We start from the raw sequence: 133,501 nt of genomic DNA on the forward strand, positions 1-133,501 counted from the left end.
GCAGGCCGCGGGAGAGGGCGGGAGCCGACGCGCAGCGAACGCGGCGCGCGGCGAGCCCGGGCGGAAGACGTGGGCGGAAGGTAGTGGGCCGTGTGGGCCGGGTGGGCCGGGTGGGCGCCGGAGGGCGGGGCCCGCGCGCGCTGGGGGCGGAGCTCCCGCGCCGGTCACGTGAGAGGTCCGGCGGCAGCGGCGGCGGCGGCGGCGGCCGCGGCGTCTTCAGCGGCGCCCAGTGCAGGATGGTGCTGGAGGCGGCGGCGGCGGCGGCCGTGGTGGCGGCGGCGTCGTTGGCGGCAGCGGGAGGGGGTGCTGTGGCGGCATCGGCGGCGGCGCCCGCGAGTGGTGTAAAATGGCGGATTTCGAGGAGTTGAGGGTAAGCGGGGGCGCGGGAGTGCGGGAGTGGGGAGTAGAGGCCGCGGGGGAGGGGAGGGGAGGCGGGGAAGCCGCAGCGTCGCCGGCGGCCACCTTCTTGTTTCGCTGGGACCGGTTGTCGGAGCCGGGAGCCCCGGCCCGAGTGCAAGAGGGCGCTCGCCCGGGCCGTCGCGGGCGGGGGAGGGGAGCCAGGCGGCGGAGGACGCCTGGGCCGCGCGGGGGCGGCAGGCCTGGGGCCCCGGCGAGCGGCCGGTGGGTCCAGCGCAGGGTCCGCACACCTGGCGTGGGGCGGGGGCCGCCGTCGGGAGGGGCTCGTGGGGACCCGACTTTCTTGTGTAAGGGCTGAGGTGGGAAGCGTGATTTGCTTTTCCACCTTCATGGGGTGTGTGTGTGTGTGTGTGTGTGTGTGTGGCGATTCAGAAGTCTACACGTTACTCACTTGGTGGGAGCCTGTTTTCTGAAACGTGAAGTTGCGTTTAGTAATCCTCTCTCTTATGGCTGATGCTACCGTTTAGTGAGATCTGTCACAAGAAAGGCCCTTTTCTCCTACCAGTGCTTCCTCTTGAAGAGAAGCGTGGTCTTTGGGGAGCGCTGCCTTTAATAATCGACCTTAAACCTTGATATTTTCTCAGTGCTGTGGTAAGACACCCGCAAAGGCCGTGTTGTCATGAGGTTTGTTTGTGAACTCGTTTTTGCTCGAGGGAAAGCATTTTTCTTTCTAGTCTGAGAACAAGGTCACAACTTTATTGTTGATATCTTTGTATAGTGGAGGCTTGACAATGGGTGTGCTGGGGGTAGAACGGAAAAGATGTTTTTCCCTGGGCTGATAACCTTCAGAGTCCTCAATTGAAACTAAACGTTGGTCAACGAATAGGCTTTATTTTTTATGGATCGCTGAATTACTGGCGACAGAAATGGAATATTTAAGGACGGAAACCCTGATTTAAAAGAAAAGTCAAAGTAGAGATGAATGTGAACTTGAAATTAACGGCAGTCCTTTTGCATAACAGACGTATGGTGTTAGGGTTACTTTTTTGAAATAAGAAGAATCTGGAAAAATATTCACTTTTGTATATTTATTGTTTTTTTCCGCGAGGGTTGGAGTGGGGAAGGATGTTGACTGTTCACCTGGCTGGTACGGTGGACCTCAGCAAAAGGACGCATTGATGATTCTGATCTAAAGGGAGAATGGGTTATAATTTGCGTAATACCTGCTATTTTCCCTTCTGTTGTTTCAAAAAGAAGGTACATTAGTGCATTTTATGCTCTATATTAGTTTATACAGAGAACCATGATAGTAGGTAAAAAGGGTAATCATACTGGTAAGTGTAGGAGTTTTAATGTCTCAGAGCATAGAGCTTTTTTAACACCTGTGGAGCTTTGAAACAAGCAGGCCTGAGCCTCAGCTGTATAAATGAATGCATTAGGTTCAGGGATTGGTTGAGGAGACTGAATGTTGAAATTAAATTAAAAAAAAAATTTTTTTTTTAACCTGCAGTATCCTCTTCATTTTGCATAGTAACATCTCTATATAGTTTATTCTCTTCCAAGGTTTTTTGTTGATGAAAATGTTTCCAAGATTTCCATTACACTTTTATAAATATTGCTGGTCAAAGCTTAATAAAAAGGGAGGATTTAAGGGGCGCCTGTTTGCTCAGTCGTTGGGTGTCTGCCTTAGGCTCAGGTCATGATCCCAGGGTCCTGGGATCCAGCCTGGCACCATCTGGGCTTCCTGCTCTGTGGGAAGCCTGCTTCTCCATCTCCCACTCCCCCTGCTTGTGTTCCCTCTCTTGTTGTGTCTCTCTCTGTCAAATAAATAAATAAAATCTTAAAAAAAAAAAAAAAAAGGAAAAAAAAAAAAGGAGGATTTATTTACCAGTCTAGGGCAGAGAAGGCAGGCAGTGCTGAAGTTCTGGTGGAACCAGGAACTGCAAAGTGGTTGGAAACCAAAGAAGCGTTTTTCTCTTTGGGTGTACCTGTCCCTTCCCCCTTTTCCACTCTCCTCTTTTATCTCCCCCCACCTCCCTTCCCCCCCTTCCCTCTCCCCCCACACCCTTGCCCCCTACAGTTTGTTTTGTGGGTCACTTCATCTCTTTCTGTAAATCAGCTGTCTTTGCTTCTCCCTGCACTTGATGGAAGATGGCCCCTCCCTCATAGTTCACATAAGGTGCCCAACAGAGAGTGACTGGGAAGACTTTTCAGAGGAGGGAAAGGGTGTGCAAATGGATGCTGGAAAAGAGTTATCCACCCAAGTCTTCGCCTTAGCTGCTCAGCAGCATCTTCTACATTTAAAGATGAACAGTCTCCGTGCCCTGCCCTCATTTCAAACAGTGACAGTGATGATCATGATAGATATCCTTTATAATATAAGTGGTTATTACATGCCTGGTTCTGGTCTAAGCACTTCACATACCTGTTTGATTCTCACAACAATTGTAATAGAATTGTTAGAAAAACTGTCAGAAGAAATTGAGGCAGATTGAGTAACCTGACAGCAGTTTGAGCTGGAAGACCTGGGATGTTTAACCTCAGATGTCCAGGTTTAGAGTCCGTGCTTTTCAGAGTCCAAGCTGTCCTCTGTAGTTTCCTTCAGGTTCATGTGGTGCTGCTAGCCATCAGCCTGGGATCTGTGTACTAAACAATGATAAATAGCCGGTGCCCTTCTTATGTGATATATAATACTGGAGGGGAAACAGGACAGCTGACTGAAAATCTAATTAGAAAGGAGGGAAAGAGGAAGAAACATGCAGGACATTCTAAATGGTGTCTGCCTCAGAATATATTCTGTGAGGCTCAGAGAGATCGTCAAGTAAATTGAAGGACGAGGAAAAATGGCCAGCATTAGTTTGTTGACTAACTTGGCAGTAGAGGAAATAGCCGACCTGGATGTCACATATTTGGCTGCCCATACTGCTGCTGAGAGGATTTCCAGTATCTTTATCCATTATCATTTGGGGCTACTCCCTGGGGGCTTGTATAACCAGAGCAGGTCACTTCTGGCTGGTGATGCCATCTCCTGTACTGGAGGTCAGGAATTCTGGGAAAGGTCATCCCCACTGTGCTTTGGTGACTTCTGTGCCTTTGCTTTTTAAGCTTAGGGTGGGGGTGGGGGTTATTTGATGAGGCAACTCCTGTGGAACCTTAAGAGGTCGCCAGATGATTTTAGTTTTTGAGACTGCTATGTAAGCCAATACTAGACGTCTGGTCTGGTCATAGCAGAAATGGTAACCCTGTACTTTGCTGCTTTCATTTTAATAGAATACCAGCACACCTTTCATCTAGTTCTTCTGAGAGAGAAGATCTGACTGAGCTTAGCTGAGGGTCCTCTTCTATTCTAATCATCTGTGGCCAGAAGCTTAGAGTCCTAGCACAAAAACTTGACTCATGAGATTACCTTGATGGGTTGGGGGAAGGAAGGAGCAAGTTCTCTGAAGTGGAAATTGTGGCCTGAGTAGTCAAGGATGATTATGATAACACATCATGTATTCAGAGCTTTCAAGATGCTGGAGAAGAAATTATTCAATTCAGTGGTTGGTTGTATATAGCTTTTATGTTGGTAGAAGTTTCTGAATTAACTAATTTGTAAATTAACTAGTTGTGAATTAACTTGGGACAAGCTCATAAGGTCTGATGACTGGGACCTCTGACACTGCCACCCTCCTTTCTCCCTACAAAATAGTCTCTGTCAGAGCTAAGCACAGGGATGGAGCAGAGGCAGAATAGTTGGGGTTCTGAAGTTCAGAAAAGCCACCAGAGTGGCTTTTTTTTTTTTTTTTAATGATGTTTTATTTTAGAGAGTGAGCTTGCATTCGAGTGCCGGGGTGGACCAGGTGGAAGGGAGAGGGAGAGAGAATCTCAAGCCGACTCCCCGATGAGTGCACAGCTCCACATGGGGCTCAGTCTCATGACCCTGAGATCATAACCTGAGCCGAAATCAAGAGTGGGACATTTAATTGACTGAGCTATCCAGGCATCCCCCAGAGTGGCTTTTTTACTCCTCCAGTTGCATAATTGTATACTGTGGGCTGTTGATGCAGTCTTTTGGCAGTTCTTAAAAAGGTTCCTGCTATTATTTAACCTGGTTCATCTACTCTCCTTACTTCTCACCACTGAATTATGGAGATGGAGGAGGGATCTATTGCGGTAACCTTTTTTTTTTTTCTTTAAAGATTCTCTCTCCTTCTCTCCTGCATTCCTCATCCCCTTCCTTTTGTGCATTGCGTTTATTATCTCCATGTGTGTCAGAGAACAAGAGTGAATGGGTGTGCAGTCTCAGTGTGTGGGCTAGTGAAAGAGAGTGAGTGATTGTAACTTTCTTAATAGATACTGGCAAAACAAATGCAGAAGAGCTTTTATGCTGAGTCTTAAGTAATTCTATAACAGAAGATTTTCTGCCTAGAAGGCGTGGATGTTTGGTTCTTTACACATAGCAGGACTTGGCCATTCTGGTAGCTTTGGGTGCTGTTAGGATAGAGAGGGAGAATAGGAAGTTAATGGGGTGGGAGGTGTGAGGTTAGAGTTCTTCATCCCTCATGCTCCTCAACTATTGGACGAGGAAATAGACTAATAAGATAGATGTAACTGAATCTACCATATGATTTCAAAGTCTTGAGTGGACATAACTGAAATTTCAGGACACAACTTCACTTGAGATCCTGTCTGTGAAAGCACGTTCCAAACTCAGTATTTAACTTAAATGGATAATTTTAAATAGTAAACCAAGGTATTCTTAGCTGTGGTAGATGCCTTTGCATTTGTTTGTACCTTAGGTCTGTGGCCTCCCTCCATGAATGTCTTTTCTAAGACGTTTCTAAGACTGTTCTAAATATAACATTCTTCAGATGTTTCTTTTTTTAGCATTTTGCCTTTATTTTTCTGGATTGGATTTTAGTTACTTTATTTTTAAAATTTTTTTTATTGAGATGTAATTTACATACCATAAAATTCAGCCTTTTAAAATGGCTTTGGTCTATTCACAGAGTTGTGCAAGCATCACCACCATCTCATTCCATAACATTTTCATCATTCCAGAAGAAACCAAGTACCCATTTGCAGTCACTCCTCCTTCTTACATCCAGCCCTCAGCTTCCAGTAATCTACTGTTTGTCTCTATGGGTTTGTCTGTTTTAGATATTTCATAGAGATATCTAATCTATTTTAATCTAATCATACACATGGCCTTTTCTGTCTGGCTCCTTTCATTTAACATAACCTTTTCAAGGTACATGTTGCAGCATGTGGTAGTGTTTTTTCCTTTTTATGGCTGAATAATATTCCATTGTATGGAGTATACCACATTTTGTTTATTCATGAGTTTATGTGTATTTGGGTTGTTTGTACTCTTTGACTACTATGAACATTCATCTGTGTATAAGTTTTGTGTGGACATATGTTTTTGGTTATTTTGGGTAGTTACCTAGGGATGGCATTATCGGGTACATGTGATAACTCTGTTTAAGTGTTTGGGGAACTGTCAAACTTTCCCCAAACTACTACATTTTACATTTCTACTAGTAGTTATAAGAGTCCTAATTTCTCCATATCCTCACACACATGGGTGTAAAGTGGTATTCATTGTGGTTTTGATTTGCATTTACCTGGTGATTAATGTTGTTGAGTAACTTTGCTTTTGCTTATTGGGTATTTGTATATTTTCTTTGGGAAAATGTCTACTCAAATCTTTTGCCCATTTTTAAACTTTCTTTTAAGTTTGAGTATTCATCAGATAATATGGTTTGCAAATATTTTATTCATTTTTATGGACTGTCTTTTCACTTTTTCCATAATATACTTTGAAGCACAAAAGTTTTTTTTTAATTTTGACAAATTTAATTTATAAATTTTTTCTTGCTTGTGATTTTGATAAGTCATCGCTTAATCCAGTGTCATAAAGATTTATGTCTGTTTTCATATAAGCGTTTATATTTGTAGTTCTAGTTTTAACATTTAGGTTGTTAATCCATTTTTGTTGATGGTGTGAGGTAGGGATTGAACTTCTTTTGCATATGGATATCCACTTTCACACATTATTTGTTGCAGTATGATTCTTTCTCCCTTGAGTTATCCTTACAGCTAGTTTCTTTTTCAAGTACCTGAATTTAAGAAATTACACAGTTGAAATAAAAGTGATATGTGGAATCAATGGGTATCATAGTCCGAACTATTCTCTATGAATGTTTACATTGAACCTCCACCCCTGGTAATGTGGCTTTTTTTCCTCGACTTTTTTTGGAGAAGTGGTTTGAAACAAATAAGAGTTTTTGTGACTTTGCAGAGAACAATGTAAATCTAACATGGACGTTCAGACCACTCCATTTGATTATTCATATAGGTCAGTAAAAGCTGTTCTTGATTACATTGCAGAATGTAATTGTTTTTGCGTGGTTATTGACTGACTTTGGCCAAATTATTTCACTTTTTCTTTAACCTGGAAAAATTAAAAAAAATATATTTATTGAAAGTGTGTGTGTGTGTACACATGCACATGCATGCATGCGTGCACACAAGGGGGGAGAGAAGGAAAGGGAGAGCGAATCCTAAGCAGGTTCCACACTCCATGCTAAGTGCAGAGCCTGACACAGGGCTCAGTCCCACAACCCTGAGATCATGACCTGAGCCAAATCAAGAGTCAGAAGCTTAAATGACTGAGCCACCCAGGCGTACCAACCTGGAAAATGTTTTTATTTATGTCTTTGAAGATTTCTTTAGTTTGAGAGAGCGAGAGAGAGAGCGTGCGCACGCGCGCGCGAGCACGCACTCGTACAAGTGCATGAGCAGAAAGAGAGGCAGAGACAGATGGAGAGAGAGAATCCCAAGCATGCCCCATGCTGAGACTGGAGCTGCTGTAGGGGCCTGTTCTCAAGACCCTGAGATCATGACCTGAGCTGAAATCAAGAGTTGGAAGTTTAATTGTCTGAGCCACTCAGGCGCCCCTGGAAAATGGTTTTAATAATAATTTTTATTCTTATCACCATTCCTCAATGTTTTTCCCAAATGAAAGCAATACCTGTGCAGGTAATTCAGGAAAATTCAGAAGGAAAAATAAAAGCCTTTCCTTTCTTTCCCAGTAGATTTCACTCCTGATATAGCTAACTGCCTTTTAACCATGCTTGGGTATTTCTGTTTTTAGTTTTTCTCTTTAGGCTAGTTCCCAAACTCAAAAACACCACATATTTTTCTGTATCTTGATTTTTCTTTAAACTCTGAGCAGTATCTTCTGCTTGACTCTAGTAGATAAGAAGTTTAGATCATTATGTTTTCCACTTTTCCTAGCATACTGATTTGTACTAGTTATACTTTTTATTATTTTTTTAAAGTTTTAAATTCCAGTTAATGTACAGTGTTATACTAGTTTCAGGCATACAATTTAGTGATTTCAGTGCTTCTTTATATCAGGCAGTGCGTATCCCAAATGCCCACTTTAATCCCCATCACCTAGTTCACCCATCCCCCCTCTCCAGCTCTCCTCTGTTAACCCTCTGTTAAATATAGTTAAAAGTCTGTTTCTTGATTTGCCCAGTTTCTCTTTCTTTCCCCTTTGCTCGTTTGTTTTGTTTCTTAAATTGACAAATGAAATCATATGGTATGTGTCTTTTCTCTGACTTACTTTGCTTAGCATGTACTCTCTAGCTCCAACTCTGTCATTGCAAGTGTCAGGATTTCATTCTGTTTTATGGCTGAGTAATATTCCTGTGTGTGTGTGTATGTGTGTGTGTGTGTGTGTGTTTGTGTACATGCACACCACGTCTTTGTCCATTCATCTATTGATGGAACTTGGACTGCTTCTGTAATTTCGCTATTGTAAATAATACTACTATGAATACTGGCTGCATGTATTCCTTTGAATTAGTATTTTTATATTTTTTGGGCAAAAACCTAATGCAACTGCTGATTCGTAGATTAGTTCTATTTTTATCTTTTTGAGGAACTTCCATACTGTTTTCCAGAGTGGCTGCCCTAGTTTGCATTCCGACTAAGAGTGTCAGAGGGTCCCCCATATACCACATACTTGCCAACACCTGTTGTTTCTTGTGTTATTGATTTTAGCCATTCTGAGAGGTGTGAGGTGATATCTTATTGTAGTTTTGACTTGCATTTTCCTGATGATGAGTGATGTTGAGCATCTCTTCATTGTGTCTGGCCACCTTTGTCTTCTACCAGTTACATTTTTGTTCCTAATTTTGCTGTTATTAACTTTTTCTAATAGTTAAACTTCTGTTTCTTGACCTATCAGTTTTAGGCAGTGTATCTTCAGTTCCCAGTCTCACAGAGGATTTAGTACCCATCTATTTCCCTTTGTTTCGTCTACCTCCAGTCTTCCTTTACTTCCAGCCTTCATTTTTTATTGCACTGTCAAGATTTTAGCATTTATATTATGGTGTGTAACACTTCTAAACTTTTCTGTGCTTCTATGGGAGGATTCTAGAAATTGAGTTTTGGACCTCCCTTTGTAGTATGTATCCTGATAGAAATATTAGTCACCGTGAAACCACATCACTTGGAACTGTAGAGGAACTTCTGTTACTACCCCTGTGCTTCTCAAAGGAGAAATGTAATAGAGTCCTGCTTGAGTGAGGAGAATTCATGGAAATTATTTTTTAAATTTAATATTATGGTGTGTTCTCATATGTAACCATTCAACTTTTCTTGGTGAAGGGTTTTTCTGGAGCTCTCAACCTTTCTTTTCAAATTTGGGCAGCTTGCCTTCTAGATCTGCTGTACAGCTGTCATCCTGGGATTATATTGTACCTGGATTAGGTCTTTTGCTTGAATCCCTTGTCTTCTTTAAATTACATTTTTGATATTCCTGGAATATAATCTTGAGTAGTTGTTTTAGTATGGACATGTGATAAACGTCTAATTTCTTCATTGTCTGAGAATGACTTGCCTTTGTTCCTGATTGGAGGTTTAGATGTAGAATTATGTATTTTGGTAATCAGTTTTTCCTACTGAATTTTGAAAGCTTTGCCCTAGGAACTTAAAACACCAGTGTTGCTAATAGCGTTGCATTACAAATCTGGTAGTTATCCTTGTAGTCACCTTGTTTAAAATTTTTGTGGTGATCTTTTTATCTTTGGTATTTTGTGAAATGTGTCTAGTTGTAAACCTTTTTTTCATTCTTGGGGTGGGGGTAACATTTTAGCCCTAAGAGTCATTTCAGTTATGGGGAGTAGCTTTTATTTCTTTGATTACTTTTTCCCCCTCATTTCTGTTTTCTTTGAGACTTCAGGGGTGAAAGTTGGACTTCTAGATTGACACGTATTTGTTTGTATCTGAGGATTTCCTTGATTTTTGTCTTTAAACTCTTCAGAATTTATTTCAGTGATTATATTTTTAGTTTGTAGAAGCTTTATTTTTTCTTCTTTTCAATAACAACTTGTTCTCAGTTTATGGGGAAAAATACCTTGAAGTCTCTGAGGATGCTAATTCCTTTAAAAAGATCTCTTGAGACAGTTCTCTTATTATAATCATGGTTTGTGTATTTGGCTTTGCCAAATTTTTTTTTGCCCACTTTTATATTGGTCCATCTATCTTTTTCATACTGATTTTACCCACACTATGTAGGCATACAGAATTATATTATATCTATATGTCTAAATTTTTATGTACATAAAAATTTTATACAAATGGAATGATGCCGTATTTTTTTTTGTTTATTATCATTTTTAATTTTCCATTGTATGAATACCAGTTTATCATTTCTCTTGTTGGAAATTTGTGTAGTTTCCTTTTTTTCCTATTACAGGTCCCCAAATTTTTTATCCAAACTTCTGAACCACAGAATATGCTGAAAATGCAAATAAAGAAAAATTCTATAAACTTAATCTGCACTGATTTGACACTATTTGTAATTTTTTATTGATTTCATTTAATGTAAATATTTGTATGTTTCACTGCAGAAGTTCTAGGAGTAGAATTGCTGGGATTTAAGGATATGTGTGTCTGACTGGATGAGGTCAGATTATTTTCCAAAAAGGATTGTATCAGTATTTGCTCTTTCCAACAATGTAGAAGTTTTCATTACTTCTCTTGCTAACACTTTGATCACACTGAATGTTTTTGCGACTGAGTAAAAAATTTCACTTGATGGTTTTTAATTTTTCCCTTTGGTTATGAAAGTGAGCATCTTTTATTATGCTTATTAACATTCTCTTAGTTCTTCTGAGATTCTCTTACCTATTTCGTGTCTTTTGTCCATGTTTGTACTAGGTTTAAAAAACCTTTTTTCTTACTAATTTTAATAGTTCTATAATTGAATCTGTCTGTGCTTTCTGGATTCTTATCTTTTAATCTGCACTGACAACACCATCACATTGTCTTAATACTCCCAACTCTGTAACAACTTCCACAAAAACAAACTTCTGTTGATATAGGGCATTTGTGTAGGAAATATGTAGATCATGAGAATACATCTGGGTGAATTTTTTCAATATAACTAAATGTGGATGAAGAGAATAGAACATCACCAGGACCCTAGAGTTACCTCCCAGTGACTAACCTCGGTCTCTTCAAAGATAGTACTGGCTTGATACTGGTCTTAGATAAGTTTTGTCTGTTCTTTGAAACTTATATAAATGGAACTGTATGGTGTATATATTTTTTGTGTCTTTTCCCCTCAGTTTGTTTGCAAGATTTATTGGCATGTTGTTGTAATTTGTTTATTCCCTTCCACTGGCAAAATAGGGTTCCAGTTGCTTCACGTTCTTTCTTGTCCACTCTTTTAAACATTTTAGTGAATATTTAGTGGTTTTAATTTGTATTTTCTTAATGGGTAATGATGTTAAGTCCCTTTTACTATGTCTGTTGGCCATTTGGATATCTTTTGTGACTTTGCCAATTTTTTTGCCCACATTTATATTGGTTTATCTGTCTTTTTCCTGCTAATTTGCAGGAATTCAGTACATACCCCAGATACAGCTCTTGCAGGTTATATTTTGCAAATAATCTTCTCATTTCCTTAGCCCTATAAGTGTATTCAAAGATCTTGACTTCTCCACCTATCCATTGCCCTTTTTCCACTGGCAGATACTTGCCGGGGGAAAAGAGCCATTAAATGTTGTACTTCATTTTCTATACTTCCTTTCTTTTCACAGCATTGGCGTCTCAGGTCCTTGAGACTTTTTATAGTGGTTCATGTTCTTCAAATGGATGTTTTTCACATTACCTTCAGTTTCTAAATTTTCATAGGGAAGGTTGGTCTCAAAGTCCACTCAATCATTGAGGGACAAGAAGTAGGCCAACTCTTCTTGTCTTGTAGTTCTTTGGGGTACTTCTTGGCTGTTTGATCCTTTGTAATTTTAAAATCATTTTTCTAAGTTATACAGACAGAAACATGCATGATCTGTTGGGATTTTGATGGGAAATGGATTGAATCTATAAACAATTTTGGAGAGAACTAAGGTTTCTTAACCGTGAACATTGTAATCTCCATTTATTTAGGCCTTTTACAATGTCTTTCATAAAGTTTTATAATTTTCTTCAACTAAGCTATTGCAAATATTTTGTTAGATTTATTTTTAGGTACTTTGTTTTTGTATCAAATCATAAATGGTATCTTTTCATAATTATATTTTCTACCTTGCTGGTGTATAGAAGTACAGTTTTGACTTTGTGTAACAACCTTGCTCTACTCCTAATTGTGATAAATTATCAGAATTCTTTTGGATTTTTGTGTAGACAGACCTATCTGTGAATAATGACCTCTCTGTTTCCTCCTTTCCAATTCTTATGCTTTTTTTTTTTTCTTTCTTTTTCTTGTCTTAATGTGCTGGCTAGGATCTCCAGTACAGTGTTGAATAGAAGCGGTGATGGGGGCTTCCTGATCTTGTTCCTGATTTTAAAGGGAATGCTTTCAAAGTTTCACAGTTAAGTATGATGCTTGCTGTAGGTTTATTGTAGATAATCTTTTCAGGTTAAGGATGTTCCTTTCTATTACTAGTTTGCTAATTTAAAAAAGTCATGAATTGATATTGAATTTTATCAAAAGCCTTCTCTGCATTTTTTTGAGATGATGATGTTTTTCCTTTGTAACCTGTTAATGGGGTGAAACTTGTGTGTTTCAAGCATAAAGTCAATCCTCATTTGTCTCTTTTTTCATTTTTGGACTCAAACTGAAGATAGTTAATTTAAGATTTTTACTTCTTAAAATTAGTAATATTGACCTAAAAAAAATATGCTCTTCTTTTTCTGGAAGAATTTATGCAGGATTAGAATGATCTGTTTAAGTGATAGAACTCCCTGACAAAATTGTGACTGTGTTTTCTTTGTGAGATACCTCTTAACCACTGATTCAATTGCTATGCTTATAAGATTTCAATTTTCAAGCCAGTTTTGGTAGGTTATATATTTATAGGAAGTTAGTTGTCTTTTTCATACATGTTCTTGAATTTATGGTATTAAATTGTTAATCTCTAATTTTGTATTACTTGTAGTTGATGTCCCTTTTGTCTTTTTTCTTTTAATGCCTTTTCTCTTGATCTCTCAAAAACTAAAAGCTTACCAATTTTTTAAAGACTTATCAGAGATCATTTTTTTTTTTTTTTTAAACGCTCTTCAATGTATTCTTCCTCCATTTCATTATTTTCTGCTTTTTATTTAATTTGTGCTTTTGGGGGCATATTTTAATTCTTTCTCTAATTTCTTAAGTTGGATGCCTTCCTTTTTAATTTTCAGTGTTTTAACATAGGTCTCCATTGTTTTCCCTGCATCGCACAAGTTTTGATGTGCAGTGTTTTCATTATTTTCCACTTGCGAGTATTTTTTTGTTTTTCACTGTCAGTTCTCAGAGTTATTTTAAAAAGTTTTTTTTTTCCAAACATGGGAGTTTCTTTCATTATTGATTTGTAAATGTGTTGTAATTTGGAAGCATGATATGTAATATAGTGATCTTTTGAAATCTGTTAAGACTGCCGTCAGTTTTTGTTCTTGTTTGTACTTAGAGAGAATGTGATTTTTCAGTTGGAAGCACAAAGTTTTATATATGTCTGGTAGTTAGGCTTGTTAATTTTGTTTAAATCTTCCGTATGTTTTTGGAGAGCAGATGTTAATGGATGTTAATCTTTTAGAAGATTAATCTTGGATGTTAAGATTGGATGTTAATCTTTTAGAAGAACATTTTTTTCCCCCAGTTTTCTCTTACAGTTTTACTAATTTCTAAAATATATTTTAAATTGTTGGTAGTACATGAAAGTTTAAGCTTTATTTTCCTGCTTTTACTCTCTATTAACTTTTTGTGCCTTTGAATGCTCTTTGTATTATATAGTATTGTTTTATATTATAGCTGTAATCTTCTCTTTTGGTCAACTAATTTTGCCTGATTTTTAAAATTCTCCCTATCGCTACATTTTTGTGTTCTTTTAGTTTTCTCTCTTATGAATATCAGGCTATTGGATTAAAAATATTAATCCGCTCTAGTAATCTTGGTCTTTGTAATTTTAAATTAAACTTTTTATTAAGAAAGTTGTTAATTTACTCACAGTTGTAAGAAGTAGTACAGAGATTTCACATACTCTTTACCAAGTTCTCACAGTGCTAACATCTTGCAAAACCTTAGAACAGTATCACAACAATACTACAAGGATATTGACATTGACACAATGAAGATTTAGACCATTTCCATCACTATAAGGATCCCTCTTGTCATTTTTATCACCACACCCACTTCCTTCCCATCCCCTTAATATCTTGGACCCAGTCATCTGTTTCTCATTTCTATGGTTTTATCTTTTCTAAGAATGTTATATAAATGGAATCATACAGTGTGTTATGTTTTGCGTTTGGTTTTAGCATCATTCTCTGGAGATTTATTCATGTTGTTTTATGTATTGATAGCTCATCACATTTTATTGCTGAGTAGTATTTCATGGTTTGGATTTGTCTAACCATTTACCTGTTGAAAGACATCCATGTTGTTTAGAGTTTTGGGCTGTTAAAAATAAAAGTGCTTTAAGATTTCTGCATAGGTTTTTTTGATGAACATAAGTTTTCATTTCTCTGGGCTAAAAATACCCAGGAGTACAATTCCTGGGTTGTATGGTTATTGTATATATAGTTTTTTAAGAACTTGCAAACTGTTTTCCAGAGTGGCTGTACCATTTTACATCCCTACCAGCAATGTATGGAGTGATCCAGTTTCTCTGCATCCTCGCCAGCATTTGGTGTTGTCACTGTTTTTCATTTTAGTCATTCTGGTATGTATCTAGTGATACCTCAGTGAGGTTTCAATTTGCACTCCCCTAGTGGCTAATGATAACATATTTTCATGTACTTATTTTTTATCTGTATATCCTTATTGATGAAATGTTTCTTCATGCCTTTTGTCCTTTTTTAAATTGGATTTTTTTTTTCCTGTTGGAGTTTGAGAGTTCTAGATATATTCTAGATACTCATGCTTTGTTGGATATGTGGTTTCCAAATACTGTTGCCAAGCCTCATCTTTTTTAACAGGGGCTCGCAGAACACATGGTTTTAATTTTGGTGAGGTCCAGTGTTTATTTTTTCCTTTTGTGGATTTTGCTTTGAATGTCAAGTCTAAGAATTCTTTGCCTAGCCCTAGTTCCTGAAGATTTTCTTCTGTGTTTTTTCCTAGAAGTTTAATAGTTTTATCCTAATGTTTAAGTCCGTGATCCATTTGGAGTTAATTTTTGTATAAAATGTAAGACACAGTTGGATGTATAATTTGCTTCAGCACCATTTGTTGAAAGGCAGTCTTTCCTCCATTGAGTCACTTTTGCACCTTGGTCAAAAACTATTTGGGCATATTGTTTCTGTTTCTGGGTTCTCTGTTCTGTTCCATAGACCTATGTGTTACCTTTGCTCATACAACATACCACACAACCTTGATAACAGAGCTAAATTGTGAAATGGAATGGACTGATTTCTGTCTCTGTTTTTTAAATTGTTTTAGCTCTTCTAGTTCCTTTGCCTTTCCATATACCTTTTAGAATAATCTTAAATATAAAAAAGTCTTGGTGGGATTTGGTTGAAACTGTGTCAAATCTGTGTCAGTTTAGGCAAAATTGATGGAGTTTCTTTGTTGAGTCTTAAAAGCCTTGAGAATTCATTCATTTAAATTTTCTTAGTCTTCTTTTATTAGCATTTTATAATTTTCAGTATACAAGTCCTGTGTGTTTTGTTATATTTTTAAACAGGTATTGTTGTTTTTAAACTTGTTTCTGTATATTTTTTGTTAATACCTAGGAATGTGATTCATATTTGTGTGTCACTCTTGTCTCCTGCAACTTTGCTGAACTCAGTTATTGGTTGTAAGAGTTGTTTTTATAGATACTTTGGGATCAGGCAATTTTTTAATTTTTTTTCCTTTCAGTCTGTATGCCTTTTATTTCCTCTTGTCTTTACCCTTATCCAGAACATATAGCACTATTCTGATTCATTTGGTGAGACTTGACATTCTTGTCTCGTTCTCAATCTTAGGGTAATGTATTCATCCTTTTACCATTAAGTGTAGTGTTAGCTATAGATTCTTTTGTAGGTGATTTCTATCAGGTTAAGGAAGTTCTCTGTTCCTGTTCTTCTGAGAATTTTTATCATGACTGAGTGCTAAATTTGTCAATGCTCTTTCTGCATTAACTGTTAAAATCATGTGTTTCTTTTTTAAGCTTTTAATAAGGGTATACTACCACAAACAAAAAAAGGGTATACTGGGGCGCCTGGGTGGCTCAGTGGGTTAAAGCCTCTGCCTTCGGCTCAGGTCATGATCCCAGCGTCCTGGGATCGAGCCCCGCATCGGGCTCTCTGCTCAGCAAAGAGCCTGCTTTCTCCTCTCTCTGCCTTCCTCCATGCGTGCTTGTGATCTCTCTCTCTCTCTGTCAAATAAATAAATAAAATCTTTAAAAAAAAAAAAAGGGTATACTATATTGATGTCAAACACTAAACCAGCCATGTAGTCCTGGAATAAACCTCACTTGGCGATGGTATAGAATTCTTTTTTATATATTACTAAATTCTCTTTGCTAACATTTTGTTAAGTTAGCGTCTATTTTTGTGATGGTTTGTAGTCTTATTTTTCATACTGTTTTTGTTTAGTTTTGCCATCAGGGTAATGTTAGCTTTATAAAATGAATTTGGAAGTGTTCTGTCATCTTCTATTTTCTGGAAGAAATTAGATTAGATTGGTGTTAGTTCTTTAAATGTTTGGGTAGAATTATCCAGTAAAACCATTTAGGCCTGATCATTTACTTTTTAGGAGTTTTATTTTTTAATTCATTTTTTTGAAGATTTTATTATTAAAGAGCATGAATAGCAGGGGGAGGGAGAGAGAATCTCGGGGAGACTCCATGCTGAGTGTGGAGCCTCGAGTGAGGCCCCATCACACAACCCAGAGAGCGTCACCTGAGCCAGAATCAAGAGTTGGATGCTTCACTGAACCACCCAGGTGCCTCTCTTTTTGGGAGTTTTAAAATTATGAATTAAATTTTCTGAGTAGTTGGAGGGTTATTCAAATGATCTATTTCATATTGGGTGAATTTCCTAATTTGTGTTTTTCAAGGTATTTGTCCTTTTCATATGAATTACCAAATTCATGTGTCTAGTTGTTTTTAGTATTCCTGTATTTTTTTCTTTTTGATGTCTGTGGTGTCTGTGGTGATATTCACTAATCTTGCAGTTTTAATTGGAAAGTTTTTTGTTTTTTGTTTTTTGTTTTTTTTTCCAATTTATTTATTTTCAGAAAAACAGTATTCATTATTTTTTCACCACACCCAGTGCTCCATGCAAGCCGTGCCCTCTATAATACCCACCACCTGGTACCCCAACCTCCCACCCCCCCCCCCCGCCACTTCAAACCCCTCAGACTGTTTTTCAGAGTCCATAGTCTCTCATGGTTCACCTCCCCTTCCAATTTACCCAAATTCCCTACTCCTCTCTAACGCCCCTTGTCCTCCATGCTATTTGTTAAAAGTGAAACCATATGATAATTGACTCTCTCTGCTTGACTTATTTCACTCAGCATAATTGGAAAGTTTTATTTCATTTTTAAACTGCTCCCCACTCTGCCAACTTACATGCATGTCATTATCTGCAGTTTTGTTCTGTCATTTCTTAGCCTTACAAATCTGATATTATAATTTTATACAGTAAATGTTTGTTTAAGCTAATCACTTTCCTCCGCGGGGCTTGTCATTTTCTTTGGTCATCGTTCTGCTATGTTAGATTCCTCTAAATTCTGGTTCAGCATTGATGGGCTTTTTACTTTTCCTTTCCTGTGTTAGACATGCTTTCTTACTCCGGCTTTTGCACCTGCTGCATCTGAGGTCTTGGAATGCTTTTCCCAGATACTCTTTGGGTATCTTCTTAATCTTCTTAATCCTTCAGTTACTTACTCATTTATCTCCTGAGGGAGACCTTCTCTCTTTAAGGTTGCAAATCCTTTACCTCTTCATTCCCTGTCCTTTTCTCTCATTATTTTTGTCCTTTGCATTCATCACTACCTGCCATATTATATATTTTATTTTTATGATAAATTTTTCTAAAGATTTTATTTATTTATTTGACAGAGATCACAAGTAGGCAGAGGGGCAGTCTGCAGGGGTTGACGGGTTGGGGGGGGAAGCGGGAAAGAGGCTCCCTGTTGAGTAGAGAGCCCTATGTGGGCCTTGATCCCAGGACCCTGAGATCATGACCTGAGCCGGAGGCGGAGACTTAACCCACTGAGCCACCCACACGCCCCTTTACAATAAATTTTAATCTGTCAAGCTCCTCAACTCAGTCATTCATTGAAATTTTATTTATGCAATTTAGGGGCATTGACATCTTTTCAGTATTTACTATTTTTATCTAGTAACGATACATTTCTTAATTTATTCAAGGGTTCTTTTATGTCTTGTTTTTATGTAGCTATTGGAAAATTTTTATTTTTATTTTTAAAGATTTTATTTATTTATTTGACAGAGAGAAATCACAAGTAGGCAGAGAGGCAGGCAGAGAGAGAGGGGGAAGCAGGCTCCCTGCTGAGCAGAGAGCCCGATGCGGGACTCGATCCCAGGACTCTGAGATCATGACCTGAGCTGAAGGCAGCGGCTTAACCCACTGAGCCACCCAGGCGCCCCATCTATTGGAAAATTTTTAAATTTATGCCTTTGCATTTTAGATTTTGTCATTAGACTCATTTTTAAATACGGTTTTTCCTGATGAGTCACTCAAAAATCTGTTCGATGTGTAGATAACTCAGTGAATTTCTTAAGTTATTTTTAGGTCTTATTTTTCAGTGGGTAATAACTATTTTCAGTATAGAAAGTTCTGTCATTTGTAAATTATTAATATTGCTTCTTTTAAAATCTGTATTATGTAGAAACCTTCAAATAATTTTAAATGAGAAAACATCTTTTATGGGTCTTTATTTCTAGTGTTTCATCTTTAAAGATGGTATTTGTTCTTAGTTTCTGATAGCTATCCTCTCTCATGTTAACAGAGTTTCATTCTGTTCCTGTTTATTGAGAGGTTTTATCAGTAATGGTTAGGACTTTTGCAGATGCCCTTTTGGCATTTATGCAGATTAACCATATGGCAATTTTTGAAATTTTTGAGCCAATAAATCTTTTTGTATTGCTTTCCTTATTTTAACAATTTTCAGAATAATGAGTTGGTTTCTCAACATTCTGTTAACAGAGATCAGTGATTTTTTTTTTTTTTTTGAGGTCTTGGGCTACTGGTTTGTTTTCTGTATCCTTCTGACAAGATGCCGGTAGTCTTTGATAACTTCTTTGCTTTCTGGTGTGATCAGATGTTCTAGGCTCATCGTGTGCATTTTCTACCCCAGACTTGCAATTAGCTATTTCCTCAAGGAACCTGGGTTCCTTTTGTGGGAAATGGTATTTAGATCATAGTCTGTTTTTCCCTGCCTCAAACAAACAATTTTTGTTTAATTAAATCTAGAATACTTTTAGATTTATGGAAAAGTTGGGAAGATAGTATAGAGAGTTGTTGTATAAGCCACAACTAGTTTTCCCCTTTCAAACAAACTTTTTACTGTGGAAACATTTTACAAAGGTAGAGAATTCCCTTTGTACCCTGTACCTAGTTGGTGGTTTTTTTTTTTTTTTTTCCTGCGTCTCCACTCATTTCCCCCAATAATTTTTTTCAAGTTTCAGGTAATATTTTTTATTATTTGCTTAATCAGGGTATATTGATGTATAACATTATATTGGTTTCAGGTGTATGCATTGCAAAATGATTACCACAATAAATCTAGTAGAGATTTATCACCTTATAGTTACCAAAAATATTTTTGTGTGTGTGATGAGGACTTTTGAGATCTCCCTTAGCAACTTTCAGATATACAATTTTTTTTAAATTGGGCATGGAGTGATGCTTGAACTCATGACCCTGAGATCAGGACCTGAACTGAAATCAAGAGTTGGGTGCTTAACTGACTGAGCCACCCAGGAGCTCCACAATATGCAATAATTAACTGTACTCATCATGCTGAACATTATATCCCCATATCATATGTGTTTTTTAACTGAAAGTTGGTACCTTTTGATACCCCTTCACCCATTTTCCCCCACACCCCCCCCATCAGAACCACCAGTCTGTTTTCTGTATCTGTGAGCTTCGTGTTCTTGTTTTTGTTCTGTTTTTAGATTCCGCATATAAGTGAGATTCTATGGTATTTGCCCTCTTCTGTCTGAATTATTTCACTTAGCATAATGCCCTTAGGGTCTATCCATGTTATAAAATGGCAAGATTTCATCCTTTTGTATGGCTGAGTAATATTCCATTGTATATGTGTATAGAAGCTGTTGTAGATATACAGCTGTGAGGGGTATGTGTATATATACACAGTTTCTTACTCATTTTTCCATTTATGGACGCTTAGGTTGTTTCTGTATCTTGGCTATTGTATTTGAATAATGGTACAATGAACTTGGCAGGCGTGCATATTTGGGTTAGCGTTTTCATTTTCTTCAGGTAAATACCCACAAGTGGAATTGGTGGATTCTTTGGTAGTTCTATTTTTAATTTTTTGAGGAACCTCCATACTGTTTTCCTTTGTGGCTATACCCATTTACACTGCCACCAACAGTGCACAACAGTTTTCCCACTCTCTCCATCCTTACCAACTTTTGTTGTCTTTTAGAGTGGCCACTCTAACAGGTATGAGGTGATAGCTCAGTGTGGTTTTGATTTGTATTTTCGTGATGAGTAGCGATATTAAGCATCGTTTCATGTCTCTATTGGCCATCTATGTCTTTATTTGAGAAATTTTCTGCCCAGTTTTTTTAAAGTTTTATTTAAATTCCAGTTAGTTACCATACAGTGTAATATTAGTTTCAGGTATACAGTTTAGTGATTCAGCATTTTCATATGACCCCTGGTGCTCATCACAAGTCCACTTGTTTATCCCCATCACTTTTTTAACTCCTCCTTCCACTCATCCCCCTTTTGGTAACTATCAGTTTGTTCTCTGTAGTTAAGAGTCTTTCTTGGTTTGCCTCTATCTCTCTTTTCTTCCCCTTTTGCTCGTTTGCTTTGTGTCTTAAATTCCACATATGACAGAAATCATATGGTATTTGTCTTTCTCAGACTAACTTACTTCACTTAGCGGAATACTCTGGATCTAGAACCATCTGTGTCATTGGGATTTCAAAAACTACTTATAAATGAAGATGTAAATTGTTTTAATATTGTAGTTGGGATAGGCAGTGTTAATATAAATGTGATCTGCCAATTTCCCTCAGCAGTTCCGTTCTCTCCCTCCTATTATACATCCTAGCAGATGGAATATCTATTTACAAAGTTTGTGTTGATCTTTACCATGACTTCTGACCTATTAGAACTTCTACAAATTTTAGACTGCTTGTGCAGTTTCCATCTCATATATAAGAGTTGAAGAGTAGTCTCAAGGAAATCTTTTTACTCATTGGTTATTGCATGTAACTATCATATTTACTTCCGTAGTGAGGTTTTCTAAATGTAGCACCTTCAGCTTGCCTTCACTCTTGTATGTGATGTTCCAATTATATGATGACTCAGCTTTAATTTTTTAAATAGTGTTGTTTAATAAAGAAACAAGGTTGATTTAAAGTCCTGGTCTTTTTTTTTTTTAACTTTTTTTTTTTTTTAAAGATTTTATTTATTTTTGCAAGAGAGAGAGAGCGCGTGCAGGAGCACGAGAGCTTGGGAGTGCACGTGCGGGCACTCGTGGGAGCAGAGGGAGAAGCAGACTCCCAGCTGAGTAGGGGGTCCAATGTGGGACCTGATCCCAGGACTCTGGGATCATGACCTGAACTGAAGGTGAATACTTAACTCACTGAGCCACCCAGGCATCCTTAAGTCCTGGTCTTAATTTGTATTTTTTGTTTAGATATTTTTAAAATTTTGTTTATGTATCTTTTTCTTTTAAGATTTTTATTTATTTATTGACAAAGAGCAAGAAAGCACAAGCAGGCAGAGCAACAGATGGAGAGGGAGAAGCAGGCTCTCCACTGAGCAGGGAGCCCGATGTGGGGCTTGATCCCAGGGCCCTGGGATCTTGACCAGAGCCGAAGGCAGTTGCTTAACCAACTGAGTCACCCAGGTGCCCCTGTTTATATATTTTTCTAAAAATCAGTCCTGCCAACATATTTCTCTCTGGTTCATAGAATTTCCTTAAAATCAGTTAGCAAGCATTTATTGAGAAATTCTTTTGTGTGGAGCGTAAAGCAGTTGCCACTGAAGTATTAGAAGACACACTTTGGGGGCGCCTGGGTGGCTCAGTGGGTTAAAGCCTCTGCCTTCGGCTCAGGTCATGATCCTGGGATCGAGCCCCACATCAGGCTCTCTGCTCAGCAGTGAGCCTGCTTCCTCCTCTCTCTCTGCCTGCCTCTCTGCCTACTTGTGATCTCTGTCTGTCAAATAAATAAATTAAAAAAAAAAAAAGAAGACACACTTTGGGAGGCAGCCGAATGGACTGGATAAAGTCCACTTGGAAAAAATTATATTAAAAATTATACTAAAGGTATAGACACTGGAGGTTGGTGGAGAACAGTAGCTGAAATCCCTTCTTGGTAGTTTTCATAGTAGGCTCACCTTACCTGGTGACAGCTGAAATTTGGTTGAAGACTGAGTTAAGGGGGATTTCTTTTTGCTTCAGAATGTCCTGATTCTGCATTCATATTGTGAGCCCTTATCTCTTTCTTCCTTTTTGTTTGTATATTTACAGCAACTAATAGAGCCAGTTGCTTTAGCATCCTTTTCCAAATTTATAATTGGAAATAAGTGATATGAGACCTCCCAGAAATCCCATTTTGAGAGCCAAGCTTAGGGTGACTTTGTGTTCTTTTACGTCATTTCTGTAAAACAAGTTTCCTTAAAGCAAAGAGTAATGTGAAAATGAGTAGAAAGAGGGAAGCAAAGCAATGAATCCTGACTTAGATTTCTTTAGAAACTGTCCTCGATGTATTCTGTCTGTATGACTGCCTTTGTTAGTGTTCACATGTGATAATGTTGCTTACGCTACTGTAGTGTAAGCCAACTTCAATTGAAGTGTTAGGATTGGGGACTCTGGGAAAGGTGCGTTGCATTCTTTCTTGGCAGGACACTTGAGAAAGCTGTCATAGTCCCTTTTATGCATGAAACCGTGAGTAATCTGTAACATCTTGACGTAGGCCAAGAATTTTGTTTTTCATGTTTGTTGTCCATAGCATTGGGGTAAGATAGATAAAATCTTCATTTTAACACATGGAGGAAATGAAGTGATTTGAAGTGTAATGACCATGCATTGTCTGTTCCTTAGTAATTTGAGTTGGGGTGAAAAATTCACTGGATTTTTGGATCACAATTCTTCCTGATTTTGTAAATTTACTATTTAGCATTGGAAGTTATGCATATAATTTTGCAAAAGTCTAATTTTTTGTTAGGTTTATTTTTGATGGTACTGTAGCAGGCATTACATTGTGTATTGATAGGATGAAAAGAAAACTTTCATCGGTTATAAATTTCATAGTAAAAGCAAATACAGGTTTACACTTCAGCATCATCCAATAGTGAGGTGGTTAGTAGAAACTGATAGGCCATATATTATCAAGATTAATAGAACAGACCATGATTAATGCCATAACTTGAATGTAACTTGGGTGGGCAGTGGCTTTATAAATAGGATCAATCTTAAGTGGTATGTGAAAATGCTGGCTCCTAGCATATACCAGGTGATAAAATGCTGGTAAAATTGGATTTTCTGGTATATTTTAGATGGGGTTTTTATATGCTTGACAGTGACTCTTGGCTTATGTCCTCCCCCCCCCCCTTTTAGAATATGGTTTCTAGCTTTAGGGTTTCTGAACTGCAAGTGTTACTAGGCTTTGCTGGACGGAATAAAAGTGGACGCAAGCATGACCTCCTGATGAGGGCGTTGCATTTACTGAAGAGCGGCTGCAGCCCTGCGGTTCAGATCAAAATCCGAGAATTGTACAGACGCCGGTACCCACGGACTCTGGAAGGACTCTCTGATTTATCCACCATCAAATCTTCAGTTTTCAATTTGGATGGTAGCTCATCACCTGTAGAACCTGACTTGGCCGTGGCTGGAATCCACGCGCTGCCTTCCACCTCGGTTACACCGCACTCACCGTCTTCTCCTGTGGGTTCTGTGCTGCTTCAAGACACGAAGCCCACGTTTGAGATGCAGCAGCCATCTCCCCCAATCCCTCCTGTCCATCCTGATGTGCAGTTAAAAAACTTGCCCTTTTATGATGTCCTTGATGTTCTCATCAAGCCCACGAGTTTAGGTAAGTGTTAGAGAAATTAGTTCCTTCCAGTTGAGGGAATAACTAAGGCAAGAGGCCTTCAACTAGTGATTAACAATTTGCTGTTAATAGTATAAAATGGAAACATTAATGGCAAGTAAATGCCAGATAAAAAATATTGGCAACCGTGACTGAAATCTAGTATAGAAATGCTAATTCATCATACCTACATTTTTATAGCTTAGAACTCAAATTACATCTTTGTGTGTAGGAACAGGTACAGATATTGCTTGTGTGTAATTTGTGTTTTGGTATTTCTACAGATATTTAGTTTCCATTTAACATAGTGTTTAAATTGCTATCGTAAGAAATAAACCTTTTATACTTAATTCGGCACATGGAGTTTGACACACGTGTTTAGCTTTTTTAATATCCATCAACTGCTCAGAAAATTTAATTTTATCATTACTAAAAAATGATACATGGGACTTTAACAAATTCTTACCTACATGATGGCTTCTTTGTACTAATGGTATGATTTCTTATTGCCTAATGAAATTATTTACAGAGGTATTTGGATTTTTTGATGAAATAAATTGTTTAGGAAATGGCATTTCATAGTTAATTTTGGAGATTTTTTTCCCCCCCTCATTCTGGGAAAACTCTTTTTATTTCAAGTCATTTGGGAACTCTCTTAAATATGTATCAATGTGCTTTTTTCCTTTTGTAGAAGATTATGCTGCTGTATATCTTGGTTGAGCCAGAAGGACATTTCAAGGGGTGGGACTGGTTAATGGAGTTGGTACGGCCTGAGTGATGGCAGGTCATGGTGGCTGTGCTTTTCTTAGCCCCTTCCTCCTCGCTTTAAAAGTTTTAATTTAGCAATACTTAGCCAGGCAGGTAGAGTAATGCATTTTACCTCTTCATTACATTCATTATGAAGTAAGGATTGTGTTCACCTTTTATTATTTGTACAAAGTTCTTTGAGTAGAATTATTGCATCAAAGAGTAAGAACATTTTAATTTTAGACTCGATAACATGTTGCTAAATTAGTTTCCAGAAGAGCCGTGCCAGTTTGTATTACACAGAGTGACAGAGTGTCTCTTATGGCCTTTCTTCCTGCCTTTATTAGGTGTTATTAAAAACAAATCTTGGTGATTGTGACAGGTGAAAGCTTGTGTCTTGTTTAGATATTTTATTTTTAGAATTAATAACCTAAGCAAACATTTTTAAATGTTTATTACCTAGTTGCCTTTCTTTTATGCTTTTACAGAGATTTAGAAAAAAGGTTCATCTGTTTTTTTTAAACAGGTTCATTTATTTGGTTAAAATGGTTCCATAATTTTTTTTATTTCTATCTTTGTCATGGATTTTGGTATATACCAGTGGAGCGTATCATGGCTCATTTCCATGTTTCTTTCTCGGCAGTTACTGCAAATTTTTTTTGGTATGTATTTTGAGAAAGATTCAGACTGGTAATATGCTTAGGTGCCCCTACCTCATGGGACTCCTCAGGGTTATGGCTAAGGTGAGGCTGGCGAATATGTAAGAGGGCAGTGGGGTTGTAGTTACAGTGAAAGGGACTGAAAGAGACCCGATGGTGTGCCTGGGAAGAAGATGCAGGCATGTGTCTTCTCTGGTCTTTAGCATCCGTGTTGCACCAAGGGGTGAACTCTGGAAATGCTTTGTGATTTTCTTTCCGTATTTCTCTGCCTTAGTTCAAAGATAGAAACTGGAGTTTTCTGCTTTTCTGTATTTCATAGAGTTTCTCTTTCACTACCTCCATAAGGTTGAAGGAGAGTAGTAGGCATTTCGTGAGTTTACTAAGATAAAATTTTTTTTTTTTTAAGATTTTATTTATTTATTTGACAGACAGAGATCACAAGTAGGCACAGAGACAGGCAGAGAGAGAGAGGGGGAAGCAGGCTCCCTGCTGAGCAGAGAGCCCGATGCGGGACTCGATCCCAGGACCCTGAGATCATGACCTGAGCCGAAGGCAGCGGCTTAACCCACTGAGCCACCCAGGCGCCCGATAAAATTTTTTTTTTAATTTATTTTTTATACACATATATTTTTATCCCCACGGGTACAGGTCTGTGAATCACCAGGTTTACACACTTCACAGCACTCACCAAAGCACATACCCTCCCCAATGTCCATAACCCCACCCCCCTTCTTCCAACCCCCCTCCCCCCAGCAACCCTCAGTTTGTTTTGTGAGATTAAGAGTCTCTTATGGTTTGTCTCCCTCCCGATCCCATCTTGTTTCATTTTTTACTTCCCTACCCTCCAGGCCCCCCACTTTGCCTGTCAGATTCCTCATATCAGTGAGATAATATGATATTTGTCATTCTCTGATTGACTCATTTCGTGCAGCCTAATGCCCTCTAGTTCCAACCACCTCATCGCAAATGGCAAGATTTCATTTCCTTTGATGGCTGCATAGTATTCCATTATGTATATATACCACATCTTTACCCATTCATCTGTTGATGGATATCTAGTAGGTTCTTTCTGTAGTTTGGCTATTGTGGACATTGCTGCTATAAATATTTGGGTGCAGTGCTCCTTCAGATTACTACTTTGTATCTTTAGGGTAAATACCCAGTAGTGCAATTGCTGGGTCATAGGATAGCTCTATTTTCAACTTTGTGAGGAACCTCCATGCTGTTTTCCAGAGTGGCTACACCAGCTTGCATTCCCACCAACAGTGTAGGAGGGTTCCCCTTTCTCCACATCTTTGCCCACTTCTGTTGTTTCCTGACTTGTTAATTTTAGCCATTCTGACTGGTGTGAGGTGGTATCTCATTGTGATTTTGATTTGTAATTCCCTGATGCCAAGTGATATCAAGCACTTTTTCATGTGTCTATTGGCTGTTTGGTTCTCTTCTTTGCAGAAATGTCTGTTCATGTCTTCTTCCCATTTCTTGATTGGATTATTCTTTGGGTGCTGAGTTTGATAAGTTCTTTGTAGATTTTGGACACTAGCCCTTTATCTGATAAATGCCATTTGCAAATATCTTCTCCCATTCTGTCAGATGTCTTTTGGTTTTGTTGACTGTTTTCTTTGCTGTGCAAAAGCTTTTGATCTTGATGAAGTCCGAAAAGTTCACTTTTGCCCTTGCTTCCCTTGCCTTTGGTGATGTTTCTAGGAAGAAGTTGCTGCAGCTGAGGTTGAAGAGGTTGCTGCCTGTGTTCTCCTCAAGGATTTTGATGGATTTCTTTCTCACACTGAGGTCTTTCATCCATTTTGAGTCTTTTTTTGTGTGTGTGGTGTAAGGAAATGGTCCAGTCTCATTTTTCTGCGTGTGGCTGTCCAATTTTCCCAACACTATTTCTTGAAGAGACTGTCTTTTATCCATTGGACATTTTCTTCTGCTTTGTTGAAGATTAGTTGACCATAAAGTTGGGGGTCTATTTCTGGGCTCTCTGTTCTATTCCATTGATCTATATTTCTGTTTTTGTGCCAGTACCATACTCTTGGTGATGACAGCTTTGTAATAGAGCTTGAGGTCTGGTACTGTGATGCCAACAACTTTGGCTTTCTTTTTCAATATTCCTCTGCTATTCGAGGTCTTTTCTGGTTCCATATAAATTTTAGGGTTATTTGTTCCATTTCTTTGACAAAAATGGATGGAATTTTGATAGGAATTGCATTAAATATGTAGATTGCTTTAGGTAGCATAGACATTTTCACAATATTTGTTCTTCCAATCCATGAACATGGAATATTTTTCCATTTCTTTGTGTCTTCCTCCATTTCTTTCATGAGTACTTTATAGTTTTCTGAGTACAGATTCTTTGCCTCTTTGGTTAGGTTTATTCCTAGGTATCTTATGGTTTTGGGTGCAGTTGTAAATGGGATGGACACCTTAGTTTCTCTTTCTTCTGTCTTGTTGGTGTATAGAAATGCAACTGATTTCTGTGCATTGATTTTTATATCCTGACACTTCACTGAATTCTGTATGAGTTCTAGCAGTTTTGAAGTGGAGTCTTTTGGGTTTTCCACATAAAGTATCATATCGTCTGCAAAGAGTGATAGTTTGACAACTTCTTTGCCAATTTGGATGCCTTTAAATTCTTTTTGTTGTCTGATTGCCGAGGCTAGGCCTTCTAGTACTATGTTGAATAACAGTAGTGATAATGGACATCCCTGCTGTGTTCTGACCTTAGTGGAAAAGCTTTCAGTTTTTCTCCATTTAGAATGATACTCACTGTGGGTTTTTCATATATGGCTTTGATGATATTGAGGTATGTACTCTCTATCCCTACACTTCGAAGAATTTTGATCAAGAAAGGATGCTGTTCTTTGTCAAATGCTTCTTCAGCATCTATTGAGAGATTCATACGGTTCTTGTTCTTTCTTTTATTAATGTATTGTATCACATTGATTGATTGCAGATGTTGAACCAACCGTGCAGCCCTGGAATAAATCCCACTTGATCGTGGTGAATAATCCTTTTAATGTTCTGTTGGATCCTATTAGCTAGTATTTTGGTGAGAATTTTTGTATCTGTGTTCATCAAGGATACTGGTCTGTAATTCTCTTTTTTGATGGGATCCTTGTCTGGTTTTGGGATCAAGGTAATGCTGGCTCATAAAATGAGTTTGGAAGTTTTCCTTCCATTTCTATTTTTTGGAACAGTTTCAGGAGAACAGGTATTAATTCTTCTTTAAATGTTTGGTAGAATTCCCCTGGGAAGCCGTCTGGCCCTGAGCTCTTGTTTGTGGGGAGATTTTTGATGACTGCTTCAGTCTCCTTACTGATTATGGGTCTGTTCAGATTTTCTCTTTCTTCCTGGTTCAGTTTTGGTAGTTTATATGTCTCTGGGAATGCATCTATGTCTTCCAGATTGTCAAATTTGCTGGCGTATGGTTGCTCATAATATGTTCTTATAATTGTTTGTATTTCTTTGGTGTTGGTTGTGATCTCTCCTCTTTCATTCATGATTTTATTTATTTGGGTCCTTTTTTCTTTTTGATAACTCTGGCCAGGGGTTTATCAATCTTATTAATTCTTTCAAAGAACCAGCTCCTAGTTTCATTGATTTGTTTTACTGTTTGTTCTTTGTTTTTTTTTTTTTTTTTTTTGGTTTCTATTTCATTGACTTCTGCTCTGATCTTTATTAATTCTCTCCTCCTGCTGGGTTTAGGCTTTCTTTGCTATTTCTTTCTCCAGCTCCTTTAGGTGTAGGGTTACGTTGTGTATTTCAGACCTTTCTTGTTTCTTGAGAAAGGCTTGTATCACTACATATTTCCTCTCAGGACTGCCTTTGTTGTGTCCCACAGATTTTGAACCGTTGTGTTTTCATTATCATTTGCTTCCATGAATTTTTTCAATTTTTAAATTTCCTGGTTGATCCATTCATTCTTTAGTAGGATGCGCTTTAGCCTCCATGTATTTGGGTTCTTTCCAAATTTCCTCTTGTGATTGAGTTCTAGCTTCAGAGCATATTGTGGTTGAAAATATGTAGGGAATGATCCCAGTCTTTTGGTGCTGGTTGAGACCTTATTTGTGACCCAGGATGTGATCTCTTCTGGAGAATGTTCCATGCGCACTAGAGAAGAATATGTATTCTGTTGCTTTGGGATGGAATGTTCTGAAGTATCCGTGATGTCCATCTGGTCCAGTGTGTCATTTAAGGCCTTTATTTTTTTGTTGATCTTTTGCTTGGATGATCTATCCATTTCAGTGAGGGGTGGGTGTTAAAGTGCCCTACTATTACTGTGTTATTGTCGATGTGTTTCTTTGATTTGTTATTAATTGGTTTATATAGTTGATTGATCCCATGTTAGGAGCATAGATACTTAAAATTGTTAGATCTTCTTGTTGGACAGACCCTTTGAGTATGATATAGTGTCCTTCCTCATCTCTTATTATAGCCTTTGGCTTAAAATCTAATTTATCTGTTATAAGGATATCCACCCCAGCTTTCTTTGGATGTCCATTAGCGTGGTACATTGTTTTCCACCCCTTCACTTTAAATCTGAAGGTGTCTTTGGGTCTAAAATGAGTTTCTTGTAGATAACATAGTAAGGGTTTTTGTTTGTTTTTTTTTTTTTAATCCATTCTGAAACCCTGTATCTTTTGATTTGGGTATTTAGCCCATTTACATTCAGGGTAACTATTGAAAGATATGAATTTAGTGCCATTGTATTGCCTGTAAAGTGACTGTTACTGTATATTGTCTCTGTTCCTTTCTGGTCTACTAGGCTCTCTCTTTCTTAGGCTCTCTCTTTGCTTACAGGACTCCTTTCAATATTTCCTGTAAGGCTGCTTTGGTGTTTACAAATTCTTTTAGTTTTTGTTTGTCCTGGAAGCTTTTTATCTCTCCTTCTATTTTCAGTGGTAGCCTAGCTGGATATAGTATTCTTGGCTGCATGTTTTTCTCATTTAGTGCTCTGAATATATCATGCCAGTTCTTTCTGGCCTGCCAGATCTCTGTGGAGAAGTCTGTTACCAATCTAATATTTTTACCATTGTATGTTACAGACTTCTTATCCCGAGCTTAAAAGCAGACATTTTTGATTAGGACTTCTGGAACTGAAAATACATCACATATGTATAGTGCTATATTGTTTTCAGAATGCTTTCACATATGTTATTGCATTTGATCCACAAAACAGCCTTTATTTTTAAATTAAAAAAGATTTTTTTGTGTTTGTGTGAGCTGGGAGGAGGAGGAGAGGGAGAGAGAATTTTTTAAAAAGTATTTTAGTTATTTAAGAGAGAGCAAGTGAAAGAGAAAGAGCCCAGCAGGGAGGGAGGGGCCAAGTGAGAGGGAGAAGCAGACTCCCTACTGAGCGGGGACCCCAATGCAGGGCTCAGTCCCAGGACTCTGAGATCATGATCTGAGCTGAAGGCAGATACTTAACCATCTGAGCCACCCAGGCACCCTGAGAGAGAATCTTAAGACTCTGCACTGAGTGCTGAGCCTGATGCAGGACTTGATCTCATGATCCTGAGATCATGACCCCACAAAATAACCTTTAAAAGGCAGATGAGGGGTGCCTGGGTGGCTCAGTTGGTTAAATGTCTGGCTCTTGATTTTGGCTCAGGTCATGATTTCAGGGTCCTGAAATTGAGCCCTGCATCAGGCTCTATGCTTAGTGCAGAGTCTGCATGTCCCTTTCCCTCTGCCCCCCCCGCCCCCCCAACTGCTCTTGAGTGCATGTGGGGCTTTTTCTCTCTCAAATAAATAAAATCTTAAAAATAAAGCAGATGACCAAACCATTTTAATTGAGGAGTAAAGAAGGACTTTGGAGCTCTTATGTGAATTTCCTATCCCTCAAATAATAACCAGTAGGGCTAAGATGAGGATACAGTAATATTCTGGTCCACTTATGTTTAAAAAGGTTGAAAGAACCAATATCCACAAGTCTAGAAGAGTCATATTATGTCATATCAGCAGGCCTTATCAATTAGTAATTATAAGTGAAGCTAGCTATAATGATAGAACTTGGAATTTTAAGATTAATACTTAAATTACTTCATGAGGCTGTGGCATAGTTTTGTTATTGCTGTATAATATATATATCATTCCAAAGTACAGTGGTGTAAAATAGCCATCTTACTATGTTCGTGGATTTTCCCTGTTAGGAATTGGAAGTTCCAACAGTGTGTAGATAGCTTGTTTCCAGCTGAGTATGTCTGCGGTCTTAGCTGAGAACACTTAGGGGCTGGGGGTGACTTGATGTCTAGAAAAGGGATTATCTGACATCTGGCATCTTCACTCATGTGTGGTGTCTGTGCTACCTTTGGCTTGGACTCAGCTTGTCTGTTGGCTTAGAGTACCTATATAAGGCTTTTTCCTTTGGTCTGGTTTGTGCTTCTTTAGAGTGTGAGAGTTGGGTCTCAAGAGAGTGTCCCCAGAGAGCAGGGGAAAAGTGCATGGTGCTTTTGTGTCCTGGCCTTGCAAGTTACATAGCATCACTTATGCTATGTAATTGATACATAACATCGATTAAAGCAGTCGCAAAGGACCACTCAAGTTCAAAGGGAGGGTGATAAAGACCCCACTGATTCATTGAAAGAATGTCAAGGTTATAAGAAGGGCTGATGGGAAATATTGTTGTAGCTGTCTTTGAAAAATAGAATCTACCTTATGGAGGATTGTTTAGAAAGGAAAGGGTTTGAATAAATTCATATCTGATTCATGTCCCTGAGTCATGGTCTTTTTCTGTTGTCATTTGCTACTGTTAACATAAAAAGTATCATGGAGTCTGTGTAGAATTGGTTTTCTGATCCCAAGTTGGAGACACTAATGAGAAGAAAATACCTGCATCTTTCTGCTTTATATCTTGCCATTCTTTTTCCTGATCTGTATTAAAATGACAGTCTAGCTAATAGGTGTTTAAATTTTTAAAAAAATATTTATTTATTTGAGAAAGAGAGCAAGAGAGGGAGAGGCCTCATGGCATGTTTAGTGTGCTTAAAATTGTCTTATATAAAAATTGTCAGAGTTAATACAAATTGGATTTTATTAGCACTTTTTTGTTGTTGTTGCTTTAAGTTCCTGGATTTCAGTTATGGTACACAGTGATAAAGCATCCTTCCTCCCCACCCCCCCAAAGAAACACTGTAGTTATTTGGTATTCTATTTTGAACAGAAAATTTAGCATCAAATAAATAAGTTCAAAACTATGTCAGAAAAATTAAAGCTTCTCTAAAAATATGTTAAGATATAAACTGCTAACATTAGGCTGCAAGTTCTGTAAATTGTACATAAATGTTGACATATGCTGACTATGGAAGCCTTCCAGGTTCAATGTAAGTTTCATGGTATATGGGTTCTTTTCTGGGTGGGTTGACTTCAGCCACGCAGGCAAGAGCTCAAATACTGGTATTTACACTGGATGATTTGACCCAAGGTCCTGCATGCACCCAGCTTTCCAGTAGTAGATAACTAACATTTTTCGTGCACAAGGAATGAATTTATCTCTGGGGAGATCTGTGGTAATTAAGCTCATCAGAATGAAGCAAGAATCACAGCTCTTGGGCAGGTAATTTATGTATCGTTTTGCTACTGTGGTATCTTTTCCTTCTGTGTATCTTAAAAATCCTGCCTTTCAGTGCCACAACTTTTGCTTTATTTTTATTTTTTAAAAAAGATTTTATTTACTTGAGAAAGAGAGGGAGAAGCAGACTGCCTGATGAGCAGAGAGCCCAGCATGAGGCTCCATCCCAGTTCATGACCTGAGCTGAAAGCAGGTCTTAACTGACTGAGCCACCCAGGCACACCGCTTTTGCTTTACACAGTTATCTTTTTAAAGAAATCATAAAAAAAGAACAGCATATTCTTTTATCTTTACCACTTACTTACTGTTTAGAGTGGTTTTCATTCCTGAAAATTTGGTTTTGATCTTGGTATTTCTTTTTGTCCTGACAGTTTCCTTTTTTGTTAGTTGTATTGTGTATTTGCTTTCACAAGTTTTCTTGGCCTTCGTTTAGCTAAACGTCATTATTTAACCCTGTTTTTGAAGGGTATTGAATTTTGCAGTGACAGTTTTCTTCCTCTCATCGCTTTAAAGACAACCTCTGACTTAACATTGCCTTTATTCATATTGTTTTTCCCTTGTATGTAATGTTTCTTTTTCCCTGACTGCTCACAAGATTTTGTAGTCAGTATTGGTTTGCAGTAGTTTGATTTGATGTGACGAGCTATCTTTCTTTTGTATTTGCTTGAGCTTTGATCTGTAAGGGCTCTCCCTTACCTCTTGGGTTAATCAGTATTCTTTCATTATTTCTGAAACCTTTTTTTTTTTTTTTTTAAGTGCCCTGTTCTCTCCTTCTGGGACTCCATTTGTACCTATGTAAGACATTCCGAGGTTTCTGATTAGATAGATGGAGTGCTTATACCATTAGCTCCAATTTAAAATGCAGAGTGTTCACCTCTAATCTCAATGGCTATTGAATTTGACAGTTAAGAGGTCATTGGTGACCTTAACTGTGGGTAGAGAGTGGGAAATGACCTTAACTGTGGGTAGAGTGGAAAGTGAAATCTGTACAAGGAAGAGTTGAGGGGTGAAGAGAATTGAAGAAATGGGGGAACTTACTGCTGTAGCTGTGTGTTTGGGTTTTTTTGTTTTCTTGTTTTTTGCCCCATCCCTATGTTTGTGACTTAGCATTTTGTTTCAGTTTTAGGCTTTTACCACATTCCTCTTTCTCCCCTCCTTTTTTTTTTTTTTTTCTTAGTTTTGGGAAAATACCAGCCAGTTTATGACACAATTTCTAGGCACATAATTGCTATAATAAACAGGGCTTAAAGAAGAGTGTTTTACTCAAGGAGTTAATATTTTTCTTGATTTGGTGTGACTTTTGGATGGAAGACCTCTGACATTGGATATTTAACTGGCATCTTGTTTACTTTTCTTTTTGTATCAGGAAAACTGTGGCCAGTAACACACACAAGAGGCATTTTGCCTTGTGAGTTGTTGCAGTGCTTGTTGGAAGCATAAGGTCTCTATATTGACTTTTGCTTTATTTAGTTTTAATGAGTGCTAGAACATCATTGAATAATACTTTTATCAGGATAAATGTGCTATTAAGTTCTTTGTGAAGTAAATAGATTGCAGTTTTTAATAACATAGTTAAGGATGACTTCATTAGGTAATTTTTTAAACTTCTATATATAAATAATTATGTATCTTCATTTGATCAACTTTGAAGTTTTAAGTTAAAAAAATTTTTTTTGTGGTTAGCGTGCTTGTATTAAGTTTAAAGTTTTATATGAACGTTTTGTGTAGCTGAATATAAAGTGTTGAAAACAAAACAAAGAAAACAAACAAAAGACCACCTAAATCTGGTATAGAGTTCTAGGCAGAGTTTTTGACTTCCTCAGGTTTTCATTGGATAATGCTGTAGTCAAGGATGAAATGAACAGTTTCAAAACAGAACAGAACAGAAAGAGAATTTCGAACATTTGTGTTACATTTTGACTATGTTATAAGTAGTGTTTTAGAATAAAAACTGCTGAAAATTGAGCCTGTTTTAGAGTGACTTTGCTTTCATGATTCCAAGATGACTGCATTTTACTACTTCTTTATTTTGGAGTATTTTAACCATAAAAAGTTGCAGAATTTGGCAGACTCTTGATCAGAAATGCATTGTTATTGCACATGGTTATATCCTTGGGCAAAAATTTTGGATATTGGATATTGGATATTGGATATTGCAATGTTCTTTTTTTTCCCTCCCCAGTTCAAAGCAGTATTCAACGATTTCAAGAGAAGTTTTTTATTTTTGCTCTGACACCTCAGCAAGTTAGAGAGATTTGCATATCCAGGTAAGAGGAATGTTTGGAATATGTTTCTTCATGAATGTTGGTGTATTAATCTGCTAGGGCTGCCGTTACAAAGTACAACATACTGTGTCGCTTAAACAGCAGAAATTTATTTTCTCAAAATTCAGGAGGCTTGAAGTCCAAGATTAAGGTGTCAACAGATTTGGTGTGTCCTGAGGCCTCTCCTTGGCGTGTAGAGGCTGCCTTCTGGCCTCACTTGACCTTTCATCTGTGTGCCTGTGTATTCCTGGTGTCTCTTTCTCTTATGAGGACACCACTTGTATTGGATTAGGGCCCCACCCGTACAACCTTATTTAATTGTAATTACCTCTTTAAAGTTCCCATCTTCACATAAGGTCAGATTGGGGGGTCGGGTCTTCAACCTGAATTTTGGGGAGACACAGTTCAGTCTATAATAGTTGGACTATTGTTTCTTAAGAAAACATAGTATAATTGACTAAAGTTAGCCAAATACTTAATAAATACTCTGTATTAGAAAACAGTTTAATCTTTGACTAAAACCCTAGCTTATTTTTTTTTTGATTACTTTTTGGCAATAACTTTTAATGAAAATTTTATTCCAAATATAGCAACATAAAAAAGAATTGGTGACAACAGCCCAAAGATAGGATGTCTATAAATTTTATCATTCAAACTGAGGCACTTTAAGAGTTAAAGTAGACATCGTGTTCTTAGCCCAGAAAAATTAATAAACTGGCGCTGTTTTGAGGTATGTGGTCACCAAGACTATAAAATAAATAGAAATCTAAAAACAATTATGGAAAGTACTCTTCGCTTTGCCTTTTAGAAAAATTGGAAGAACAAAATAGACACATTTATAAAGAGCAAATGAGCTAAGATGTAAGACGAAAGAAAAGGAAATATGTAGTGTATACTTTTCCAGTTAAAAATATAGTCATCTTTGGTGTTAATAATGTGCATGTAAAATTGCATTCTTAAAGATTTACTAAAAACAAACTTGGGCTGTAGGAGATTGAATGATTTTTCTGGGACTGTAGAGTTAAAAGTAGAAGAGTTGAGCAAATGAGAGGTCTTTGCCTCCTTTCAGCTATTCATTTGAATGCTCATCTTCTATGAGCAGTACAGGGATTAGTCCAAAAGATCCAATATCCAAAATAATAGGAGTTTCAGAAAACAGAAAATCCAGAGGAGCAAATTATCAAAGATGTAAAATGAATGTAGCCTGATGTGGTTCATTTTCACCAGGAGCAGGACATTGCAGTGAGTTTTTATAAATTTGGAAGTACTTTCAATCTTGGGGATAGTAATAAACCAACTAACAAATAAATAGAACAAATTGCAATTTAAAAAAACTTATATTATTAAAATTATATTTTATATCCAAAACCTTATCATTAATTTTAAGTCTCGTTTGTTATTCAGTGATGATCCCTTGCTTGAGGTCGTTTACTCTGTATTAGGTACAAATTACTATATTACATAGTACAGCCTCTCTTGCTAATGAACCAGTTCATATACATAAAATGGTCTTGGTATTGCATGGTGTCAGATGAAGAGATCCAATTTTAGTAATTACAAATAACTGATTTATAGGAGGATGAGATTACTATTAATGTTGGTGGTCTGGGAAGGCTTCAAGAATGTTGCGTGGATCTTTGAGGGAAGGAGATTATTTAGAGTGTGTCAGATTTAAAGATACAGATTTCAAGGTACATTTGTAAGTGAACAAAACCAAGCCATCAAAATGTGAAGAATTTACTACCAGTTGCCCTAAAAAGGTAGATGTGTGTGTAATTTGCTTAAGTGTCTAAAATATGTCTAGACAAATACGATCAGCTGCCTCTGTACAGGGGAATGGATGGCCAGGGCCAGAGTTGGGATCGTGTTTTCACTTTATATCCTTTTTATATGTTTTTGAAGTTTGAACTATGTGAATTATATTAAGGAGTCCAAATATGAATGACTAAAATTTAAATCTCATCTAAACATTTTGATCATGTTCTAGAATTGGATGGTAGTGTGGTTGTACAACAGTGTGAGTATACTTAATGCCACAGAACTATACACTTAAAGAAGTTAACATGATAAATTTTATGTATCTTATGTATAAAAATTAAAAAAAAAATAGAAGGCTATTTGTAGTTCTCCTTCCAAAGAAAACAAAGTAAATCACATACACATATAGACAAAGCCAGAGTCATATTAAATAATACAGAATCTTCTCCCTAATGAGTAGAAGTGAAAGTTTGGTACCCATTACCCAACTTCAGTAATTATCAACACTTTGGCAGTCTGGATATAACCCCCCACCTTTTTCCTGAAATATATTTTTTAAAGATATTACTTACGAGGGAACGTGCATCAGCAGTGGGGAGGGGCAGAGGAAAAAACAGACTCACTGCTGAACAGGGAGCCAAGGACATGGGGCTGGATCCCAGGACCCCAGAATCATGACCTGAGCTGAAGGCAGACACTTAACTGACTGAGCCACCTAGGTGCCCTTTTTCTAAAATATTTTAGAGGAAATCAACAAGCATCGTATAATTTCACCTGGAAATACCTCAAGATGGATCTTTAATTAGTTCTTAATATAATCACAATAAGATAATAATTCCTTAATATAAAACAATGACTAGCCCATATTCAGATTTTCTTAGTTGTTTCTGTATTTAAACATGGCCCATGTAATTACTTTTTATTTATCTCCCAAGATTTTTTAAAAAACTTTACTTTGAAGTAATTATAGATTTATAGAAAAGTTATGAAAATAGATATACTTTTTACCCAACTTCAACTTGCATAACCATAGTCAGTTATCAAAACCAAGAAATTAACCTTGGTATGATACTGTTAACCAAACTATAGGTTTTATTCAGATTTCACTAGTTTTTTTTGCTAATGAACTTTTATTCCTAGATCCAATTCAAGATCCCAAATTACCTTTGTTAGTTTCATGTTAGTCTCTTTCAGTCTGTGACAGTTTCTTAGATCTCCTTGTCTTTCATAACTTTTGATAGTTTTGAAGAGTCCTGGCCAGGTATTTTGTAAAATACTGGGTTTGTCTGATATTTTTTCATGAGTTTAAGCATTTTTGGCAAGAATACCTCGAGTTATATGCCCTTCTTAGTGTATCATGTTATTGATCACTAAATAGTATTGATCACTTGGTTAAGGTACTCTCTACTAGATTTTGGCACTATAGGGTTGTGTTTTTTTCCTTCGTTATTAATAAATATCTTGGGGGAGATACTTTGAGACAAGGCACATATTCTGTTCCTCTTCAGATTTTTGCCTACTGATTTAGCATTCACTGATGGATCTTTTCCTTCAGCAGTTGCTTTGTCATAACACTCTTGTGTTCCAGTGATTTTCTGATGTCCTTATTTTTTTCACATTAGAGTTATTTTGTAAGGAAGAGCTGTCCCTTCTCCCCCATTTACTTATTCAGTCATCTACTTGTATCTGCGTAGGCTCTTGAGTAATCTGGATTATAATGCAGTGCTGTGATAATTTTAATTCATGTTGTTTAGACTGGTCTACCTCTGGCTATTGGCTGATGTTTCATTTGGCTCCTGTGCCAAACCGTCTCCAACGGTTCCTGAGCACTGCTTTACTTTTTGGCACCACGGGGTGCTCTAGGTTCATTTTGTAATTTCTCTGTCCCAGTTCTGGAATCGATCACTTCTCCAAAGAGTTCTGTTTCTGTTCTTAGAATATTTCTTACCGCTGTCCTTGAAAAAAACGGTTCCTTTACTTCATAGCATATTACATGTGCTGGATTTGGATCCAGAGGTACTTCTTGTGATATCATTTAACTTCTGTGCCTGTGGTTCTCACACTTTGCTGCATATTAGAATCAACTGAGAGCTTTTAGGAATCTGAATACCCATGTTTCGTTCATACCAATTCAGTTAGAATTCTGAGGATGGAACCCAGTTTGTAAAGCTCCCCAGGTGTTCCCAGTCTCTGACAAATTAGAGAACCCCTGCTGTGCATCCATCTTCTCCCCTCATGTCATGGTAGTAAGGTCTAAATGAGACTCATATACATTCAGGTTCAGATTGTTTTTTTCTTTTCTTATTACGTCTTGTGAAGATTTATCATTGAGTTTAGTTCTCTTCTTGGTTTTAGCACTCCACTTCCATCTGCTACTCAGCTTCTCACACTGACTTCTCTTGTGGGTTCCCAGGAATCAGTCTGTGATTCCTTTCTCACTACTCTGTGATAGTTTTCGTGAATGTGCGTTGTTATTTTTATGTTGCTGGCTGCAAGATCTCCACTTTGCTCTAGAGTCCATATTCACTGTCCCTGCCTCGATGACGCACAGGTACATCAAACAGCACATTCAGAATTGAGCTTTCGTTCTGCCCAAACTTGCTTGTTTATCTTTTGTTCTTTCATTTATTCATTTAGCTTCACGGCATGTATTTATTTGCTGCCTATTATGATCCAGGCAGTGTTCCCAGTACCAGGGGTGCAAAGGTGAAAAAATAAACTGGCTTCAAGGAGACTTGTGCTTGGTATATTTTTTCCCACTACCCATTTCGTTAATGGCGTGGGATTTGCGCAGACACAGAGCCCCCTTTGTATTATCCCACACCTCGTCCACCATGTCCTGTCGGTTTGCTACACTCTACTGATCCTTCTTTTATGTCTCTTTCACAATTTAAAACATGATGCAACTCTGTCCTTTAGGGAGCTAGCATGGTCTTTGGAATAATACCAAAAGGGATGTGAATACTGGCCCAACCACTTAGGCCTGTCTCTGTGCCCCTGGGTAAGTTACTAAAGCCCATTGAATCTTATTTACCCAATGTAACATAGGAAAAATAATCACCACCTCAGTCAGTGGCTGGGGCATTAAATGTCATAACTTGCTTTACTTCTTACCCTGGTGAGTGGCCTTATCCCCATTCCAAAACCTGGGCCCCACCCTAGATGCTTCCCTATTTATCCTGCCTCTGTATCTAGTCAGTCACTGAATTCTGTTTTATGCCTAAATATCACTCAGTGATGTTTACCTTTAAGTAGCCTTCGAGCCCTCATCTTTTGCTGATACAGTTGCAGTGGTCCCCTAACTCTTCTGCTAACCATGAGAGTGTTCTAAACCCCATTCGGTGTTTTCTCTCTTGTGTTTAAAACCCTGGAGTGATAGCTCGTCAAGTCCACTCTCTGTTGCCTGGCAGTTCTCTTCAACATCTTGTTCTACTCATTTTCTGTCTCATTGCATCTCCTGTCACTTTACTCTCCCCAGCAGCTGGCCTGTCACAGCTCTGTCCCTTTGCATATCCTCTTCCTCCCCATTCTGTTTGGCAAACTTGAAGTGTATTTTAGGACCAGTTCTAGTCTTAGCTTCTCTGTGATGCCTTTCCAGATTTCCCCAAACACACACTTCGTCTCACTGTACTACATACTTACTTTCTTTTAAAGCTTCATTGCATTCATTTGACTACTTGAATTTACAAACTCGATGACAACATCATCTTACTCCTTTTTATATTCTCAAAGCCTGTCACAGTGCCTGACATACAGCCTGCTTTATATTTGTTGAATGAGATGAACATGTGAAAGTTCCTAGAATGGTGACTGGCAGAAATTTGAATGTCAGAAGATGCTTACTCAATTACTCCTCATGTTTGTGAACATATATAGTACATTGCATTCCCCAGTTTATGTTCATTTCCCTTACTGGCATAAAGTATAAATCCTTAGGCAAGCTATTTAAAACCCTTTACATCATTTTCCCAGCTATCTTTTTAGTATGTCTTTTACCATTGACCTTTTTTCAGATTATGTTTCCCAACCCAACAAGATTTTGTTAGGGTTTTCTGGTTGATCTTCCCCCTTCCCTTTTGCTGAGAATCTGCACCAGTGAAGTCACTGTTAATGATGAAATTGGGTCTAAGTAGAAATAGGCAGAACCACTGCTGTACAAACCTTACTTTCTAGTTTGACTGAACTGTGATAAATGCCTTGAACTTTTTTTTTTTTTTTTAGATTTTATTTATTTATTTCACAGACAGCACAAGTTGGCAGATAGGCAGGCAGAGAGTGAGGAGGAAGCAGGCTCTCTGCCTGATCCCAGGACTCTTGAATCATGACCTGAGCCGAAGGCAGAGGCTTTAACCCATTTGATCCCAGGACTCTTGAATCATGACCTGAGCCGAAGGCAGAGGCTTTAACCCACTAAGCCACCCACGCGCCCCAATGCCTTGAACTTTTAAGACAAAGTAAAACTTGCATCTTTTTTGTAGCACCTGTTTTTTTGTAAAGTACCATAGCATTTGTCACATTTTATTTTAGTAGCATATATCTGTTACCTACTAGCATGAGACCTTTGAGAGCAAATATTGTGTCTTTGTTGCTGAACCAGCACCCAGACCGAAACGTTTTTTGATTTATATGAGGGGAATGATATGGGTTACTCACAAGAGGTCAGTGTTGTCTAGAGCATGGGGATATTTTGAATAGACATTTGAGAAGGTGGAGGCTACTGGCGAGGGAAAGTAAAAGCAGAGTTAATAATCATAGCAGCCGGTTGCCCACACTGGCTGAGTGAGCACTTTATACTTCCAGGCACTTTACATGTATCGTTAACACATCTAATCATTGCAACAGCTTCATAATTTTCCATCTTTAATAGATGTAGAAACAGAGGCACAGGGAGGTTAAATAGTTTGCCCGAGGTCCTACAGTTTGGGACTGTAGAACCCAAGCTGGTCACTGTGGTGCTTTACTGCCTTCCAGTGAACTTAATGACAGAAGACTGGCCCAGTTAGAGAAAAGTGAGGGCAAAATGTACTCTTAAGAAAGGACTGATTTCTAGTACTCTTCTCCTTGACGGAGTCCAAGATTGATGATAATTGCTAAGGATAATACTTCTACACTATAACGTGCATTCTTGTTACTTGGGGAGCTCGATAAAGTGCAGATTCTAATTTTGCATGTCTGCAGTGGGGTCTGAGATTCTGCATATCTGACACGCTCCCAAGCAATCACAGTGTTGCTTCACTGTGGGCTCCTTAGTGACAAGGTTTTGGAATGTTCAGTGCCAAAAATATTTTATATGGGACTCTATTAGCTTCTCATGTAGTAATTCTAAGAGGTTCTGTGTCCTTATTTGGATACTTAATTATGAAGTTGCCATGGTACAGGGATGCGAAGACTCTAGGCACTCGTTCTTCCATTTTGGTTCTGTATTAGACTCACATACTATAAAAGCTAAAGCTCAGTCTGCATTCCAGACCAATAGTCTAGTGAATGAGTTCTTACGTATTTTTTTTTAAAGTCACATGATTAAAATGCTCAGCCAGGGGAGCACCTGGGTGGCTCAGGGGTTAGGCCTCTGCCTTTAGCTCAGGTCATGGTCTCAGGGTCCTGGGATCGAGCCCGCATCAGGCTCCCTGCCCGGCAGGGAACCTGCTTCACCCTCTCTCTGCCTGCCTCTCTGCCTACTTGTGATCTCTCTCTCTCTGTCAAATAAATCAATAAAATCTTTAAAAATAAAATAAAATGCCCAGCCAAGGTAAGAACGATTATGAGCAAATTAATTTATTAATCTCCTTTAGAACCGAGGGTACTTCTTTTCGTGTTAACCAAATCTGTTCCCTATTGAAATAAATACTGCATCATGAAAGTTCCTGTGAATTGAAAATACCTTAAAATTGCTGTAAAGACCCGACTAAATGTTAAGTAAAGGAGGGGTTCTCATCACTATAGTGTTTTGATTAAGTCTTGTGCTATTGGTAGGGGAGTATTAATCTTTAGGAATAAGATCAAAAATATTAACAATGCTTTTGTGCGAAAGTTCCTGTGAATTCTCATTGTGCCTTCTCAACCCAGTTTCTTTCTCTTTCCAACAGGGATTTTTTGCCAGGTGGTAGGAGAGATTATACAGTCCAGGTTCAGCTGAGGTGAGTTTGAAATTTTCTGTTAATTTTATACTTGCTAACTATGTGCATATAGTCGTGAACTTGAAATATGTAAATATGTTTGGGTACACTCTTTAAGAACAATTTTCTTTTTTTCTTTTCTTTAATACAGACTTTGCCTGGCAGAGACAAGTTGCCCTCAAGAAGACAACTATCCCAATAGTCTATGTATAAAAGTAAATGGGAAGCTGTTTCCTTTGCCTGTAAGTTGCTTTTTCTTTACCAGGCTTGCATGTAAGTTTAGTCTGAATACTCACAAGGCAAAGAAACAATGACAACTCCCTACCAATGAGCAGACTTACTATCCACGTTAAATACTTTGTTCCACTAGAAGTGGCTGATTCCAGGTCTGGGGGAGATGGAAAAGGTGAGCCTGGAATGCCTTGTGTCAGGAAGCAGGGGCGCTGTGAAAGACTCTTAGGATCATATCAAATGATATAATAACAGGGCATGACTTGCATAGATAGGGCAGCATGTTGTGGTAGTTATCTGAACTGGCTAGGCCTTCTCCATGGAGTAGATAGTAAAAGGTGGAGGCTGCTGAGAGCGACTGGATGTGGAGAGCAAGGATTCCAAGTTTGGATCATGATGTGCACACCTGGGTGGGTGGATGCAACGGTATTTGATTGACAGCCCATTGTTAAAGCAGTAAAGCAGTATGTCGGCTTCAGCACTTAATGATACACACACGCATGCACACGCACATGCACACACACGCACACATAGTGGGTACAGCCTGTTTCTGGCCTGATAGATAACTTTGGACTCTTCAGATTCTTTTAGTCTCATCTTAAAATAACACTGAATTATTGAACTGGATTGTATATCTGTCTCCACTGAGGCTTGGAATAAGTCAGTAAATTAGTACAGCTGTGTAGAAGGCTGGCAAAGCCACAGTTGGAAAAGTAGGAGAGCATGGCCTGTTTGTCAAGCCCTGCAAAGTGGAGGTGCATTTCATCCACAATATGCTGTGAGAAATAGTAATTTCATGAGGATGCTAAGTTGCCATTACAGCAGCAGAGACTACAGAGAAGGAGGTGGTGGGGCAGGGAGGAGCTGTTTAGTATCCCTGCTGAGCACAAGGCTTGGCTCTGGAACCAGTATATAAGCAACACACATGAATAGCTGAGCAGACAGGACAGTGTGGTCTAAGGACTCTGGGCTCTACCAGAACCAGATGGTTGTCTTGATCACCACCCCCTCTACCCCCGCCCGCCAAAAGGTGAAGACAGCCCATGGCCAAAGCCAATCCTTGTAGTCAAATATCTGACTTGATTGTTAGGAGTCCTGTTTTGTCTCTTGATAGCCTGTGGATTTAGATACGCAAGAAGTACCTAATTCATCAATTTTAAAGAGCTTGAGCAATACTGCACTGTTGCTGCTTGCCTCTTTTTGAAAGATGTCTGTGGGGCTGAGTCATTTGAGATAGTCCTTTGGGAATGAACGAGGAAATTGCAGAGATGGAGTAGATGTTGGTCAGGAGAAATGCTTACATGGCCCCATGCTTGTTTAAGACCCAGGTGGGGCATTTTATTTCTCAGGTTTCTGGCAATGAGCAACAGATAGATTCTTAGGGACTGTCTTTTATCTGGATAGATCATACAAAGATCTGAATGAAGGGAAGAGGCAATTTTCCTTGCAACTGAAGGCCACCCAGTGCCAGTGGATGGCCACATGTGCGATGAGGGAATCCTGGGAAAATCACAGATTGTGGAATGCCTCTACACACTTGCAGTGACCATTCATACCCAGTTTTCTTTGTCTGAGACCTGTTAAAATTTCTTTGACCTTCATTTTTGTTCCTTTTTAACCCTCTCACCACCCTTGGAAGATCTAACTGTGAAGATCTTTTTGGTATCTAGGCCTACCTTGAAGACCTGTCCAGTATCATGCGGCTGTGCCAATGATGGGGACTATCTGAAATGTGTGAGGTTCTACCTAAACTTTGGCATTACTGCAGAAAATATGGTGGTTACAGGTTCCACAAAATACTCCAAATGGAGCAGTGTTATTCTTTGGGATGGCATTTTCATCCATGAGCTCTATATATGGAAATCTCTGAATGTGTCACTCTTCAGTCCTTTTGAGAGCGAAGAAATTAGGCAGTTTGAGTACTTTTTCTGGTAGATTGTTACTCAGTCACTGTTGGTTTCTTTCCCAAAGCACCAACTAACCCTTCAGTGCTTATATTAGACTGTTTGTGAATATATCAGTTACTGTTTAGTGAATCTGGTCCTCGCCTCTGGAGCCAGGGGCCTTCAGTGGCCCCAGGGACTTTGTGAAGGAGGTGAAAAAAAGGGAGCCTTAGGACAAAGGGAAAGACAGATTTCAAAAACAGAAAACAGTGGGGGCTTGGGTGGGGGGGCTTTCCTGACCTAATCAGGCCATCCCAGAGATCAAATGCCAGACTTTCCCAAAGAGGCTTTTTGGCTCTGTGACCTTCTGTGGAACAGCTGATGTGAATTTACATGCAACTGATAGAAAACTCCTTAAACCACTTCTTGATCCACAATTGCTACTGATTGGGGTAATGAAATATAGAGCCTTTACTAGCATGAAGCAGGCTTATGAAAATCATGGGAGTATACTGCAGCCTCAGAAGAGGAAACTTTACTGACCTTTTAGAAATTAATATGTTGAACTCCTCACCAGCATGGAGATCCTCAGGGACTTTGTTCCAGTTGTAAGAGACATTGACAGGTCACAGAGAAGTTTGACATGGGATCCTTGCCCATGATCCTAGTTTATTGCACAGCAAATCCTAGAGAATAAGCTTGACACAGTCATGGAATTTCCCATGAGAACTATGAATGTATTTGGATTTGTATCCTGGAACCAGTCTCTCTGTGTAGACCTTATTGCAGTATCCGGTTATTACGGAACCATGATACTGCATGAACAAAGAGAAAGCTGAATGAGAAATAGCATTACCTTGATAATAGCAATGTGTCCTTGGATTCTTAAGGGTCAAATAGTGAAAAGCAGTTCCTCTGCTGTTTTACCCATGAGTTTTAGGATGGTGAGTTTTAGGAGATGCCTTCATGCATTAGTTTTTTGTTTTGTTTTGTTTTTAAAGATTTTATTTACTTATTTTACAGACAGGGATCACAAGTAGTCAGAGAGGCAGGCAGGCAGAGAGAGGGGGAAGCAGGCTCCCCGCTGAGCAGAGAGCCTGATGTGGGGCTTGATCCCAGGACCTTGGGATCATGACCTGAGCTGAAGGCAGAGGCTTTAACCCACTGAGCCACCCAGGTGCCCCAATGCATCAGTTTTTCAGATCCCTTAATACAGGGATTAAGATTCCTTATTATAAGGACAACAGTAAGCAGCTCACAGCAGGACCTGTAGAATGACATGTATAGCATGGACAGATAAAAGTGAAACTGCCTCTGAGAGTATCCCCCTTTCCTGTCTTTGGCTCCCAGGGCTGCCAGTGTACAAACTGATAGAAGATGAGAAAAGTTTATGTTGTTTTTTTTTTTTTTAAGATTTATTTATTTATTTATTTATTTGACACAGAGAGAGAGAGAGATCACAAGTAGGCAGAGAGGCAGGCAGAGAGAGAGGGGGGAAGGGAAGCAGGCTCCCCGCTGAGCAGAGAGCCTGATGTGGGACTCTATCCCAGGATCCTGAGATCATGACCTGAGCCGAAGGCAGTGGCTTAACCCACTGAGCCACCCAGGCGCCCCGAAAAGTTTATGTTTTTAAGAACAGAAGAAAAGGAAAGAGAAAAAAGACCCTCTTTGCTTAGAATGATTTTGAGAGGCTGAATTGTTTTTCTTTTTAAATAGATTTTGAGAAACTTCTGTAAATTTGTGGAGCTGTAACGTTGTGGGATATCGTAGAATTGGATTGACAGTGGGGAGTGTTAACTTGGAAAGATTTTGTGGATTGAAGAGGATATGTGCTGCAGTTCAGCGGGCAGAAATCAAATATTTCCTCTTGATGTAGTCAGAAGTCTTCTTGGTGTTCACCCTCTTATATTATGTTTCTATGTTCATGGATTTCTTTTTTTCTCATATATATTTTTTCCTTTATGCATTAGTTACGCAAATGGTCTGCTTCACAGTAAATCTGGACTGAGGTAAAGTCAGTATTTTCTTTTAAACATACACTTCTGTCCCCCAATTTAACCAGATTCCTGTGGCCTAAGATGGGATTATCTAAAGGATACTACTACAGTAGACTCAGAGCTATCAAATATATGATTGAGTTTATAATTACATTGAAATAAACCATTGGAGGTTGTACTAATTCAGTATTCTAAAAATTGATAAAGGCAGAGAGTCCTTGATTTCAGGGTAGTCAGACATGTGCACAGTCAAGTTTTTTTAATGGAAACATTTTAACTAATATAAACAAAAGGAATAATGGATTAGAAAGCCATTTTTTTCAAATCGATAATTATATAATCGATCTAGGTAACCATCAATGGGTGCTAAAACTGTTAGGTCAAAGCTTGATGGGGAATGTTACCATGGAGGGGTCAGACTGATGTCAGGGTCAGGCTGAATTCCTCATCAGTCTTGACATCACTGTAAACTGGGGCAAACTCATTACGTGCCTCATGATGTGGTATGGTGGGGAGTACCTAACATTCCCTATGAAGTTTTGTGTCTGAAGATTCAAATCTGAATCAAATCAAGCGTGCACAACTGGCTACCAGCTTAAAATGTCTATAGGAGATGGAGCAGGAGAACTTTATACCATGAGGAAGCCTCATGCAAAAAGTGAGGTCATTCTTCAGGTCAGAAGTTTTGGTATTTTTAACAAAAAATGACCATGGAAAAGAAGAGAGGGTGGGGGACAATGAAAATTATTATTGTAGAATAAAGGAGACTTCAGAGACAACTAACCACAATGTGAGGCTCTAGTTTGGATTCTGAATTAGACTGTAAAAGGACATCTTGTGTACCAGGCTATATATGTGGGTAACATGATGTGCCTGGGATTTGCTTTAAAATAATCTGGAATGGGAGTGAGGTTAAATAAGGAAAGATTGTTTATGACAAATGTATATTGAATTGGGTGATGGGTAATTGGGAGTTCATTATGCCTTTTTCATATATATGTATATAGTTTTTAAGATTTCATTTATTTGAGAGAGTGGGTGAGCAGGTTGAGGGGCAGAGGGAGAAGCAGACTCCCTGCTGACAGGGAGCCTGCTGTGGGGCAAATCCCAGGATTCTGGGATTATGACCTGAGCAGGAGGCAGATGCTCAACCGACTGAGCCACCCAGGTGCCCCATCTTTTTTTATGTTTGAAAATTTTCAATTATAAAGACATTTGAAGCAGTTAGGAAATTTGAATATACACTGGATACGAGGTAATTTTTAAAAATTACGGTTAATTTTATAAGGTTGTGATACTGTTTTTTTTTTTTTGAAAGGTGTTATTAAAACTGTATAGAAGTATGGGTCAAATGGCATTATCTAGAATAAATGTGTATATGTGTGGGGTGTGTATTTTTGGGTGGGCTGTGGGTGGAGACAGAGGCAAATGAAGCAAGATTGGAAACATATTGTTGGTAATTAGTGAAGCTGGCTGGTGGGTAGTTTTCTCTACTTATATCTATCCTTGAACATTTTTATAATGTACAGTAAAATAGTAAATCTGTGTTGACAGTATTACAGTAGTGGTAGTAGAAGTAACTAGGAAATTCCAGAGGGAAATGTTAAAGGAATAACGCTGTCAACTTTTGTCCCAGTTACAAGTCAGGTAGGATGTCGTCACAGTACATCACAGAAAGGTTTTCGAGTGTATTTTTCATTGGAACATTAGGTTGAGACTGACATCTTTACTGGCTCTCCTGCAGCTTATTTATTTATTTGTTTTTCATTTTAAAAAGATTTTTACTTACTTATTTGACAGAAAAAGAGATAGAGTGAGACAGGGAACACAAGTAGGGGGAGTGGGAGGGGGAGAAGCAGGCTCCCCACTGAGCAGGGAACCCAGTGTGGGGCTCGATCCCAGAACTCCAGGATCATGACCTGAGCCGGAGGCAGATGCTTAATGACTGAGCCACCCAGGCACCCCTCTACCAGCCTTCTTAAAGAAGGTTTTTAACTTTCCTCCAGAGGTCCCCTATCAAATGAACTTAAATGTATTTTTGCTTTAGATATGGAAAATCATTAGAAATATGTTAAAGTTGCACATCCATATTTCAGAAAATTGCAATTTTACCCTGTTCTCAATAACCAGATAATTAATGGCTGAATGGAGGTGATATAATGGTCAGAAGGAGAATACAAGTTAAAAGATTACTCAGAATTGCCAGTGAAATCAAACTAGTTGGGTAGGATAGAGACAAATTTAAAATACTTGAGATGGCTGAGACTAGTACCAAAATTGATTTTGAATTTGCTAATACCTTGTTCTTTTTTTTTTTTTTTTTTAAGATTTTATTTGTTCACTTAACAGACAGAGATTACAAGTAGACAGAGAGGCAGGCAGAGAGAGAGAGAGAGAGGGAAGCAGGCTCCCTGCTGAGCAGAGAGCCCGATGCGGGATCATGACCCGAGTCGAAGGCAGCGGCTTAACCCACTGAGCCACCCAGGCACCCCTACCTCGTTCTTGTAGTCACCCAGTCTCCCCTCTCTTGTTGCTCTCTTCCTCTTCAGACTGAAAACATTGGTGATTCAATTTCAGTTTAGGGAGTTTACTCTTTGGCTAGTTCATGAGTTGTTTTTATCATCTTGGCAGATCCTGTGCCATTGTTTTATTTGGCTAACCTACCAGTGAACATACCAGAAGACAGAAAACAGATAAAACAAAGGTTTCATTCAGAATTGCCCAGAACGTTGATATTTCTTGCGATTTTTTTCTCATTGAGCCAATTCGTAGAGTCTTTATAAGAGATATAATTGTTTATGGCTTATTTCACTTGAATAACTTGAGATGGGCATAACTTTCCTGTAACACATGTACGCAGGCGCACATACAATTTCCCTTTTCCATAGTGTAATGGCCATTGTTGAAGTTATGTTCTTTGCCTTCCTTCTTCCCTGCCCAAGCTGTTTTTAATGATTTTCCAAGTCTTGATGCAAGTCGTAGTTTGCAAGTTAGGTGTATTCCCTCTGAATAATTACTATCATACCTCCTACGGGGCAGTGAAGAGGTTCCTTAGTTGTGATAGACTGTATTCCTTAGCTCTGTTGTGTAATGCCACCAATACTGTATTTCATTGTTTCTAACATTGCATACTTTTAACATCACTGGAGTCCAGAGGTATCTTACAGTTGCTGATGACTAGGTGGCAAGCTATAATGTGTTGTCAATTGCCTAGTACAGTCAAGATGTTATTCCTGTGGCATGACTGGTTAGCTGTGCTCCTTCGGTTTTTTTAAGCAACAGATGATTTAAGAACATTTTAAGGAAGGTTCACAAATACTGGTTGTTGTCTGAAAAGCTTTGATTAGTACACTCTCATAAGATCCAGATTGTATCAGCATTAACACATGCAGTTACCTTAAGGGTATCAGTGATCTGCAAGGAAATCCGAGGGACGCTGGTGGAGTAGAATATAGTTATAAGAAATACTTGTATCTCCAGAGCTTTTAGTGGCATTTAGGGAGATGCCATGAAACATATGCATTAATGACTGAGTGAAAAGTGATTCAGAAGATTTTTCTATATATTTAAAAGGAGTATGTTTGCTAGTTCATTTTGCTTGTATTTCTTTGCTATGCATGCAGGAATAAGTAGTGATATGTTAGGTTGTATCATTAACTGAGTGGTTTTTTTTTTTTTTTCTTCTCAGTTAAATTATATCAGTGGCATTTTAGATTCAGTGAAATATGGTGTCTGCTTTATAGTATATAGATGTTTTCACAGCTAAGAAATTTTAATTTTCTGAAAACTATTACTTTAGGGACACCTGGATGGCGTAGTTGGTTAAGCGTCTGCCTCTGCTCAGGTCATGATCCCAGGGTCCTGGGATCCAAGTCCCGTTTCAGGCTCCTTGCTCAGTGGGGAGCCTGCGTCTCCCTCTGCCTGCCACCGCCTCCTGCTTGTGCTCTCTCTCTCTCTCTCTGACAAAAAAATAAAGTCTTTAAAAAATACTTTAGTTTTGAAAATTACAAACTGAGAAGTCTTTTGGTAATTGAGAATTGGATGTAATGTGAATCAAAAATGAGTGCACTTGCTATTTAAAACAACTACTTAGTAATTAGAAGAAGAATTAAGCATAAATATCAGTATTACAGCCATCAAGCTCATTTAATGCCAGTTGAAATACTGATTATTCTTTGTTGACATGTTCTGGTTTTAAAAAATGACCATTTATTTTCTACTTGGAAAGAAGGCAATGGAGAGCATTTTTTTTCATTCATAACACTTTAATAATTCCTTTGAAATCCATTAATTTGTTCTTTTTTCCCCATAAACTATTTATAGTAAATATATTTTATTTTTATTATTTTAAAAATTTTTATTGTTTTAAAATTTTAATTCCAGTATAGTTAACATAGAGTGTTATATTAATTTCAGGTGTATATTATAGTGATTCAGCAGTTCTCTACATTGCTTAGTGCTCATCATGAAAAGCGTAGTCTTTAATCCCTACAATTTATTTCACCTGTCCCCCCACCCTCCTTCCTCTGGTGACCATCAGTTTGTTCTCTATAGTTAAGAGTCTATTTCTTGGTTTCTCTCTCTTTTGTCCCCTTTACTTGTTTTGTTTCTTAAATTCCACATATGAGTGAAATCATAAGGTATTTGTCCTTCCTCTGACTTACTTCACTTAGCTGTTTACTCTAGCTCCATTCACGTGGTTGCAAATGGCAAGATTTCCTTTTTTTAATGGCTGAATAATATTCCATTGTATGTATGCAGCACCACTTCTTTATCCATTCATCTATTTATGGACACTTGAGCTGTTGTATACAATGCTGCATAGGGGTGCATGTATCTTTTTGAATTAGTGTTTTTGTATTCTTTGAGTAAATACCTACTAGTGCAATTACTGGACTGTAGGCTAGTTCTGTTTTCATTTTCTGAGGATCCTCCTTACCTTTTTCCACAGTGGCTGCAGCGGTTTGCATTCCCACCAGCAGTGCACAAGGATTCCTTTTTCTCCACATCCTCGCTAACCGTTGTTTGTGTTTCTGATTTTAGCCATTCTGACAGGTGGGAGGTGATAATCTTTCTGTAGTTTTGATTTGCCTTTCCCCAATGATGAGTGATGTTGAGTAACTTTTCTTTTATCTCTTGGCCACGCATATGTATTCTTTGGAGGAATGTCTGTTCATCTTCTGCCCAGTTTTTAACTGGATTTTTGTTTGTTTGTTTTTTGTGTTTTTTTTTTAGTGTTAAGTTGTGTAAGTTCTTTATATATTTTGGATACTAAGCCTTTATCAGAAATGTCATTTGCACATATCTTCCACTCAGCAGGTTATCTTTTAGTTTTGTTGATTGCTTCCTTTGCTATGCGAGGAAGTTTATTTTAATGTAGCTTCAGTAATTTATTTTTGCATTAATTTGTTCTTTAATCCCCAAACTTTGTTTTCCCTCTTTCCCATCCCCAGTATTTGAATGTGTTTTAAATAGGAGCTCCTACAATAGATTAATACAAAGAGGTACAACTTTATCGTTTATAAAAAGGAAAAAGATTCATAGTATGGCAAGATGTTAGTATTTTTAATTTTAATGATGCAACATTTTTTGGTGCTTTTCTGAACTTGTGAAATATAGCATTTCTTAAAAGATCTGTTTCTTCTTTGGATTGGTGACTTTAGGATGAAGATTTTGTGATTTCCAGGATAAAATAAGAATATGTATTGGATCTGTGTAACAGAAATTAGGCAAACGTATGTCTGTTTTGGAGAAAATTGTTTGATTCCCCAACAGAGAATTTAAAATTATTTTTCTCTTTTATGGTTCTAGGGTTATGCACCACCACCTAAAAATGGGATTGAACAGAAGCGCCCTGGACGCCCTTTGAATATTACATCTTTAGTTAGATTATCCTCAGCTGTGCCAAACCAAATTTCCATTTCTTGGGCATCAGAAATCGGAAAGGTAAAGACTCTTCTGGGTAGCGCGTAAAAGTGATCTCACTAGGAGTTGATTTGTCTTGTCTTAGCTCAGGGTACTAGCTCTAACCTGTTTAGTTTTCTGATCTTAATTCCTGAAAAGCAGTGCTTTTCAATTCAGGGAGTGGAGATGTAGGGATTCTTAGGGTTGAAAAGTTCAAGATGTCCTAAATGTCATCTCTTTATTTTCTTGGAAAAGAAGTGAGTGTAATTACAGTGTTTCTTAAGGAAATGCCTGAATCACAATTGTGTTTATGTATGTGTTTAAGTAGGGTTTTAAGAAACTGGAAACTTTGGGTAATGTTACGTTTTTATGAAGAGGGGCAAAGCTTATCTGGCTTTGAGGAAAATGATTAAATGTGGTTGGAAATAATCTGTTCCAGCTTTTACATGAACAGCTGTCACTTCAGATAATTTGGGAATCTCATATGAAAATATTTACTTAAAATTACATTATTTTCCCAATACCTGTAGGTTGATGAACCTGGCTTTCTACTAATTCCTAGTCTCAAATGTGTTATGTTAGTTATGGGATACTGACTAATATAACAAGGGATTTCTGTCTTACAACTATTTGTTTATATATAGAAATAATAGAATGTCAAAAGAGATTTGAGTTAATTTCTGAACATCAACTTTAGTCTTGCTATTTTATTGAGGTAAAGGGTAATATTCCTATTTTATTGACAGAGAAATTGAGTCATTTGTTCATAGCAGGAAGTTTTGGTTGTCACACCAAGGCAGTTACAGAGTTGAGGACATAAAGAATAGCTTTGTATTAATATTTGGACTAAAAAAATATTACTATCTCTCTAATGATTGTTTTCTTGAGCTCTCAGTTTTGGATTTTTATCATAACTTGTCTGTATTATCATAGGACACTGATCCTAATATTTTTCATTTGTACAAACTGTGCAGTGTAGTGATGCATTGGGTAAGGATTCAGAAAATCTTAACTTAGTCCCAACTTGGCCACTGTTTGATTTTGGCGAAGTTGCTTACTTTCCTGAGGCCTGTTTAAATATAAGTAAAATCTTGCAAATGCAAGAGTCATTGGTAAATGAGCAGGTATTAATGTTTTAAAGCTTATGGGAGAAATTTGAATAGAAGAATGTATCTTTTTGATGTAATTATTAACATATATTTTTGAGTAAACGATTATAGACATTGAAGATCTGGCAGGGTTTTTTGCTGTGTAATGGTAGTAATATACTTTTCTTGTAATTAAAATGATTAATTGATTTAAAATTTGCATACTGTATTGAGTATTCAGATACTTAAAAAGACTGTTGCAGGACATTAAAATGATATTTACAATATTTGGCTTGATAACTATTAAAAGTATTTTGTTTATTATAGGATCAATTGAATGAATATGTGTAGTGAAATAGTAAGATAGATTTTTAGCATGTAGGTAAAATTCTATTTCATCTCTTCATAGCTCTATAAATAGCTAACGAAGGTTCCTTTGTGCCAGATCTAAGAGGTATGGGATTGGATGCTATTATTTTCTGGCCTTGTCTTTTTGATTTTTATCATTTCTTCGTGTGTCTTAAATACTACAGTAGCTGTCCCTTCCCTAATAAAATGTGCATTTGGAAACAGGGGTTAATTTGTCAAAGTTTTTCTCCGAAGAAAGCTGATACTGGGTTCATTTGAAGATTTGTTCAAGGCCATGTATGAGGTGGTCTCTTCTGCCAGAATTAGAACTTTGAAACTCTGGATTTGAATGTTAATTCAGACCACTGGTGTTTAAACTTTGTTTCTGCAGTGGAACCCATTCTTCAGTGAAAATATTGTGACAGTCCATTACATGAAAACAAAATTTTAGTTAGAAGTGGGCATTCCGGGAGGGTACATTCTCATTCATGCCAGGATGACCCCAGGATAATCAGTTTTGCTTAATTAGAAACACAGTTTGAAAACTGCAGATCTAAGATATGTTATCTTTCAGTTGGATGTTTTAAAGTGATAAATGATTGAGAAATACCTTTAATGTGATTGAGTTTTATCTTCCCTAAAATAGCTAAGTTGATTTTGTTCCCTTCCCAGTCCTTGACCTTCCTGTGAAAGTTATTTTGAATGTTATTTTTAGAAACCAGAGTTTCTTAGACAGGTATTTTATGTAAATAGGCTATTATCTCTCATCTTTAATACAGATTATCTTTCTTTGTAGAATTACTCCATGTCTGTATATCTTGTACGACAGCTCACATCAGCCATGTTATTACAGAGATTAAAAATGAAAGGTATTAGAAACCCTGATCATTCCAGAGCACTAAGTAAGTAATGTTTGTAAGACTGAGCATTTGAGATGCTTTAATGGAGAAAAAAAAAAAGGAAGCCTCAAATATACATCAATACAGGAATAATTTGTGAAGAATTATTTTTAAAAACCTAAAATGATGAATACTGTTTTTCTGAAAATAAATAAATTGGGAAAAAAAAAAAAAACCTAAAATGAATTTGAGTTAAAAATACTCCTTTGAACAGAGCCCTATAATGAAAAGCCCTTCTTAGAAATCACTCCTAAGGATAAGTTTTATATCCCAACTAGTCTGATTTTTGGCTTTTTTATGCAAACTTATTTAGGTAAATGTCAGGTTGATGGTAATTTTGATGCGTATGTTGACTCGCAAATAGGAGTGCAAGTCTTCAGAACCTCCAGTGTGTAATGCAAGGTACATTTTAAAAAATCCTAAACGAGAACGCTCTTTTTGCAAAACAAGTGTTGATATCTATCAATAATATTTGACTTCTCAGAGGTTTTATTTTTTACTTTGCTTTCATAATGTATAATAATAGAGAAAAAGTCTAACTCAGACTGTAAATAATTCAGTAACTTAATTTAATTGAACAAGACGTTTTTCTGGGAAAGACAGTATTTTTCCCCCAGTTACTTCACTTAACGCTGGATGAACTGGAAAGGAGAAAAGGATCTACAGATTGAAAAGGGAGCCAAGTAGGGCTATTGAAATGGTTTGCATTTCTTGTACTTAAACCATTCTCATCTCTTTAAGAGTAGCGCTCTTCCTGCCTAGAGCTGGAAGCCAAGGAAGCACTTCCCTCTGTCTTTTCATCCCACTGCTGTTTCCGTTTCCCATTTCCTTGCCTTTTCTCTATGATGGTGCTGAGTGTTAACCACCTAGAGGCCATGCATATGTTTGTGACCTTGTAGAGACTTCAACCTGTCTCTTATACATTATACATGTATATGTCTCTTATACATTACCTGGAAGATCAAACTGCAGAGACATTAGCACATCTCTTGCAGTTTTCAGTTGTCAAAGGAAGTATAAGAGTATTTGGCTTTTTTGGTTTACAAATTTAATAGTTGTTGGAAACAACCAATACCCCGTAACAAAAAGTCCTCTGAGTGTGTGTGAGGAAAGCATGGAAGCTCCAAGTACAGCTCCTTTGCAAGTTCCTTTCCCATTTGTTATATTGTTCTTCGGTCCTATATAGTTGTCTATTTCAAAACTCTTCCTTACCTGCAAGTTTGCTTTTAGAAAGAAACTGTTTAAAAAATGCAATCAAACATGTGAATCTAAAGTTTGCAAGTTTGTAATTCTTTAACCTAATATTGGAAGTATGATTGTGTTTTTACATGAATACTTAACATTTTGGGGGTTTTTTGTTTGCTTTTTGTAGTTTCTTGACCTAGTCAAATTGTTTGGGAAACTTTAAATAAGATGATACCTATTTCTGTAATCCTGTTCAGAATATCACAGTTAAAATTTTTTTTAAAAAAATTCTTTTTTCTTTTTAAAGTTAAAGAAAAACTTACTGCAGATCCTGATAGTGAAATTGCTACAACTAGCCTTCGGGTGTCCTTGATGTGCCCTGTAAGTAAAGCCAAAAACATTGCGGGGTGTTTCGGTTTTTATAGATGACTAATTTCCTATATAAGTAAGTGTGGGAATGAATGATACGTTATGATAGAATTCAGAACTTTTGTCATTTTCCCATTCAGGAATTTTAATGATTAAACACAATTCTAAAGAATGCAAATGTTCTTCAAACAATGACTAAGCAAGGAGAGACCTAAAAGGGTATTGTTTTGAAAAGGAAAGAGAGCTTTAAGTTCAGAATAATCTGTCATAGTTTTTTTTTTTTGCTGTAGATAGTCCACAGCTAATAGTAAATATTTAGAGAGAATAGAGAGTTGGCTCCTTTTATCAGAATATAGACTGTGTTGAAAAATAGCAATAAAATTACTGTCACCTAATAAATGCTAATTGATGGTTCTGGTTTAATGAATTAGAATGTTTGAGATGCCTTTATGAATTAGAATGTTTGAGATGCACTTCTAAGTTGCATAATAATTTTATGTCTCTTTATATAGAGACTATGGAGTGGAAATCGGTCAGCAACTCTCAGATCCTCCTGTGTTCTTGTTACTGAGCTAATTTTGGGGCAAAAATACCAAGGACTTGATAAGAACTTGTCAGAAAGTTAATAGTCTACTTTGAGAGATAAAACTAACTCACATGAGAAAACAAAGATATACATACCACATGTAACCTTGCTAAGCATAGGGAGAGGTCAGGAATAGTGGATGAAGTCTTCTCTAAAATCAGTACTCGTGGAGGGGAACCTTTCCACATGGAAGGAACTTTATGAGAAAAGTCACGGAATCAGGAATGTAGTTTTGGGAGAACCTCATGACCAGCCACCGTTGTGAGAAATGTACGGTATTTAAGTGGAGAGAGAATTGTGTCAGAGAGAGGGAGAGAGAAAGGAATAATTTGTTGAGTTCCCGTGATGTGCTTCTTAATTTAACTGTCTTAACAAACCTGTGTGGAAGAGTTGTTCACATTTTGTAGTTGAGGGAACTGAGATTAAAAGTGCTTGGATAGCCCACATCACACAGTTAGTAGCAAAACAAGGATAAAAATTTTGGTCTTCTGACATTATTGCAGATACCTTAACAATATACCATAATACCAAATTGGGCTAAAATATAAATATCCTCATTATATAAGTTCACCTCTCTGTCACCCTGGAAAGTGATGTTTGCAGATCTCTTTCTTTCTGAATTTCTTTTTTTATTATCTTTAACTTAAACTAACTTAGCTCTGTTGAAAAGGAATAGAAGTGCATGAAATTGGATTGCTTAGAAATGGTGATCCTGTGGTTGTCAGATCCAGAGAGAAGAAAGTCTGCTGTTCCAGCAGCGGTGGCAGGGAGCATTAATGCCTGAAGTGGTGGCAGAGGTCCAAGAGGGCTTGTGTTGGGACCAGGACCTCCTCTTCTACCCCCATGCTGTGTGAAGACCTTGAGACGTGATTTCTTTGGAGTGTCTTCACATTACTCTTTTCCTCCCTCTCGTGTTAAAATGGATGTTAAATTGACACAGGAAATTGCCATTTTGTTAGTCAAAAACAGTTGTATATTGACATTTTTCTTACAGTTTAACCCTATTTTGAGCAGATGTTGTTTACTGGCTATATTCTAGGCATAATCACAACATGGGAAGAGAACTCATGTTTCCTCTATGTTTCACTATTCTGTCAGTAAGAGAGTGCTTCTGGATAGCTTACCTAAGGAGTTCTAATGGTTGCAAGATTCCATTTTCTGTCTTGTCTCCTTGACCTTGTTTTTTAAAGTTTTTTTGTTTTTGTTTTAAAAACACTGTGCTATTCTGTATGAGAACAACCCAAACAAAACATAAGAGACTGACATACTAACAGATTCTCAGATTTTCAAAATAGTGGAAGTGGTATATCAGAGCGGTTAAGATTCCTTCTATATAAGAATAGGGAGCTTAACCGCTCTGATATACCACTTCCACTATTTTGAAAATCTGAGAATCTGTTAGTATGTCAGTCTCTTATGTTTTGTTTGGGTTGTGGAAGTGGTATATCAGAGCGGTTAAGATTCCTTCTATATAAGAATAGGGAGCGGGGCGCCTGGGTGGCTCAGTGGGTTAGGCCGCTGCCTTCCGCTCAGGTCATGATCCCAGAGTCCTGGGATCGAGCCCCGCATTGGGCTCTCTGCTCTGCAGCGAGCCTGCTTCCTCCTCTCTCTCTGCCTGCCTCTCTGCCTGCTTGTGATCTCTGTCTGTCAAATAAATAAAATCTTTAAAAAAAAAAAAAAAAAAAGAATAGGGAGCAGTTCCTTTGCACTAAGTTTGTTTTGCAGACTGTCTTTTGAGCTTTGAAAAAAATCACACTACCTGATTTTTTCAGCACTTTCTAAGAAAAGAGTAAGTGGTATTTTCCAGGCTGTAGTAGTGTTAACACAGAGTTGAAGCTAACTGTAGTCTATGATACATGTTAATTAGAACACCAAACAGATGTTTTGATCAGATTTAACAGATGGATGACAGAAGTTAGATGATGAGAGGAGGAGATAATACCAGTATTAGCTGAAAAGAGCAGAAAGGAGTGCAGCCTACTGGCTGCAGAAGTAGCAGCGGATCCGGAGTGGTGCTAGGAAATACAGAAGCACAGAGCGGATCGTGAGCATTTGGAAGGATGAGCCGTGAACCCTGGGATAAGGAAGCTATCAGAAAATGATGGCTGTCAGGTACTGGGAGAAGCGTTTGTCCCATTTCACAGTATATTTGTAAAATGATCCAGAGTAGACTTGAGTCTGGGGAGTGGGAAGTGTAGTCCAAAGCCTCTGTCCTTGGGACTTACGGAAGGCAATTTTACTGTTGTTCGAGGGAGGGATCTAAGTATATATAATTATATTTCTGAACAGTGTCTGAATTTTACAGTTTTTAAAATTTATCAGTTTTAGTGATATCAGCTAGTGATTTTCTGTCTTTCCTGCAGAGGTGGGCTGGGTGGGTGGGGGTAGAGAAGGGGGCTAGGTTTGATTTTATCTTTTAAGATTCTGACTCATATATAGTTTGGATCCACTGATTTGGGTCATTTTTACTATATACATTCTTAATTTATGTAGATGCATTTAGGCCACAGCGAAGTAAAAATCAGTTTAGGTGCTCTGTACATAACATTGCACTCTGATGTTCATAGCAACATGATCCACAATAGCCAAGTTATGGAAGCAGCCCAAGGGTCCATCGACTGATGAATGTGATATATTACTCAGCCATTAAAAAAAAAGATGGAATCCTGCCATTTGTAATGACATGGGTCGAGCATGAGAGTATTATGCTAAGCAAAATCATTCAGAGAAAGACAGATACTATATATGATATAATTCATACATGGAATTAAGAAACAAAACAAATGGGGCGCCTGGGTGGCTCAGTGGGTTAAAGCCTCTGCCTTCAGCTCAGGTCATGATCCCAGGGTCCTGGGATCAAGCCCCACATCGGGCTCTCTGCTCAGCGGGGAGCCTGCTTCCTCCTCTCTCTCATTGCCTGCCTCTCTGCCTACTTGTGATCTCTGTCAAATAAATAAATAAAATCTTTTTTAAAAAATTAAAAAAGAAAAACAAACAAAACAAACGAGCAAAGGGACAAAAAAGAGAGGCAAACCAAGAAACAGACTCTTAACTATAGAGAACAAACCGATGGTCACCAGAGGGGAAGGGCATGGGAGGATGTGTGATGGGGAATTAAGGGTACTTAATTAAGGGTACATCACACTTGTGATGAGTACCAAGTAATGTATGGAAGTGTTGAATAACTATATCAAAACATCATAACACTATATCATAACATCTGAAACTTAGATTACACTGTATGTTAACTGGAATTTAAGTAAGAACTTAAAAAATATTTTACTAATCAAAAAGAGTATTGCATTGTTTAGGAACCATTCCTTCCATCCATCCGTCCATCCATCCATCCATTATCTGACTAAATAGAATTTAAGCATACAAAGCTGCTTTTGTTGACACGCCATAATCAGTATTAGGAAATTAATTAGATTTGGCCAGTTGGTAATAAATGCTTTTTTAAACTTGAGAAATGCTCATTAACTTTTGTGAGCCACTAGGATTAAATTTAGGATCAGCAGCTTCTATAGTTGTGAATGTTTTCAGTTCTCTGTATCGTGGAAATTCTTTTTTTTTTTTTTTAAGATTTTATTTATTTATTTGACAGAGAGAGATCACAAGTAGGCAGAGAGGCAGGCTGAGAGAGAGGAAGGGAAGCAAGCCCCCTGCTGAGCAAAGAGCCCGATGCAGGACTCGATCCCAGGACCCTGAGATCATGACCTGAGCCGAAGGCAGCGGCTTAACCCACTGAGCCACCCAGGTGCCCCTGTATTGTGGAAATTCTAAGGCAGTGACAGGAGAGATGAAGGTGGTACCTAAGAAGAAGAAGAAAAAAAGCAAGTTCCCAAAGCATGGCTCAGGGATACTTGGGGGCCCTGAGACTCTTGGAAGAGACTCACAAAATCAGAGCAATTTTTAAAATAATACTGTGATTCAGTTTGTCTCTTTTCTGTTATTCTCTCATGAGTAGGCAGTGGTGTTTAATAGGGATTACCTGACTATTGGTAATGTCAGTGTTCCAAGGGTTGAGTAATGTGTATTTGTCTATTCTTGTCTTTTTAAAATGTCTGCTTTAATTGCTACTACAATAAATATTGGTAAATATAACCTATATATAAAAACTCCTTGAGATTCTCAGCGTTTAAGAGTGTGAAGGGATTCTGAAGCCAAAAGTATAAGAACTAGGAGCCCCCGCCCCCTCCATAAAAATCATAGTAGACTGAGCTAGAGCATTATTTAAAGGAAGCAAATTATGGAAATTGACAAATAGTACCTACTTTATTATAAAATTATTCAAATAGAACAGACATTAAAACTTGAAATTCATAAGATCTCTTACTCAAAAGTAATGCTACTAATAGTATGAAATAAATCTTTCTGGACTGAACTTTATGTTCATAGTTGTGTATGTTTATTGGAAAAAATTGTATTGTGCTACATATACTGTTCTGTGGTTTACTATTTTAAAATTAACAGTATATTTTAACTATTAATATCTGTAGATATGACTTATTTTAATCATACAGGCATTTTGTTGATTGGGTGTGGTGTAAATTAACTTGTTTAACCTTTTTAGTGATTATTTAGGTTGTTTCCAAATAAAAAGCAATGATGAAAAATTCCGAAGCAAAACACTAGCCAGTAGAATCCATTACTTTAAAAAGAATCAGTATTTTACAAGAATAATACACGATAACAAAAGGATACCTCTTAGGAATGCAAGTATGGTTTGATTGTTTATATTAATAATGGAAAGGGGGTTAGGAAATCCCTGTGATCATCTCATTAGGGTGCTGAATAAGCATTCAGTCAGCTTCCATTCCTAAGAGAACAAAAACTTTTAGCAAAATAGGAGAAGGTGGATAATCGGAACCAAGAAGCAGCACCATGTGTGATGTTGTAAAACTGAGAGGAGTCCCATAGAAGTCAACTTCGGTGTTTGCATTAGGGCTCCACCAGCTCGGTCTCAGTGAGTGTGTTGTTTATGGCCTCATGTTGTCTCAGCATCTTTATTTCAAAAGCAAAATATAGATACTAGTTTTTCTGCAGTCCTAGGGCTGTTAGGAGAATTCTGTGAAATGTAGGTAAAAATCCTTAGCGCCCAGTAAGATTCCACATGGCTTAGGAGGAAATCTGTTACTAAAGGAAGGGAAAATTTGGAAGCAAATATTGTAGGAAAATGAAATGCCTTAGGTTCTGTTCTTCCTTTTTTCTTTCTTAAATAATGAGTTCTGTTGTGCTGTGTACTTGCATGAATCACTGTAACTTCCAAGATCCCTTTTAGAATTCTAGTTAAAACACTCAGATGGAGTCAGTATAGCACAGTGTTAAGATATGGACTCCGGAGCCAGAGTTGCTTGGTTCAGATATTGGTGCTGCCACTTTCTAACTTTGTAATGGTAGCCATTACTTAGCTTTGTTGTGCCTTGGTGTTCTCAGGGTGAGAGTGGGGGAGACAATAATGTCTCTAGATCAGCCATACAGTGCAGTTGTTAGGTTTAAATGTAAAGTGTCACTTCATAATATATCGTGCCTTCTATGTAAGTAGAACTATACAAACAATAGTTATTGCTATGCTGACAACTTGGCTCAATTAATTTTTTAAATTACGAAATAAACAAATACTCATTTTAGAAGAAAAATTTTAGATAAACCATAAAGGGGGGGGCAAACAGGAGCATTCTAAGACTCCTACCCCTTAGGCAAAGTTAACAGTGTAATTTTGCTGTGTATTTTTCTAGACTTTATAGTGCCCGTAAAGAAGTTCTTCCTGCTTCCCTTTCTTTCCCATTGCTGTTTTTCTAGTCTGTCTGTCTTTGTTCTGTCATCTGATCAAGAAATTCCGAGCACATGCTGCATTTTAGGTGCTGTGCTGTGACACTTGGATTACAGCGGTGAGCAGCGACATGGATCTTGTCTTGTGGAGCTTAGAGTCTAGTGGGAGAAACAGATTTTCTATCCGAATATCACAGAGAGCTGGTTGTAAGCTGATTTTCTGTAAGGAAGTATGTAGGGAGGGCTGTTGAAAGGCTGTACTGACAGACTCCATCTAATCTGTATCCTGATGTTGGCATACCTCTACCAGCTAGAATAAGAACTGAACAGAGCACTGTAGTTATATAAAAATATATTGGAATATCAGCACATGTGATTATACACAAGTAAATTCTCATAAGTGAAAAATCAATTTGCAGTTCACATCATCATATATATGAGGCTGACTTAATGTAGAGCTGCTGTAGATAGATACCAAAGACTAAATGGAAAATGAGAAAAGGTTATGAATAGATGGTTCTTAGAAGCACACATGGCTCTTAGAAGTAAAAAAGAAAAATGGACTCTGAAAAACAATCTGAGGGGTTTGAAGTGGCGGGGGGGGGTGGGAGGTTGGGGTACCAGGTGGTGGGTATTATAGAGGGAATGGCTTGCATGGAGCACTGGATGTGGTGAAAAAATAATGAATAATGTTTTTCTGAAAATAAATAAATTGAAAAAAAAAAAGCTCAACTCAAAATAAGGGAAGTGTAGTTCACAACTATAATGGGATTTTTTCACCTATCAGGTTGGCAGAGATCAGAGTTTCAGCACTGTGTGTGCAAGGTTGAGGGGAACCAAGTGCACTGATACACGTATGTGCATGCATCGGTAGGTAGGCAACTTCTGTGGGAGACGTTTTGTCATTGTGACAGAAATCATAAATGCACTTTCCCTTTGACCACAAAATATCACTTCTAGGAGTCATCCTGTAGATATCTACTGGAGCATTATTTGTAGTCATAAAAGATTGGAAACAATTTAAACGTCTGTCGCTAGGGCAGGTACTAGTTAAATAAATAATGAGCCTTCATATCATACGCTTCATTATCAATTATGATACCTTCATGTCATGGTAGCTTTGCGTGTTCTGATATGTTTGAAACAGTCACCAAGGGAATTATGTGACAGCTGGTACAGAATTGTGTGGATTGCATGCCACCATTTCTGGGAAGCCTGGGTGGCTCAGTGGGTTAAGCCGCTGCCTTCGGCTCAGGTCATGATCTCAGGGTCCTGGGATCGAGTCCCGCATCGGGCTCTCTGCTCAGCGGGGAGCCTGCTTCCCTCTCTCTCTCTGCCTGCCTCTCCATCTGCTTGTGATTTCTCTCTGTCAAATAAATAAATAAAATAAAATAAAATAAAAAATTTTTAAAATACATACTTGGTTATGTGTAGACTCCGTGCAAGTACAAGCAAGAGATGGGCAACAGTGGTTCCCTCTAAATAGGGGAACAGGTAAGAAAGAGACATGTTTTTCTTCCTGTGAATTTGCATGTTGATTATTTTAAAAATGTGAAATGGGCTTTTAAAAATCATAGGGCCGTCAGTGAATACAAGTGAAATGTGTAGCAGTCTTGATAGAGATAAATTCTGGTTTGAATTTTTTCATTTTGATTTTCTCATAAGATCTTTTCAGACTTTTATGAGTGATTCTTGCCTTTGAGGCTTTATTCTCCTTTCTGAAAAGCTTCCCCCTGTTGTCTTCCCTGTCCTGTAGTTAGGGAAAATGAGGTTGACAATCCCGTGCCGCGCAGTGACTTGTACACATCTGCAGTGTTTTGATGCTGCCTTTTATCTGCAAATGAATGAGAAGAAGCCCACGTGGATCTGTCCCGTGTGTGATAAAAAAGCTGCCTATGAAAGTCTCATTTTAGATGGGTAAGTATATCCCAGCCTACGTGTTAGCTTATGTAAACAGTCAGTACAGCCTCATATCCGTTTTAGTCTAGCGTTGTGTTACCCTTCGTATTTATTGTTGTGTTTCTGTACTGTTAGGTTTGTTAAACTCAGAGGGGCATTGGTCTGTTGTTTTCTTGTGTGTCTTTGTTTTAAGATTTTATTTACTTGTGTATTTTAGACAGCATTAGCATGGGTTGTGGGGAGAAAGGCAGAGAGAGAGAAGAGAGAGGATCTCTCAAGCCGACTCCGTGCTGAACATGGAGCCCTGCACGGGGTCCAATCCCACGACCCGTGAGATCCTGACCTAAGCCAAAACCAAGACTCAGACGCTCAACCCACTGAGCCACCCAGGCATCCAGGCATCCCCTTTGTCTCCTTTTAATACCACCGTAATGTTGACCTCATGCAAATGAGTTGGGAAGTGGTGGTATCATGTCTTCACAAATATTTGTTGGAATTCCCTTGTGAAGATGTTTGGGACTGGGCTTTTCTTTGTGGTAAAGTTTTTAACTATAAATTCATTTTCTTTAATATACGTGGGTTTCCTCAGGTTATCTATTTCTTTTGGAGCCTTAGTGTGGCTAGAAGTTTGTCGATTTTATTGATCTTAAAGCCCCAGCTTTTTGTTTTCATTGATTTTTTGTTTTTTTTTCTATTTCATTTGATTCTTTTCTTTGTTATTTCCCTTTTCATGTTTAATTTTAATTTTATTTCTGGTTTCATTAGGTAGAAACTGAGGTCATTGATTTGAGTCCTTTTTTAATGTAGGAAGATTAGTGCTATAAATTTTCTTCCAAGTACTGCTTTAGCTATATTCCACAAATTTTATTATATTTTCCTTTTTGTTCAGTTCTAAATACTTTCTAATTTATGTTTTTATGTTTTTTTTGGTCTCATTGGTTGTTTTGTTTAGTTTCCAAATATTGGCATTTTCCACATATTTTTCTGAAGATGATTTCAAATTTCACTATGGGCATAGAACATAATTTGTATGCAAAGTTACTTAAATTTTTTCATGTCCCTAATCCTCCTTTTCCCTACCTGATGATCCGTTTTTCTTGAGAATAAGCTTATAGATTATTTTTTGTATAATAACCTTTATATTTCCTTATGTTTGTTTTATATGTTGTGTTAGAAATTCTTCTTACTGGCCAATCCCAGTTAGGAGGCTCCAGGTATCTTTCTATTTAGTCATTGATTTATTAGATGATACTCAGTAAGTCACTTATGTTGCTCATTAAAGATCTAAAACCTAGGAGGAGGGGATGTAGTAGTTGTTGTAAAATGTGAAGTATTGAAACACCAAACAAAAAAAGATAGCATTATTTTCATCTCCAAGGCAGCATATGTATTACTTTGTTAGTTCACCGTTGAACAAAGCCATTGATTACATTTATGCACTTCTTAATTGGTTCATAGGCTTTTTATGGAAATTCTCAATGACTGTTCTGATGTGGATGAGATCAAATTCCAAGAGGATGGCACTTGGTGTCCGATGAGACCGAAGAAAGAAGCTATGAAAGTGTCCAGCCAGCCATGTACAAAAATAGAAAGTATGTGCAGAATGGCTCCATAGAGCAAAGCAATGAGACTCCTACAGTGTTGTTTTTATTGTTAACCTTGGCCGCTAGAACTACATTTGGAGCTCAGTTTTCGAACTTTATCTTTTGATCATCTGTTACATATGTAATTTCCCCCGAATGATTTTTACTCTTTCCTTCAGAAATGTGCTAAAGTTCATATCATCTTCTAATTAGCTTTTTCATAATATATTTTTATATGTAAAGTAAATGAAACAATCATCTGAAGTTATTTTAATATATGGTGTTTGTTATAAAATGAAAAGTTATAAACGACATTTTTATGAACGATATTTCAGGATTCTTTGTAGAGTACCTTTTGAGGGAACTGCCAGTAGAGGTGTGCTTAGAGAGGCCGAATCCATCAGTGGAGGGTGGGGGCAGGTGCTCAGAGGTCAGTTGCTAAAAAAGTGAACAGATTGTTTCCATTTCTTTATGGGAAGGAATTTGACCATTGCCTTTGTTACCTAGGATGTATACTCAGCTCCCTCTACCTAGCCACACTGAGTGGAGAAACTTAGGGCAGTACCGTTAATTGAAACCTGTAGGTGAACTTAAAGTTTTCTTTTTATCTGATATGGTCCACTCACTACATTTATGCTTTGTGCTGATTATGTTTGACATGCTACCAGTGTAATGAATAATGGGTACTCAAGAGTAAGAAGTGAAAGATTCATGTTAATATTAATCGTTCTCCTGGGGCACCTGGCTGGCTCATTCAGTATGAATGAAACTCTTGATCTGAAGGTCCTAAGTTCAAGCCCCACATTGGGTGTGGAACCTAATTTAAAAAAATTCATTCTCCTGTGATTGTTACTGAGCCTACAGGTAGAATTACGGTCAAGGTTTCCCTCATCTTTGAGAATAACAGTGATATAGTTGATTAGTTGCTCCTTTTCCATTATCAGCCAGCATTAGTTTTCTGTTAAAGAGATTACAGGGCATAACGTAATTTCTGTGAACTGGTGTGTTAACATATAGTATATGAGGGCAGAAAGGAGGACCTAAGTGATTAACAGATAGTTGATAAGAAAAGCTTTAAATGTCTGAATAATTTAAGAGAAGTTTGGAGTTTTTTCAGCTTGTGAAGGTTTAAAATCTTATCAGTTTCTGGCTTATGGTGAGGGGCCTGTAATTATCTTGACATGACTACTGTGGCTTTGCTAGAGTGAAAGTATCTGATTCTGACTTAACAGTGCCACACATCTGTGAGAATACACAGCCCGTGAAGCCACTTACTCTTGCCTGTGGCTGAGATTGGACCCCTAACCCTAGGCTGCCTATAAAATGACTGTTTACCTGGGGAGGCAGGCAGTGTGAGCAGTAGGATCTGAGTGCGTCTTCTGGCAGTCCGGGGGACATAAGAGCATGCTGTCCGAAGGAGGCTTCGACGCTCTGGCCATGCATAGAGCTTACTTTTTGTCTCCAGATTAAGCAGTCACTTTATAGACAAACATCTGGAGTTAAGGAGTTTGTCTGTATCCATTGGGCAGAGTATGTGTCTTTACTGGTTGTATATTCTCCTGGACTTGCTGCACAGTTAAGACTTAAGGTTAGAGTTTATTTGTGTCCCACCTTTGATTTTTTTTTTTTTTCTTTTACTTCTCTTCCCCACATCAGGTTCAAGTGTCCTCACTAAGCCTTGTTCAGTGACTGTAGCCAATGAGACAAGCAAGAAGAAAGTGGATGTTATTGACCTAACAATAGAAAGCTCTTCTGATGAAGAGGAAGACCCTCCTGCCAAAAGGAAATGCATCTTTATGTCAGAAACACAAAGCAGCCCAACCAAAGGGTTTGTTAATTTATAGTTCACTATTGTTTATTACACTTGGAACTAACTGTTCTCGGTACAGGTTTGTAAGTGTCTCTGACAGTTGCATAACCATAGAAGGCTATTTTCATTTGCCTTTGTTCAGTTGAAATATTTTCAAGAAAGCATCTTGTTTAAAGGAGAGAAAATTTTGATGAAGAAATTATTAACATCTTTGGGAAGTAAGAGTTGAAGTCTTCTCATGTCTAAGTATTTATTTCCTATTTGATTCTCTTTTGTCATTTTTCTGGAACCTATATTTGGCATCACAGCCAGCATGAGTAAGCCTAGCATAAAAATGGAGTGTGGCATTGGGAATCTGACAAGTGTGGGTTCCAGTTTTGATACCATTGCTTACTAGTACCGGGATCTTGACTAATAGACTTATGTGAGCCTCCTTTTTCTACTTTGTAAAATGGGGTTAAATAATACCTACCTCAGAGGATGATTGTCCGGTTTTAGTAAGAGAGAGAGCTTAGGCTTAGTGTCAGGCATGTGCTAGTCTCTTAGTAAAAATTGGTTGCCTTCCTCTTTCATCCTCTCCAGGGCAAACTGTGGGCAAGTAAATGCATTCTAGCATGTCATGTTTTATGACTCATATGGCAGAAGCTGCTGCTGTCTTATGTAGTAAGTGATAGCTTTAAGTATCTGTCAACTGGTGCTTCTTAGAAATTTTGGAACCTGCAAGATAGTAGCAGAGGATTTTTGTTACCTTCCATGAACATACTATATTTGACTTGGGTGTGCCAGTCTTGTCCTTTGGGCCTCTCGGCGCAGTTATTTTTCTGTAATTTTTTTTTTTTAAAGATTTTATTTATTTATTTGACAGAGAGAAATCACAAGTAGACGGAGAGGCAGGCAGAGAGAGAGGGGGGAAGCAGGCTCCCCGCTGAGCAGAGAGCCTGATGCGGGACTCGATCCCAGGACCCTGAGATCATGACCTGAGCCGAAGGCAGCGGCCTAACCCACTGAGCCACCCAGGCGCCCCTTTCTGTAATTTATATGCCATAAAATTTTCCCATCTTAACTATTAAGTTGCCCAGTTTATTGATTTTAGTGAATTCAGAGAGTTGCCCAGTCATCATCACAATTCAGCTGTAGAATATTTCCAACACGTAGTAAACATCTCTCCTGTTCACTTGCAGTTAATCCCCATTCACACCCCAAATCTAGGCAACTGTTTATCTTCTTACCATCTCTATGATTTGTCTGTTCCAGACATTTTATGTAATTGGAATTATACTCTCAGTGTATTTTGGCCTAAAAGAACTAGAAGTTATAGCTATACAGCTCATTCCATGAAGTCAACTTAATTCCTAATACCCAAATGAGATTTACACATTAACAACCATGCAGAATGAAGCTGCTTCACATTTGAAAGGCCAATGAAAATTCTGAATTCAGTCTTAGAAAATCATTTAATTATATATTAAAATGGTATCCGTTACTACAAAGTGTAGGGTTCATCCAGGAATACTTTATTGTTAGGAAATACGTTGATAAATTGGATTGTGTAATACGGATAACTATGTAGTCATCTTAATGGATTCTGGAAAGGTATTTAGTTCATTAATAGCCATTCCTGAGAGAAACTCTTTGAAATACCAGAATTCACTTAAGGTTTGAAGGGTTTACCACTGAAGTTGATTTATTCTTAGGCTGCATTAATGAAAGAGGCATAGTGTCCAGGATATATACTTACACTAGTTTTATTCTGTTTAAGGCTAGATGATTTTTATTTAATATCACTCTAGTCAGTGTTGATCATGAGCAGATGGGAGCAGGGTGGTAAATAGTGCATCCTGTAGCATGATGGATGGATGGATGGGTCTACGGCTGTTAAGCCAGGACAAGAGAGAAGTGAATATGTGAATATCTTGTAGTTCTTAAAAGGGAATCATTGACTAAGTGGATTAAGTTTATTCTGTGTAATAAAACTTGGGAGATCTAAATACAGTGGAGGGAAGATACATGGAAAGACTTTCAGCTGGAGCTGAACACTAGGAAAGTTAATGTTTGGTGCTAAAATCACATTTTCTTTATTGAGGTAGAATCGATGCCCCCTGTCCCAGTGGGTGTCATGGAGACTCATGCTATGGATATGTTATCTCTGTATTCCCTTCCAACTCTTAATGCTTTTCTGGTTTTGTTCTTGGTCATCCTTTTTGTATTGTCTTGTGGCTCAGCATCTAGAATTTTCATGGTTTTCTTCTGCTGTGTAAGTTTATCGTGGGACTTCTTGGTCAATGATAGTAAGCAAATGAGAAAGAATAGAGAATGAGAAACCAGAAAAACTTGCTTTCAGTTACATTCCAGAGAGCATTTTTTTTTTTTAAGATTTTATTTATCTATTTATTCGTCAGAGAGAGAGAGCAAGAGCGCACAGGCAGGCAGAGTGGCAGGCAGAGGCGGAGAGAGAAGCAGGCTCCCTGCCGAGCAAGGAGCCTGACACCAGACTCGATCCCAGGACTCTGGGATCATGACCCCAGCCAAAGGCAGCGGCTTAACCAACTGAGCCACCCAGGGATCCCAAGAGAGCAGTTATTTTTGAGGAGGTATTGTTTTAGTAAAAATTGTTTTTTGTTTTTTTAAGATTGATTTATTTATTTTAGTGCACGTGAGCTGGGGAAGGGGCCAAGGGGAAGGGAGAGAGAATCCCAAGCAAACTCTTTGCCTGAGCACAGATCCTGACATGGGGCTTGATCCCACAACCCTAAGATTATGACCTGAGCCAAAACCACAAATCAGACGTTCAACCCACTGAGCCACCCAGGCACCCTTAGAAATTGTTTTTAAAAACAATTTCACAGTTGTTTTATAATCAAGAGGTAGAATGCATTCCACTTAGACCTAGGCTTCTGTTAACATTTTGATGGTAATCCTTCTAGCCTCCCTCCTTGAATACATACTCTAGTCCTTAAATGTGGTCATAATAGTAGTTATCAGAAGAGACTGGCACATTAATCTAAGACTTTTAGAAAAACCTCTAATATTTTTCTACATTATAAGTTAATTTTAAATACTATGTCCCCACCCCATCCCCTGAATCACTGAATGATTACTTTGTCACTAATAAGGTATTCTAAAGACAGGCATAGACAAGTATAGAGACACTTGTGTGGATTAAGACTCATTAGAAATTGGTAACAAAATTGGATCTTTTTTATGTTTGTATGATAAAGTGGGAGCACACAGGGAATTTCAGGTTAATGGATAAAAATTCAAGTTACTGAACTGTTAACTCATTTTCAGACATCTAAGCCTGGGCCAATTATGATGAATTCAGTGATCTAGTACATGGTCTAGAATACTAGTATTTGCTCTCCAGCAGTGTTCCAGCAGTTTACCTTTGTGCTGAGATGTTAGGGATAAAGCTACAAAAATTTAAAATATATATGTACATGTGCATAATATATACCTATGCCTGTGTATTTGCCAAACCTGTGAGAAGGCAGTAACAAGTTACAAACTTTACATTTTTTCTGTCACTTTATAGTATCACATTTTTATACTCACAAGCCCATTAGATATAGCCATTTACATTTCTCCTTATTACTCCATATTTATAAATACATCTGTTTTTTTGGATAGACGGTAGAATCATTTACCTTTTTGAACGTAGTCCTTGTGAATATTCTGATTAAAACCAAAATCTGCTACCAATGCATAATTTGATAATGGTCACAAATGACTATCCATTCTGTAAAAATAGAATTTGTGTTAATGGTTGCAAAGTTCAGGCAAAAGAAATTAATCTACACAAAATAGTTTAGTTTTTCAGATGTTTGCTAAGATTTTAGATGTTGATCTAATAATTTGTACCCTCATAGGATTTTGACATTTTTACCTTTTCTGACCATCAACATTTTGTATTGGAGAAACAAAGAGTAGTTACTTATATAAAGTTTCATGTTATGAGAACAGAACCTGTGTGATAATTAGATGTTACTATGGTGATAGACTGTGTCTTTGGACACTGACTTGATGTTACAGGTGTAAGTAATAGAGCCGGGGAGGAAAGTGAGTTTTGTTGGTGTCACCTATAAATCTGATTCACATTCAGAGATCAATTCAGGATAAGAAAAAAGAATCTTCTCAGTGTGAGATATCAAAGGAAGAGAAAGCAGGAGGACGGTAGGCATGTGTGTATGGTAGGTGTATGTGTGTATCTTCAAAAGCTTGTCTCTTACATATAAAAAAATGATTAAGATATTTAAACTATGAGACAGCCAGATTAATCAGAGCCACTTCTGTAACCCCGTCCTCAGCAGGAGCGTACCAGTCTCTCTCCGTCTTAGGCCCTGTCCTCCCACCCCAATTAAAGATACGCATTCCTATGTGGGAGGTAGGATCACGTGTAATTTGAAAATACTTTTGGTGATTACAATGTAGAGGACCACTGTTTTCAAACCTCTCAGATGTGGCTTAATACAGCAAAACTTACTTGATTTCATCCCCAGTTTGTTCTTTCCCCTTCACAGAATCTGCCTTTTCTAGTATTACCTCCTGGTTGTGGTTTTAGGTAACATTGGAGGCCAAGAAGTCTTCTGTTTCTAATCCAGGCAGGTTGTTCTTTGGGTGATGACTTCCATCTTCATCTACCTCTGGCAAATGTGTTTGAAATACCAGACTTCTGTTAATTGTCTCAAGCATGTTATGTTTCCTATGAGTCCATTTTTAAGACTTCTGAACTCCGACCTATGTTATTCATTCACTATTCGGAGAATAACATAGTTGCCAACACAGCTATATATGTACTCTCAAGATGACCTCATTTTCTGCATTTCTAGTGACTTCTGTATTTTAAACAAGGAGTACAGAATAAGAGCTAGACAGGACCCTCATGTCATCATGCCAACGAGTTTTAGAATGACTCCAGTGTCTAAATAAGTTGTGATTATCTTAGCGGTTTGAGATTTAGATTGAAGTCATGAAATAGTTTTGTCAGTTGTTTAAAGTATGAAAAGCGACATGGGACTATGTCATCATTTCTTATCGCTAGTACGCAATGATTAGAGCAGTAACAAGAAGTGTTGCGACCAAATGAAAAGGCATCTAGAGGTCCTAGTGGTCATCTTGGTCTAGTTCTGGGACCATGGTGCTAAGTTTTTGTTGGTTTTACTTTCTTTGTTTTTGTAATGATCCCTTCCAACTCCATAATTCTGTGGCTCTCTTGTTAAGCTTACAGTAGTTCAGTGGCAATGCTTTGGGATGCTATCATTTAATGTCCCTGTGTCCCTGTCTCCGCTCCTTTTTTTTAGTTTAATAAATTTTATTTTTCAAAATGTACGGTTGGTGGGACGTGTTATGCATCTTTACTAGTAGTAGGGGCACTCCAACCTTGGTATTCCTGGCGTAAATCACTTTGAATGCTGCCATGTTTGGAAACAGCTTAATGAGTCCTTTACTAAGGATTTCCTCCCGAAGGGGGCTGCCGTGGCCAGGCAATTGTGAATCTTTGCTTTCTTTCCCAGAGACAGCAGCTGTACTTACTAGTGTCTAGCTGGGAACTTCCTTATAGAGTTTGTCACAGGGGGTCCTTCTCAAACGAGACCAGGTTATTGATCTTAGGTCCCAAACTCTGCCTTTGGACTATCTCTTTTTGGTTTGGCCGCAGATTTGTTCACTGGGTCTTTATCTTTCTTGCCTGACTTTCCTGCATCTGTTTTTTTTTTCTTGTCCTTGGGTGGCATCATGAAGCTCAGGGAACAGCTGCTACCACTGTAGCCTCATTAAGATGGTAGACAGAAAAGATGGCCATCACCACCAGCCATAGGGTCCCTAACATTGCCTAATTTCTTGTGTACTTTCAAGATGTTTTTCTTGTGAGGTTCTAATTGTTGAGCTTGGGCAACTAAGAGAAAATGAAGGTTAAATAGATAGAATGCAGTCATCTCTCTTTATTCCTGACATTAAAAAAATATAATTACACTGCTTCTTGAAATGATAAAGCTGTAATTATATATATATATATATATATACACACATATATATGTACATACATATATATAGTATGTGTATATATGTATATATAAATAAAACTAGTTATAGTGTATTTTTTAAGTGTGTTTAATTTGTACTCTTAGCATGATAAGTTAATTTCAAAGTCTATATATAAACCCTTTTAGGGTAGATGGGTGTCATAGTAATTTTAACATTTTTATTTCCGGATATTTTAAGTCTTTTTTTTTTTTTTTTTAAAGATTTTATTTATTTATTTGACAGAGAGATCATAAGTAGGCAGAGAGTCAGGCAGAGAGAGAAGGGGAAGCAGGCTCCCTGCTGAGCAGAGAGCCTGCTGAGCAGAGAGCCCGATGCAGCTCAATCCCAGGGCATTGAGATATGACCTGAGCCGAAGGCAGTGGCTTAATCACTGAGCCACCCAGGCACCCCCGGATATTTTAAATCTTGAGAAATCATCTTATTCTAATTTCTGACTGCTGCCTATTGTCATCACGCTGGCTGGCTTTAGGATGGACTATCTTTTGCTCAGATGAATTCTCAGATAAGATTGCCACTAATTAACACAGTTCGGGTTAGAATGGACCAGTTTCTGGTTGAGCTATATATATAGTAAGTAGCTTCACTTTTAAGATGCAGTGATTTAAATCAAATCTTAGGAGTCCTCTGTTTTATTTCTAAGTTTCTTTATAGATAAAATTACTAATAGCCACATCTGAGTTACCCGTACATTAATAAGAGCCTGTGTGAAGTGTGTTTCCACTTGTGGGTGACTGTTTCCTGCCCTGCTCCAGCACTGTACGTTACGTTTTCGTGCCGGCTTGCTCTCACATCGCAGCTGCTGCTGAGAGCCCTCGTACATTCAGGTTCAAGTGAAGACTGTTAGGAAAGAGGAGAGTAGAGTGGAGGGACTGTGCAGTGAGCAGCCGCCATGTCGGTGTGTTGAAACTTAGTGCACTTACAGCTGAGAATGCCCAGGGTGCAGCCCTTGTCTCCTGTGAACTAACAGCCAGATTGTTTGTAATTTCCCATGCTATTTAAAACAGGGTTCTCATGTATCAGCCATCTTCTGTAAGGGTGCCCAGTGTGACTTCGGTTGATCCTGCTGCTATTCCGCCTTCATTAACAGACTACTCAGTACCATTCCACCACACGCCAATATCAAGCATGTCATCAGATTTGCCAGGTATGTGAAGAGTTCTTGTACTTTGTTACCAAGTTTTATTTATTTTTACTCTAAATCTGTGGAGCAAATGTAGTGTTAAAATTGAAACAGAAATTCTAAGGAAATTTGGAGGCTTCTTTTAAAGGTAGTATCTGTTTTAATGCATCACATTCAAGTCCTACCATTTTAACTACAGAGCTCTCTGTAGATTCCTGATGATAGGAAATACGGTAGGATAGGGGACAATTTGATGGACTTTACTCTCCCTCCTAAGGAATTTGTACTCAGAGATATTTTCTTTCTCATAGCAGGTTCACAGTTTCAGGAGAGTATTTTCTCACGATCTTCTTGGTAGCTCCTCAGAGCTTCAGAACATACTGCTGTACCATGGGGTTAACATCACCCATAGCTTTTCCCTGTGGGCTTTTTTCCCCTCTATAAAAGTAGGGTCTACCAGCTGTTTCCTTAGAGCACTGCTTAGTATTTCAGGATATTTCTTATGTGTGTATTAACATTTGAAAAGCTCAGTGCTGCTTGAAGTCCCTTAGAACCAAGGCCATATTATAAAATGTGGACCTCCCCTTCCCACCCTGCACCCCTTTTTCTTCCCTCCGTAGCCATTGTTTTTGTAGACACTTTTTTTTGTCAATCAAATTTGAGCCAGCTGAAACCAGTGCCTCTTATATTCATGACTTCCCTTCTCTCTGAGGGGCACTTTTGGTGCAATACAGTTCCCTCCTCATATTCTTAATATTCTTTTCTAGACTTGTGAAGTTAATTTTGACCTACAGCTTATTTTTCTTACCCTCTCAATGAGGTCTTTATTTTAATCACGGTATATATTCTGTTGGGCAACATTTGTGTTGTTGAAACAATTGGTAGTTGTGTTATCTGGCCTAGTGTAATCTTGCCACTTGAAATTCAGATAATTCAGGTAAAATTTAATGAAGATGAATAGACCAATAATAGTATCTATCAGAAATTTTCAAAAAGCCTTCTTAATTATGTTCACTACATATGTACTTGGGGAATTGGTATTTTAAAACATTGTTAAGCCCAGCCGGCACCAATTAAAAAGTACTTGCTGTATACAATACTTGATGCCAAGATACAGGGGAGGTTTCATGGTCCATAAGGCAGACGGAACTCAGAGATACTTAATTCCTAACTGCCGTGTTTTCCTCTAACTTTGTCTAGTTTTAAATGAAGTTGAAGAGTGTCCATGACGTATCGTCTTAGTATGTGTTTTAAATAAGCATTCTGGAAGAATTTGTGTTCCTAAAAACCTTGATACACAAATTAATGCTGAAAAAACTTTTTGTTTACTAAAGTGACCCTGGCCATTTAAGAATAGAACAGCCACAATTTATGAATCATTTGCTCTGTCAGTTTTCAAATTATGTGAGTCTGGGTGAATTTTTAATTTTAGAGAATTTGCATTATTTCAAAATTTGGGCATAAACTGAGATTATTGATAAAATGTGAAGATTTAAGAAGTAGTAAGTTATGTTAACTGTATATTTTGTAAAATACATTTCAAGCTGGTATTAAGGAACTAACACCAAGATAGAGGGCTGATATTTGACCAGTATAAACCAGTATGGGGATCCTGGTTATTGAAGTGTCGAAATGCTTTCTTAACCAGTTGACGAATTGAACAGAAGAATTTCCAGTTTATCATCATCTATGAATTATTATTCATATATTAGCAATTACTACATCTAAATAGTTTAGTTTTTACTTTGATTTTATTGTCAATGTGCTCTTTTGTAGTTAGTAATTATTTTGGTTTTATTTCAGTGCATAATTTTTATGTAATTAGTCCTATTGTGCAGAGTTTTGATATTTATAAATTTCATAATTTATAATAAAATATTAAATAGAACATCAAGAATGGAGCAATGACAAAGTTTTAATACATTTCTTAACATTCCTTTTAAACATCATAAACGTGAATCTTCTGAATCTGCAGGAGAACAAAGAAGAAATGATATTAATAATGAACTGCAGCTTGGAACACCTCCTGATACTGTGCAACAATGAATACAAAATAAAACAAATAATTTGTATTTATGGAATGGAAAACAGCTTGATTATTTCAAGAAAAATATGACTGCCTTATTATTGCTAGTGCCATATTGTCAGGTGCGAATGGTGCTCGAAAGTTGTATCATTAAAATTGGAAAGTGCTGAACATTTACATATTTAATCATGTAGCTATCATGTTTTGTTAAAGTTCATGACTCAAGTAAGGAAAATGTGGTGTTATTAATAAGACATGTAGAGTCAGTTTCACATAAAGAAGCACTTTAAAAAAACTACACTTTTTTCAGTGTTAATAAAATAAAACATTTAGAATGTACCATCAGAATTTTAACACTGCCTGCTTTTTAGTTAAAAATAATTGAGCATTTTCAGCCATGAAATACTTAGGTGGGCATAAAAATATATCAGTATAACATGCTGTAATTGAAATTATGGTGAAATAAGAAAACATTTTACTCAACTACGAAACAAGGCAGTAACATTTTAATCTGTATTCATGAAACTCCATCTATTTCATATAGGAGTTTTAATAGTATACTTAAAATATTTAAGATGCAAGGCTTTGAGAATAGTTTTGAGTTTTTTGTCAGAAGGAGTAACATCTGAAATACTGTATCGAACTTCACTGTTAGTGTTTGAGAAAAGATGGGTTCAGTGAGATATATTTACATTAAAACATTGGATTTTGTGTCGAGAGCATCTGTGTCATGGGACACAGTCGGGAGTTTCAACTGATCGTAGAAACGTTTCAAGTTGTTTTATTATGGCATACTAGAAGTCACCATATTCAGTTATCCTTGGATAAGGTGTCAAAAGATAAAGAGGAAGTAAATGTCTTAAATCGTTTATCAGTATCTATCCACTGCCACACATAAAATGATCATCAAAGAGAATGACAGTACCTCCGAAGAGCTGGTAATTGAAATAATGAAAATCTGAGGAATCTTTGCCCCTTGGAGGGCAGCCTCCAGTGCTGGCACTGCACAGTCTGAAAATCATATCAAGCCTGTGTCTTTTATTTAAATTGCAGTTTTGAAGTGGAAATAGTTACACATTTAGAAAATGAGCATTTTTGAGCTGATTTGGCTTCAGTACACAACATTGCAAAAGATAGATTTTTCTTCAGCTTTATGAAAAAGGTTTAAGTTATTCAAAGGGACTGAGTGATTCAACAAACATTAAAAGTGATTGAACATATAAAATTAATTAGGCTATAAAAAGCAAAGAGAAAAATGCTACACCATTTGAAGCAAAACCAAATTAATAAAATTAAGTCAATTAAAGGGCATGCCAATAAATTATCTTTGTGACTTACTCGGTAATAGAAATGTTGAGTATATAAAATTCAGAAGGTATTGTAAAGGCTAGAAAGATTTTGAAATGCTGTTCAGAAGTGGAGGATTTACTGAATAATATCATTAATGTGAAGAGAAACTCTCAGCTTACTGAGATATGTCATCTACTGATTATCAGTATAATGGGGAAGTCATTGGGAAAAGTTCATTGTGCTCCTCCTTTGTCCATTGTTGGCTCAGGCTCTGTTGTATCATAAAGCTACTGACAGGCCTATGGAGTGAAAAACCGTATCAGCAGTTTTTAAAATGCTTTAGAAACTGAGTGATTTCTTTCAAATAATTGGTGCTATAGCTTGTATCATTTGATAAGCCTTTTTATCATATCCTTACAGATTATAAGGGAATAAATATACTTTAAAAGAGGTATAAATTATTCATACTGGTTATTAAATTTTTTCAATATCATTTCCACAGATATTCTCTATTTTGAGTAACAGTCTAATATCAGACTTGAATTCTGTATGATTCTTATATTTGAGGTGACATTGAATGCCAGCATATAAAAGTTCATAGAATTAAACAGAAATTGGCCTGTCTCACTGACCTATACCTAGTAAATTTTCTTTTTAATGTTTTAAAATTTAGTCAGGTTTAGGGGGGCTGATTTTGAAGTTTATTGCTAGATTTTTTAAAACTGAAATTTTACTATTATTTTTTGTTATAATATTAATACTTCAAAGTTGTATTACTGGGCAAACTTTCCACACTCCTGTTTTTAAAGCATTATTGGAGAATCCCAGATCTTTGGTTTAGAAAACTGCATTAGCTAATAACCCAGTAAACCCTACTAAGATTTGACTTGTTAGTGAGCAGCAGTTAACCAAGTGCTTGCTTTGTGCAGAGCGTTGAACTGTGTACGACTCTTGATGTGGGGACAGGGTGACAGAGAGCGATCCATGAAAGAGACATCTGTTTAAGAAGTGGTATTTTAGATGAACCTCAATGTGGTGTATTTCTAAAAAATAAATGTGAAGTATCCTAAGAGCCTAAGTATGTTTTTTTTTAATGGTCCGAATCCAGATCATTCTCTCATCATTTTTATTGCTTCTCATTTTGTTAAGTGATGAAAGGGAAAAGTTTGCTTTGACTAGTCATACTTTTCTGGAAATATCTAGACTGGTCCCTTTAAGTCTCTGGTCCCTTTAAGTCCCTCCAATTGTTTTGTGAGGAAATGTGTTTATTTTGGGGTTTTATGCACTTTAAATATCACTGATTGTGGTATTGAACTTCTCTATGGAAGAATGGTAAGCACTTACCCAAATGTTTTATGACTCATAAATACAAAATGATTTTGGGAAATAATTCTTGTCTCCAAAATATGAGACAACTATTAACAAAGCATTTTTGTTTTAGGTTTGGATTTTCTTTCCCTTATTCCAGTTGATCCCCAGGTATGTACCCTGAGTTTAAGCAACTAATTTGTATTTGATTGTTGGTTATGTCATACTAACTAAAAATGACCAGTTGCATAAAATCAGGACAGTCAACTTTCAGTTACTCAACTTGATGGAAAGGAATTACGATATAAATATCTCACATTTTTATTTGGAGGAATATAGTTGCTATTTTTAAATTTATGTTATTTTGACTTAATACATGAATTTTTAATTACATTTTATTCAGCTTAATAATCAGTTGGCATTTCCTACAAGCACTTGAGTGATTAAAATGAGGGGAAGCAATGATCCCTGGAAGTTAAAACTTGACGAAGATTATTTATAAAACACTTGTTCTGTATGTAGAATAGAGTGGAAGATGGTTCAACAGGTTTGAATCATTAGCTTGATTCTTCCTTATGTTTAGAGGCAGTCAGATTTAGATGTCGGGGATGCCCCAGTCTGAAGTTGCTGTAAACCAGTCATTCCTGTTTTCTCTGCTAGCGATAAGAAACTGGAGTATCTTAGAGTCCCAATATGAAGACCTGTAACACACCTGGACGGACAGGCCTATAGTGGAGGCAGAGCAGAGGAGGGAAAGGCATGGGAGAAACAGAAGGGAGTGGGGGGGGGTGTAACAGAGACTTGGAGAGAATTGCCAAGGGTAGGGAGGGCCAGAGGAAGACCCACAGACCACCGCTTCGTAGGCCTCAGAAGTTGCTAAGTCTTGTAGCGGCCTTCTGTGTCAGGACTCTGTATCTGATCACAAAAACAGCACTGAAAGTTTGGGCCCAGGGTAACATGTGTGGAATGAGGAATCTCTTCTCACCCTGAGTTGACCTTGTTACATCAGTAGATTCTGTAGCAAAGGTAGCTATATGTTTTTCTAGGAAATGGATTCTTCAGGCTTAAAATATTACTGATTTTTATGAGAATCATCCTTTAAAAAAATGAGCTTGGAACCAGAGGGTTTTGGTTTCATAGTGCTGTTTGGCATACTTAGTGTCAGTCCAGATAACTTACTTGTTAGGCCAGTAGAAGGGTGAGGTGGTGCTTTCAGTTTTCCTAAGAATCCTTAGATTTATTCTTTATCTCCATGGTGCCCCCCTTAAGCCCTGTTATCTTTGTGTAGATGTGTGCCAGTTACACAGAAAGAGTTAGAGGTGAAATGGCTGCAGCCCAAGTGTTGCAAGAATTCGCTGGGCCTACTGACAGCAGGACGCAGTGTCTAGCCTTTGTCTTCTAAGCAAGAGAGGATCTTTTTATTACCAGGCAGTCAAAAACAGCCTGAGAGGAAGTAGAAATAAAATGCAAATTTCTGGGCTTTTTTCCAGGTTGTTCCCTCAATATTAGTGGAAAATTAGAATTGATCTGATTTTAAAATAGTTTAATGCCTTACGATTCTCTCTTCAGAGCTTCTGAGAAGCTCTTTAAGAACGATTCCTTCTCCCCGCCCCAACCCTTAACCAATATCCCTTTGATCTCTTTGTGCATGACTTTCATTTTATTGATGAACCAAGACTGTTACCCATCCTAGCCACTGAACTACTTTTTTCGGTAAAGCAGCCTGAATTTTAGTTGCTGCTCTTTCACTGACTGGCAGCGTAAGCCTGGGGCTGTCGTTGCTGTTTTAAGATCTTTTGGAAGATCATGTAGTCAAAACAGCTTCAGTTTTAAATTCCTGTTTGGCGATTTAATTTAAGTCTAATGATAGGCTGAGAAATTTATAGAATTGGTAATATTGATAGGATATCCTTACTGATCGTCTTTGATACCTTTAATCTAAAGACCAACTTTTAGGGCTTCTCGTGTATATTTTGGACCTCACTAAAGTCAGTGCTGTTTTTTCTCACAGAAAATATTCTGTGGTGACATAAAATAAACTGTTAGCTCCTGTCTCTCTACTCCTCTTGGGCAATAGTAGAGTATTAAACTTGGGTTTGAATATGGGGGTCAGCGATCAAGATGGTAAGGAAACTTGAAATATAAATTCTCGGAGGGCAGGTATCGAGTCTCACAAGGAAGATTAGATTAGATCTCTTTTAAGATTTATTGCAAAATTTTGAGGTTATATGGGATACTTCTTTGTTCTGAACATCCTATAGTGGTAGTTAGCTAGCATGTAGTCTCTGTTTCAGAATGAACGCTGTGATCCTGATTACACAGGTATCATTTCATGCATGTCCAGAGGCTTGGACGCTTGAGTTGCTTGATCTTAACATTATTCCTGAAAAGTCTGATTGATAGTAAATTTTGAAAGAATTACTGAATTTTGCATTGGCATTTTTGTTTAATACCATTAGAAATAAGTATTTGCTAGCCTTTTTGATGTGATTTAAACCTGGTAGAAATACATTTAGTGAGCAAATTCTTTCGGAGGTTAAGTATGAGTCATAATTGTGGGGCCAGTATTTACTATTAAATAATTTTATTGTTGTTGACATTTTTATACTTGTATCTATGTACTTGCTCAACAAATTCTCCATAGATTTGAGAAAATGAAAAATATGCCACACTCACTAAACAGTAGAATAGATAACTAAATTCATGCCACCTTTTATCCAAAGATACGAAGTTTTGAGAAATTCTAAACCCTATGGGGATTTAAATATATGGCTATCACTTGTACATATCTAACGATTTCTAGTCTCTTTATTTAAAATCAATGTAGCCTCTTCCTCATCGGCATCATTGTTTGTTTCAAGCAGTACTGTCCTCCTATGTTTTTGGATAGTCTCACCTCACCCCTAACAGCAAGCAGTACGTCTGTCACCACCACCAGCCCCCATGAAAGCAGTACTCATGTTAGTTCCTCCAGCAGCAGGAGTGAGACAGGGGTCATAACCAGCAGTGGAAGTAACATTCCTGACATCATCTCATTGGACTAAAGGAGGACTCACTCGATTCTAGGAATCATTCATCGAAACTGTTCTTTCTTGGATCTCTGGTCCGTGGAAGCTATTTTTTTCAGTAACAATTACTTTGATATTTATTGAAACGTCAAATGGATTCTTCTGCTTTCTGAGAGATGATCACAGATGACTGCAGCAAGAACCAAATGACATGCAAGGATTTTTCTTACTCATGCTGTACTCTGAGCATCAGATACATTTCGGCCCTAACTGTAACTTCTCCAGAGATGGATTTCAATTTCCTATGTTATTGGATGGATTCTACACACATCGGTTAAAATTTTTTTTGTTGTAATAAACAGCAATAAAATTATGTAAATATTCAAGTAAACTTTTTTCTAACTAAAAAAGGATGTAATCAATGATTCTAAAATGACGGCAACTTTTGTTTAACCTGATGTGAAGGAAAAATACATGGAAGGAAGTCATGTTTGCTGAATGAGTCCTTTCCACGGAGATTTGTTCTGTTTCATCGAATAATGAAGTCTTGCTAGGTGGCCAGAGCTTGGCTCCACTTTTCTTCCCGCAGTTCCCCTTTTCTTCCTGATTACATCAAAGAAAAATGGCCTTTGTTACTTATTTTTCCCTGGTTGTCATTTACACTTTGATGTTGTTTGCTAGCAGTTGGAAAGGGAAGTTCTGGGAATCGGCTGCTTGATTTCAGTGATTGTGCTGAAGAACACTATGCATATTCTGCATATTCTGATGTAATGCGTGTTATTTTTGGTAATTGTCCATTCTCATTCTAGAGATTTCTACAAAATTGGGCTTGCCTTCCCGGGAAAGAAATTCTGTGCAGCTATTGAATGTCGAATGAGATGTTTTTGGAGTAACCTGTGGCTAGAATGTTCATTGGAATCTTGCTCACACTGACCAGGAACATTGCGAGCTTTGAGGCAGTAGAAGAACAGATTGTGGGGATGTGGGATTAACAGAGTTTAATCTCTTTCTAGGAACTACTTTTGCTCATTTTATTTTATAGAATAATATACAGATCTTTGTTGAAACTTTTCATGTTTTAATAACACTAACAAAGCGGATGTGATTTAGAACTCTGGTCACACATTTCTCACCAGTACAGTCCCAGTGATGATTTTCAAACTTAATTAGAAGACACAAACCATGGCGGGCATGGGGACTGCATTGGATTTCCCGTTCCTTTTTTTTTTTTTTAAGAAGGGAATAACCATAAAGGACACACAAAGTTAGAAGTGTGTGCATATAAAATAAGGAGGTTTGGGGGAGGATGGGCCCGCAGCCCACTTTGAAAACCACTCACTCAGAGTGGACTTGATTTTCAATTCCCCAGGAGACCGACTTTTACCCTTAGAGAAACATTTCTATCCACATTTTATATTTCCCTTTGTTTCATTTGGCTCCCTAAATTTTTGAGTTCTCAAGGAATTAATACTTTTCTAATGTTTATCTTTCTCTCCCTAACTGTATCTACCTTAAAAATAAAAAAACCTTTTTAAAAATGACTAATCTAACTGATTTCTCAGACCGAAGTGCCCAGCCAAAAAGATCGAGTTCAGTTAGATCAGGGACACAATGCATTACTTCAGGCTTGGTGGAACTCTAGGAAGCTGACTTGTCACTGCTTGGGTGGTTTTTGTTTTTAAACGCCTCGAGTTTTCATGGCGCTGTGCTCCTTTTATACTGATTTAATTTCATGTGATTTTTTTTTTACATCCTCTCCTTTGGCTACATCATCCCTTTACTTAATGCATTCTTCCTTTTGGAGATCTGCTTACTATTGAGAACATGGAAACAAACCAGAATCTTATTGCAACAGTTGTATCGTCATTGCCAGTTTCACCTTCTTAGTCATTCGAGTTGTAGTTCATGTTACAGGCCTTTGGTCCACGTAGAGAATTTGTTGCTCGTAAGATTCTATGTCGCTGCTCTACACACAGATGCAATCTCTGTTAACTCTATAATCAGATAGAAAACGTAACTCTGATTTGTGTGGTATATAATTTGTTAATAAATAAATGATGTATATTTGTTACCATTTTGTTACCCTTTAGATTCTTGGACTCCCCCTCCCCAGCGTAATCAACAAACTTTTATAAGGTTAAATGAAAATATATTCATAGAAATTATTTACTTGGTTCTTGTAACCGATACCTCTGTGCTTTTATAGTTGTGCTTTGTTTCCTTTCTACGATTTTATGTGAACAGTTTTAGTGTTCATTTTTGGTGCTTTATACTGAACTTACATAAAATTATAATTTATACAGGTGACTAGCATTTTTAAAAATCTACTTTTAAGTTTGTAATTTAAAATTGGGGCTTTTATGTATGCATCTTGAGGGTGAGTACTTTATGCTTTTGCCTTAAAACAGCATGATCATTGAGTCGTTACCTTTTTTCTTTTTTCTTTTTTTTTTAAAGCATGGTCACCAAATACTTCTCCCCAAGACCCTGACTTTTTTAGTAGTTTATTTTACTTGCCCAGATTTCTGCGTAACCCAGCGTAATGCAGTTTCAGAGGAGGTTGTCTTAGCTGTTACGTAGATGTCAGCCTGCTAGTGATTATGTGGAGATCTTGGTTAAGGAAGGAAACTGCAGACTGCACCTACTGGTCTCCTCTTAAAACACAGAGGCAGCCTGTGGTTTTGATCCTTATTCATGTAAGGAATAAATGAATAGGAATACATGAATAAATTCATGTAAATGTTAAGAGCTTTCCTGGGTTTGGTGACTCCTGACTACTACGTAACTGGTGCTGAAAATAGCTTCACAGCTAAACTCTGCTGACATTCACTCACTTTCTGACCCTTAGATGAGCCACTTTAGGATTTTTAATTTCCATTTCTGCCCAGAAGGAGGTAAATGCCTTTACCAGAAGGTAAAAATACTTGGCATCTTCCATAGAATAATTATAAGCCCAAATGAAATAATAGCATTAAATTTAGGTTATGTGGCATTTACAGTGTACTTCAGGAAAGCTAGGATGAAAATACTATGATTAGGGGAGGGTTGTAAGTCTAAGTAAGTTGAGCCATGCCTCTTGACATAAAGTAAGTTTTCCTAGGGTAGAATCTTAAAAGAGTTTGAAGGAGGAGTAAATTTGGATTTTAGGTGAAATGGTATTCAACAAAGACTTCTTGACATTAAACCTGTCAGGTGTTCTGCCTTCAGGCCAGTCCTGGATACTAGTCATTTAGTAACCAAGATTGTTTTCCTTTTGCTAATAAAGTATTCATTAGTCACATTTTGTCTTTTTAGGTAAATTTGATTTTTACCAAAAAATTAAACATTAGTTTAATTCTCGGGTATGCTTTTTATTTCTCTTCAGTGCCCAGTTGGTACAAAAGCGTTAACTATTTACTTTTTTCCCTTTTTTTTTTTCTAAGTAAACACTTGTTTTCCTAATTCTTTTCATTTAAACTTGGGTGTGATGTGTTACGTGGCCCTGGGTCCATGTGCTGTGGGAGCATATCGTCAGTAACGTCAGTGGTTGACGATTCAGTCCGATTCACTGTTTTTTTCTGTTGCAGTTCTATAGGAATATGGTGAAACTTGTGGAAAAAAATTTAAGACTTTCTCTGCTTTTTTTTTAAGAGTCTGATGCTCCTGTCAAATGAATGACCGGTTTGTAAGTCCCGCCCCCTTTTTTTTGTTATTAGGAGCCACACTCCCAACTCCTAGCAGAAACAAATAAAGCTATATGAAAGTGCCCATTCTTCTTTAATGCTTGCCTGATTCAATCATGTTTTTGTTTTTTCTGTTTATGTCAGTCATATATGCTCGTTGAGGAAAAATTAGACAATTCAGAAAAGTATAAAGAAAAGCACTTTGATATTTTTACATATTTCCTGCCGTCTCTCTGCTACTTGTGCATATTTTGACATAGCTTTATTCATTCTCAATATAATTTGGGTCTTGGTTTTTTTTCCCTCGGTCTACATGTCATTAAAAACTGTCAACTTTTATTCATTGCGTGATATTCCATTATCTGGATGTGCCATGATGCGTATCCCCTTTCCCCACTGGACATTTTAGATTGCATCTCATAAAGTTACAGCCAATGTCTTTGTGTGTAAGTTATTTCCTTAGGATGAATTACTAGAGATGGAATTTCTGGGTCAGGGAAACAAACACTTTTGTGGTTCTTGACTCACTTTTCCACATGATATTACTGATCTGTACGCCATATGATATAAGAAAAACTCTTTTTAGCCATATTTTCCAAGGTTATGCACCATTCACCTCTTTGCTGGCATTTATACTAAGAACAACTCTACCTTTCTGACCCTGGTGAGCTGGGCTGATAAGGAAGTAATTGGCAGAGTTTTCCTGGGGTGTCTCAGTTTCAACTACATCTGTTCGACGTGTGGCAGATACACCTGCCTAAGGATATCCAGATAATTTTTCACACAGTTTTACTTGCCCTGTGAAATAGCCCATTGTCAGGCCATGTTTTCTATTTTTAGTTAAAGCCTCACACTTTTTTTTTTTTTTTAAAACTATTTGTACCTAGGGCCAGCCCTTAGTAGCCAGCTTTCTTTTTTTCCTCTTTTTATAGGCTCCATTTTGGGCTTTCTGAGCTCCCCAAAGCCAGTGGGATCTCCTGAGCCAAAGGCAGTCCAGCCCAAACTGGAAGAGTGGTAAAGCTGATCAACAAAAGCAGGGCCAAGCTTTGCTCATTTCACTTGGTATTCTTTCATGTTTCCAGTGGTATCCTGGAGTCCTAAGGGCAGCTCTGTGGCAAAAACAAACCCTCTCCCAAAACAGATTGCCATGACAAATGTTCAAGGTGTATTATTTTCTTGACTGACATACCACATAATTTCCCAGATTGCTTTTTATCTCCAGAATGGCTTTTAATGCTTTTTCATTCTGTGTTCTCAAAGCTTAACTCTTAAGTGAAGGCGAGGGTTGTGTTATAAAATAGAATATGCCTCTTATTTTGGCCTTCATCGAACTATTTACATATTTAGTATGTCTTAGAAATGTGTGTAGGATACAGTGGAATAAAAAATCTGGTCCCAGGCTTCAAAGGGCTCCCAATCAGCTTTTCAAAAATCAAAGATTCTCACCTACTACCAGGTATTGTGCTAAGAATCTTACAAAAATGTCTCATTCCTTATGCTTGCCCTACAAAGGGAAGTGGTATGGTCCTCATTTTACAGATGAGGGAACAGATTTAAGTAAGTTTCTCAGTGGACTTGGGAGTCTGAAACAGACCTATCTCAAAAGCCCTCTGACTAAATCGAAGTGATGTTAATTGGGCTATCTGGGAATCTAGACCTAAGATTCTAAGAACCGATTTTCGGGAATGGCCACAGAAATAAGGAAGGAGTGGACCCTGGAGACATTTCAAACGAAGACTCCAGATTTGGTGGCATGAATAGATAGATAGAGGTGTGTGGGCTGAGTCCATTTCTCAAGCCTGGGTAACAAGGATAAGGGATCTTTTTACAAGAGAGAGGATGCAGTTAAAATGGGCATTAGTCATTTGGGGAGGCAATGAGGAGTTCGATGTTAAGCATGAGATTTCAAAAGGGAAGGGCCTTTGAAACTCATGTTTGGTTTTCTGCAGTCTTTTGAAGATGTGTGTCCTGCCTTCATTGTCTGTTTTCACCGTAACTGGTCTCCATTCTTTTTTTTTTTTTTTTTAAGATTTTATTTATTTATTTGACAGATCACAGGTAGGCAGAGAGGCAGGCAGAGAGAGAGGAGGAAGCAGGCTCCCTGCTGAGCAGAGAGCCCGATGTGGGACTCGATCCCAGGACCCTGAGATCATGACCTGAGCTGAAGGCAGCAGCTTAACCCACTGAGCCACCCAGGCGCCCCCCTGGTCTCCATTCTATAGATCTACTCCCTTCCAGTTGCCCACCCACTCTCCCTGCTAAACCATGCTAGCTGCCTCCCACCTTTTCTCTGGATTTTTCTCTTCACTGCCTTGTCACCTCAAGTCCTGGCCATGCCCTGCACCTCTCACCAGTGTGGGCTGTGTTCACATTCCACATACCTTAAGAGGTGTGTGGTTGCTGCCCTTCCTCTGTTGTAATTTCTAAGTAATTCCTCCCCTGGCCTCTGATGAAAATCTGCCCCATTTGCAGCCCGTGTGAGGTTCTGTTAGCCCCTTATACTCTTGTCAAGTAACCTGACCATGTGCTTGAATTTGCTTCCTTACTCACAGTGTTTCTTGCCATCTCTAACTTTGTGGTCTTCAGTGTTTTGACGGGTGATCCATCCAGCAGCCTAGCTTGTGAGATTTTTTGGTTACCTCCGATACTTTTTTGCACTGAAACGCCCAACCAATATTTCACCCCTTGTATTTTCTCTGTACGTCCTGTCCACCTTACACTGCTCCTCCATTATTACAGCCTTGAAAGTATCCCCACATCCTTCCTTCAGGGTCACCCATCCATCCTTTGGTTTGGCATCACATGCTGCTTTTGCCCATTCTTGTCGATTATTACAAACGTTACTCCTTTTCAGACCACATCTGTCTCTGCAGATGACCTCGCTTCCTAATGCACTCAAGATTCACTTGGCCAGTATGATTTCTCTCCACATGTGCCCATCTTCATTCTCCTTCATCCCAGTCTTAGAGGATGAGGTGGGCCCAAAGGCCAGTTCATCCCCATGGACTTCTGACTTTTGTCTTTTGTCATCTTCAGGACCTTCCTCCCCATCAACCCCCTCATTTCTGAATGTCTTTCACCTCTCTGCTGCTGCTTTTGGCTTACAGAAGTATCAGCCATCAAATATGAGGTCCTGTGTTACATGCCAGGCATTGTGTCAGGCACTCAGAATACAGGGCAGATAAATCCCTACCTTCACCCAAGTTGTGACTCACTAGAATGAAGATGAGCGAAATAGGGAGATTACAGTGCAGCGGTAAAAGGGAAAGTAGAGGGTGCTACAGTAGCCCATAGCTAAGGCAACTGACTGATCCCAGAGAAGTTTCCCGATGAGTAGGACCATGGCAGTTGATCGTTTGTCAAGAGAACTGAAGATGTTCAGAATAGCTGCCCATTTGTGCAAGAAATCTGGCAGGGCCTTAGAAAGAAGTGAAAGGCCCTGAGCAGTTCTCATGATCATTAGCAGTTGATGGCAGCCTTGGTGGAGTCTGACTCCCATTTCGTAAATGTAGAAACAGATCATGAGAAGGTGCGTGACTTTCCTGGGGTCCTGCAGCTTGTAAGTGGCGAGGCAGGCTTCAAATCGCCCCTTTAACCACCTCGGGCCGTCCACGATCATTGTCTAAAAAGTAGTTGTTTCCTAACTGTCCTGTATCCTACCACTGTTTATATTTCTCTATGGCACTTGTCACAACCTGTGTTTATTCATGTGTTGGTTCACTGTGTGTTGTCTGTTTCCCTTACTAGATTGTAAGCTCCTTGAGGGTAGGGGTGATCTCACTTCACATGCATCCCAGAGCCTAACAAGGTGTGTGGTGCATGTTAGGTGCTCAATAAATATTTGTAAATGAAGAAGTGGTGGGTAACCGTTTGTATTTGACTTGTGCTGACAGGGGAAATAATTTACCAGCTGAGCAGCAGGCGTTCACCAAGAGAGGAAAACATGTTTGGGGCAGATGGTAGAAGTGACACATGCTTGGGGTTTGGGAGAAAGTGAGTGCACTGACCTAGATTCTAGAATCTTACAGGGACAAGCACTGGGAATGGGGAGTTTTAGGGCAGGGTGCACTGAGGATAATAATGTATAAGTAGATACTATATTTAAACCTGAAAGCCTAAATAAGCCCCCTGCAGACCCAGCCTCCTGTGTGCATATATGACTGGGAAATTTGTGTGATCTATATACATAAGACCACTCATCTGGGTCAGGTACGCCACACTGAGTTACACAATACAATTGTAGATGTAATTCTCATTTATCAGCTCATCTCCAAAGGCTAATAGCATCTTGACCCAAGTTGTCACTGGAGTCTGTATTTCGGAACTGGAATAAGAATGAGATAATCCGAAGTCTCTGGAAGACATGCCCACATGCCGTTAGATGAGCAACAGGCTTACCCTATCACATACGGGCAGTATCGAAACCATGAAAATGCAGGACCTCAACCTGAGAAGTCAATGAGTGAGAAAAGAGCTAGAGAAGGAGCACAGCAAAGAGACCGAGAAGGAGCACCCGAGGTAGAAAGGAAATCAGGAGTGTAGCAGAGTCCAAAACAATAGAGCACTCCAAGAAGAAGAAAGTTTCAGTGGAGTTTATAAAAGCTCCTATACTGTAAAAAGTATCCAGTAGAAGAACCAACTTTAGAAACACTATTTGATTGAATCTATACCTGACTAATTGCAACAGCTTTGTGTAAACGAAGAAAAGCCTAAATAAACTATGACCCATTGTTTTCGGTTGCATTGATTGTAAGGTGAAGCTCATTAAAATGTAGGGGAGGAGTGAATATGCATCCTGGAATAAGATACAGATAATATGTATCTTCCTTTGGTTTTCTCAACCTGGCCATATCTAATGATTGCACCAAGAGCAAGTTCAGTGGAGCGATGAGGGTAAATCTGGGTTACAGTGGGACAAGGATGGCAAAGTACAGAAATGAAGTGTGCAAATACAGACAACTCCGCTGGCTCTGACGAAGGCTGAGGTTTTCGCAGTAGAAATGTGTATAGTGGAGGGAATTTCTTTTTTTAAGATGGAAAAAATCTTGAGTTTCATGTTCCAATACTAATTAGATAGTGAGATGCAGTTGTAGGAGAGGAGAAGTGAATGTGGTTAGTACAGTGGGGGTTGGCCACGATCGTTGGTACATCAGGTCCCTGAGCAAGAGGGGGAAGTTGGGCTCCATATCAGGCAGATGAGAAATGGATATGGACACCGTTGGGTCCGTTAGGTAGCAGAGAGTATAATGCTTTCATATGATGGTTTTGCTTTTATGTTTTTGAGAACCAAGTGGAATGGCCAGTTCCAGAAGTGGGAAGGAGATGAGAATGGAGGTACAAAGTCAACAGAGATAGAAATGACATGTGTTAGGCTGTGGAGAAAAGGGCGCTTTTGTGCACCGTGGAAATGTATATTGCAGTCACTATGGAAAACAATTTAGAGGTTCCTCAGAAAATTAAAAAAAATCAAAGGATCCAGTAGTTCCATTTTGGGTTTTTACCTGAAGAAAATGAAAACACAAATTCACCAAAAAGATATATGCACCCCTATCTTCGTTGTAGCATTATTTGCAATAGCCAAGATACAGAAGCAACCCAAGTGACCTCAGATTGAATACATGCAATAGATGGACGGTGTATATACACACACAATGGAATTCCGTGCAGCCATAACATGGTGGTATCTTACCATTTGTAACTACAGGGATGGACCTAGCAGATAATACACTAAGTGAAATAAGACAAACGCCATATGACTTCACCTACAGCAGCAAATTTGAGTTCCCATGCTTTCTGCATCTTTGTCAGTGTTTGGCATTGTCAGTGTTTTGAATTTTAGCCATTTTAATAGCTATATAGCAGGATCTCATTGTTTTAATTCCCAATTCCCTAGTGATTTGTGATGTTAAGTATCATTTCATATGCTTATTTGCCATCTGTACATATTCTCTGATGAGATGTCCGTTCAGATCCTTTGCCCATTTTTTAGTTGGGCGGTTCATTTTCTTATTACTGAATTTTAAGAGTTTTTGGTTTTGGAAACCAGTCCTTTATCAAATACGTGTTTTGCAAATGTCTTTCCGAGTCTGAGTCTTATCATCTTTTCTCTTTACAGTGTCTTTTGCAGAGCAGAAGTTTTTAATTCTAAAATTTAAATTTTCATTTTAATAAAGTCCAGTGTATCAGTTTTTTTTTCTTTCATGGATTGTCATTTTTATGTTGTATATAAAAGTCATTGCTCAGCCCAACATCACCTAGATTTTCTCCTATGTTACCTTCTATGAGTTTTACACCTTGCATTTCACATTTAGGTCTGTGATTCATTTTGAGTTAACTTTTGTGAAGGGTATAAGGCTTCTGCCTGGATGTTTTTTTCCATGTGGATGTCTGTTCTAGTACCATTTATTGAAAGATTATCCTTTCTCCATTGAATTGCCTTTACTCCTTCGCCAGAGATCAGTTGACTGTATTTGCGTGGGTCTGCATCTAGGCTCCTTATTCTCTTCTGTTGGTCTATTTGCCTATTCTTTTGCCAATACCACACTGTCTTGGGTACTGTAGATTTATATTAGGACTTGAAAGTCGGGTAGTGTCTGTCTTTGTTCTTTAATATTGTGTTGGTTAGTCTGGGTCTTCTGCCTCTGTCTATAAGCTTTAGAATCAGTTTCTCAATATATACAAAATAACTTATTGGGATTTATATGAATCGTTATATGAATAGATTATGTTGAAGAAAACATCTTGACATCTTAAAATCTTGACATCTTAACAATATTAAGTATTCATACCCATACGCATGAAATAGCTATACATTTATTTATCTTCTTTGATTTCTTTCATCAGGGTTTTGCAGTTTTTTCTTTAAATAGATTTTATACATAATTTGTTAAGTTTATACCTAAATATTTATTTTTTTTTCCTTTGGTGTTATGGCACTGTATTTTTATTTCAAATTCCAATTATTCATTATTGCTGTATAAGAAAGCAGTTGACTTCATCCTCATCCGTCAACCTTCCTTAATCACTTATTAGTTCCAGGAGGTTTCTTGTCCATTATTTTGGATTTTCTACATGGTCATGTCATCTGCAAACAAAGACAGTTGTATTTCTTCCTTCCTAATCTATACAGCTCTTACTGTCTTACTGCATTAACTAGGACTTCCAGTACGATAGGAATCAGAGTGTAAGAGGTGACATCATTGCCTTGTTCCTGATCTTAGTGGAAAGATTGAATTTCTCTTCACTAAGTATGATGTTAACTGTATGTTTTTAGTCAGTGTTCTTTATCAAGTTCAGGAAGTTCTTCTCTCTTCCTAGTTTGCTGAGCATTTTTATCATGAATGGGTCTTGGATTTAGCGAAATGCTTTGTCTGCATCTATGGATGCGATCATGTGTTTTTCTTTTCATGATGTGATGGGTTATGTTAATTGATTTTTCAATGTTGAGACAGCCTTTCATACCTCAATAAATTGCACTCAGTCATCATGTATAATTCTTATACATATGATTTGCTAATATTTTGTGGAGATTTTTGCAGCTGTGTTCATGAGAGATACTGGTCTGTAGTTTTCTTGTAATGCCCGGTTTTGGCATCAGGGTGATGCTGGCCTCATTGAATTAGTTAAGAAATACTCCCTCTGCTTCTGTTTTTTTGGAAGAGTTTATAGAGAAATTGTATCATTTCATACTTAAATGTTTGGTAGAATTCAAACATTGTGATGTTTTCTGTTTTGGAAGCTAAATATGACCAACTTCGTTTCTTTGGTAGATATAGGCTTATCCAGATCACTTATTTCTCCTTGTGTGAATTTTGGTAGTTTATGTATTTCAAGGAATTGGCTCCTTTCTTCTAGGTTATTAGATTTGTGGGCATGGAATTGTGCAGAGTGCTCCTTTATTATCCTTTAATGTCCATGGTATCAGAAATGTCTTTCTTTTGTTTCTGTTATGAGTTATTTGTATCTTCTTTCCTTTTATCTTAATTAGCCTGACCTAAGGCTTATCAATTTAACTACTTTGGGGTGGGGGAAAGGAGGCTGTGTTCATTGGTTTTTCTCCACTGATTTCCTATTTTCAATTGCATTGATTTCTTCTTTAATTTTTATTATTTCTTCTACTCACTTTGGATTTAATTTGGTCTTCTTTTTCTAGTTTTCTAAAGTGGAAGCTTAGATGGTTGATTTTAGATATTTCTTCTTTTCTAATATATACATTCAGTGGTATAAATTCTCCTCTGGAGTGCAATTGGCTATATCCCATAAATTTTGATAAGTGGCATTTTCATTTTCATTTAGTTAACAATATTTTAAAATTTCTCTTGCAATATTTTTGGCTTACACATTATTTAGAAGTATGCAATCTAATCTCCCAAGATTTTGTTGGGGGGGGCGGTGTTCTGTGTCCTCTCTTATTGCTTCCTAATTTAATTCTCTTGTGGTCTGAGAGCATATTATATATTTTCTGTTCTTTTAAACATGCTAGGATATGTTCTACCCAGAATGTGGTCACTCTTGATGAGTGTCTGTGTGGGCTTGAAGACTGTTGTCAGATGAGGTGTTTCACAGATGCCCCTTAGATCTGGTGGATGGCGCTATGCAGGTCCTCACGTCCTGATTTTGTGCCTGTTGGATCTGCCCGCTACTGGTAGGTGTGGAAATTTCCAACTGTGTGGTGGATGTATCCATCTCTCCTTGAGTTCTGTCTGGTTTAACTCAATTATTTTGAATTACTATCAGGTGCAGACACATTAAGGACTGCTCTGTCTTCTTGAAGAAATGACCCCATTGTCCCCAGTAGCTTTCCTCCTGAAGTGTGCTTTGCCTGAAATTAATAGAGCTATTCTATTCTGTTCTAGCTTTCTTTTTTTTTTTTTTTAAGATTTTTTTTTTTTTAAAGATTTTATCTATTTATTTGAGAGAGAGAGACAGTGAGAGAGAGCATGAGCGAGGAGAAGGCCAGAGAGCGAAGCAGACTCCCCATGGAGCTGGGAGCCCGATGTGGGACTCGATCCCGGGACTCCAGGATCACGCCCCGAGCCGAAGGCAGTCGTCCAACCAACTGAGCCACCCAGGCGTCCCTCTAGCTTTCTTTGATTAGTGTTACCATGGTGCATCTTTCTCCCTTCCTTTACTTTTTATTATCTGTCTTTATGTTTAAAGTGGGTTTCTGGGGGACAACATAGTTTGGCCTTGTTTTGTTTTTGTTGTTGTTTTTGATTCACTCTGGTAGTCTGTCTTTTAATTGGTGCATTTGTACCATTGACACTCGAAGTGATTTTTTATATTAGGTGGGTCAATATGTGCCTTTTTTTGTTTTGTTTTGTTTGTTGCCCGTCTCATATGGGGTTTTTCCCCTCTTTTTCTGCATTTTATGTTTCATTTTTTCTTTGCAGTATGTCAGTTCTACCTTTTTAAATTTCTTTAAAGATTTTATTTATTTATTTGTCAGAGATCCCAAGTAGGCAGAGAGGCAGGCAGAGAGAGGGAAGCAGGGTCCCTGCTGAGCAGAGAGCCCGATGCGGGGCTCAATCCCAGGACCCTGAGACCATGACCTGCGCCAAAGGCAGAGGCTTAACCCATTGAGCTACCCAGGCACCCCAGTTTTCTACCTTTTTTAGAAACCTTTTTTTTTTTTTTTTTAGTGGTTGCCCTTGACTTTGCAATATACATTTGCAACTAATCCCTGTCATCTGTCAAGTAATCCTGTCCTGCTGCACAGGTAACAGAAGTGTCTTATACTGAGTATTCCCAGTTCCTCCCTCCATCTCTTATGGTACTACTGTCTTTCAGTGAATTTATATAACTATATCTGTAGCTATAATCACTGAATATTTTATTGCTTTTATTATTTTGAAGAAACTCTTCAAATAAGAGTAAGAAAACTTAAAGATTTTATTTTACCTTCATGTAGGCCTCCTCTCATACTCTTTCTTTAAGCGGATCCAAGTTCCTGACCTGTATCATTTTCCTTCTTTCCAGAATCTCTTTTAACATTTCTTGGTAGACAAGTCTGCAGCTAACAAATTCCCTTTATTTTTGTTTATCTGAGAGAGTATTTTGCCTTCACTTTTGAAGGTTAATTTGGCTAGTGACATAATTTTAGGTTGGCAGGTCTTTTTTCCCCCACCACTTTAAATATTTAATTCCACTTTCTTTTTGCTTATGTGGTTTCTGAAGAGAATTCCAATGTAATTCTTATGATGGCTCCTCTCTATAGGTAAGATGTTTTCTTCCTTTGGCTTCTTGTGAGATTTTCTGTCTCTTTGATTTTCTGCAGTTTGAATATGATATGCTTGGTGTGGTTTTTATGTTCTCAGAGCTTCCTGAATCTGTGATTTGGTGTCTCATTAATTTTGGGAAATTCTCTGTGATTATTGTTTCAAATATTCCTTTCTCTTTTTCTTTACCCTCTGGTATTCCTACCAAGTGTATGTTATACCCTTTATAACTGCCCCACAGATTTTGAATTTCCTGTTTTCTCTCTCTCTCTTTCTTTTATTTCATTCCTTTTTTTTTTTTTCCTTTCCATTTCCATTTTGGAGGTTTTTATTAACATTTCTTCAAGCTCACTGACTCTGTACTCAGCCATGTCCCATGCACTGGTGAGCCCATCAAAGGCATTATTTTGTGACAGCAATTTTTTATTTCTAACATTTATTTTTGATTCATTTTTAGAGGTTTTTTTTTTAATCTTCCTGTGCTATCTATCCATTCTTACATGGTGTCATTGGAGTCCTTACCTTATTAATCATAAGTTGTTTTAAGTCCCAACCCGGTAATTTTGGTATCCCTGCCATATGCAAGTCTGGTTCTGGACCTTGCTCCATCTCTTCACACTGTGTTTTTGGTTTGTTTAGTATGCCTCATAACTTTTTTTGTTGAAAGTCAGACATGATATACCGGTTCCTGTGATGGTTTCTGCTCTTGGGCTTCTACTGTGGTTGCTTGTGATTCTCTCTGTGTCTGCCTGCCCATCTCTCCCAGTTTGGGGAGATACTAGTTATCTGCTGGATCTAGAAGGGTTGATGGTTTTCAGTTTGAGCTTTCTTCCTGTTGCTGGGGTGGGAGGGACACTTCCAAGCTCCTTTCATGGGGACTGGACTCTTCAACTTTTGAAGGAGACTCTTGGCTTCCTCCTGCATTCCTCCCACTCCTTGCCCTGTGGCCTGAACCATAGGGCTCATCTGGCTTGTTCCCCATCTCTCTTGGATTGCTTTCCTTCGTTGCCCTACATCCAGTGTCTTGGAGAACTATTTTTTCACACTTTTTTTTTTCATTTTTCAGGTAGAGGGCTAAATCTGACTTCTATTCTTCCATCTTGGCTTCAAGCAGAAGCATCAGGTTTTATTTTCAATAATAATATTTAATGCCAGTTTTCCTCCCAAACACCCTCTATTTATAGCTCTATTTCTTGGGCATGTCTACAACATTAAGTGAATAAGTTGAGAGGTAAAGGAAGTAACACTTTCCCTCCCTGGTAGAGCTGTGGCTAAGCCAAATTTGGCAGCATTTCCCTTGGTCATGCCAGTTTTCCAGCTGTTCTAAACTTTTTCCTCACGGGTTGTACCTCTTCTTGTCCAGGATGTGAGAGCCCCCAGCATTTACTTTCCCACCCCCTACCCTAACCTCCGAGTCAGCCCTTTTCTTTCATGCCATCAAATGGTCACTTGACTCAAAGCATCCCCACTCATGTCTTCAGTTAAAGAAGGAAAGCTTTAGCAATAGGGTTAGGTCCTTAAAGGCATTTTATTGTAATGAGGGAAGACATGGTAGTAATAGCATTCTAACTTAAACATAATGTAGAGTTGTACTTCAGATGAAATAACATTGTTATTTCATCTGAACCTTATAATAACTTTGTGCTACAGGTTGGACTGTGTGCACATACTACTCACTCTAAAAGATAAAAGAGAACTTTGATCTAAAATGTGTGGAACGTGAATCAATACTGGTTTTTCAGTGATTTATATAATGACTTGGAGAGACTGCATATTTTCAGAGCTGATGGGCTATCTCTCATTCATAACAGCTGTGTGCTGGGAATACAGAAGCCTAGGTTTTTAATTCTTGAAGAAAACGTCCTGTCTCAGCAGGTAATTACAGGGTCTGGCTGCATGGTGGGGAGCAGGGATGGTCAGGCTGCATATATATCTTTTTCTTACCTGGACTACTGTAATTGTAGGCAACGTGTCTTGTTGCTTTCATCCTAGCCTCCCTACGGCAGTTTCTCATAGCAACAAATTTGTCTTCTTAAAACACAAGATTGACTCATATAACTGCTCTACTTACAACCCTTCAGTGTTTTCCTGGCTCACTCAAGATAAATACAAATGTTATTACCATGACCTACAAGGCCCTCCGTTAGTGATTCTAAACTTTCACGTGTGACCACAGTAAGAAATATAATTCACACTATGTCTTATTATATACACATATTTTTTACTTTTTTAAATGGGTGCCATGCCCAGCATGGTTCCATGCCCACTGAGGGGGTTGAACTCATGACTCTGAGATCAAGACCTGAGCTGAGATCAAGAATCAGGTGCTCAACCAACTGTGCCACCCAAGCACCCCCTACACATATTTTTTTAAATAAAAGTTTTGAGAGGGGCTCCTGAGTGGCTCAGCTGGTTAAGTGTCTGCCTTTGGCTCAGGTCATGATTCCAGGGTCCTGGGATCAAGGCCCAAATTGTGCTCCTTGCTCTGTGGGAGGCTGCTTATCTCTCTCCCTCTGCCTGCGCTCCTCCTGCTTGTGCTCACTCTCTCCTTCTGTCAAATAAATAAAATCGTTTAAAAAAAAAAAAAAGAAAAAAGTTTTGAGAAAAAGTATTTGTCCTTATGTATCTAAGAGGCGTATATGACTTCATTAACATTTAAATACAGCATGACTGATCATCTGGTAATTTCTTTCAGAATATTTTTCATCTATGGAAGTTCATATGGGGTCTAATTTTAGTCTCTTCCAAGTTATTTGATTTTTAAGCATATAGAATAAAGCTACAATTACTGTCTTACTGTCCTTACCAGAAAATTCTAACACCTGGGTCTGTTCTGGTTTCGTTTTGATTGCTATTTCTCATTACTGGTCATGTTTCCCTGCTTTTATGCCTGGTAATCTTTGTTTATATGCCAGACATTGTCAATTTACCTTGTCAAGTGCTGAGTATATCTGTATTCCTATGAATATAGTTGAGCATTGCCATGGGATACAGTTTTGTTACTTGGAAACATTTGATCCTTTCAGGTCTGGCTTTTATAATTTGTTAGACACCTCCAGAACAGTGCTCTTTCTAGAGCTAAATCTTCCCCACTACTGAGGCAAGATCTCCCTGGTTATTGCACCCAGTGCCTCTTGAATGATGAGGTTTTACACTCTGGGTTTTGGGGATAGGTACTATTCCTGGCCCTGGGGGAGTGCTAAGCATTGTTCCCCCTAATTCTTCTAGGTAGTTCTTTCCCCAGCCTCAGATACTTTCCTCACATGCATTTCTTTCTTTTCTTTTTTTTTTTTTTAAGATTTTATTTATTTATTTTACAGACAGAGATCACAAGTAGGCAGAGAGGCAGGCAGAGAGAGAGGGGGAAGCAGGCTCCCTGCTGAGCAGAGAGGCCGATGTGGGGCTTGATCCCAGGACCCCGGGACCATGACCCGAGCCAAAGGCAGAGGCTTTAACCCACTGAGCCACCCAGGTGCCCCCTCACATGCATTTCTTGATAACCACTGGGATGAATTTCTTAGGGGGTGCCTCTCTGTTTGGCTCCATGTCTCTGGCACTCTGACTTGCAGATCTCACCACCTTGGGCTCTCTGGGTTCTTGGTTCTATTTCCTTAATCCGGGGGGGCGGCGGGGTGCTCCACTGGGCTCTGCCTGGGTTCTCTGTGCTGCAGCTTAGACTCTCTCTAGGCAGTATGGTGCACCCCACTTGCTTCCTCACTCCTGAGGATCACCATCCTGTGCTGCCCAATGTCCAACGTCTTAGAAATAATTGTTGGACATATTTTTTGGATATTTTGATTGGATACTAAATCCAGTCCTTTCTTAGGCAGAAGGGAAGTCACTAAATAAGGAAGAGTTTGTGACAAATGAAAAATGAGATTTAATCCCGCCTCTATTTTTATTTCATTCTAATCATTGTCATAAAAGCATTCACATTCTTAAGAATGTTAGGAAATATAATAGAGTGATAACTTTAAAGTCTTGTTTTCAATTTGAAAAATACTATCCTTGAGAGTGTTTGTCCTAAAAAATGAACTTATCATAATGATGATGAGTAGTGAACATCTGTCAGGGTAGTGACATGTTTACCGACAGTGGATTACGGTACCAAGACTGGATTGTGTTAATATAAAATTCAAATAATACAGGAATGACCATGCCTGTGCCAGAAAATCAAGTGGAACTCCATTCCACAAAAGAGGAAATGACCTGTTCCTTCCCTTTCATCTCTTCGTCACCTGCCCCTCACCGTCTTCCCTGTATTGTGTGTCTCAGTTGGCCATAGTGTTTCCTGAGACATGACTCATTCCTGAAGAGAGTCCATGGGCTCTCTCACTTAGGTATTTTCTATTCTTCTTCTTCTTCTTCTTCTTCTTTTTTTTTTTTTTTTTAAGATTTTGTTTATTTGGTCGAGGGAATGAGTGAGAGAGAAAGAGCACAGGGGCAGAGGGAGAGGGAGAAGCAGGCTCCCTGATGAGCAGGCAGCCCAACATGGGGCTCAATCCCAGGACCCTAAGATCATGACCTGAGCTGAAAGCAGATGCATAACCAACTGAGCCACCCAGGTGCCCCTAGTACTCTCTATTCTAATATCCATTTCAATAGGTATTTCTGATATTTCTTTTTTTTTTTTTTTTTAAAGCTGCTGATTATGGGCCCCTGGGTGGCTCAGTGGGTTAGGCCGCTGCCTTCGGCTCAGGTCATGATCTCAGGGTCCTGGGATTGAGTCCCACATCGGGCTCTCTACCCAGCGGGGAGCCTGCTTCCTCCTCTCTCTCTCTGCTTGCCTCTCTGCCTACTTGTGATCTCTCTCTGTCAAAAAACAAAAACAAAAAAAAAAAACAAAACTTAAAGCTGCTGATTGTGACCCACTGCATTGATATCCTGACACATTAAACTGTGTCTACCAGTAGTTTAAAAACTGCTAGGGGGTAAGCGGAATGTGATTCTATGTGGCAATGTGGGGAAAAAAAAAGTGGAAATGTGGGGGGGGAATCAAATGATAGAAATAAAGAAAGAAAGAGAAACATCAAAACTGTGGGATAACTAGAAAGTTTATACCTCAAAATGGCATAAAGTGAATAGGGCCTAAATCTCTACTTATGTGGCCAAGATGGTTGGATATGAGAGAATATGCTGTTTATAAAAAAAAAATCTGAAACACAAGAGTGCAGAAATGCTGAACTTAAAAAGATAGCATAAGATACCTTAGGCAAATTCTAACCCAGAGAACATTGATGCAGCTCTATTAACATCAGAACAGCCACAAAATTATCCAGATAAAACAGTTTTAAAATTATATGCACTTAGTAACATAGCCAAAATACATATTGCAGAAAATGTCAGAACTGCATGGAGAATTAAAAAAAACAAAAAACAGAAAACAGTTGCAGGAAATAGTAACACAACCTGTCTTTGTAATGAATAGAACAAGCATATTAAGTAATTAGAAATGTGCAGAATTAAATAACATGAAAAACATGGTTTAATGAACATATCTAGAACACTGTATCAAAAACTGCAGAATACACACTCTTTTGGAGCACAGGTGGGACATGTCCTAAAAACTGACCAAAGACCAGGCCATCAATTTAAAATCTTAAAGGGCTGAAATACCAGAAGTATGTTCTCTGACCACAATGCTAGAAGTCAGTGCAAAAAATTCTATGTCTGGGGGTGCCTGGGTGGCTCAGTGGGTTAAAGCCTCTGCCTTCAGCTCAGGTCATGATCCCAGGGTCCTGGGATCGAGCCCCGCGTCGGGCTCTCTGTTGAGCAGGGAGCCTGCTTCCCTCTCTCTCTGCCTGTCTCTCTGCCTACTTGTGATCTCTGTCAAATAAATAAAATCTTTAAAAAAAAAATTCTATGTCTGGAAATTAAGAAACCTATTGGTAAGTAACTCCCAAATTCAAGAAGTGATTGTAATAGGCAATAGAAAGTATTTAGAATTGAATGGAGATGAAAACACGGTGCATCAAAACTTTAGGGATGCAGCTAGAGTAATACTTGGAGGTTTGTAGCTTCAGATGTGTATTAGGAAAGCTAGGCTGAAAATGGGTGAGACAAACATCCATATAAGGTTAGAATAAGACTAGCATGAGAAGTCCTCCCCCCCCAAAAAAAAAGGAAGGGCAAAAGTAAAAAAAGCAAGAGCAGAATAAAATAGGAAAACACAATGGAGTGATCAGTATGTTTTTACTCCACCCCTTCACCCTCTTCACTGGGGCAGCGGTTCTCAAAGTGTGCACCTGGGACTCGGGAGGGGGGCTGGTGAGGCCTCTGGGGGTGAGGCCTTGGGGCTCTGCAAACTCTCACATATTTTAAGGAGTCCTCCAGGCAGTTCTGATGTCTGTTACCATTTGAGAACCACTGCTCAACCCACTGCTCAGACTTGAGTTGGTGTTAGAATGCCCCGGAAAGCTGATTTAGTACATCTGGGATGAGATTTCTAACAAGTTTCGAAGCGATATTAATGCTGTTCTTTTAGAGGCTGCTGTTTTAGGGGCTCTTACAAAAAATTGCTCAAGAGATTCTGATAGATTAGTCCTGGCTGTGGCCTGGAATTGGCAATCTTTTAAAATCCTCCTGATGTTTCTCATATGCAGCCAAAATGAAGGGACACTTCTCCAGGAAAACGCCAGCAATCCCTGCCCTCCTGTGCTTTGGGTGCCCTTCTCTCTCTCCGCTCTCCTGGGTCCTTGTGCTTTCCTCCCCTGGAGGCATTATCCTGCACCAAAGACAGACATGAGCTACTTACCTTTTCTCTCACCAGAAGGTAAACCTCTTGCAGGCAAGGGCATTGCCTCTTTTGCTCTGTTACCCTCAGTGCTTTGAAAGGCACTCGGTAGTGCCTTGTTGAATAAATGACACATAAAATACCTCTGTTAGCAGTGCTCACCAGCATGAGAGATGACACTGTCTTTCGCCATCAGAAGCAGCACAATGAAAGGCCCGTGTTCTGTGGTTTGGTATGAGGTCTGAAGGGAGAAGAACCAGAGGAACCTGAGCTACATGAGCGGCTCCCTGTCACTTGGAGTGGAGCAGAGTCTGGCCAGGTCCTGAGGTAGTGATGAAGAGCGTGGCCTCTGGGGCTAGCCTGGGTTCAAGTTCTCTGTCCCTCTCCGCCACTCACTACTTGTATGATCTTGGCAGGGAGACTGAGGCACTCTATATTCCAGCTTCCCCTTGTGCAAAATGAGGATAATTAGAGTAGTTTACCTTTGCGTTGGTCGTTTTGGAAGATTAAAATACAGGTAAAGCCATCAGAGCAATACTCAGCACCTAGTAAGTACTATTATCACTCCCCTTCAGTGTATGGAGGTGATCAAAATATCTGATTATTTTCATCTCAGGTTAGAATAAATGGTTCTCATTTGCCAAGATCTAATCAAGCCCAGATCATCAGTTTTCTTTTCCTCCTGAAGAAGACCGCAAATGTAAGCAAAATAAATAACAATAGTGAAGCCACACAAGCTGACAAAATTATGAAACAAAAGGCATGAAAGTATTTGCTAGCAGGATCTCCTGTATTTCACTGTTTGAGTCCTAATATCAGTTTGGTCTAAAATCAGATCAGCTTGGTTTTTAAACTGAATGCTCTTTAGCATATTTTTTATTTGTCTATAATAAGGCTATTCCATTTTTCTTATTTTGTGACTAGGTCCAGGCTGACCTCTTGTTGCTTTTCTTAATCTGGCAACGCCCCCACCAATTTCTTCTCTTTGCAGTTCTCCTCAGAGGTTATAGGGAAGATTGCTATAAGCTCTGGAGAGAGGGAAAGATATGAAAACATATTTCCTGTGTTAGGGCACTGACTTTATTGGGGATATATTAAAAAAATGGACTTTTCTAGAACTCTTTTTTATCCCCAAAGAACTTTATCTCATAATCTCCTGAGAAATACAGGGTAGAAATCTATTCTCTCTCTCGTTTTCCAAAGGGAAACTAAACTACAGACTATTCACCCAAGGACAGACAAGACTCCAAACTGACTTCCAGCCCGAGACCTTTCCCGTCAGGCGCTGCAGGCCTGGGAGGAGCAGTAACCATCCTACAGGTAGCGGCAGGTGGGTACCAAAGGTCAGCGCAAATTCACCCGTTCCACCCAAATCCACAAGCTCTAAGCCGGTGCTTTTCAGTCCCAGCTACAATTCGGGGAGGCGCTTGGGAGTGTTTAAGAATTAACCTATGGGGCGCCTGGGTGGCTCAGTGGGTTAAGCCGCTGCCTTCGGCTCAGGTCATGATCTCAGGGTCCTGGGATCGAGTCCCGCATCGGGCTCTCTGCTCAGCGGGGAGCCTGCTTCCTCCTCTCTCTCTGCCTGCCTCTCTGCCCACTTGTGGTCTCTCTCTGTCAAATAAATAAATAAAAATCTTTAAAAAGAAAAAAAAAAAAAGAATTAACCTATGACTGGGCCTCCACCTCTGACTGATTAAGTCTATTTCTGGAGAATGGGGCTTCAGCAATGGACACTTTCTCAAAGCTCCAGGGGGGAAGTTGGGGGTGGGGGGCAGCTGGAGGGATTCCAAGGGGGCAGCCGGGGCTAAGAACCATGGTTGCCGGAAGTAGGACAAGCATCTGGAGTGAGACCTGCAGGGCGCTGGGGAGGTGCTGCTCCCCGAGGCCCAGTCACCTGCTGTAGGGAAGGCGGATGGTTCTGAGCCTCCCATGTTCACGAGAGAGCCCTGGCTGCGATGGAAAGTCTGCTGCCATCAGGAATGGGGGTAGCGGAAGTCCACACCGAAGCTCGGGTTCCCTTTCCTTCCCCCTTTACTCCGTCTTCTCCTCCACCCCAGCAGGTGCCAGCCCCTGGGCGTTGGTGCTCAGTTAGGAAGCTGCCCTGGCCTGCAGCCCTCAGCGGGAATACTGCGGCAGGTCCTTGAGGTGGTCAGGATGGTTCCCCCACCCCAGACTTAGGACAGCCTTCAGAGCCGGAGAGAGAGGACTTCTGATGGGGACCCGGTACCCCTTCATAGCTGCTGCCCAAAGGATCAGGTGGGAGCCAGGATTAGCCGAAGGCACGTCAGGAACTCTTCCCAAGCATGTCCAAAGGTGCCCACAGGAGCCAGTGACTGGTACCTGGAGCCTCTTCAGACCCCAGCACCTCTCCGTGCGGGTGTGGGGAAGCTCTCCACCTGCCTGAGGCTGACATTCCTACCTGTTGCTTGACTGCGAGTGGCCTGGAGGCACCAGCAGAATCGCATTTATATAGAGAAAATAAACACAAAATGCCAGAGTTTATGAACAGATTTATTCCTGCTCTGCACACCACGAAAGGGAAAGGGACTCGCCTCCCTTCAGCATCTAACAGTAGCTGACATTTACAGACCCCTTACTACGAGCCAGGCACTGGTTAGCTCGCTTCATCAGCACAATGACCCCATGGGGAAGGCACTGTTGTCTCCATTACACAATGGAGACATTGAGGAGGTGGCCAGAGTCCCACGCAAGCAGGTGGGGAAACCGACACTTGAGTTCGGGGCACCTTGCCACAGCCTCTTACTCAGATTGCTGGCTACGTTTTCACCAGCATCTTCTTACTCAGTGCTCCAGACAGCCTTTCAGGCAAGTGGCATGTCACCCACTTTCCATCAGGGAGACTGGGGCACTGAGAGAGGTAACCTTGCCTGACCCCTCACAGCTAGTAAACGGCAGCGGGGCGGGGTGTCCCTCAAGATCTCTCTGGTGATAAACACAAACTCTAACTCACCACGTTACCTCTGCTGGGTGCTTCTGACTCATCCTGTCTCCCCTCCCTTCCGGAGGGAATAGCAACCGAGCCAGGCCTTGCTGGCCTACCAAGGCAGATGCACGTACGTCTGCAACATAAGCAATGATGTTATGATGGGATCCTTGCGAAAACAAAGTCATGTGGGAAGCGTGAGTGATGATGAGGACAGGGTAACGACCCTGGCCTGGAGAAGAGAGGGTGAAGTTCTAACCCAGAACCAAAGGAAGTAGGACATTTTCCGGTGGCTTGGCTCAGCCAGCTCCTCCCCAAAGTGAAGGTATTGGCACGAGAAAAGGCCCAAGAAAGGAGAGAACATGGACCCAAGAGTAGATCCACATTTTGTAGAGTTTGTACACTATGCAGTTTTGGGGCCCGTCTTTGGGAAGATACAGTATTGGGAATACAAGGTAAGATAGGAATGTAAATACCGAGAATGAGAAAGATCACAGCAGTTGCAAATCCGAAAAGCTGACTGTGTTGGACCACCCTCGGGTTCTGGGATAAGCTAGCAGGACTCAGAAAAGCAGTTACACTCATGGGTGTGGTTTATGACAGTGAGAAAATGCCAGTGAAAATCAGCAAAGGGCAAAGGCACAGAAGGTCCAGGAGAGAGCAGGTGCAGGCTCCTATTCGTCCTCTCCTAGCCGGGCTGCACAGGCAGCACAGAATTCTTCCATCGTGTCAGCATCTGCCAAGTGTCACTGACCAAGTGAGCCCCCCTGAAGCTTGTGTCCCATGTTCGTACTGCGGCGAGGTGTCAGTCACAAGGGCAAGCAGCTCCCATGCTGCTAACCTTAGCTACTCAGTCTCCAGCCCTCCAGAGGTGCCTGGATAGGGTATGGCCCAGGGCTTTGGACACACAGAAACTGGCATTCATCATCAGTCTCACTGTGAGCCTGTGCTCTCTGTTCACACTGGCAGAATGTGGACCAAGGCCTCAGGTGTGTTAAAAACGACTTCGTATCAGGATATTTCAAGGGCTCAGAAGTTCTCTCCCAGGAGCGCATAAAGGGCCAGTGTTTTCTTAGGATGTGCAGGTTTGAACAATCTGAATCAGCTGAGCTAACCCTTTACTGTGGACTGATAGATACCAGAAAAAGTCCAGGATAAATTATTTTCTTAACTGCTTGGCATGCCTCTATAAAACCTGATTCCTAAATCACTGCATATTGTCGTCTTTTCATAGTTTGTAAGATTTTCTATAGAGAGAACAGAATGTTCACTTTTCTAGTAGTTGGTCGGAATTCATTGCTGATAGGATGCAAAAAGATTCAGCTTCATGAACAGACCTACTCACTGCTTGTAGTACCGTTCACTACAAGATTGTGTTTAAAAAACAGTGGAATTCTGATGCACTTTATTTCTCACAGTTCCCATTAAAAAACTTATCATGCATTTATAATTGCATATGTTGCATTATCTGCAAATTTAACAATCACGCCCTGTGATGGGGGAGCACATGACTAGGGCCCTTGCAGGGCCTTTAAAGGGGTCCTGAGAGCTGACGATTTCTTCAGCTTCATGGTAAAGCCTCCTCTGGGTTAGTCACCAGCTGCCCAGCCTGTGCCCAACACGGTGCTGAGTTTCTCAGGAGCAGCTGAGAAGGGGCTGCGTTGATCCCTGCTCACGAGTGTGTGCAGGCCCTTTAGGGCAGTTAAGGTGTAAAACCGCACAAATGAGGAACAAAATTGACCTCCAGGCCTGGGAGAACTTAGGTGTCTTCGTCTGGGCTGAATTACAACATAGTGGGGACTGGGTGGCTTACAGACAACAGGTGTGTGTTTCTCACCATTCTGGAGGCTGGAAGTCTGAGATCAGGGGAACAGCACCATGGGGCTCTGGTGAGTCCGCTTCCAGGTTGCGGACTGCTGACTTTTCATTGTAGCATGCAGCGAAGAGAGCTGTGGTCTCCGTCTCCTTCTAAGGAAGGACCCTAAGCCCATTCTTGAGGCTCCAGCCTCATGACCTAATCACCCCCTGAAGGCTCCTCCTCCCAGGAATTCTGGGGGGACACAAACATTCAGTCTAGAGCAGGTCTGCAAAGCTTTCTCCTTGAGGGCCCCTGCTCTGGGGTCCCAATCTACTGATTCAGTTCTGTCCCAGGACCACTGAGGACCAAAGGACAGATGGGCATAACTGAATAAAGTGACAAATTGAGAAACTTCTTTATTACTAACAGTGGAATTTTCTAAGAGATTCAAATCTAAGTGCCTCCTTCATTTAGCATATGTGGTAGTTTTTTACCAGAACTATTTAGTAAGCAAGATCAAAACATAAAATTCAGTGTATTATTGACCACTGGTTTATTTGTATTTAATGGATAAATGAAACAAATGATGGATACCAAAGTCTACTATTATGAAAAAGCTTCAACAATAACAACAAAACTGAAAAAACTGACATAGGAACTAGTGAATACAAATAAAATGCTTATATATTGTTTGAAAGTTTTTATTTTAATTCCAGTTAACATACAGTGTTGCGTTAGTGTCAGCTGTACAATACAGTGATTCAGCACTTCCAACATCTCCCCGTCCTCAGCACGACAAGGGCAGCCCTTAGTCCCCATCACCTGTTTCACCCAACTCCCCACCCACCTCCCCTTTGGTGATCATTAGTTTGTTCTCAGTAGTTAAGAGTCTGTTTCTTGGTTTGTCTGTCTCTCTCTTTTTCCCATTTGCTCATTTGTTTTGTTTTTTAATTTCACATGAGTGAAATCATATGGTGTTTGTCTTTTCTTTGACTTATTCCACTTGGCATTATACTCTAGCTCTATCCATGTCATTGTAAATGGCAAGATTTCATTCTTTTTATGACTGAGTAATATTCCAGTGTGTGTGTGTGTGTGTGTGTGTGTGCGCACACACACACACACACACACACACCACATCTTTATCTTTCTTTATCTTTCGGTGGACACTTGGGCTGCTTCCATATCTTGGCCATTGTAAAGAACACTGCTATAAACAGAGGGTGCGTTAAAGCTCTTCTATGTATATGTATGCATTTTTATAGATTTTATTTATTTGAGAGAGAGCGAGAGAGGAGAGCAGGGAGTGTGGAAAACTACAACATATTACCATGTTGGCTACAAAGAAAGTATTTTGAGATGCCTCCCAAGGCAGTGTGAACAGCTACGTGCTGTTTCCAGCACTAAGACAAGGAGTGGGGTGGGTGGCTAGTCACTGACAGCGTCCGCCTGTGCTGTGTGGGGAGCGACAGTCCTGGAGAAGGAAAGAGGCTGTTACAACCCTCAGACGCAGGCTGAACAGCAGGGATGCCCCTTGGCTCATGAAGCCCGCTCACCTGAGAACTCCTGCCGGGGATGGCAAGAGCCTCTGCAATGGGCAGCAATAGAGTTGTTAGAAAAAAACACCCGGAGGAGGTCGACCCGCCTGAAATCAACATTGGTAACGGAAGGCCGATCCCAAACACCTGTCACCCAGCACAGGTCACAGAACAGCAGCTAGAATGTGAGACTGTGACAGGCTGAGGGCCCTGCCCCTAAGGTTCTGGTGACACCACCGGGGGGCAGCTACATAGTTCCCAGCACTTTCACACACAGCCTCGTCTTTAATCCCGCACTGCCGGAGAATGGTAGACCGTGCTCTGTGGGAAAAAAAGAGAACCTTACAGTTTAAAGTGGTCATGTCAACCCCAGCTACATGCTTGAAACACCTGGGGAGTTTAGGAAATCTGTGGTGACCCCATCGCCCCCAGGCCAACAAGAATTCCGGGCTAGGAGCCAGGCAGAGAGGTGGCCACATGGCAGAGCTGCTTTCTGCTTTAATGTATATCTGGGCCTCAGCCTATGTGAGGGTTGGAAGGGCCCCTGGCCTCTAAGGATGCTTGCATCACTGCCCGGGAGAAGCTGGCCCAGCAGAGGGAGGGACATGGAGCCTGAGGCACAAGGGCCAGAGTGGGGCAGCTTTCAAGGACTTTTGGCTGAACGGAGACTTAATGAAGCAGGAACTTAGCCTGCTGTCCAGCTGCCGCAAATTATCTGCATTTAGAAAAGAAGACATGATTATGGCAAGTGCTCTATTTTATTTTAACTCAGGCTAACCCAACAGCATGGGTAGAAGGACAAAAAGTAAAGGCCCCATTCAGAGCATACTGCCTTCATGAATTCAGGAGATTTTTCATTTGTCTCCCTGTCAAGGATCATTTCATAACTCAGAGCAGCTGTTTTTCTTTTATAAGCCGTCTTCATTTTTTTTCCCCAAATGGCTGTGCATGTTTTGGTCTATTTCTGTACTTCCGATTCTGTTCTTTTAGTAATCCATCCCTTCATGTATCACTGCCATACTGGTTTAATTACCAAGGCTTTGTAATGCATTTTAATATCTGGTCCAGCCATTTCCTTCTTATCAAGCTGCTTTTTTTCAGATTTGGAGGAAAAGCTTTAATCCTAGTCACAAGTTTATCTAGCCTAGATCTAATCTTTATGTCAGTGATTTGCAGGGTCCTTCCCTTCTTGCCCCTGGTCCCTATTCTCTTTTCTTCATCTTTAGTGAAACTGTCTTTCAAATTAAATCTTGTAATTAGATGAAGAGGAGTGGCTTGGGTGGAATGGGGGTGGTGAGGTCCTGAGAGTATTGCCATGGAAACCCATGTTTGGAAGAAGGGTCTAAAAACCCCTGACTCATGTACTTAAGATGCTGCATGGTAATCTGCTAGAAATGGCAAACAGTTCTACGAAGTAACTGTAATTAGTATCATTTTTATATAAACAACTCATTAAAATTTTTCCTCTTCTCCCTGTGTAAACACTCCCATCTATTAACTATGAATAATATTCTCCCAGCTGATGTCTCTGTCTTTCTTGTACATGCACACACGCACACACACACACAGCCCTCGGGACAGACCCAGACCTTGCCGCATGCTCTCCAGGACTAGTGTTAGGCATACCATGATTTCAGGGCAACATTCTCTGAACATCCTTCTTCATCTACTTATTAATGCCCCTCATTTCCTTTATAAGAGAAAAATCCTTCCATGACATAAAAAAAAGCTGGCAAGCATTCTTGTGAATAAGCTCTATCCAAGAACATAATAATTTTTTTTCTTTTTTTGGACAGCTACCAGGCAAAAAGATGAGGAAACCATGGAGGCCACTGTGTGTCAAGGGCATAGGAAAGGGAGGGTGGTCTAAAGAAGGCTCCAGGGACTTCACAATTTTGTTGAGGTCTCTAGTCATTATCTTTCTACCTGCATGTATACAGTGAGAACTCTGGGCCCATGAGAGCTGGGCCCAGAAAGATAGGGTACAACCTCTAATTATGGAACCTTCATTTTTTTTCTTACTGGTAAACCAGCCTGTTCAGCCATCATTCTGTTGAGCATCTACTGCACGCAAGGTGCTGTAGAGAACACAGAGATTTAAAACCTCGAGGTTTTTATGATTTCTTGAAGAAATGCAACACAAGCTCACAGAAGTGGAAGCAAATGACAGATTTGCTGGATGATAGCACAGGTGAAAATTTGCATGATCTTGGGTATGATGATGATTTTTTACACACAACATTGAAAGTAAAATCCACAAAGGAAATAGTTGATAAGCTACACTTAATTAAGACTAAAAACTCCTACTCTGAAAATGATAGAACACTTACAAAAGAAACTGAAGACAACACAAAGAAATGGAAAAACATACCATGTTCATGGATTGGAAGGACAAATATTGTTAAATTGTCTATACTATCCCAAATCAATCTATACATTTAATGCAGTCCCTATCAAAATACCACCAACATTTTTCACAGAGCTAGAACAAATAATCCTGAAATGTATATGGAACCACAAAAGACCCCAGATAGCTAAAGTAATCCTGAAAAAGAAAAGCAAAGTTGGGACGCCTGGGTGGCTCAGTTGGTTGGACGACTGCCTTCGGCTCAGGGCGTGATCCTGGAGTCCCGGGATCGAGTCCCACATCGGGCTCCCAGCTCCATGGGGAGTCTGCTTCGCTCTCTGACCTTCTCCTCGCTCATGCTCTCTCTCACTGTCTCTCTCTCTCAAATAAATAAATAAAATCTTTAAAAAAAAAAAAAAGAAAAGCAAAGTTGGAGGCATGATTCTGGACTTCAAGCTCTATTATAAAGCTGTAGTCATCAATCGAGTACAGTACTGGCATAAAAACAGGCACATAGATCAATGGAACAGAATAGAAAACCCAGATATGGGGGTCCCTGGGTGGTTCAGTGGGTTAAAACCTCTGCCTTCGGCTCAGGTCATGGTTCCAGGGTCCTGGGATCAAGTCCTGCATCAAGCTGTCTGTTCTGCGGGGAGCCTGCTTCCCTTCCTCTCTCTCTGCCTACTTGTGATCTTGTCTGTCAAATAAATAAATAAACTCTTAAAAAAACAACAACCCAGAAATGGATCCACAACTATATGGTCAACTAATCTTTGACAAAGCAGGAGAAAATATCTAACGGATAAAAGTCTCTTCAACAAAGGATGTTGGGAAAACTGAACAGTCACATGCAGAAAAATGAGGCTGGACCACTTTCTTACCCCATACACAAAAATAAATCCAAAATGGATGAAAGACAATGTGAGACAGGAAATGATCAAAATTTTAGAGGAGAACACAGGCAGCAACCTCTTTGACCCCAGCCGTAGCAACTTCTTTCTAGACACATCTCCTGAGGCAAGGGAAACAAAGGCAAAAATGAACCATTGGGACTTGATCAAGATAAAAAGCTTCTGCACAGCAAAGGAAACAACAACAAAACTAAAAAACAGCCTACAGAATAGGAGGAGATATTTGCAAATGACATATCAGATAAAGGGCTAGTATCCAAAATCTATAAAGAACTTATCAAACTCAACACCCAAAAAACAAATAATCCAGTTAAGAAATGGGAAGAAGACACAAACAGACATTTCTCCAAAGAAGAAATCCAAATGGCTAACAGGCACATGAAAAGATGCTCAGCATCACTCATCATCAGGGAAATACAAATCAAAACCATGATGAGATACCACCTCACACCAGTCAGAATAGCTAAAATTAGCAACACAGGAAACAACAGATGTTGGCCAGGATGTGGAGAAAGGGGAACCCTCCTTCACTGTTGGTGGGAATGCAGCTGGTGTGGCCACTCTGGCAAACAGTGTGGAGGTTCCTCAAAAAAGTTAAAACTACCCTGACCCAGCAATTGCACCACTAGGTATTTACCCAAAAGATAACAAAAATACAGATTCAGAGGGACATATGCACCCTGATGCTTATAGCAGCATTATCAACAATAACCAAACTATGGAAAGAGCCCAAATGTTTGTCAACTGATGAATGGATAAAGAAGATGTGATGTATATATACAATGGAAAGTTACTCAACCATCAAAAAGAATGAAATCTTGCCATTTACAGTGATGTGGATGGAGTTAAAGTATATTATGGTAAGTGAAAGAACTCAGGGAAAGAAATATACTGTATGATTTCACTTATGTAGAATTTAAGAAACAAAACATGAACATACAGGAAGGAAAAAAAAAAAGGCAAACCATAAGAGACTCTTAACTGGGGCACCTGTGTGGCTCAGTGGATTAAAGCCTCTGCCTTCGGCTCAGGTCATGATCCCAGGTTCTTGGGATCGAGCCCCACATCGGGCTCTCTGCTCAGTGGGGGAGCCTGCTTTCTACTTTCTCTGCCTGCCTCTCAGCCTACTTATGATCTCTGTCAAATAAGTAAAATCTTAAAAAAAAACAAAAAACAAAAAACAAAGAGACTCTTAGCTATAGAGAACAAACCGAGGGTTGATGGAGGGTAGTGGGTGGGGGATGGGCCAGATGGGTGATGGGCATTAAGGAAGGCACTTATGATGAGCACTGAGTGTTATGTGTAAGTGATGAATCACTGAATTCTACTCCTGAAGCCAATATACATTGTATGTTAACTAAAATTTAGAAAAAATAAGAACTAAAAACTCTTGCTCTGTGAAAGACATTGTAAAGAAAATGAGAAGGTGAGACACAGGGAGAAAAATACTTGCAGAAGACATTTCTGATAAGGGATCATTATTCTAAATATACAAAGACCTCTTAAAACTCAACAATAAGAGAACAAATCCATTTAAAAATGGGCAAAAGGAAAAAAAGAAAAACAGGCAAAAAACCAGACACCTCACCAAAGAAGATAAGCAGATGGCAAGTAAGTATATGAAAAGATGCTCAAATGGGAGGTTGTTACGGAAGTGCAAATTAGAACAACCTATTAGAATGGCCCAAATCCAAAACACTGACGACACCAAAGGGTGGCCAGGATGTGGAGCAACAAGAACTCTCATTTGCTGCTGGTACGGCCACATTGGAAGCCAGTTTGGCAACTTCTTACAAAATCAAACAACCTCTTACAATATGACCCAGCAATCATGTTCCTTGGTCTTTACCCAGAGGAGTTAAAAGCTTGTGTCCACACAAAAACCTAGTGTTTACAGCAGCTTTAGTCATAATAGCCCAAACTTGGTATCAGTAAAGATGTGCTTCAGTAGGTGAATGGATAAACCATGCACATCCAGACACTGGAATGGTTACTCAGCACTGAAAAGAAATGAGCTATCAAGCCATGAAAAGACATGGAGGAACCTGAGATGCATGTCACTAAGTAAAAGAAACCAATCTGAAAAGGCTACATATGGTGTGGCTCCAACTATACGACCTTCTAGAAAGGCAAAAGTATGGAGACAGTAAAAAGCTCAGGGGTTGGTAAGGGTGGGGATAGGGAAGGAGAGATAAATGGGCAGAGCACAGAGGAATTTTAGAGCAGTGAAACTACTGTGTAAGATACTACAAGGGTGGGTATATGTCATTATACATTTGTCCAAACCCATCTAATGTACAACACGAAGTGATCTATAATAGGAACAGTGGGCTCCAGATGATAATGGTGTGCCCATGCAGGTTCATGGATTGTGACACATTTCCTGCTCTGGCAGGGAATGTTAATGGTGAAGGAGGCTGTGCATTTGGGGAGGGGGTGGGCTGCGGGTACATGGGAGCGCTCTGTACTTTCTGCTTCATTTTGCTGTGAACCTAAAACTGCTCTGAAAAAATAAGGTTGTGTTTGTTTGTTTTTTTAAAGGCAACCTACACAAACAAACACTTTGAACCTCCTCAGCTTAAAAAAACTGCATGGAAATGCTAACTAGCAGTAGTTGCCTCTAAACAAAGGAATTATGAAGAGAAAATGAGTCCCAGGGGTGCCTGGATGGCTTTGTCTATTAAGCGTCCAACTCTTGATTTCAGCTCATGTCATGATCTCAGAGTTCTGAGATGGAGCCCCAAGTTGGGGCTGATGATTCTCTCCTTCTGCCCTTCCCACTTCCTGCCCCAACCCCCAGCCCATTCTCTCTCTCTCTCCCAAAAAAGAAGAAAAGAAAAAAAATGAGTCCCAGAACTAAATGTAATTCCTGAAGGAAACAGTGAGAGCATCTTTATGATCTTGTGTTCGGCAGTGACTTCTTAGTCAACACCATAAACACTCACTAGAAACAAAGATACTCTGAACCTCACTAAAATAATGTTCTGTTTTTTTTTTTTTTTTAAACACACTGCTGAAAAAATTAAAAGAGGAACTGCAGACTGGGAGAAAATACTTGCAAAAGATACATCTGTATCTGGACAAAAATATATATGGGCAAAAATTTAATTAAGAATAAGAAAACAAACAACCCAATTATTAAATGGGCAAAATATTTGAACAGAAATTTCACCAAAGAATAGATACGGATGGCAAATAATGTATACATTAGCACAGCTGTAGATGGGGAATAAATCAGTGGGGGAGAACAGACAGATCGCCCATGGAGAAGAATTCCAAATAATTTATACTCTACCCTAAAAGATGTGGAGCGTAACTCTCCACTCCTTAAGCGGGGCTACATATAGTGATGACTTCTTTCCAAAAGGTATAGGATGGAGAGAGGGAAAAGTAATGTTGCAGTGGAGAAGGCTGATAGACACTGCCTCAGCCAGGTGATCAAGGTCAAAATCAACAGTGATTAGTTATGTTGATAGTATGTGCTCTTGTCATGATATGATGAAAATGGCGCTTTACCTCTGTGGTCGTCTTGCCAAAAACCAAGAAGCTCAGTCTAATCATGAGAAAAATATCAGACGAGCCCCACTGAAGGGTATTCTACAAAATACCTCCTCAAAATTGTCATCACAAACAAGGAAAAACTCGGAGAAACTGTTACAGTCCAAAGGCACCTAAAGACACATAACAACTAAATGCAATGTGGTGTTCAGGATGGGATCCTGGAACAGAAAAGCGACTTCAGGTAAAACTAAGGAAATATTAATAAGCGCTGGATGCTAGTTAATAACATCATATCAGTATGTTTCCTTAATTGTGATAAATGTCCCACGCTAATATAATTTGTTGACAATAGGAAAAACCAAGTGTGGGTTATTTAGGAACTCTCTGTACTACCTTTACAATGTTTCTTTGTATCTAAAAACTGGTTTTTGGTTTTTTGTTTTTTAAGTAGGCTCCATGCCCAACATGGAGCCCAGTGTGGGGTTTGAACTCACAACCCTGAGATCAAGATTTGAGCTGAGTCGAGTCAGATGCTTAACTGACTGAGCCACCCAGGTGCCCCAAATCTAAAACTGTTCTAAAAAGTAATTTTTAAAATACTATTTACAATAACATCAAAAACCATAAGATACTCAGAAAGAAATTTAACAAAAGATGTGGGAGGCCTGTATGCTGAAAACTACAGAATAGAGCTGAGAGAAACTAAATAAGATATGAATAAATGGAGATGTATTCTATGTTCATAGATTTGAAGACTTAATTTTGTCCAGATGTCATATTGTTAAGATGCCATCCCAATTATAGTCCCATTAGACTTTTTGCAGAAATTGAAAAGCTTATTCTAAAATGTACATGAAATTGCAAAGGACCCAGAATAAGCAAAACAGTCTTAAAGATTGAAGTTAGAGAATTTATACTGCCAGATTTCAAGATGCACTATGAAATTATAATAGATAGGACAATATGGTATTGGCATATGGATAACTAAATAGATCAATGGAATAGAATATCAAACAAATCTAGAAGTAAACCCATAGCGTATAGCTTGATTTTTAACAAAAGCACTAAATGAATTTTCCAAAAATGGGACTGGAATGCTGAATGTCCTTATGGAGTAGAAATGAACCTTGACCTTTACCTCACGCCATACAAAGATTAATTTGAAATAGGTCATAAATTTAAGTGCAAAAGGTAAATCTACAAAGCTTCTAGAGAAAACATTCTTAAGACACATAAGGCTCTAATCATAGCAGGGAAAAATAGGTAGATTTGATTGATGGGTAGATTCATCACAATTAAACATTTCTATTGATCAAAAAAAATTCTACTAATCATTTAAGAAATAAAAACACAGATCACATTCTAGGAGGAAATATTTGTAAGCCATTCCATCTGACAAAGAACATGTGTCCAGAATGTTGAAAACCTCCTACAAATCAATAATAAAAGACAACAGCATTATGAAAAGGACAAAAGACCTATGCAGGTCCTTCATAAGGAAATATTTAAAAAATGGCTAATAAGCATATGAAAAAGCTACCCATTTTTCCTCCTCCTCTTCCTACACCTTCTTTAACCACAGGTATCAGATAAGTAGGGGTGGCGGTGGTGGTGGTGGGGTGAAATAATTCACTCAGTATGTTAAGATTCTCCAGAGAAACAGAACCAACAGAGTGTGTGTGTGTAGAGAGAGAGAGAGAATGTTTAAGGAACTGTCTCTCATGGCTGTGGGGGTTGGTGAGTCCTAAATTTGCAGAACAGGCTGGCAGGCTGGAAACTCAGGGAAAAGCTATGTTGCAGCTCTAGTCTGAAGGCAGTCCAAATGTAGAAGTTCCTCTTCCTTGGGAAGAAGTCAATCTTTTTTTCTCCTAGGGCCTTCACCTGATTGGATGAGGCCCACCTACATCATGAAGAGTAATCTGCTTTATTCAAAGTCTTCTGGTTTAAATGTTAATCTTATCTAAAAAATGCATTCGCTGAAGCATGTAGAGTAATGTTGACCAAATGCTGGGTACTTGCCCTGGCCAAGTCAACACATAAAACTGACCATGATATTGAACAAACATTAACTGAACACAACTTCCCTAGGTATGCCCATTGGTGATACAGCCATGAAGGAGAGGTTGCTGTTCTCAGCTCCCTCCCAGTCTGTCACGTTTAGCAGTTTGCACACACAGGAGGAAGAGGCAATGAACTCACCCTGTTGGTGGGCACGAAGGAGTGGAGTGCAGGGAAGCTTTTCAAGGGAGGTGACAATTGAATTGACTCTTGAAGATTTATTGCTATATTCTGAGCTCCTAGAACAGGGCTGGGCACAGAGCAGGCTCAATAAATATTTGTGAATGAGGTCAGGAGCTGTGGAAAGAGAGTGGGACAGTGGTAATCCTTGCATGCCTGGGTAAGGAGTCAAATGCAGGAGAGCATCTGATGGGTTTTAAACAGTGCATGGGATCAGCATTAAGAAGTCTGGTGGCAGTATGGAGAACAGACTCTAGAGGCTGGCAGGGGGGTTGGAAGAGCAGTCCAGAGTGTACTACATTAGACCAGGCGTGATGTGAATAGGCAGCTAACTAAGGCATTGGCAAACATAACTGGTGAGGGAAGGAGAAGAGAGATTTAGGGGTCAGGACCGAATCCTGAAGAGGCTCCAGGCAGGAACCCAGCACAGGATGGGCCCTCACACCCCTTGTTTTACAGATGATGAGTCTGAGACTCAGAGAGGGGATGCAACTTGCCCATGGCGCACAGCATGCTGAGAGAATGTATTGGACCAGAACCCCGGTCATGTCTCTGGTCAGGTTCTCCTTCCAAGCCACAGGGGTCATGTCCAGCTGTCTCTTTCTCTCCAGCCAACCTTGTTCTCAGGGAAGTTTCCAGTGTCATCGAAGCCTCCACAGTGGGAGGTGAGTTCCCAGGGGGCCTCACTCAGTACTGCCTCTGGCTTCGAAAGGAAAGACCAGGGGCTTCTGAGAAGCTGAGGAGTCTGGGGGATGGTGATGAGGGCAGGGGTCACCTGAGGCTTCTTTCGGGCACCATCCTCATCCCTGAGCACCTCCCTCGTCCTGGCTGGGGCTGACCCTGAGTGGTGGCTGTTATTTTAAGTAATTCACGTTGGAGGGAGGAAGTGAGGGAAATGTGAAAATGAGTAGCTATTGCAAGATGTGTGTGATAAATGAAACAGGGAACATAAAGACAGACGAAGAGGCACATCTGTTATTTTTGCTCCTTTTTATAGCAACCTGGAAGGCAGACTTTTCACACTAAGTAGGAACCACTGAGCTCCTGAGCAGTCTCCTGGCCCTAGCCCTCATTAGCCCTGACAGGAGCAGCAGAGAAGGGTGGTGGCTGACACGGCCCCAAGAACCAACGTGAGCCCCCAGACCCGCACCCCAACTCCAGTCCTCCCAGCAGGGCAGAAACCAAGGTTCTGTATGGAAGTGGGTTGGTGGCTTCCCCTCCATTTATTGAAGGATGGGGTGGCTGCCTCAGCCAGTCCCTAAACCCGGGGACATCTGCTCTCAGACTGCTCCTTACAAGCAGCTAGGAATGCAAAGGGGACGTTTTCATAAGAATATAGTCACGGTTCCTTTAGCATGGAGAAATTCCCTCTCTCAAGCCACTTTTCCTCTTTTTAGAGGTGGACGGAGTGTGTGGCGCCCGTGTGCTGGCCTGGCGGGGCTGTTGGAGGGGGCTGGGGTGCTGAGCTTTCTTCAGGGAGCACTTTTCTCTGTTCCAAGGCCCATCAGCTGATATGAGAAAGGATGGAGGGACTGCTGGGGGGACTGTGTCCCCCAAAACAAGCCAAGTCAGCCTGCTTGGGGCCTCCGACTTCCCCTGGGAGCCTCCTTCCAAGTGAAGCATCGATGCCACCAATACCACTGTTAGAAACAAATGGCCCAGGGAGAGAGTCTGGATGAAGCGGTTAGTCAGGAGCACCTCAGCTCTCGCCAGGTCATCTTTGTTGGTTGTAGGATTCAAGGGAAAAGAGCAAGTCCCCTCTTTCCTGGGTGGCAGTCACCCCTGAGGGGAGCTGGAGCAGCTGCAGAGGAATGAAAAGGACATCTAAAGACAGACGAGGGGGAGGAAGGGAGGGAGCATTTCACGGGAGTGACTGACTACTTGGAATGACTACCAGGAGGCAAGCAAAAGAGAGGGGAATGGCCTCATCCAGGAGTGTGTGGGGGGCTCAGTGGGGCTGGAAGCCACGGCCTCTAGAGGTGTCTGTCTGCACGTGATTTTCTCCAGCGGCAGGCCAGCCTCAAAGTGGGAGTGGGTGGCAAAATCATCACTGGCTGGGGACTGGCTGGGTGGGGGTGGTGGGGACCCTCCACCTCCTCCTTCTTATTTGGGACAGGAAGTAAGCAGTGACCGGGTGAGGCTATGTGATGGGGTTCTGGCTGTTGGGATGTAAGAGGAACATGTTGGATGGGGAGGCTGTCTTCCTCCATTGTGCTCTCTGGAATGTAGACACCACGGCTGGAGCTCCCACAGCCATCGTGGACTCCGAGACAGTGTGCTAGAACATGAGCAAATAGCAAGAGAAGAGGAGCAGGTGTCCCTGATGCACTCAGATCTACCACCCCACCTCTGAGCTTACTACCTCTGGATTTCTTTTATATGAGAGAAATATACTCTTAACTATTTTGAGGATGGTTATTTTGGGTTTTCTATTATATACCACTGAACCTGATCCTGAGAGAAACAGACCAAGCATGAGAAAATTGTGAGTAATTATAAGAATGTCAGTAAAGTGATTGACCATGGGGTTTTATTTAATGAAGTAGGAAAGGACAAGAAGCCAGGAGGTGGCCCATCTACGGGAGAATAAGAAAAGAATTCCAGCCCTTGGCACACTAACTCAGCAGAGCAGGCTATGGGGGCTGAAGAGCTTTAAGAAGAGAAAGTAGGAAGCTATGGTTAGAAAGTAGAATTTCTGACTTTATGGTTTCAGAATGTGCTTGACAAGATGCGGTCCTAGTACGTACTAACATTGCCCGAATGCTTCCTGTGCAGCTGGCTGGCTTTTAAGTGGGTAAGGATGTGCTGAATCTTAGTCCCCAGCATAACTCCGGAAGGTAGTTTCTTTTATTACTCTATCTCATAAAGAAAGAAACTGAGGCTCAGAGAGCTCAAGAAACTTTTCCAGGAAAATAAAACATCACTGGCTGGGTTGCCATTAGAACCCAGGCAGCCTGACTCCAGAGCCCGAGCTCTTGGCTGGGCTACTCTGCCTCCCACACTGGGGGCTCCCCGGGAGAGGGAGGAGAAGCATGCAGGTGCAGGGAGGTGGAGGCCTCTGAGGCTGGCTCCTGGTTGCATCTTCTGGATGCTGCCCCAACACCCCAGCCTGGAAGTAGGAGCCCAGGATAAGGGGAAGGCAGCCAGCCTCAATACCAAACACTGAGTTTACAGAGCAGTCTGAGGAGAGGGTAGGTCATCAGTGATGGGAGCCTTGGAAGGGTATGAAGGGCTCAGCTCTGGCCACCCAGGAGCAAACTGACCCTGCCCTGGGCCTTGGGGTCCTGTGGCTTGGGAGACAACAAGGAGTCTAGGGAACGTGCACCCTGCAGTGAGAAGTGGAAGGTTGGGCTCTAGGGCCTGGGGGCCTGGGTGCAGATCCCACTCCCACCTCTACGTAGCTCCAGCACCTTGGACAGTTACTGAACCTGTGGGGCCTCTCCATCCCCAGGTGTGTAGGCTTGAAAAGAGTTCCTCCCTTTCATCTACCTTCATTCAAGGGAGATTAAATGCATTAAGAGCAGGGAAGCTCTGTGAAGAGTGCCTAGCACACAGTGAGCATTCAGTGCCTTGGTGGTGCTGTTTCACAGCCCCCCATGGAGAAGGGAGGGAGCTGTAACACAGTGAGCAAGCCAAGGACAGGCTTCCCAAGTGGGATAGGAGAAGCAGGGTTTGGTCAAACCACCTCCAGGGGGAGGCTCTCATCCCTATGCTTCCTACATCACTTTGGACATATCCCTGGGCCTCTTCTCCTGGGGTTACTTGCTTGTCAGTCTTCTGTCTTTTAGAAGGAAAGGCCCAGACCCTTTAAATAATAATACCCCTTTAGGGAGGGGTAAGGAGTTTTCCCCTGACCCCCCAAACCACACAGATGCCTGTCTCGCCCAGCACCTGTCCCAGGGGTATTATCCAGGAGCAGTTGTCGGGTAACGACAGGAATGGCCCCAGCGCTGCCAGCACAGCCAGGCCGGGGCGTGACTTTGGTTCACTGTCCTCCTCCTCCCACCAGCTGCCCTGCTTGCCAGCTCCCAGCCCTGTCCCTGTCCTGGCCATAGATGCTGCCTTGACCCTGATCGCTCTGCATTCTCTCTGCTCCTGGAGGGTCCCGCACACTCTTTGCATGACCAGCTATTTACTCCTTCATGTCTGGAGTTACTAGACACCACCGGAATCCAATCCTGCCAAGGAAGGTTTTATTAGCAGGTGTTGTAAGGTTGGCGTCTGTGCGTCTGTTGAGGAAACTCTCTGGCGCAGCAGAGAGAAGCATGAAGCGAGAGTGAATCAGTTAAGGAAACAGGCACGCCTGGGTCAAACAAGCATCCGGATGGCCGGGCGCCTGTAGGCTTGTCTGAATTACCTGTCTGGTCTCAGCCCCTTTGGGGTAGGAGGCCTGCAGCTCCAAGACACGTGCCGGTGCAGCCTCAGGGCTCAAAGGCTGGCCTTTCCTCTGCCTCCGACCCACCGTGCTGTGTTGGGCAAGTCATTTTGCCTCAGTGGACGTCTCAGTGAAATAGAAATCTGTGAAATAGAAATAACAAGTGCCTCCCGGGGCTTTTAAAAGATCCAACCAAAGGAATAAAAATGAAAATGCAGTGACCTCACATGGGTCACCATGCACAGAGTGCCCAGCCTGCTGCCAAACTGTGATCGGACCCACAGGACAGAGATGTGTCTCTTGCTTGGATTCACAAAGCTAGTGAGCAGATGAGCTAAGAGCTGGATCTTAGTAAGTCTGGCTCCACCGGTCATGCTCTTGCCACATGCTGTGTGCCAGAAGGCAACACAGCCTCAAATTATTACCATTGCCACCAGCACCCCTGTGCCCTGGGGGTTCTGAGAGGCCTGGGATATGAGTGGAGCACAAGAGAAGACAAGGATAGGACGGAGGATGAGAAGAAAAGAAGAGAAAAGGACAGGGCACGTTAGATTGGGAGGAGCACAAGGCAGGTTTTGGGGGCTGGTGGTTTCCTTCACTCTTTTATCTTAGCGGTGGTTCCGTGGGTGTCTTCATGTTGTGGTAATTCATGGGGCCGTACAGCAAGATTTGAGTACCTATCAGTACATATGTTATCCTTCTTAAAAAGGTTAAAAAGAAAATAGAAACTTTGTAGCATATAGTTATTGAGTACAAATGTATTTTTAAAGTTCATACACTCTATTACTTTTGCAGCTCTCATCTACATCTATTCAAATGACATGAAAAGTTATGTTGAAAAATCTGAAGATATTCTGGTAAATTACTCAAGAGTCTGGGCCAACATAAAGATCCCAGAACTGAAATTCTGGGGATTGTTTTCTCCCCTCCTTATGGCTGACTAACTCCTGACATGGAACCCACCATTGGTCATGGGTCCTCCTTCCTTGGAACAAAAGAGTAATGAGCTAGAGGGAGCTTGAATTTTTGAAGACTTTTCTTGAATGGACCCACCCTCTGAGCCTTGAATCGCTCACCTCTGAATGTCCAGTATGTCACAGGAGAGAAAAACCCTGTGTACATTAAGTCTTGTCATTTGGGGAATTTCTGTGCCCAGAGCTGAACCCGGCTGTAGCCCATCCTCTTCCCAGCCCTGCACCATGAAAACATGGTGACTTCCCTTGTCCTCCTTGGCTCTGGTGGTTAACCATGGAGCTGATGGGAGCCGTGCTCTGGCAGGTCCCAAACTGAGAAGCCAACAGGTTACTCACCACCCCCAAAAATGCCATTAACTGCTTCAAGATGAGGCCCCACATGAATGCTGAGTGGATAATCCCAATTGAGTGATTTTAGGAGGTTCGGGGGGTCTCCCAACTACCCCTTTCACATGCAGGGTGCCTGAAATTCCATCTTCATTTGTGAACTCAGGAGAGTATGCATCTCTGAGAATTCCTACTTAGATACAAATGATTCTAGGTGGGGGAACCATATTATATTCTGTCTCACATTAGCATGAAGTCATTTATCTTAGAAGTAGAAACAGAGAATTGTAGAGATGAATGAGCCCTTGGGGGATCATTTAGCTCAGTGGTTTTTCAAAATACACTTCGGCAAAGCCCTTGCATTTTTATGATGGTAACTCTCTGCTGCCGTTCAGGTCAAGACGGGCAGGAGGGAAGGCTGGATGGAGGGCTTGGAGCACCATTGTGTTTCGAAGCCTGGTTTCCATGCTGGATAAAGTTTTAAAAACCACAACTTTTTAATTTTATATAATAAATAAAATATATTTTATTATTTTATCTTTTTTATTTTATAGGTTCAAAGTCCAAGGTTGCCACTAGGTTAACAAAGCCTGAAATCAGAGGGCTAGTTAGTGGCAGAGCCGGGCCTACAATTCCGTATTCTGACTCAGGACTGTGCTCACCACCGTTTCGTACTTCCTTAGGTGAGTTGCAGATGTGTGTTAAGGAGATGGGAAAGTGAGAGTCGAGATGAGTGAGTTTCCATGGGAGGAGAACAAAGGGGGCAGATCCAAGTCTGGGCTTCAGTGGGGATGCTGCAGAGTTATGTGCGGTAGACAGTACTGGGCACTTGGTGTAGGCAGGGCTGATGGGGACAAGGGAGGCTGCTGAGGACACCTGGCCCCCTTCACGAATCTGCTGAAACTCAACATTTGTGAAATCTTTCTCTCTCAGGCCATTGCAAATAATGTGGTTTATCTTAGAGTCCTATGGCTTTATAGTTTACAAAATGCTTTTATAGCTTTATATTTAATCTTCAAAAACTCCTACTTTTGAGGGATAGATATTATATTTTCCAGTTTCCATAGGAGGACACCAGTGGGTTAGAGAAGGCAGGGGTCTCTCCTGAACTCCTAGGCCTATGACCTAAAGCATGTCTCCTCTGACTCCCCAGACTGAGCTCCTTCCCACCAACCCGTAATACCTCCCCACTCCCACACTGGCAGCTACTTTCCCCAGCCTGTCACTGTCTTTGCAGCCAAACACAAGGCATTCAAACACAAACATAATCTGTTTCCACTCTTATAATTTAGCTGACCCGTTGCCTGGCTTCTCTCTTTTCCTACAAGCTTTGTAAGTATTGTCATACGTGCTACCATCAGTGAACGAGTAACATGTGTGTGTTTGGGGAAACGGGCAGGAGACAGGGCTATCCGTGATACTCTTCATGGTTCTGAAACATTTCTGGGACATCGGAGGGGCACCTTTTCTCACTCTCTTGTTTGTCTGTCATCAGCACTAACCAATGACAGCAGTGGTGCCCTGTCGAAAGGAAGAAAGGAAACATAATGAAAAAGTGCTGCTGTCAATGATATCAGGTTGACTCTCCAACATCTGTTCTATCTCCATCTGTGGAAGCAGCCACATGGTTTCTGGAATGGACCCTGGCTCCTGGGGAGCGTTCTTTGGTAGATTAAACCAACTAGGATAATACCCTCCCTTGTCAGTGACTGGTTCAGGGACCCGGTGCAACCCAGTCAAGGCATGGCATCCCTCTGCTGAATATTATTGGTCCTAGGTTGGAGGAGTCTCTCTCTCTCTCTCTCTCTACACCCCCCTCTTCTGCTTCTCCCCAGTTACTAATGGCAGCTCTCATAGAGCCATGAGGACAGCCACTTTTGAGAAGAAGCTTATAATTTAGATGACGCAGCAGAGGATGGGAAGATCCTGGGTTCTAGAAAGACTGATTGGCCAGTTGCGGAGCCCACCCCACCTCCAGTTTTTCTGGTAGGTGGGATAGTACCTTTCTCTGTGGTCTTTGTTACTTTAGTCAGAAGCTCCTAACTGACACGATGACCTTTAGGACACAAGAATTTATTGTCTCCAGAAGTGAGATGGAGTCTCATCAAGCAGGCCATATTTGTGCTCAGGAGTCCCTGGCGACCAGGGGGCATATGTCTATGAAACAAGTGGTCCAAGTTAGGGGGCACTTTCTTTGTGGAAATGTCATCCCATGATCTCCAGGCTGTACTTCAGGGGTAATTGAATCTGTGCAAACATGTTGACAGTGGATAATGGATTCGCATGTTGTAATTTATCAGGCCTTTGTAGACATAATGCCCGAACACAAAGTCCCACAAAGGGACTGCCTTTCACAGTGATTCTCTAGTTCAGTGGGGTGGGTCTTTTGCACGGGGCTCTGCAAATCACGTGGTGTGGCCGCAGATGGGGCAACAGACTGTAACCTGTGGACCAACTCTGGTCACGCTCATGTGTTTCTGCATCATTTATCTTTCACAGTACAACAGCAGAGCTGAGTGCAACAGAAACTGTATGGCTCGCAAAGCCCTTTCAGTTTGCTGACCCCCGTACACAGCACTGTCCAGTTGGCCTGTAAGCAGTGGCCATCTGGGCAAATCCACAAGGTAGCTGGGTGAGGGCTGTCACACCGGTGACCACGCTTGTCAACAATGATCTGTTTTCAGGGTGTTCAGGTGGAAGACACCAATGCTGTTGCTCTTCCAATGTAAGTACGGATGTGGTTAGATGACAAGAAATTTCCTTTAGAGATTATGCTGAGTGAAATAAGTCAAGCAGAGAGAGTCAATTATCATATGGTTTCACTTATTTGTGGAGCATAACAAATAACATGGAGGACATGGGGAGATGGAGAGGAGAAGGGAGTTGGGGGAAATTGGAAGGGGAGATGAACCATGAGAGACTATGGACTCTGAAAAACAATCCGAGGGTTTTGAAGGGGCGGTGGGGGGTGGGAGGTTGAGGGAGCCAGGTGGTGGGTATTATGGAGGGCACGGATTACATGGAGCACTGGGTGTGGTGCATAAACAATGAATTCTATTATGCTGAAAAGAAATAAATAAATTAAAAAAAAAGAAATTTCTTTTAGAAACAAATCCCATTCCCACTACTCCATATTTATAATACCAGGTATGTATTCTCCTAGAAAACCCCCTCCGCATTAGGCTGTGATGTCTGAGCACATAGGTCAGGTGGTGGTCACCCGTAGGTCCCTTCATATGTCTCTGTGTGCATTTCTAATAGGACATCACCTTTATTACAGGCCCAGAGGACAATTCATTTTATGTTTCTCCCCATCAGGAACAGTAGGATATAAATGAAAGTTACCAGAACCTTCTCCAAGGGCAGGGTTGTCAAAGGGAGGAGGAAGAGAAAGTTTTTGTACCAGAAACCTGCAGAGTAGAGGGAACCCCAGAAAATGGCAAAAAGGGTATCCTGGCGACATGCTCTGGGATTGTACCAGTGTGCGGTGAACTGGCCCCAACCACGCTTCACCAATGTCCATGAACACGAACTAAGAGGCCTGATGACGCCATTCATACAGAGATAGCGATCACATACGAGGCAGTAAGCCTGTGCCTCTGCTCCCTGCCTGCTCCCCTGGAAGGGGGCAGGGAATTCTTTCTCAGGTTGGCACAACAATGACAGGAGCAGTGGGGCTGCCTGCCTCTGGGGGTGTGTGGGTGAGGCCACAGCGGTGGGGAGGGGGTCTGGTGCTGTCAGCCAGAGGAGAGATAGGCTCTCATGTCTGTGCCTTTTCAGGCATTTCTCCCTCCAGCTGCTCTCTACCAACCCGGAGGTTGATTTAACCAAAATGCAAATCTAACCATGTTGTTCTGCTACTTAAAATCTTGCAATGGTATGGTGGATCAGAGCCCCACTCCTGTGCTCTGGCTCCTGCCCTCTCCTCCAGCCTCATCTCTCCAGCAACCCTGAGCTGACCGGGTCACATTGTCTCCTGCTGCTGGGCTTTGTCTGCATTGCCCCTGCCCCACTCAGTGACCTGGCTAATCATCCTTCCCTGGCAGCTCAAAGACCACCTCGTCTCGACCCCTTCCTTGCCATTCTTTGCCCTACCTTCCAACAACCCACCGTCCCCCCATTTGGGTTAGAGGCTTACTTCTCTTACTAGAGGGTAGTGTATGCCTTCTTCACTGCCACCTAAATTCCTTCAAGGGCACAGACTATGACTTACAGATCCTCATTTCCCTGGCTCATCACGCAATACCTACCACATAGTAGACACTCCCACCACAGGCACTGAAAGCCTGGACCTTGAGAAACCAGGACAGAGGCTAAGTGAACCTACTTGACTGTGGCTGTGACATTAGGACTGGGAATCTCTGGTGTTCTAGAAATGGATGATCATAGTAGGACACGTATCGCTTTTCTCTTTACAGGTACCCAAGGAACATTAAACATTTCCAAACCGCTGTGTTCCCAGGCATTCTTTTGAAGTCTCAGCATTACACAGACCACCGGCAAAACGCATCGAGGAGCCTGCCCTGGACTGGAAATGAGAAACCTTCTCTGAGCTGAATTTGTCAGAGCTCCTCCTCAAAGGGCAGAACCTGATCCCAGGGGTTTCTAGCCCAGGGCCTGGCCTTGAAGGTGAGCAAAGAAGACACTGTGTCATCTCAGTGTGTCCCCGAGTGACCTCATTATGAAGAGTGTAGCTGTTTCTGGCTACCTGTGGGAATGTGACAGCCCCCAGGGGAAAATGAGTCTTTTCTGCCCTGAGACGCAGGAGCCATTGTGGATTAATACTGAGAAGCCTGTCTCTGCCTCTGGAAGCAAACTGGGTCCTCCAGGGCAGATACAGAAGAGGAATCCCTGGGGTGGGGGGGTGGGGGAGTGGTATGAGGACAAAAGGAAGTTGTCTCCCAGGTGAGACACAGGAAGGCCACACTGTGACTTCATAGCCTCGTTCAGGATCATTTAATAAGTTATTTCGAACATGCTCGGTGCATTATAAGGGAACCGAATGAGGAGTTTAAATTCTAGTTCTATTCTATAATAACAGCTTAGTGAAAACCAGGAGGATCCAGTGTCCACAGATGCCCGAGCAATGGCAAGCTCTGGCTCTCTAGATTCAGAGGTTATCCCTGCGCATTTCTGCTCGGTGGCTGCAAGACACCCTCAGCACAGACAGAGTGTCCCCGAACCAGGAATCAGCCTCTTGGAGCCTCCTTGAGAACACAGATAGGAAGAGGCAGAAGAACAGCCTGGACTTATCACAGACTCTGAGAACGCATGGGTGGAATGTCACTTACATAATCTGGCAGGTTGCAATTGTGCCATAATGTTACCAACCCCGGTTTTCTTAAACCAGTTGAAATCTCTGAGGTCTTTTTTTTTTTTTTTAAAGAAAAAAAGAAAAGAAAAAGAAGTCTTTCCGTTTTCTGTCGGAGACAATGCTCCCCGCATGAGTAATGCCCATCAGTTATCAGCAGTTTAGCAGATTGTGCCAGTGTTGACATTTCTTCTTGGCTTAATTGTGTGTGCGTGTGTGTTTTAAACAATGATGCAGCTGTCCCCGTTGCTGGCAATTAGGATATAAAAATGGTGTGCACTGAATCTGGCACAGGGATCAGCTCTCCACGGTTTACTCTTTTGTTTGCAAGGCCTTCCGAGGGTTTGCAGCAGTTCCCCAATTGGAATATGGATTTGGCTTAAAATGGAACCTAGATCCATATATTAATAGCAACAACAGGCACTGCAGACCTCCGTGTCTCTATATCTTTGGTCTCTGACTCCTCCGCAATGCTTAAGTGTGTGTGTATGTTAAAGGTACCTTCCGACTTGATACGAAGATGGTGGGATTCAAGACACCATTAGGATTAGGAAGGCCCTGTCGGCAGAGGCGTGCAGGACTATTGCTGGGTATCAAGTGACCCAAACGCATCGCACACAGGAAACTACCCCAGCATTCTAGCTGTGGCCAAAGTCAGCTTTGGCCCTTGCTGCAGATTCCTGCAGGCTACCTGGCCATGGGGAGAGTCCACACCCGGTGTTAAGTAATTCATTTCTCTGGACTATTTTGTCTCTTTGCTTGGTGGGTTTTTTTGCTGTTAGATTAGCTGGTTAATGATAGCGTCATCTAGGGTGGGAACCAATTCCCATCAGGTCATGGCAAGTTTGAATCAAATACCTATGAAAAGAATAACCCAGCCATTTGGAAAACTGTTTGGCAGGAATCAACTACAGCTGAGCCTTCTGTGACCCAGCGATCCCACTCCTAAATACCGCTACCCCACAGGCAAGTGTGCATATATTCACCAAAGGACACACTGGAAGGTATGTGGTTGCAACTCTCTGGGGTTCTGTCAACAGTAGAGTGACTACGTCGGTTGTGCTACAGTCCAGCCATGACATACTATATAGACAGAAGATGGAACAAACAATGGTATCCGTCAGCCTCTAACGGATAGTGTGCGAAGCGTGCATTTTCTGGCTCTGGGAAACACATGACCACCAACTTAGGGACTGAGGACAACACAAGCTTACCAGCTCACGGTGGGACAGCTCGTAAATCTTGCTTCTCCTCAGACAGCCTCACAGGCCGGGAGCTCAGGACTGTCTTCCCAGTTCATTCAGGTGGTGGCGAAATTTATGGTCTATCTTGTGACTGGAGGACTGAGGTCCCCCATTTTCTTGCGGCCTGTGAGCCAGGAGCCGGTGTCAGCTCTCAGAGGCCGCCCAGAGCTCTTGCTGTGTGGACTCTGTCACGAGAGTCAAAAGTGAAGAGCTTCCCTCAAGTCCATCTGTCTCATGGCTTCAAAATCTCTTACGTCGGGAAGAGCTTAGTCCCTTTGAAGGGCTCATGTGATCGGGCCCACTGAAAATATGCTCCCTATCTTCAAGCCAACTGATTTGGGCCTAAATTACATCCCACAATCCCTTTACAGCAACACCTAGATGGATGTTCAATTGAGTAACTGGGAGAAACTGCGAGGACCAGAGAGGATGAGGGATCTCGGGGGCCATATTAGAATGCTCCCTACCATACACAGTGACATGGAGGAATCTTCCAACCCGTGGCGAGCGAAGGAAGTCAGACATGAAAAGAATATATGAGGTATGATTCTGTTTGTATAAAATGCAAGGACGGGAAGTGCTGATCTTCGGGGCTAAAAGTCAGAATAATGGTTACTCTTCAGCACCACGTCCCTGGAAAGGAGCAGGAGAGGGGTCTTGGAGAGGGACTGAAGATGTTTGGTGTCTCGATCAGCAAACACTCTCTGGTTACACGAGAGTGTTCAGCTTGTGGAAACTCAGCAAGCTGTACATTTTTAGAATAATTTAGATTTCTTGTTTTAAAATAGATCCGTCTTGTTTTTCCAAGGCACTATGCGTTCAAAGACAACTATCGGGCAGAGGCAGAGTACTTGATGGTGGTGGGGAACCAGCGGGAAAAGAAAGGAGATGAGAGTGCCTCTCCAGCAGTGACCGTAGCCCGTGACGTCCACAGGGGAGGGCCAGCTAAGGGAAAAATTAGACTCTGTCAACTTGGACCACTGTGCGGGACCCACCGCATAATCTGTGTGTCCCAGTGGAAAGCAAAGTGCAGGGTCTCCTGCTTCAAAATTATTAAGAGACAATTATTAAAAACAGCAAGAGTGGAACTCTAAGCCAAGGGTGAGGTGGGGTGGGGCAGGGCACTGGCCCCACCCATAAAGCCCCCCACTACCTCTGTGGGAGCAAATGCCACACTCCCATTCCAAACACTTCTTGCTAGGTGAGTTACTCTGGGCAACTAGACCTTTGGTCCTTTTGATTGTAAAGAGGGTTAGTTAGAGGCTAGCAGGCACTAATTCAATTAATATGCAAAAGCAAGCACTATTTTGATGAGTAAGGCACCAAATAAATATGGGGATTATTATAATAATGGGCCATCTTAATGTTTGTGTTCTTTATTTAATGGACCTCACAGATATTTATTTGGTACATAAACTCTTGACAGCCCAAGGTCCGCTGCCACCTTGTGCATTAAAACCAATTCCAAGCTTATTGGTGAATCCCTAATCATGAGATCTGCCATCCCGTTCCTTGCTCTCTCCAGCTTCAGAGCAAAGTACTAAAGGGTAAGGCCAGAGCACTGGAGGCCCGTCACTAAAGCCATTTTTTCTTGCTACGAAAGCCATAGTTTCCGTCTATTTGGGAGCTGAATCCTCACCCTGACTCCAGAACGTCCCTAGTGGCAGTAGGGCCCTTGGAAAGGGCGCCCTGAAATCATCCTGGAGGGCTTAGGGGTGAACGCTGTGGGCGAGTGACTCTCCAGGACGTGGGAGACTGCGGGGTCAAGGTGACAGGGCTGGCACTTGGCTTGCAGGGTGGGGGTGGGGGGTGAGGGGGATTAGGAAAAGG

At 39.9% G+C, this 133,501-nt stretch overlaps 1 protein-coding gene across 5 annotated transcripts; it reads left to right on the forward strand.

Moving 5' to 3' along the window:
- Positions 1 to 267: 267 nt before the first annotated feature.
- PIAS2 (protein inhibitor of activated STAT 2) lies at positions 268 to 87,297 on the forward strand. 5 transcript variants are annotated; one of them, XM_044243046.1, is made up of 14 exons: positions 268 to 370; positions 23,618 to 24,092; positions 35,251 to 35,335; positions 43,177 to 43,227; positions 43,358 to 43,448; positions 53,129 to 53,263; positions 55,454 to 55,559; positions 57,049 to 57,122; positions 65,225 to 65,385; positions 66,826 to 66,959; positions 68,607 to 68,778; positions 75,804 to 75,943; positions 80,677 to 80,714; positions 83,405 to 87,297. In XM_044243046.1, exons 1-14 carry the CDS (start codon positions 347 to 349, stop codon positions 83,585 to 83,587), a joined length of 1,869 nt encoding a protein of 622 aa, XP_044098981.1. In that variant the 5' UTR covers positions 268 to 346; the 3' UTR covers positions 83,588 to 87,297. The 5 variants fall into 5 exon arrangements, with proteins under 5 accessions (XP_044098981.1, XP_044098984.1, XP_044098985.1 ...); XM_044243049.1 differs by having other exon boundaries at positions 83,371 to 83,527; XM_044243047.1 differs by having other exon boundaries at positions 269 to 370; positions 83,408 to 87,297.
- The last annotated feature ends 46,204 nt before the right edge of the window (positions 87,298 to 133,501 follow it).

Source organism: Neovison vison, chromosome 3 (genome assembly GCF_020171115.1).
Source record: "Neovison vison isolate M4711 chromosome 3, ASM_NN_V1, whole genome shotgun sequence".
In the NCBI taxonomy this organism is placed as follows: domain Eukaryota; kingdom Metazoa; phylum Chordata; class Mammalia; order Carnivora; family Mustelidae; genus Neogale; species Neogale vison.

What these genes read in the sequence shown, in the direction of transcription:
- PIAS2 (XM_044243046.1), top strand. Translation starts at nt 347, where the DNA reads ATGGCGGATTTCGAGGAGTTGAGG. An exon ending in GGGCATCAGAAATCGGAAAG is followed by an intron (nt 53,264 to 55,453) that starts GTAAAGACTCTT and finishes CTTTCTTTGTAG; the next exon opens with AATTACTCCATGTCTGTATA. An exon ending in CATGTCATCAGATTTGCCAG is followed by an intron (nt 75,944 to 80,676) that starts GTATGTGAAGAG and finishes TTTTTGTTTTAG; the next exon opens with GTTTGGATTTTCTTTCCCTT.